The sequence below is a fragment of the Scomber japonicus genome, chromosome 7 (assembly GCF_027409825.1).
Source record: "Scomber japonicus isolate fScoJap1 chromosome 7, fScoJap1.pri, whole genome shotgun sequence".
Taxonomy (NCBI): domain Eukaryota; kingdom Metazoa; phylum Chordata; class Actinopteri; order Scombriformes; family Scombridae; genus Scomber; species Scomber japonicus.
The window spans coordinates 23,206,223-23,308,839 of record NC_070584.1 but is presented as its reverse complement, the minus strand read 5'-3'; the positions used below and the strand labels follow the sequence as shown (position 1 = coordinate 23,308,839).

Genomic DNA, 102,617 nt, shown 5'->3' with positions numbered 1-102,617 from the left:
AAATTAAACAGATAACCAATAAGACTTTTATAGTTCTTAACATCTAAACCTTAATTTATGTGAATTTGTGCTCCATGTTTCAGAGATCTTTGCTGGTGCTGGTCTTGCCTTCTGAAACTGGATTGTTCGAGTTTGACCTTCAAACAAAAAGCCAAAAACACACTTTTAAAGTGAACAAGAAAACCCACATCTTTATCAAAATACATTTAGAGACATTTTACAGCTAATATCACTTTCTAATGTGTGTCTTGGTGCCATTAAAAATATATTATCACTGATTAAATATTAAGAGTTAAAAGAGCTTCCTGTTTCTTTTCTCGTACTAGAAAATGTCAATGAAGAAGACATCCAGCATCCCAGCAGACACCCATGGGTTCTGCCTTTGACCCCAAACATGACAGACAGACTGAACAAGCTTAAATCAGTTTTATTGAGGTTTTTACTTGATTGATTGACATCTCATAGTGCCATGGCTTTGATTCAACTTTTAACTTCACAATCATTCATATAAACATTTCAACACAAACCCATCAACTACCTGATTAATACTTTTATTCATTGAGTTTCCTTTAAGAGTACATTACTTCAATGTGTAAGAAAAAAACAAACATGCAAAATAGTATCAGTATTAAGTATTTTTTCTTCACTGATTTCTGTCGTAAATAGGAAATTTTACTTTTTCCTGAAAAATGTAAAACCGATCCTGAAACATTAAATTCAAACACACTTATGCTGTTCAAAATCATACATCATTTTCATAGTGATTCATAATTTTCATAAAGTCAGAAAAGTCATACATGATTTTCTCAAAAATCCTGAGGTTTTTCTTTTTATGAGACTCTTCCAGTAATTATTCAAAATATTTCCATTATTCTGATGCCAGGCAGTAAATAATTAGCTGCTAAACAAACTGTAATATTAAAGGCAATGTGCGTCACCATAGGCTTGATTGTGCTTTTTAGGAAACTTTTCACACTATCATCACAGAAAAATTAATAAAAATAAAAATCAAGAAAAAATAAGTAAAACTAAAGTTTGGTTTCAAAAATGTATGATTCAGAAATGATTCTGCTGAACTCAGATTCATCCATTAGTCATCCAGTCCTGTTTGGCAATGACGGCGAATTTCCAGGTTTCCACAATCTGTGAGAGCAACAGATTTTCAGGGAACTTGTCTTCCACGTAAGCAGGGACCTCTACTTCTTTACGGTCCATGTAACCACCCACAGTCTCTTTTACACTGAGAAGAAAGAAATAACACATTTACACACATTTCTGGGGAGGTTCAGGTTGCACCCTACATACAGTTAACAGTTCACTTCAAAGATGTGTAATGTGACTGTGACTGTCTGTTCATCTTTTAAGTGGCTGCATCACCGTTCATTAGGCTGCAGTTTCTGACTGTCTTCAGCTCAGTACAACGTTCATTTAGTTGCTGCTTTGAATTATTTTATTCATTACAGACATACACATATAAACACTGTTTGAAAGGTTAATGGCTCAACAATCACCTACAATACCCCAATATATAATTTTCCCCTTTAGCAGCTTCAGTGTTGTTAATATGATCTTATTCTACACTGTCCAACTGTATGACATACTGTATATATATATATATATTATATTCTGTATCAAGTTATAAAATGTTTACGCTGAGTTAAATATTCAAACCCAAAACTTCATGGTTTTTATTGGCTACATCATTGCTGAAGCTGTTATAGAGGGTTACCTCCAGGATGGTTTGAAGATGTCAATGGACCGCGGGCGGCCAAGATTTAACAAGATGAACTCATGCATCTCTAGCAGCCATTGGTCCACGTTTCCTCTGGACACAAAGCCTTTCAGCTGATTCTTCTCCTCCTCTGTCAGCGGCACCTGGTACTCCGCTGGATACCCAGAAAATGGCTCCTTTTTTGAAGAAACATGGAGTGAGGTATTTAATGTGTATGTTGAATTACAATGTATATATTAAGCTCTTATATGACATTTAACCAGCCCACAATCATCACAAATAGCAATGCTTACCCTCTTGAGACGCAACAGGTTTTCAGACTTGAGGGAGGAGAGGAGTTGCCACAGAGAAATACAGTGTCTGAGAGTGCATCTACCCAGAGCCTGAAGAAACACAGTAGTGTGGATTAGTGTAAATTCTCACACCTAAAAAAGTTGCACTGCACTTGTTGGAGGACTGAGAGTTACATTTACATACGTATTACTGTCGGTTTACACTGACAGAAAATATCTGTCCTTCAGCTTCATCTCTTAACTATCCAGCAGAGTTTCACAAACATGAACAATCACACCAGACAAAAAGAGCCTTCATATTCAGTCACCTGCAAGATGTGCTGATCGATGTGGTCGGTCATCTTCAGCATGTCCCGGAGGTATGCGACCAGAGGATTTCTGGGATCACCACCGGTCATGGTGAGAAATCCCAGGAGCAGCTCCACGATCTTGAGTGCCTCACACACCTCACTGTAGGAGTCCAGCTCTCTGGACAGTCCAGTTCGGATCAGAGAGGACAGAGCCTCCTGAAGGAGAAACAAAGTGTCAGTGAAGCCTGAAGCCATAATCTACTGATAGTCAGCACAAGATGTGTCTACTGTACGTACATCACTTCACTAAATCACTTCTCAAAACTTTTAACTGTTTTTTATAATAATCATATCTTATTTTAAGTGTTGTATAAATATAATATTATCAAAGTACATGTTACTACACATGTAACTATCATTTTATTTTATACAGTTGTTAAAATCCCCTGGATGAGTAAGATATATTACCTTCAAACTGACAAACCTGCCACATAACAACATTCTGACATTAACTGTCAGGTTTAATAATATAAGTAGTCTAGTCTAGGATCTTCATTTTGTTGTTTATTATGAAAAAATAAAGAAAATATTTCAAAGATCTGGGAAGGATTCAGGGTTTAATAATTTACCTGAGGCACTTTTCCTTTAACAGCTTCGAACATGGTTTCATAGTCTCTCTCTTGTATGTTGACCAGAGTTGGAATTCCCTTGAATAAAGCAGCAAAATTAAGAATGACAGAAACAAAACTACCAGATAATAAAGGCAACAGTGAGTAGATGGAAAATTGGCAAAATAGTATATTAAGATGTAACAAATTGCTTTGTAAAAGTTTATTACTTTGATGTTAACCAACACAATAAATACCAACTTGACTTTGCTTTGCACTATGTTTAAAAAAAAACAAAATCAATATAACAACCCAGTTTATTCAAACCATGCTGGAGGACTCACTGTGCGGTTGATGAGGGGTTTTCCCTGCAGGAAGCGGGTGAGGATCTGCTGCTGGATCCTGGGCAGGTCGTACTGTGATATCGTCTCATGGCCACGCTCTAAGCTGTACTGGCAGTTTGATAAAACCAGAGGAAGCAAGTCCTTCTCCACCTCGTAGCTGATCACATGCTGCTCAGTTAGCTCCGCCAAACTCACCTTGTAGCTACAGCAGTAGTGGAGGTTGGAGACATCACAATGAAAACATCAATATTTTTTGTGAGAATAAATTTTACTATCACTTCAAAAAGCTGTTCCAATGTTCAAGTATGTGTATGTATACATTTTTTAGTGTATGAGTGCATCTTTATGTTTGTGAGTGTGCATGTATATATAGATATATACATTATTTTATTTCCTTTTTTTTTCTCTTTCGGCCGTGTGAGTGCCGGGTGGGCGGAGTTGTATTGTTGTTAATTGTTGTGTAACCTGAAAAAAGACTATAAATACTGTGCTGAATATTAACTGTAAAATACAATTTACTGATCTAATAACTTTAGATTATTTTTAAATTTGTGCCTGGTTTACAGTACGTGACTTTGTGTATACTTGCTCAGTAAGTTCTATTAGATCCTCCAGAATATCCTCTTTAAGAGATTGTACTGTTTCATCACACCACATTTGGGCAGTCAATACTCTGTGAAAGCTACAACTCAGTGGAAAGTACTACCTGATGGCATGATGAGCTACAGCTTCATCAGCACATTTAAAACCAAATTAAAAAGTCTGTTAAAAGCTTCTCAGCTCTGTAACCACTGACTATACTGTATGTGATGTGTTATTTTTTGTAGCTTTGTATTTTGTATGTGTCCTGTGAGTTTTTTGTTATTTTGCTCTTATATGTTTTAATACTGACCTCTGTTACAGTACATCAAATGGTAACATTTTTGTTTAACACTGTACATGGTCCCAATAAACAAATGACTACTATTACATCATGATGCTGCTACTCACACATGCATATTTCACTCAACATGTTTAACATGTTCACTACATTTGTTTGAATCTTTGCGTGTGCATTTTGGTATCTTTTAAGATTTTGTGTTTGTTGTTGTTTGTTTATTGAACACATATTTCTCAGTGAAATAACCCTGAATGAGTAAAGCTTAAAAACATGCACTCCTCCCCTGATCACAAGATCAGTGCTGTGTTACAAGAATGTGACCATCACATTTCAGGTTCAATGACAAAGCGACATTCATAATGTGTGTCATTAAACTGAAGAACTCTCTTCTAGTCCCTTGTTTATGTAGGTTCATATATGTATGTTTTGTACCTGATGTCTTCTCCAGTGTGGCTGTCCACAGCGTTGACCAGCTCATTGTGGAGCGCCACCAGGTAGCTGACCAACCCTGTGGCACACAGGCCTGGACCCTGCCGCCGGGGCAAGAGGTACTGCAGGTCGCTGTTCAGGTCCAAATCCTCACTGCAAAACTCATCTGGGATCTTCATCTCATCTGCAGAACATTAATGTCCATGTGAATACACTCACTGGGAATCTCTCCATTGATAAACTTCTAACAAATAAGAGTTTAAGTGCTTCACTCACGGCTGGTTACAGAGACTCTGAGCAGATTCCATGTTTTCAGGAAGATGTCGATGTGTTTCTCAAACCATGACCTCATTTCTGAAACAAAATAAGTTGAAAAACTGTACCGTCAGATTTGTTCAGTTGTGTGTACATTTATTTTTCTAATATGTATGACAAGAACTGAACTAGAAAGAGTGACAACCCAGTGTGCTGAAAGGTGCATTGCAATGCATTTGAAAGAACCACAAAGAGAACATTTTAAAATTTTAAATTCATATGAACTGACACACAACTCATTCATTGGTCATTAGAGCCACATGATCCCACATATGACATATGAAATTCCAGTTATTGACACCAAGGCTCTGATTCTCAGTTTGAGAAACAGGAGGCTTGTGGGAACATTGTGGTGTATAAAATGTGTGTGATGAGTGAGAAACAATTTTCTTCTTGCCCTAAAAACCACAGCTTCTCACCCTGAACATGACATCTCAGTAACCAAAAGAAATATCAGACCTTCAAACAGAGGGTGAGGACAGCACATTAAGGGACAAATTTGACATTTGGACATGCCCACCAAAGTGTATATTCATATAGTTGGGTTTCATTGATCATGGATGTCACAGTTGTACCTGTTTGCTTCTCAATGAATTCTCTGATGGAGCCCACAATCTGGTCAGATGCATTTTGGAACTTTCTCACCAAACGTTTCTGCAGGATTAGGATATCTGGAAGCAACTTGATCTGGCGAAATTCTCTTTCCTGAAAAATAGATGAAACGGTTGTTAGCCATGCTTCATAACCAGAGGATGTATATATATAAAGTCATTAAGATAAATGACCATAAGACATCTCTGACCATTTGTAATTCTGCTGTTCAAAATGGATGACCAGCCATTGAGGCTGGCAATGTCATTTTTAGATTAAAAGATACCTTTTATAAGACATCCAAAAAGCAATGAGTTCATCCTCTAAATGTGCAGTTACTTAAATCAATCTACCCCTCAGTTTCTGATGTGTATAAGTGGAAACTTTGAACTGATGGTGGCCCGAGCTAAAAGGTCAGGATGAAATAGAGACAGTAGTTTTAAAAATCTTATTCTTGACCAAAGTATTGCACAGAGGGGTAAACTCAGAGACATTCTGTCACATAATCTCACAAATATTTACCTTCTGCAGGAACTTCCAGAGCAAAGGCAGCTCCTCGTTTTGTTCACTATGCTCCACAATGTGTGTGAGGCTGAGCAATGAGAGCCTCTCTCTGCTGCTCCACACCGCTGAGCTGTGGACCTGAGAGCCCTGCGGCAGCGACGTCAGGAAGGTACAATCATCACCGAAAGTCGTCCTCATGATGAAGTTGGAAGAAACACGGGAGTCAGTCCTGATGCTGCCCTGTGCTTCTTGCAGGAACTGATCAAGATCCTGGACACAAAATATTGATAGCAGTGGAGTTTACAGTAGAAATCAGATATTTATATTTCTATATTTTTAGATATATATTGTTAAAAAAACATACAAATATCTGCATATGATACATATGCAATACAAATGATAATATTAACAGAATATACCTAGAAGCAATTATAACAATTAAACATCATTAATGGATAATAATATGATTACACTTTATGAGTACGAGTCATAACGTATGCAATGTCTATACATGAAGGTTTCATACATATAAAAGGGATAAATCATATTATGTAAATAGGTAATAAAAAGTTTTTACCTTCACCTGGGGCGTCATAACTTCTGCAGCCACAGTCGTCTCCCAGGTGTTTCTGGATGCTTTTGTTGTCAGGTGAGGATCAGCTGTAAAAAGTCAAACAGAAAGTATTTTGTAAAATACACAACATACGTAGTTATATTCTATAGCCTTTAAAATGTGTAAAAACAACAACAACAACAAAATATGGTAAACAATATCCATATTTCTCAATCCGTTTTTGTCTCTCAATGACCCACTTGAGAAAAGATATATGTATTGACAGCACAGGTTGGTTAAAGGAGATAGAAAAACTAAAAGCTGCTTAAGCGATGACAAAACATCAAGCGCACTGTTTATTTTAAACTGTGGGGGAGATCATCTGTTCTTGCTTTTCTTTTTGAAGTAGGTTTCCACTCATTTTTCCCACTCTAATTTAATTTGGACAAATATTGTCACTCTTCTGTATGTAAACAAATTAGATGAGGTAATTTGCAACTTTAATGGGCTTACAGTGATTGGCCTGTACTGGCTTCAGCAGTGATCTGAGCACCAAGTGGACAGTTGTAACAGTGTTGTCGGCTCCTCTTCCCAGTGCCTGGGACAGCTGATCCAGATCCTTTAGTATGTGTAGGGTGAGAAAAGAACAAACGTCCTCTACAGGTGGCTGGATGATCTGCTGCACAACCTAAAAAGACAGAGAAAGCCAGGGAAATGTCACAGTCACATCCAAGACATTGTCTTTATATGTATTTTTACAGACAATTATGTGAATAGAATAATTTGACTTAAGCCTTGAAAAAACTTTATCACTTCAGTTAAAATCCAACAAAGTTACCTATGTGACCAAACATTGACTGAATGGCGCTTTTTGTCTGGAGTACTCAGAGGACTTTGTCAGGGCTGGAGGTATCATTGTTGCACTTCATTTTAGTGTGAGTTCATATATATATATAATATGATCCAGGACTGTAGGTAATATTGTTGCACTTCTCGTTGCTCAAAACTAAAATCTTGCCTATAGGATCAACATAGTCATGGCTAGCCCTGACCCCTCCCCTAATAATGCTAATTCAAGTAAGTGTTGATTGGATACTTCATTTTCACGAGGTGGATGTCTCATCTTGGAGGCAACTCTTCATCTTCTCACCTGTGATTTCTCTGAGGCCCCCAGCAGCATGGCCAAATGTGTAACCAGCCTGACCAGAGTGAAGGGAGTCAAAGACATGTTTTTGGTGTCCAGGGTGTCTGGGTTGTCTCTTCGTTCAGCGTCTCCCAGGATGTGTCCAGGCCTTGTGCGATCACTAAAACAAATTATTTTATAGTTTTTTGGAGTTCTTATCTACATGTAATTGTACATGATGTACAACTGCATTCAACATTGATTGATAAAAGAAAGTCACAAATTATTATCCTAATGTTTGCTGATAGAAACTCAAATGATTCAAAATAATTTAATTATGTTCTAACATGACAGTGAAAATGTTTCAGTAGTTCCCATAAACTAGATATTTATGTACTTAAACATCATAAATATACAAACTGAAACAATTTTGCACTTTGCTATTGGGTGGACATTAATCTCCCCTTAAACACCTCATCAAGACAGAATTTTAAAAAATCTAAAATAAATGTAAAGATTTTGCCAATATGTTAACAAATATACAACAAATGTAAAACTGTTATTTTTTCCCATCGATAAAATAATTATAATTAACTTTTTTTTTTAACAATCCAGTGTCATATCCCAGCTAAAATCTAATTTTAACATTATGTACATTATGGACAATTATAATAACTTACTTTAAAAATATTTTGCTGTCAATATAATGTCACTGCATGACTATAGTTTGACCATTAATAATACTCACTGGTGCAGCTGAATTGGTCTGAAGTTAGGCACGGGTGCATGATGCTCCCCTCCGACCTCATGGCCACACTCCAGACATCTGCCTTTCTGCATGGGCAGGCCACACTGCAGTGGGACATGGCAGATCACATCAGTTAACACAGAAACACAAATTATCTACTGTAGGTTTTTGCAGCACCACTGAATTTCTGTAATCACTGTGCAAATAAATGAACTGGACATGCACAATATAACTTACCTCATCAACAAAGCATGGGTGATTATTTGGACACACTGTGAAAAACAATCAGCTAATTAAAATAGGCTTAAATAAACCAAATGACTATGAACACAAAGTAAACAAGTAAATAAAATATTTTGTATTGAGTAGATTTATGTGAGCATGTTATATGAAAATACAGACCAAAAGCAATACAAATTATCCAAAGACTTTCACAAATCTGACATTTCAAATAAAATCCACAGAAGAGATAGAATGGAACAACAACACTTACTGCCACACTGCAAATAAGTAAAGCTTGAAGCTGTGGTTTCTACATGAATGAGAGTAATACTTACCATACCAAGTGAGCTGCCCATAGTCTTGTTGTATGACTGCTTGAGCAACAGCTAACATGTCATCAGGCATTGTGGGTATAAAAGCCCCCTGTTGGGTTAAATAAAATGAGAATGAAAATTATTGAAACTATGAGTAATTTGATAAGCTTTTTTTCAAACTTTTGAACTCTTTACGAGTATGCAGTAATTGATATAAAGCAATGGATGAATAGACTTTTCAAGATGTTTCTGCCTTATAGCAAAAAGGATCTACAATGTGTATGTGAGCGATTACTGTTAAATATGAACAAAGTTACATTCTGGTACTGAGGTCTGTTTTGGAGTAATAAATACCCAATCTCTGACGTTTGAAAAGACTTTTAACATTAGATTATGTGATTCAACCTAAAACTGTTGTAAAGACACAGAGATCACTAGAAAAGTTTAAATAGCCATGAGAGGCAGATGTGAGACTTTTTTACCTGCATATTTTCAGGTGACAGACCAAGTTGCTGGAGTGGCGTCAACAAAGGGTAAGTCTCAGTGAGCAGCACAGCTGCCAGGTGGACAGTCAGCTCTATGACAGCATTTTGTACAATAGTACAATCAGGGTGGATGGCCAGGCCTCCCAACTTGTTGTGAACCAAGGCTGAGGCAAAGTCTCTAACTTTTCTGTGATGCAGATACGTTGAGCCCTGGATGAGGTCTCTAAATGATTGGCATCGCTATATGAAAGATATAAAATGATATACGGACACAATAAGCAAGATTTTTATAGCATCGTCATTGTATCATATGAAACAATATATCAGCTTTAGACTACTATTCAACAGCACTACTCAGTCTACTTAGCTTTACATTTCCCACGAAGAAAAATCTAAATAATGTATAATAATAATCACATTTTTTAACTCTGAATGAAGTCCAAAATGTATGCCCTGCGTTCCTTAATGAGATCAGCGTCTGTTCAACTCATGGCTGTGATCTATATTCTCCTGAAGAGACATGATGTACAGTATAATATATCATTCAGTTTCCACAGAGCTGTATTTAATCACTGTGCATACCTCAGGGGTGGGATGAAGACCTGTATTTTCGGATCTGTACAGAGTTGTAACCTCGCGGAAAAGTGCCAGGAGGATGAACATTGTCCGATTCCTTGGTGGTGCAGTGCATGTCTAAATCAATCAAAAGCGGACAAACATTAAGAGGTGAGGAGCTACTCCCTCATTTCTCTCCGTCACTTCTGCTTTTCCACATTGTCAAAATCCCTTTTTTCTCAATTCTGACATCACCATAACTAACCAATAACCTTTCTGTCCGTGTTCCTCAAATGTATCAGTCTGCAGATGATGATGATGTTTAAATATCACTACAATTCACATCATTCAAGTCATTTTGTCTTTTAGACCCACTATTGCACAACCCACTACCTCTTATTTTCATATGGACTTATACACTTATGAAGATTCTAAACAAAGTGTTCTCTCTTTATTGATATAAGGTAATGAAAGGGATTCCAGATATTTAAAAGACCATAATATATTTGCAAGTCCATATAAATTATAAATTATATTATAAGTATATTATATTATATCCCTTCTGTCAAAACCCTGTAAGATTTACAATAATTGGTCAAAGATATATTAGTGCATCAAACATTACTTGTAACAGTAAAGATTGGGGTAAATCAACTTTAAATACCTCACAGACTTCTTCTATTTGTTCAACATTTCCATCCACTACTGCTTTGGCAACAGCATCCCTCACCGCCTTGTATTCATCTCCATACACAAGATACTGGTCCATCTGGCCTCCATCTTCATTCTGTCAACACAATTCAAACATACAGTATCTTGGATATATATATATATATGTATACACACACACACACACACACACACACATCAATGTGTATGTATATTTTGTTTATGAAATGTCCTGGTGGCTCCTTTGGCCAGAATAGGGATACCTGTTGATGGACCTCTGCAGGGAAAAGCCAGCCAAACTTTTCCTGTTTCACCAGAGTCTGGACGAGCTCGACACCCTGCCATTCACTTAGCTTGCGGATCAGGTAAACGCGGTACCAGTCATTCCCACTCTCTTCACAGAGCTTCATCACCATGTTCATGAAATCTTCTGCTGCGTCTGGGATGTCGTTTTCTGCAACAGTAGCAACATGTAATACGACTGACATTAGAGTCTGATGGACAGACTTTTGTTTTCATTGTTAGAAGTGAAGTTATTTCTCACCATCAGACTGACGGATGAGCTGGGCAGCCATGGTGAGGGAAAGACGCAAACGTGCAATGTGCTGCAGATGTTCAATCGACACTGTTGCTGGAACAGAAGCGACTTCAGCCAAAAAGAAGTCCAGGAACTGTGTTTCATCATTGTAAAGTGGCCTCAATGCTTCAGCCTTGTTGTCTTCCTGGGGCATTTTCTCCCACATGGAGTCCTGCAAGATCAATAAAGTATTTATCTTATCTCATCTTAAAGTGGGAATCAGTCAACTGTCACTTAAGCATGTATGGTCTCTTAACTTTAAATAACACAATTAAAACAAACCCTGTAGACTGACACTACCCTGACATCACATATAAACCTGCACGTACAGTAATACAAAATCCCCTTGCACCCACTGCATTTGGTTGAAAGTGAGTCCCAGAGAGGTTCAACTATATATGAGAGAATACACATTAGGCCCACAACATCTGGCCTAATTATTAAATTTATTACCAGACCCAGACCCATCTGGCCCTAAAACATACTGTACAAGTTTTGAATACTGAAGTTATAAATTGGATGTTTATTAACATGGTAGGGAAATTTGTGTTTCTAGAGCTTAGTTTTGGTTTTATGATCCTCATTGGCTGCAGCTATTTGTCCTGGGGTCTGACCATATGTATAAAATTGCACAATAGCTACATCACTTAGGATAACGTAGGACTTGGTATAAAGTCTCAAAGTATGATGTTTTGAAATCTACAGTGAAATGTTCTTCCCATCTTTATTGGTCCATTTCTACACTATTAAAAATATGATTGAACAGTACAAGTTCAGGTTACGTTATTTAAACCTGTAGGTAGATCTGATTTGACCAAGCATCCTTCTTGACAGCCATTTGAAAAACAACATAGACAACGGACAGACATGATAAAAGTGCTCAAGGCTCCAATAATCAGGACTTAAAAAATAGAAAAATAAAAATCACGACAATTAATAACAAGCGCAATTACAATAAATAAAGTTAAATGCAGGTAAAAAATAACTAAATAAATAAATAAATGTTGCCTTTATGGCATCTCTGCAATGTTGCTACGTCTTGTTAATCTGAGTGAGGGCTGCTGGAACATGTTTGTTCTACACCGTTGGCCTAAACCTTCAGTAAACCAGTAATGTTATATATTTGATAACAGGAAAATTTACCTCTAAGCAGTTGATGTACAAGGCATAAAGCTCTGCTTTATCCTCCTCATCCACGAATCTGCTGTCTTCAACAGATGACAAATGCTGCTGCAAATATTCCTTGACTTCATCAAAGCTGAAAAAGAGTTAAAGTCCATATGAAGGAACATCTGAGATTTCTTTTAAAACATACTATACATGTTAGAAAATAATTGCTAAAAACAATGTGAAAAGTCTGTGAACTATGTAGTGCTGAATTGTGGAGTTAGAGCGTTAAACCGGATTTTTTGAACAGGTCTGACATGGTGGCAACAATGATGTAAAGGGGTTATTAGCATGATCTCTCCCCTAATATAGAAACACTAGAGTGAACATACTCAGTTTTTACAGGTTTTGTGTACTTTCTGTTACTGGTGAATGGGGCCATTTTTTGTTAATGTTAGTACTCAATGAGTTGTTTTAATATCAGCTGAGGTGTCTGGTGACTAGTGGAGCCATCAGCGGCTTGTTTTCAGCACCAGTTGTGTGGTTGGGAGGTCCTGGGCCAGTAGGAGAGCAGGAGAGAAGTGAGTAAAGTTAAGTTCACTAAACTAAAAAAAAAAAAAACCCAAATAATTTAACACAAATATGATTGGTGATGGATTTGTTATTAACTAGTCATTTATGTAAAACTTTTACACAAAGGAGTCCACATTTACCTACATAATATGTGCTGAATTAAACGGTGGCTCCTAACGTTACTTATTTTTTAAAATATCATCCATGTTGCTTGCCTTACACCTATACACAGGCCCTATTCTAAATTTTGTATTTTATAGGGGAGTTTGGTATGAGCATTGTCAAGTCAGAGGCTGTTCAGGTGGGGCATGCTTTTGGCACCTTCAGTGGTGTTTCAGAGCAGAGAATACTACTTTTTTAATTTAAAACCTAAGTTTATGCACTTGGTGACTTTTAAAATTATGGCTGGGTTGTTAACTATACATTTTTTGTAATGTTACAAACTCAGAACATATATTTATTATTGCTTTAAATGCATGATATATAATTCTATTTATTTATTTTCTATTACTTACATGGATTGTATTCATCTATGAACATTCAAATGTTTAACTTTATCATGACAGTGATACATTTAGTTTGCCAACCTGAACTTCAGCAGCAGCTTGAGGATCACAGATCGCACGACTGGGTTTTTATCTGGAGACTCGTCAAAACGTGACAGATCTTTGGTGTGAATCTGTTCATTCTCTGATGTAAAACATTATTCAGGGAAAGCATTAGTAACAACAAAATACAAACTAATGATACTTTTAACTTCTCAAAGTTTTTCAACAAGCAAGATTGTTAAAGAGCATTTTCCATAATGTAAACAAAAAGAGTATAAAAGTAATTATTATTATCTAAAAAGCAACTTACATGTGTATGAAAATTTTTATTAAAAGCCAAATTATAAGCAAAATATTCAAAGCTGTCATGTAGTGTCAAATGTGATAAATCCAGGTTAATTATAAAAGGAAGTTAAAGAAAAGGCAGAGGAAGTAATGAAATGTGATGTCTGTCTCACTGACAAGTGTTACCTGTCTCAATCATCAGGTAGGACAACAAGTTGGTGATGACACCTCTGGTTGGTGGACTGTTGTCTTTGAAGCACACAGCAGAGAGAAGATCAATGAAGAAACCATCGCAATGCTGCCTGAATTCTGCATTTTTCTTGATGGAGACCCTGCAGAGTCACAAAAAACAAATGCAGCACAATAAATTAATTGGATTTCAGTGTTTCAACTGTACTACCTACAGTGCATGTCCTTAAACATGAACAATTGAACCCTACCAGCTCTGCAGCAGCAACTGTGCAACTGGTCCAGAAAGGAGTGAGTCCCACTATTGAATTTTTACTGGTTTTAATTGTAAAATGGGATTAAATATAAAAACTCGCCTGATATCTTCAGACACATGTGGCTGAAAGTCGTTTGGTAATTCTTGCCTGCAAAAGGGACAGGAGTTTTGTCCTGCATCAAGGCTTTCCCTGATGCATGTTAAGCAGTAGATGTGATGGCATGGCAGCTCCACAGGGTCCTGAGGCTCTCTCAAGCACACCCCACACTGAAGTCCAAACCTTAATAAAAATGTGACCATTGATAGTCAAATTTAGTTAAGTACAACATAAGAACATTGAACTGTCAAATTAATTATTCATTAAAAGGCCTTACCTGAATATCTGATCACTTGCCCCCTGCTTACAGGACTTCAATACATCAATCACAGCTTTAAAAACTGTATTTGATTTTACATCTGAATTTCCCACCAGAACCTTAAAAATAGGTCAAAAACACAAGACATACATATAACAATACCATTGTGGTCACTTTTCACTTTTTGTAGTTGGTTGACCTTCGTGTAAAGTATATCACATGCTATGGTAAAATGTGCCAATAGCTAATAGATGTTTTTACATGACAATGTAGGGATAAAAGGTATCTGGAACAGTAAATAGACCATCAAGAGACACCAAAAGTTTCACATTGCTTATGTTAGTTTTTTGAAGAACATATATGGTCATTAAAATCTGCTCACCTTGCTTAAAGTTTTGAAGTGATTCAGGACCATTGCTCTGAGTTGCCTCTCTTCATTATGGAAACCCAGCAGCATGTGTTCCACAAACAATGAGAGGATGTAAATCCGCCTCCAGCCATTACTACAAAATATTACAGAATATCATTACAGTTATTTTGTTTGTTTTTCCTATCTGTGCAGGTTTTCCCTAAAAAATATATTTGCAGAGGTGGGTAAACACTACATCAAATAATATAAACAATAACCTCACTCATTAAATACTTGGCAATGTGAAATACCACCACTGCTCTCTTTCCGTGAAGTGTCAGTTTCTTTTGACTGAAGCAGAAATCTTTTTATTTCAGGTCTGATGGGCTGCTTACACCACAACATTCTGCTGGAAAAACTTCCCACATAGCATAAATCAACAAGCATACAAAAGATTGATAAGATAGTACACAGTAACTACCTTACCATCCAGTAACTAATATACTGTCCTTTGACTTATGAGTAAAGTTCTTGTGAATCAGCATCTTACCGGACATCATCAACTCTGTCTTTGCATTGTAATTGTTGGGAACAAATCAACTCCAAAGAGGCCTGCAGTCTCTTCACCTTCTTCAGCCACTGCTGGCAGAGAGCATCACCATCTAAACCAGCACAGTCTAGGCTTTCAATGCATGCCATTGCTGCATGCAAAACCTGCAGGGCAGTAGAACAGTTTGGGGAAGATTCAGCATTTATGCAAACTGTGTAAAAGTCTTTAAAATGAGATTCAATAACGTGGGATTTATCAAATCCAAAGCTATCAAAATATGACAGAATTGCTGAGTATTGGTTTCCTCTACAAAAAGCATTTACATAAGTTTCTGAAATTCAGAAATATGTTTACCATCTCTGGACAGTGTTTAATGTTTCTTCGCAAAGGAGAAACTATTTCAGGCTGAAGAGAAATCATCCGCGAGAGGTTCTGGAGACGACTTTGGTAGAATTGGTAGGCGATGTGGATGTGAGGAAGAGAGAGTTCATCTCCATCTCTTTTTCGTCTCCGTACCTCATCAACACAGCTGGCCAGGGCCTGTCTCAAAAGCTGAGGAGTAAATGCACAAATTGATTATTGATGCAATATTTGCTTTAAACTAAAGAAACATTTTAAGCAACCATTCTAAGGTAATCGTTTCACTGAAGCATTTAAAACATTTGTGGTAAACCACAGCAGCCAAAGTGTTAGCAGTTCATTTTAAAATTGGGGTTTGATGCTACACATGGCGAGCAATGGGAGAAAATGAATTACTAGAATAATGCCTTAATCTGTTTGAAACTGAGTTATAACTGTACTCACTGAGCGAGCAGTGTATAAAACAAGATGCTCCCATTCCAGTTTATTCCTGTTAAATATTATGTGAACTATAATAGTTTGCACACTGGTTACTGTAGTTACTATATAGGTACAAAGAATCAGGAAAAACATAAATCACTGCACAAAACTGCAAAAAAAGAAAAGAAAAAAGAATCCATCATGTTAGAGCTACATTTTTGTCAACACTTACATTGACATGACATGACATTTATATAAATTTGCTAAATTCTGAGGTAGTGGGATGTTGAATTAGATTGTTGTGTTTGACTGTACTGAACTAGGCTAAAGGATGAAGTACTTAATTTATCCTTACCTTTAATTCTTCATCAGACGCCATTTTCATTTTCATGCAGACAAAATCTTGCAGGTACCTTTCGAACAATTCTTTGTTCATTCTTTCATTCACATTTTTCATCATGTAGCTACCAAGTTGAGTGTTAAAGAACAGTTCATGGAAGTGACCTGCAGGGAAAAGTTGAGAATACTGAAAATGGTTTGAAGTGTAGATCACTCTGTTACAATGTTAATACTTAATATATACACCACGAGTCCAGGCCAGAAGGTATTCATATAAGTTATACAGTATGATAGTTACTATTATGTATGGCTGTTTGCATGAGCTGATCCAAGAAATCTTTGATCCACCAGCTGAATGGCATGACGCAGCGCATGGTGCTGCCACCTGTGATATGGCTTTGTACCATCAAGACTGTGGAGCTGTAAGAGAGGCAGGATGCAAATATTAGGAATTTGATTTAGCAAGAAAGAGGGATTATATTTATCTTTATCCCAGGCTGCTCTTAGCTGGTGCTGTAATTCACTTGAATTTATTTGCATTTTTTATTTGTTACAATGCTTCAGTTTTAAAAATATGCTATATTTAAGACAACAACAACATCAGAGGTATGTTCTCATGGCTGTCTGGAATTTTCAGACCAAAGATATACATGAATTAACCAGAAATCATTTGAGCTGAATAGATAATGTACAACCAAGAGATAATACTCACTTTTCCATTCTCACATAAGGTACATTGAGCATATCTTTTCTGGCAAATATCTCAAGCCATAGGTTTCTGAGGTCTTCCCCACTATCCAGCAGGAGCTCCAAATTGCAATCTCGGTCAATAACTGAGACCAAGTTGGCTAGAAGTGGAGTGACAACTGCTTGGATTTTCCTCCACAGCGTGTGCCTGTGAGAAATATTCATATGAACTCACTAAAAGCAATTTAATGTTGGTATTTTCACCAAAGCTGACATTTGGCATGAATTTCTTGCAATAAACAATGAAAATAAAGCAAAAAAAAAAAAAAAAAATTACACTTAATTGTATAACATGTCAGCTGAAACCAAATCTGTCAGTAATACACAGTGAAAATGTGTGCAATAGTATATTTACACCACAGAAAAACTGATTTTGACTAATAAATAACAGACAAAATTATGTGCATATGGCAAAATAAAGGGTCATACAGACTGGTAAGATCATAGATAAGTAAGATAAGTAAAGAAGAGACCTACATGAATGTTCCCCCTTCTTGAAGAGCATTGACATTAGATGCCTCCCTTAAAACCCAGCTCTTTGGATTGGGCATTTTGGCCTCATACTCCTCAAGCAGTGAGAGGAGACGCTTCCTCACACTGTTTACAAACACACCTTAAAAAGAAAATTCATTTATAATATGTTATGGTCAGTAAGATGCATTTTCACTGCGCTCAGAGTAGATGTATATAACAATGGCCTGATATCAAAAGATGACCTTGAATGATTTTCTAACCTTGTGTCTGACTTTCATCCAGAAGTGTGAGTAGGTTTTTAACTCTCTTAGTATTGAGTTCTCCACTGTCTGCTACATCTCTGAGCATGCTCACTGCACTCTGAACACAACTCCTAACCAGATTTGCAGTCTTAAAATCTCCCAAAACCTGAAAAAAAAAATCATAGTTATGGTAAAATGTCCTATACGTTAATCCCCTATGTGGTCTGGACCATGTGGCCTCAAGCATAAAAAAGATCCTGCTGTTCTTCCAGGTTTATGAATATAGGTCACAAATTATTCTTACAGTGGACTGATCCCTTTGTGTCACACTATGTTGGTCTTCTGTCTCCATGGCTTGAAAAAACGAACAGAATTAGAGATTAAATTTACATGATTAACTTGAAATATATACTATTCTTTTAAAAAAGGAAGATTTTGAAGAATTACCCTCAGGTGGATTTTTAAAAAGATCACTTATGCGTAGATTTTTCAAGTAATGAACATCGGACACAAACTCTTTTGATCTTCTGAGATCATCAATGTGAACAGAACTCCAAGGACCTAAAAAAAACAGTTAATTAATTAAGTTAATTTTGAAGTTTTAACTATTTTTGCAATTATGTGCTCTTTCTTTTCTTTTCTTTTTTGTTGTTATTCTTAATGTGTAAAATGTTGAACTGCATTTCATGTATGAAAGATCAACTAAACTTATTATTATTGGTGTGCTAATTAAGGACATTCTGACCTGAAATGAACTGTTTTGTTACACCAAGTGTAATAGCAAGACTAACCTCCTTGAAAGCCAACGTAGGAGGTCCCCCCCTCAATTCGAGGAAGTTTGGTGACAAAGTACACAAATGTCTTTGTGTTATCAGTAGTGTCCCACTTGTTTATTTCGTTGATGCATGAATACCTGAGAAATTCAAACATTAAGCATAAGTAAATGAAAAAAGAACATATGTGTGCATTTGCAACTACCTGTGATAGAGATATAAAATAATTGTCAGACTCACTTGGCTGAGGAAAGAAGATTCCTCCTGTGGGAGTCTTCATCATAGTCTGTTTGGATAATGAGCACTTTGTCTGCAGTTGCTGAGCTAAGGAATTCCCTGATACCAGGATATACAAAAGGCATGATTTAGATTTGGATAGAGAGAGTCATCACATGGCAGTCATGTACAGGTCCATATATCTAATTAGTATAATATTGCATAATATTATCAGTTTTGTAAATGGTCTAAGAAACGCAAGCACAGGGTTGTGCCATCATTTACTACAATTTTAAATGTTACTATATTAACACACCTGATTTTCTTGAGGAAAGAGTACTCTGTGTCAAATTGGTCCAGTGATAGTAGCTGGATATCATCAAGCTTTATCATCCTCTGCAGTTGCTGAGTGTCTGCTGCAGTCAGTAGCCTGGAAAACGTTGTGACCTTCAAAAAATCACCAAGAATTATAAAATAAGTTGTTAACTTCTCATTCGCTATTAATAATCCTAAAATACATAATGTTAGATTATGTGTCATCAGTTTGTAATTTTCAGTGCATGTCAGTAGTTAGGGATCATCTGAGATTTTCCTTTGGGTAATTACTTTTATAACCACTTTATTTATTTTTCTCATGTACTAATACACTTTCAAATTCCAATAGCCTTTTATTTTCTAATAGGAAATAGGAATTATTTAGAAAATGTTTTCACAGTACATTTTTAATAGTAATATTTGATAGAAAAAGTAGAATAAATTACCTCTGTGAATAAGTGGGACTGTTCTGCCTGCTGTGTGTGATGGGCTATGTAGTCTCCCAGTGAACTGTGCATCTCCTCTCTAACATATTCTTTCATTAACTGTTCTTGTTCTTCATCTGGCAGTCTGGATTTGTCCAGACGAACGACAGAGTCTGGAGTGGCACAGTTGAGCAGAATGCATTTGGCTTTGTTCAGAATGGTTTGAGCTTCAGTTTCAACACTTTGATTGTCTGTTGCTTGCAGGACCACAGAGGAGCATGTGTCTGAGTGGTAGCCGATGAAGACATCATTTGGAGAATAACGCTTTTTTGTGAGGTCTTGACTGCTTGTGGTGACAAAATCATCAACCCATTTCTCTAGCTGTCTGGCAATTCCCTTCTGCTCATCTCTGAGAACAGTGTTGATGTCAAGGTAGTGTTTCTCCAACCTGTTAATCAGTGGGATTGGAAACTGCTCATAGACCACCTCTTTCTCCTCAATGACAATGAGCCTGAAGTTTTTGTGAACTCTACATTTCACACGATGTGTTCCTAATCCAAGGTCAACATACTTTTGATCTCCCAGGGTCACGTAGTATTGGTTGAGAGCATCATACAGACTTTCATACAGATTCTGAAGGTTCAGAAGCAGAACTGTCTGTCCCGTCTCCATGCAAACTTTGACACGATTGATGTTCCTACAAATCTGCGTGTACTCCTGATCATTTGGAAAACTGGACCCAAAGATAATCTCTGGATGGATTTGTTGAGAGAAGAAGATGTGTTGGAGAATCTGAAGAGCAGCAAAGTTTTTTGTGAGAATTAATAGGTAGCGACTTTCTTGCGCTTGGCAAAATTGAGCGATGCTTTGCTTTGCTAAATCAGTGGCCTTTTGCGCCTTTTGGCAAGGTGGAGAAATGCTTTGCTCAACCAACTCAATGGTGGAAATGCTAGCATGTGCAAACTCATCTTTGAGTTCTCTGTGGAATATGGTCATCACATCAACATCATCCTTTCCGCTAAAGTTTCTCAGGACTGCTCCAGTGATTTGATCTGCAGTGGGAACCTCATTACACATTTTGGTAACTGAGAATACCATCTTTATCAGACTGTAAAAATCCCGCAGACCAAAAAACGCTTTGCCTTCTTTGCACACTGTCATATATGCGTTTGCGAAGGGCTCAAAGAGGTGTGTGATCTTTTCAAGAACTTTTTCTTCAGATGAACATATCCCCTTGGCACTTTTGATGAGCTCTTTCTGGTTTGGATCTCCGCGGGCCACAAATATTCCACGATTCATCTTGGCAGGGTCCAGTGCCCAGTTGGAAATTCCAATGAACCCAACCCTTTTATGAGGTTGCGGCTCATCATCGACACAGCCCTCCTCCAGTAACGGGTGCAGTGTTTTCAGGGGCATTTTAGGGGAATCTTCAGCCAATCCAATCTCATCAAGAACAACTACAGAAATGTATTCATCCAAGTTTTTACTTTCCTGAAAGCGGGAACACTGTTTGAATGTGTTGATGATTCCTTCAGGTGTTGAATGAGGGCTGCACTGAAAAGACACCAGATGTATCTGCTTCAGCCTCTTGTAGAGTTCAGAATGTGATGCAGGGCCCTGCATTGCATCTGCAACTAGGGTTTTGGAGAGTGATTTGGAGCTCCCTGGTTTCCCAACAATAAACAGGGGAATTCTTAGTTCAACACAGATCACCATCATGAAGAAATTTTCTTTCAAAGCATCATTTCTGGCTATTGTTTTACCCATGGGCACACCTTTGAGTAGGAGGTCCTGCATGAGTTGGATTTCCTTTTGTACTCTCTGTGTATCGTATCCACGAGGAAGCAATGGGCTGATAGTTTTCTGATATGGCCTTTTGTCCTCCAAGCAGGACTGGTAGCACACTCCAATGGCCATCAAGAGAGACCATATTACTCTGTCACTAGCAGGTGAAAATGGTGGCTTGTTTTTTTTCCTCTGAAGGAATGTTGTCAGTTCCTCAGCAAACATGGAGTGATTTTTGTGGAACCACACAAAGACGTGCATACAGCGTTCAACATCCCTCAGACTGACAAAGCTGCATTCATCTTTCCTTTTCCTCATGAACTTTTGTGATGATGATAACACCTTAGTTATAGTTGGAATATAACTATTCTCAATCATGTTCATCTTGGCCTGTCTTTGCATTATTTGTTCAATGTACATTTGCTCTGTTGAATCATTGAGCTGTCCAAAGTCCCAAACAAGAGGAATCATGCTAGGAGGTAATACATGAACACGATAGACAAGCTGTCTGAGAGGGATGGATCCAAGTCTGTCTTCAGTTTCTTCAGCTCTGACCCGGTAGCCCAATCCAGATGCCTCTAGCCTCTCAATCATCTTGTCTATATGCTTCCTGTAGGGGTTGCATGCAGCAATAATCTGCAGTCCTGTTTGACAGCCAAGTTGATGTCCTTGCACAGAGTTATCACAAAGGATCTCCTTGATGCTGCTTATTGCTTCAGTGGTGTTTGCTTCATCAAAGAAAAGAACCGAGTCAAACTCATGATTCTCTTTATTGGCCCTTGCGAGAATTTCTGCTTCCATCACTTTCTCATATATTATTTCTGAGGTAGTTCCTCCATGAACCTTGACGAGTTTCATGTTTTCTGCTGGTGCTCCACATCTTCTCAACTCACACATAAACTTGATGAGCCGTGTCTTACCACATCCTGTTTCACCCATTATAATGACTGGGATGCCACACCTAAATCTCATATGGATTGCCATCATTTTGAGGATATTATCAGTTGTCAGTTCATATGTTTCATCAGGATCTGTTGGCCATTTGATGCCAAGCACACTGCATAGATGCTCAATCTTATCAGCTCGAGGAAGCTGATCAAAGTCCCTATTAAAAGGGACTCTCTGAAGTTTTAAGCCATTGTACAGCTCTTGAGTCATGATGTTTCTCTTTATCACTTTTCCTGTCGAGGGATTTATGGCATCAACCCCATTCTGGTCATTGGGCTGAAGGTGAAACCCAATGAAAGTCATGGACATGTGGTCATCATTGAAAAAGATGTATGGATGTGGCTCAGACTCCCACCTTTTTCTGATGAGGAAAGGAGCTAAATCTCTTTCATTAGGCCTACTAATGTCTATTTGTTGCCTCCCTGGGCTCTGGTCAGTGATGCACAGTGATGGGGTTGCAAAGTCTTTGGACATCAAAATCATGAACTCAACCACAAAGTTTTTGAACCCACGAAGTGTATCTCCAACCAACTCAAATTTGCAGAAGTCTGAATTTTCACAGTCTTGTAACTGAAGATTAAGGAACCAGACAAAGTTACGTAGCTCTGCCCATGAAGGATCTGGTATGCCACAGTAGAACAGCAGTATCTGGATACACTCTGCATGAGACCCTTCAATGCCTTGGTAAGTGAATTTGTCAAGATTTTCATTGTTGTGAAAATGTGTGAGGTATTGATATGGTCTTTGATAAGCTTGACTCCGGAAACATTCATCATCCATGAGGGGGTCGTCATTATCCATTTCAATGATTTCTTCTCTCCCTTTTTCAAAAGCCATAACCTCCTTTGGTGGACGGCAAATCACCTTAGGAAAAATATCCAAGAATGCAAAGTTTTCCCTTCGTCCCTAAACATATACAAATGTGTATATTAAAGTTTAGAATCAATTAATAAAGCCTATTCTCTTGTTCAAAGATCTGAGAAAATTAATTTCATTAAAAAGTTATATCTTCTTCTACCAACTACTAAATTCAGCTACTGCAATTACTGATATACCATATTTAGTGAATCATCCTTGTCTTTCTTGTAATTGAAGCATAATCTTAACTCATTCTGACAGAATGTGGCTGTGTGTTGTGCTTTTTACATTGCATGGCTCACAGATCAACTTTAGCTATTCAAGAAGACCAAAATAATTCAGAACACAAGGATGTAAGAATTATAGCAATAATAAAAGGAAAACAATAGAACTGTAAGATAAATAAGGTCTAACAGTGAATCTCAACTTACAGATATGGGGGTACATCTTGGATGATCATTTGTGGATTTCAGTAATTCGATGATATACAAGTGTTTGTGGCTGCAGCGCCACATCCATCCATCAGAATCCATCAGGTAACGCAAAAACAAAAGCTTGAATAGGAATTCATTCAAGCCCTTTTGCACCTAGGTATTATAATTTGCATCATTAGAAAGAAATCTTAATGTTAAGAGATAAAGTATATTTTGACAAATTTTCACCATCTTAAGGATCTTGAGCAAACCACATTGTCAAAAAAATTAAGAACACTAATTGTCCCAGTTGCATAAACATTGCTTACCGAGGATGTGACATCAAAGTGAAACATCTTGAAATCTTTCTGTTTTGGTGAGTCATACAAAGACTGTAGAACCTTGTGGTCATTGATCTCATGTTCAGGTAGGCGGATGCACTTCTTGAAAGCAGTTCCTTGTTCAACATTTTCCTCCAGCTTTTCATACAATCTTTGGACAAACAGTGACTTGCCTGTAATGGTAACCACATACCATTTGGCTAACTGCAATCATGGCATCATGAATAACTGAGTGAACTACACAGTACATTTCATAAGTAGGAATTGTGTTACTGGAAGACACAAAACAAGTTGTGGTCTATTAACTACTGAATCACTGATTTCAGCTGATGCAGTCTCACAATTGTGCTGCACATCTAAAAAATAAAGAAAAATAAAGGCATAAACCAAAACTGAGAATGACCCAATGGGTCATGTAACCTGCCATGTGACATTCAACAAAAGGAAATCATCTGTGTCTCAAGGCAGTCAAGTAACTAAATATGAATGCCAAGATTTGTTATTTTAAGTTAAATAAACTCTCTGTTCTCTGTTGCCAATATTCACTTCATAGTGCAAACCACAGAAATTATTTGTTGTTTTGTTGATAATCTATTTATCTACATAATTTCCTAATTAACACATATACTCAGACATATACCTATGTGTATATATATATAAATAAAGCTACTGACTCACCAACTCCTGCACGTCCAGAAGAAACAATGCCAACAGTATGGCCACCTTTGAACACAGCATTCTTGTGATCTGAGGGGACAGTGTAATGTTGGGACAAGTACCTCTGGATCCTTTCCAGTGGCTCGTTTGGCACAAAGTCTCTCTTGAACTGACTGAATGCAGTAGGAATGTAAGTGTGCTCCCTCTCAGAGCTGCAGTAGATCACTAGTTTGTATTCATGTTTAAACAGAGACTGCAGTTTCTGAAAACATTTCTCCATTGCACAGCTGACATCATAGCTCAGTTGGTCTGCTCGGAGCATTGTGTAAATCTTCTGGCCAAAGTCACCTGGTGTGAGACATCTCCTTAGGAAAAGCTCTACTTGCTCATATGATGTTGAGGGAGTACACAAGAGAACCTCATCATAACTCGGCAGTGGCTCATAATCATTGGTCATGTATAGGCAGATACTTGAAGTCAGAATCTCATCATGTGGGCAGATTATTAGATTAGGTTGGTTTGAGACAAGGCCTTTTGGGAATGTTCTGAGCGAAATGTATTTTGTGTCTGAGAGCACTGGTTCCTCCCATTCATTTTCTGTGTCAGTCATCACTTTTAACAGACCCCCTAAACTCCTAATGTCCAAAAGATCATGGAAAAGTATGTCTTCATTCTTCACGTAGGCATTCCACAACTCTTCCAGTTCTTTCAAACCAACAGCATGGTCTGCCTTTTCTGCTGGATCTTCAGCTGTAACATGACTCACATCGGCTGGAGATGTATCCATATCATCCTGGTGGAAAAAGCGACTGTGAAACAGACTATCTTCATTGCTCCTTTTACCAGGCTCAAATCGGTTCTGAAATCTTCTCCATGCACTCCAGACATCTAACGATGTGCAGTTCGGTTTGATGAAAGACAGCATCATCAAAGCTTTGTCCTCTATCACTGCATTCACATTTGTTGGAGTCACAATACTGCACAGGTAGAATATTTGTTCTGCTGTGAAGTGGTTTAAGTAGTAGTGATCACATCTCTGTTGGTTCACAAAGTTCTGCCAGTCATCAAGAAACAACTCCATCTTCTTGGACAGAGCTGCAAGTTGTTCAACCAGACTTCCACATACTTCGATGTGATGAAGTGTCTTGCAAAAGTTGATTTCCATAATGATACATGGGCCGGTCTGAGTTTTGCAAAAAATCTTGGCTTCCCAAAATCTGAAGAGTGGGTTTCCTGCAGCATAAAGGTCTACAAAGGCTTTTGCAAGCCTCTGGACATTGTCGAACACCTGAATAAAAAGAAGAAAAACTGATTACTGATAAAATATATATTTTTTTATAAATATCTCATGCATTTCCTAGAAAGCAGACATAAATCTCGTATCCCAAATTCATTATGCAATACCTCAGCAAAGCAATCCACCTCACTTGGATTATGTTCCCCTCTTCCAGACATTAGCATGAGCTTGTTCTGCAATTCTTTCAGGTCATCGTAGGTGCATGTCCTGTTTTTTTCATGTTCGTCCTGAATTTGCAGCATCAGTGAAGTCTCTAAAGTTAGCTATAGAGGGAAGTACCCATATATATACCACATTAATGTGTTTATTTCCTCAGACCTGAAAACTACCATTACATGCATTAGACAACAAAATACACATCATTTATATATACTGTACATTCAATAACAATAAACTGACAAGAAATATACTAAAAGATTTTTAAAACTGTATACAATAAGTATTTTCTGCTCACAAAGCAACACTATGAAGAGTAACTTGGTCAGGTTGTCGTCTACTACTAGCAATGTAAAGGTTTCCAAAATGAAAAGTACTGCCATTTGTATTTTAAATGCTCAGTTAATTTAAATAAGTAGAAGGAGGGAATAGAACCAAGTTTAGCGTTTTCATAATTTTTCATAATATGCAGATGATTTACAGTACATAAAGGTTGCTTTTTCTTAGAGTACTATGTTGCCTGTTGTATTTATGCCCTATCCAGTTTTAAACATGTTTATGCACTAGTTTCATTGTTACCTTTTGCTTGTTCTGGGCCTTGATTATGTATATTCCTCTCTCATTGATGGATGTAGCCAGAGACAGGGATGAAAATTCAACAGATCCATGGCTTTCCTTAACAGTTTTTAACCAGGCCAGATGCCGTGCTGTATCCCACTATAATCAGAGACCATATATATATATATATATATATATATATATATATATATATATATATATATATATATATATATATACACACACACACACACACATATATATTAGCATGCCGGAATCAACGAGAACCAAATAATAAGTAGTTGTGCATGTACATGGTATGGCTGTGACTGTAGTCACAATGTGTAGAACAGTGTAGAAGTAACATTAAGGATGGAATCTCACCAGCTTCTTTGGTATTCCTGGGTCATTTTCAAGTGCTTTCCACAATTTTGACAAGGATCCCTTGAAGGCCTCAAAATCAGAGTCCTCCTTCAGTCCATACAACATGGATGAGTAACCAAGGACAGCGTCATGAAAACAGGCCACTCGATCCACATCCAGGTCATTTTCTCCAGCAGAGATGGATGCCAGGTCAACAAAAACTTTCAGCTCACTGATATCTATAATTATGAATCTCCTTTAGTAAAGCAAATAATTGTGTTTAACAATTTTATGTAAATATACTTTACCTGTAAGTACTTTTTTAACCCACTGGACCAACTCTGATGTCAGACTAAGTGCCTGAAGACATTCCTTGTGATTATCTGTAATGTCCTTCAGAATCTGTTTGGTGTTTATGAAGTTATCATCTATGGAATTCAGGCTGTTTTTCTTGAAGTCAGCTTGATTCTGTGAGTATAAATTACAGTGAGAAATTGTTTAGCACATGATTCATGATGCCAGATTAGATTTGAAAACCTATTTGAATTAACAGGTAATGTGTACAGGAAGTTAATTTTCCTTAAAACTTAATTATCTAAGACTGGGTGTGATTTTTATTTTATTTTATCATACTTAATTAGTTCAATTCCCATTACCCATTTTAAGATAAAATCGATTCTTAGATGCATCACAATGTGGAGGTGGACAACTCTGCATCATTTTGCAAAAGTCAAAAACCTTCTAAAATTAACTACCCATATGGCCAGTTTGATATGCTCTGTTTTGAACTGGTCATTGTGTCCTTAAAAAGAAAGTTGCAAAATTCCTCAATTAAAACTGCAATGCAGCAAATCAGCAGACTTTTACCAAAGTCTCCATCATCACGCTGGACATAAACCATAGCACATGATGTGTTTTATAGTTAGGGTTACAGTCACACACACTCCTATTTGGCTCTTGGAGGCAGTCAAACATTTTTCCCAACTAGATCAAACAAACAAACACAATCACATTTTTCTGTAAGCAGACACACCATGAGAGTCAGTTGGCTGTTCCATGACTCATAGCTATCATCCTAGTCTATCCTTGAGAAGTTTCTTGCCAGGTCACAAGTGTGTTTGGGACCTGTGACCTTCATATACAAATATACATTCTTCTCACTGCTTTAATCTATGAGTGTGTGTCTTTTGGCAAGTATACATGCTGCAGCGCCCAACGGGCGCATTGTTCTAGTAAATCTAGTATTTATAAAATAATATATTTGGGGGAAAGCAGGAGTCCCTTTGATAATGGTGGCACAGCATTGCTGTGGCACCCAAGGTCAGAGAATATGACTGTTTGACTCCCTAACCCCACAAATGGGTAACTGTGCTTCCTTGTTTGTAGAATGATGAACCAATAGGTTAATTAATTAAGCCCTAAACCCCCTCCTCATCTGTGAAGGCTTAATAACAACACAGCAGAGCGCTGTGCCTCAACCCCATTTTGTTATTCTCATACAGACAGGAGACTGTAAGATGCTTTCAAATTAATTAATAACTTAATCAATAAATTAATGCAGTGCAGTTATTAAAATAAAAAAGCTACGGACTATTTTATCTCTCTTATGTGTCATATTGAATTAAGAACTGAGAAAAATAAATCATGCATAGGAATCAGAAATTTTGATGTATCAATAATTGTTTAATCAAATTGGAATTTAATTAAAATTGAATAGTATCCCACCCGTAGTACAAGACAAAACTAATCTTCAACAATAAGTTTATACAGAGAAATTCCTAGTTACTTTACACAACTAACTATATCCACTAAAGGTATCACTCAGAGTCTCTCTTATGCATAGAGCCATGTCAAAACATTGTTAATGTCTGTTAATGTCTTACGGGTAGAATACTTAAAATAGTTAAGGAACATACCACTTGCAGCAATTTCTCTAGTACTTTGAAGTCTCCTTTTGGACATATCGTAGTCCTGATATCCATGATGATTTTGGCAGAATCCATTGCAAGATGAAGATCCCGGTACTGTTGAATGTGTTCAATTCTTTCACTGATCCATCTTCTGTCATCAGATGAATTTATTCTGCACATGATGTCTAAATCTTTTCGCAAGTCTTCATAACTTCCTTCATGGTACTCCAAGATTTTGTCTATATGCTCCAGTAACAATTCCCCACTCATCAGACCTTCATAGAGCTCTTTGTACCTGCTGTAGCAACCCTGAAATATTTTGCTGTACACCAGGTTGAGAGTGTAGATTTCTTCATCAATATCATCTGTATCAGGTTGGTCTCTTGACAGCTCTTCCACTTGATTCATCCAGCACATTTTGAAGATTGAACTGTCTTTAATGGCCTGTAGTTCTGAAGCCATTTGTCGGCTGACATCACAAAGGTTGAAATAAGTAACCTGCCCGATTGTACTAGGGGTCTGTCCATCAAGAGTGAAAACCTTCATAAATTCATTCAGATTCATCGTCTCAATGTTCTGGCGAAGTTTTGTGTCCAACCCCTTGAAGTCAACTGTGGATTAAAATATATTATCAAGAATGTATGTAGATATACAGACTGTCTTCTCAGTCCAAAAAACGCTACAGTATATCAAGATACAAGAGCTGCAAAGGATCACTCAGTGTAATAGCAAATTAATACTGAGGCCTCGTCAGATTAACTTAATTACTCGCCTGGTTGCACAAAGTTAAGGCAAACAGCCCCTCACAGGAACTGTTGCAGGACTTGGAAATGTAAAAGTTTCCATGAATCTGTTTTTAATGCCACACTGTGAAGTTCAGCTCCTCCCCTGCCCAATGGGAATTGTGGAGGATGATACCCATTATCAAGTCAAGTCAAATCAAGTCAGGCTTTATTAAAGCACATTTAAAAATAACCTCAGTTAAACCAAAGTGCTGCACAGTTATTAAAATACAATATAATCACACACAAATATAATAATAAATAAAAACAATAAAGGAATAGTAAGAGCTCAATTTAAAAACTAAAATTAGAATAAAAAAAAATAAAAAGAGTAAAGAGTAAAAAAGCCAAGGATTCTCGCATAGCTGGGACTGAACACCAAGAGGAAATAAAGGGTTTTCAGCAGTGTTTTGAAGTACCCAACAGACTGTGCAGCTCTAACCTGGAAAGGTAGGCTGTTCCACAGCTTTGGGGCCGCCGGTTTGTTGACCTAAGTGCTCTGGAAGTACTGTGAGGCTGTACGAGCTCTGATAAATAAGATGGTGCCAGACCATTTAAACACTTAAAAAAAATTAATAAAACCTTGAACTGGATCCTAAAATGAACAGGCAACCAGTGCAAAGATGTAAGGACAGGACTGATGTGATCACGCCGTTTCTTTCCAGTCAGCATGCGGGCGGCTGCATTTTGAACCACCTGTAAACGGCGCAGTGCTGACTGGTCGAGACCAACAAACAAAGAGTTACAGTAGTCTAAGCGTGAAGTAACAAAGGTGTGAATAACTCTTGCGAAACCATTCCTGGGGTGATATGCCTTTACTTTTGTCTTAGCTGGAAGAAGCTTGTTTTTACAATAGAGCTTATCTGCTTATCAAACCTAAAGTCACTGTCCAAAATAACACCAAAGTTCCTTGCAAATGGGTGACAGTGAGACTTCAGGGTGCCAATGGCGCTGTCATAGCCATCTAAGAGATTTTGTTGTCCGAATAAAATAATCTCAGTTTTATTTTTGTTCATGGAGAGAAAGTTCATTTTCATCCAAGATTGAATATCATTGAGGCAGTCTAATAAGACCTGGACAGAGACTTGCTCATTTGTTTTTAAGGGCAGATAGATTTCTTTCTAAATATGGATCATAAAGGCAACATTATATCATGCAGATGATAAGTCCCTGGGCTGCTTGAACTGATTTTTCTGGCTTTGTCTGGTTAAATTAAGTGTTCTTGAATTCTACAATTATTCAATTCCTGGTACACCAATGACAGATATCTCAAAAATGAACAAAAAAATATAAGCAAAATACAAACACCTCCCAACATGCTGTAGTTAAAATTAGCACAACATAGGTGTATTATTAGTGTATGTAGTATCACTGGTGTTGATCTTAAGCCCCTTCCCTAATTAACTGTTTACATGTTTTATGTCAGGTCAGATTCTCTCATTTGAATTATTGCCTTTTGAGGCCTAAATATTTTTAATATCTGAATCAGGGACTAATGCATACAACCATATATTATACTGTATGTCTTCAAGAAATAATGCTGATGCTTGTTATTAAACTACACCATGTCATTGTATCTTTAATTTTGAAAGGGGGTTTCTAGATAACTTAATTCTTAAATATAATTTCCATCTCAGTGTGTCACAGCTGCCTACCTTTGACATGTTGTGGAAGCTCCTTGCAGATTTGTAGAAGACTTTTGACCAGCTTCTTCTCATTGTGGACAGCTTCGGCTTCCTCTTTTCTTTGTTTCAGTAATCGTCTCATGCTTCTGTCATCTTTACAACGACCATCATCACAAAGGCCATCTAGAGGAACATAAACAATTAGATAAACACATACACAGAAGTCGAATTACAACTTCAACACCCACTAGGATTTTCAAGTATAGATACATACAAAATAAAGGTGCATATACATACACACATGCACTACACATAGTGAATATATCTGCTCATACAACAGACATGCTTCAAAGCAGTGGCTCCCACCTGGGAGTCAGGCCCCCTTGAAAGGGTCATACAAATGTGAGATTCTTTTTATGTACTTTTATGTTAATAGTTATCTCATTTGCACCAAAAATATTTTGTAAATTTTGGATTTTATGAGTTGTACCTCCACCAGGAAACACCCCTATTAAGGTATAGAAAAACTAATAAAAATACTGTATATATGTATGTAACTCCTGGTGCACATTGCCTGTTTAAGGGTTAAGGGAATAGTTCACTTCAAAACACGTAAATTAATTGGTATCCAGATATGCAGACAAATTGAGCTTTGTTTACCCAGACTTGAATATATCCACCACTGAGATTTCTGCTTTCATTTTGGCATCTGAGGCTAAAATTACAGCAGCAATGTTATTGTTGATAGTTTTCACTATCTTTTTACTTTTGTTAGAAAACAAGTAGTTTGAAGATTGCTGATAGCCAGATCTGGGTAATATCCAGAATTACTAGTGTCTGCACTTTACAGTTGTGATGTTGGGGTTTTGTTTTGTTTTTCATGCTTTGAGGGCTACAAGTTAAATATTTCCATTGTATTAGGGAAATGCATAACATAAGAGATGAAAGAGAAGAAGGAAGTAGGGAAGAAGAAGTAAAAATTATACACATATTCTGACTCACCTATCTTCAGCAAATCAACAAATTCTTGTTCTTTCTGAAATATTTGTTTTAACGTCTTCATTTGGATTTCTCCACTGAGGAATTTCTTTGACACAGATCTGAATGCTGAACTCGCCAAAGATATCCTGTGTTCAGCTTCATCTGACAATTTGTCAATCAGTCCATGTCTTGCACCTAGAAAACAAGCAAAGTGCAAATATAAACTACAAAACATTTTACTATTATGTATGTGTACATACATGTGTGACCATAGCCTTGACATTAGTAAAAAGATCATTCTCAGTCAAACTCGTAACATTATATTTTAAATTTACACATCTACCTGCTCTTCGCAAGACAGTTTTGGTAATGGGACACTTTAACAAGTTCTCAAATATCAACTCCTCTCCTTCAATGTACTCTCCATTGGCATCTGTGGGCCATGACTTCAGCAAAACAACAGACATCAGCTTCCCAAACTTTGTGATATCATGTTTCTCCAGTAGAGTTGAAAATGCATTGCCAGATTTATCCTAAACAGAGAGAAATCACAGGAAAAAATAATGCACACAAATGGAAAATTATTATTATTTTTTTAAGAATACTGAGGAAAAGGTCATGCAGATGCAACAAGGCTGACCAAGCTATGTCAAGCAAAATGTCTCTGGGAGTCCTTATTAGAAGTATCCATAAATAAAGCACTTCAACGTGAATGATAATTATAGAATGGATATACAACCTTAAATGATTCACACCATTCTTCATATGAATAAACACAACAACTCAAGGTTCAAGGTTCATTTGAATTGTCATTATAAAATGCAGGATTGCACAAACAATGAAATTCAGATGTCGCCCCCTCCATGTTACACATATAGATAGTGTTTATAAATATAAATATATTTTAAAGTAGAATAGAATAAAAAAACAATCAATGTGACAATAATATACAAAAATGTATATAAAATGTAATAAATATAAAATAGAACCTGTCAAGAAAAACTGAAAATGTATAAGCTTCATAAAAGTAGAATTAATGGCAAAGCTGTTGTATTTGATTGCATGTGTTCCTAATTAAGTACTTGGTGAGTGTACCCCCAAATTTGTACAATATGTGTAAAATACAGGTAATTTACAAATTATAGTTATATATGTTACATCATAATGTAATGGCTGCTTATTATCAAAATCATACCTGACAAATAGTCTCAATCGCCTCCAAAGCACATTTCTCCATTGAGTTGCATAGCAGTGGACTTGTCTTCCTCAGTTTTTCCATCTCGTTAGAGTAGATTCCAACTTGATTCATTGTTTTTTCCTACCACATGAGCACATATTCTAAGTTGCATTTCTCAAGTTTACATTCAAAGCAATTAAACGCAAACAAATCCAGTCTTACCCATTTTAATTTTCTTTCAAAATCCTCTGTGAAGCTGGTTCTCCAGAATGAAGTATGTTGCTCATGACTGAAGGATAGTGAGAGTAACTTGTTCCATACCTAGAAAGAGAGACATCCTATTGATTTAATACCTCTGCTACTTCACAATATATGTACTGCATACCACATTAAATGGCAGTCACATTAAAATAACAACAATTTGAATTCAAAACCATGGCAGAGAGAACATCACATACAGAATATTACAGCAATTCATTTCTGCTTACCTCAACTTCACATGGTACAGAAAATTCTATACGAATCCAATCATTCAGCAGTTTGTTTTTGAAGGTAGCTCTTCGCCATTCCTTGATTGTTTCTAATGTCTCCCCAATCGACTCTTCATGAATTCTCACTCTTGACTGAAATAGCAATTATAATGTGGATAACTTTACATTTATTATGGATATCTATTCACTGCTTGCATTTTAGTAGTGAGACTTTTATTTACACACATGAAACAAGTGTTAAGCCTTTTGACAAAAGAAATAAAATGTTCAATCGAAGCTTGTGAAACGCAGTTTCAGGAGCGGGAACACACCCCAATTACACCCCTTGCTGCTCCTATATAAACAAACCTAACCATCTTCCCCCTCTTTCACTCTCGTATTCGACCTTCTTCTTCAATAGATAGATAGATAGATAGATAGATAGATAGATAGATAGATAGATAGATAGATAGATAGATAGTGCGGCCTGTCTAATAAAAAGACTCTCACCTTGGAATCAGTGCAGTCGTATGCCTTTGCAATCATAGAGACAAGATCAAGGAAGTTAAGAGGGACATCACAGTGGTGTGGATCTGTTGTGTGACGGCAGATTGAACCAAGAACCCTTACTGCAGTTTTGAGGCAACACTCTCCGTATTTGTCATCAAAACTATTAGGAACAAAATATTTGAATTATGGTTGTGTATGAATTAAATTGATCAATATACAGTAGATACTGAAATTCATAGACATTACTGAACAGATATTGTATTAGAGCAACAGATGTCTTTTTTTTAACCTTTTCTTGTGATGGCTTTCTCTGTTGATGAGATAAGATGCCAATTTTTTCAAAGCCTGTAATCCAAATAAAATAAGACTTGAAATTTGCAGACATAGTTCAACATGGTGAGGTAAAATTCAAACAAGTGGTAGCTTCGACTTAGGAATAGGCCTACATACGCTGTTGTTTGAGGAATTTATGCCAGATCTGACATTGAATTGCGTGTAATGAAGAATGTCGAGGAGCTCCACTGGCACACAGGATATGAAGCTCATTATATCCTCCAAACTCAGCAGGGACATCCAAGAGTGCACAAGAAGACGATCAATGTCCACCAGGTATGCATGGTCTTTCATGATTCTGATCAGACTCCTGAAATAAAGTCAGAGAGGATAATAGTGACCAGAGGGCTGTTGCACAAAACCTTGATAATGGATTAAGCTGGTATTTTCCAGTTATCCTGGCTGAATTTAGCTGGGACTCGGTTGCATGAAAGCAGAGGCACATAATTTACCATAGAGATTTATTCTGTGCTGTTAGCCTGCTTCCGACCAGGCTAACAGCCAGGCTTTGTTAATCCTGGTGTCTTATTTATTCAGTCAGCTGTGACTCCGGTTGGAAATAAATGTGGTTATTTCATGGTCTTCTGTTTGTATCCTTTGCTTTCTCACTGTCATTACTTAAGGTACACTGAATTTCTTTTAATTAATCTTTTTATTTAAGTTATTATTTTATTTTATTATTAAATAGTGATGTATTAGTTATACCAGAGATTTCTGATCCTCTTCTGTGCACTTGAACGACCTCTGAGGGGATGCCTGTGTGTCGCTATAGTCTCTGAACTCATGGTAAGTAGATCTGAGCCAAGCTCTGCTAAAATACTTTCCCTTTTAATGTAAAACATGTTTTATTTGCCATATATGTGGAAATAAACTCCTTACAACACTAACTAATGCTCTGCGATTATGTTGAGTTGTTGAAATGTTTGTGGAGCAGGTTGCCATACAGGTTATGGCGTAGCTTTGTTAGCTAGTTTGCTACTGGTGTTGTGGCTGTTTGACTGGCGGCAAGCCTGCAACAACTGTGTCAAGATAGTGGTTTGACTTACTGAAAAATATGCATTATTATTTCTTAAGAGACAGAGAGGCAGTAGACACCTACTAGGGAAAGAACAATATTAATGTTAAGGTTTTAAACTATTGAGAATTTCTTCATTTTGAAGAAACAAAAAAAGTAGCCACAGGAGGACTGCTACAGTATATTAGTAAAAATATTAATTAAAAGTTAACAGCATAAACTGTACTGTTAATATGTGTTAGCAGCTACTTTTCTTTAATATCCAAGGATACAGAACACACTCACTCACTCACAAACAAACAAACTCACTCACTCACACACAAACACACTCACTCACTTACATATACACACACAAACTCACTCACTCACTCTATCACACACAAAAACACACATACAACTCAGTATATTTTGCACACAGTCCCCAGCTGTGCATGCTGATTAGACTCCAATTTGCTACTTTTTATTTTCCTATGCCAGTTTTTCTGTGTATAGTGAACTTTAATCATCATCCACCTGTAAACATTTTTCAAGAATTGTAATTTTGTATTAAGAGTATTCGCTAATATATTTAATCCAGTTGCTACATTTTATGTTCCTATGACACAGTTTTTCTTTGTATAGTTATTTTTAATCATCCATGAACATTTCTCAAGAATTGTAATTTTGTATTAAAAATATTCACTAATTTACGTCTCATATTATTGTCATTATCTGTCAAACTGTTGATTTCTAAAGGGCAATTACATATTTATTGTGTATCCCTAACACAATGGCATCTTTTGGTTTGGGTTTCTTTATTGGGATAGCTACGGAAAGCGAATGGCACATACAGTACAGCCCCACCTAGAATATTTTTCACCAGCCGCTACTGTTAACTTGGAAATCCTCAGCAAAAATTGATGATAATCTAGATGTATTACTAAAATAGGAGACATTCTAGGCACTGATGTAAGACAAGAGTGATCTTTTTTTGTACAATGTCTGACAACTGTTTCATCTGTGTAATTTAAATATGTATGATTTACACCACCCATTCAGGACTTAAGATATACTGTAAGCACTAATATCAGGCAGGATTGAAGATTGTTACTATATTTTTTTCCCACAACTTTCGAACACTGTATGCTATACTGTGAAATTACTGTGACATGGAAATAAACGGTTTTGCCATCAATGCTGTATAATTTATTATTATTTAGAGATGATGAGAAATGGCTGGTGACGCAAAGGTGGATTCAGTGAAGTCAGTGAGCGTTACCTAGAAATCCCATTCACGTGTTTCTTTCTTCACAATGGCGTGCCCTCCACAAGAGGTATGTTCTCATATTCAGTTAGAATAACCCGCCCTCTAAGTAATTCATTCATTCACAGAGAGAGAGAAAGAGATTTGTACATATGCTCATGTTTCCAAGGCAACCCTCTGTCGGGCTGTCACAACTGCAACATTTGAAGGTGATTGATAGCCAAGTGGTTACTGCTTATGCTTCATAGTGACAGTGTTGCTGGTTTGATACCACTGAGGAACATTTTCTCTCTCTATACCAGCTACTGTTAAATTAAGGTGAAAGTGCCCAAACATAAAACTAAACTTGACTATTGCACTTAAACGTTTACACTTTTGTAGTGTTGTATGTATAAAGGCATAGGTGTTGCTTTCAAATAGACAATATTAAATACTAGCAGTGTTGGAATGGCTGAAAAATTGACTTTCTTTTTTGCTTAGAAGATTTCATCAACTACTGAAATACATATAACATGTTGAATGTAGCATTTAAATGCTGTTTAATGAGGTAGGGCAGGCTAAACACCACAATTGCTTGTAATCAATACCTTACTTGTTTGAGCTATATTTTTATATTTCATATTCAGTTGCTGCCAAGTAGGCCTACGTTTTGTACCTGTTGGGGTCTGCATGAATGTTAAATGTGCCACGCACACACACATACACAGAATATAAATGTTGAATAAGTCGACCACTCGAGACAAAATGTTTCTCTTTTTTTCATTAATACTCACTGTTGACTGTCTTTTCTTAAATATACTCATCATCTGCATGTATTCATTAATATTTCTAACTCCTTTGGGGAGAAGTACAGTAGGAGGACTGAGCCCTTTGTTTCTCCTGTTGTCATGGTGAATCATGTTATCTGTGCTCCATTGATGAGGGCTTGGTATGTCCTCATGCACGAGCTTCACTCAGAGTTACTTTGACTCAGCTATGTGTTTGTACATTTATATGAGAACACATGGTCTATCTCATTAATGCAAAACCAGTCCAAAATGCATCTAAAAAGAAAAGCCAGTGCAACTTGTTGATAGGAGCTGCCTCTGTAAGTGGATCTTCAACATAACGTTGAAAGCAACCATTTGTTCATCTAACAACCCATAACTATTTTTAAATTAGTCCTCTGCTCCACTCTGCCAGTCAGCCACACCCATCTCATCAGCCAACTCTGTTCACCTGGGGCCTGTTTCAGGAAGCAGGTTTAACTAACTCAGAGTTTTCACTAAACCTGCTTTCTGAAACAGGCCCCTGTTCACCACAACTGCCATTGATCGACATTTCAAAATATTAATTATACATTGATCTCAGAAAAAATGTGAAAACTATTTAATGAACTGTAGAATCATACTGCTTCACTCAAAGCAAAAATAAAACCATTTCTCATGTTAAAGACTGTCCTCTGAAGAAAAACAGCATCAGACATTTGTATGTCCTACACGCAATCCTTTGTTTGTTTACTTTTATCGTTATTTTAAAACATGAGTGGAAAAGTTGCTGTTAAAAGAAATCGAGCAGGATTCGACCAGGAATCAACATTTCTCAACCAAGTTAAGGTTCCTCAATAATGCATGTTGTTCCAGTTTGGTTGGTCTCAGACCAAGTATGCCTTATTATGGTTGGTTTGTGGAAAAACATACATCACACATGAATAACTCATGATAAATAATTTGTCTGGGATTTCTGGATACTAGTCAAATATTGTAACAGCTACCGTATATTACTATTTGGGGCTACCTTTTCAAAAGGTTCTGTACATGTTTTGCAGACGGGAAAAACAAAACATACCTTTCATCTCTGTGGATATCCATTCCCTTGCTCCTCCACAAGCCAGTCCAGGAGTCAATTTCTGGATTCAAGACAGGTGGAACTGGCTCAAATGGCTTGCTTTCTCCTCTCAGTAGGTGAATCAGAGGGATGAGCAAGACCCACTTCTCAATGTGGAATTGACGAGCATTGTTGCAAAGCATCTCAATGGCATCTGCAACACTATACCAATGGAGAAATCTGTGTCAAAGCTTTCAATCATGTACAGTAAGGGATAAACAGGCAGGCTTCTGACTGATACTACTTGTTGGGCAAATATTAAAGGTGACTTAACACTTAAATCTAAGGGACTTGTGGTGACCTTTTACTTATTTCTATCTTCAATCATTTTCATGTACTGTTACTTTAAGCTTTAAACTAAAACATTAGTTACCTTTTCTTATGTATTAAAGGGCTTGCAAAACCTTTCCAGAATGGATCCAAAAAGTGGTGTTTCACACAGTTAGGCAGGCAGAGATGATCACAAAGACTAGATATTTCTTGATCTCTCATGTGGTCTTTCAGGTACTTGTGGTAAACAAGCAAACCAATAATTCCTGAATTGAGAGGTGGTAAAAGGAATTCTGTTTTTTTCTTTCTAGATTTGGGAATGATGTTTTCCTCCAGAAAACCTTTAAGCAGGCTTTTCACCTGGAAAAAGGAAAGCAACAATTTAAAAACGGATGTCCATCTTCACATTCTGATCAGCGTGTGGTGAGAAGAATAGTAAATATTAATTACATTTGTCTTACATATTTGACATTTACCTGATCTGGACCATACGGTATTCCCCATGGTCTTTCCCTGCCATCATGAAGAATAGGATGGCTGTATGCATAGAAGAACTGGTCTAGCAGGACAAAGAAGTTGTCCACATTTTGCTCATTCCAAGTTTTAAGAAGGTCAAAGATTAGCCTTAGCATTTCCAGGCCAGCTTGGTCTCTGCCTTTCTTTACAGCAGATTTATTCGGATCAACATGGATGACATCATCATACTGGTGCCACTCTCCTTTAAAAGTTAAACAGAAAAACAATTACAGGGGTCAGAAAATGCAACATTTATTATGGCCCATTCGTACTGTATGTTGATAGGTGCTAGACTGATACAAGTAGTTAAAAAATTAATCTGCTTTATTACTATGTTTGACTGTGTATTTGTCTGCTACAGCTTGGCCATGTCTCTCTATAAGAGTTCTCATAGCTCAGTGGGACCTGTCTGGTTAAATAATTACTAAAAATGTTATATTTACGTTGAATTATTAATGGTTTGTATGGAGAAGACAGATAGAGCAATATTTCATTGTGGTTTGTACTAAAAAAAATTCTAATTGTACATTAAAAAAATTAACGTACAATAAATTTGTAAAAATTAGCATGAGTGAGTCTACAATACCTTCATGTGTTAATATGTCCTGTTTGATTTTCAGGCACCTGTTGATAGATGGATTTTCATCTTTCTGATAGATGGTCTCATACATAACCTTGTATTCATTTCCACACAACTTGTAAACAGCATATTTGTAGGGTATGCTCTCACGAATTTTGCTTTTGTGAATCATAAATCGATATTCAACAAGATGGCTCCTGTCCCCTACAGGCCTGTGAAACACAAGCAGATATTAGAGATGGATCATGCAGTGAAGGAACAGACTTAATTCCAGTAAACTATTCACTCAATGATGGTCACTATGTTGCTCGTACTAATAGTAACAGAAGGATGACATGATCACTATCTGGTTTCATTCTTTCCTTAGTTTCCAGTGGGAAATTTACAAAACATGTCATGATTGTGGGAAAAATTAATTTGGTGAAGTAAATCATACTTAGTGAAGGTCATTTTCTCGCCAGCATCCCAGTTTCCAAACAATTCTCCAGACTTTAGAAACACTAAGTCTTTCTTTGGATCCAAATGTAACTCTTTCGAAGTGACAGCATGGAAGTACACAGGTATATATTCACTGATTGAACTGAAGAAAAGGAGGAGAAAAAAAGTAACCAACCTCATATTTTCTATGTAGTTTAAGTCTAGTTTGTAATAGATCAAACACTTTGTATCATACATCTACATACTCTAGATTAGGAAACATTTTTGATTCTAGATAACATTTCCTGTAGCCTGGTGTAATTTACGTTTGTGGTATCTGAGGTTCAATGGCTTTTTTCAGGGTATCTGCTGCCACCACCAGTTCACCTCCAGCATTACTCTGGCTGGTAGGATCTGAAGGTGTCTGTGACCTGGAGACATCTACATTGCTGTTGCCTGATTGCTGCTCCTGTCTCTTTGCCAAGTGTGTGTTTGTTTTCTGGTCTGATTGCCCGCCAGCAGCCTGTCGGGAGAAAAAATAAATGTTTGAAGAGTAAACAAAGCCCTGATCAGATCATCAGGATATTAATTTATCTATCATAGAATATGTATATATATGTATATATATGTATATATATATATATATATATATATATATATATATATATATATATATATATACAATGAACTATCAGAATCTGATATCCAGCCTCATGGCTTCAATTGTGTAATTTAGCACAACTGAATTTGCAAACACTGGTTTGCTAATGACATACATTTTAGATTGTTTATTTCAAAATTGAGATAATTGACATGAATATAATAACTCTAAAGCCAAAAGATGTGTGTTAAAATTAAGTAATATTGCACAATTAGCCTGTATCCATGATCATGGTTTTAATATTGCTCTGATGAAAATGGTTTCTGTAGCCATTATGACAACAATTATTTGCAATTTTATTTGATTCTTCCTTTATACAAATTCAGAAAGGGAGTTATGCATCTTGTTATAATTTAATACGTTTGACCATTAAAACTCTTAATATTGAGATTTTCTGAAATTAATAATGGCAAATAAAGTGAATTCTTATTCAGGAAAAAAAGCTAGACCAATACCTCCATGTTTTTGGCAGTCTCCTGTGTAACTGGACATGGGTCAGCTGAAGACTCCACTTGTTTGGTATTTTGCTCATCTTCATCATGTTTATGAGCTTTCCACTGAGTTTGTTTAGTAAATGTATGCTTTTCAGAGTTGATGTGATTTTTATCATCTTCTTGACCCTCTGAGATATTCTGTGGCTCATGAGAGATTGTCTTTTCTTTATCCTGTTCTGAGGCAAACTGCTTTGCTACTGGATCACATTCTTGTATTGATGCGATGGAACCGGTTTGTGATGGTGCAGACATGGGCTCAGGATGATTGTCACTTGGCTCATTGTCAGGAATTCGAACTGCATCAGTTTGTTGTTCTGTGACTTTATCAGTGGCATGTGTAGGAGAGGGTGGTGCCATGGGAACAGACAGGTTTGATCCAGAGGCTGTCTCTCTGCATGGTTGAGCATTATTGTCAGGAGCACATGCTGTACCTGATAGTCTATTTTCTTCTTTGCAACTCTCTGTGCGTTTTAGCTCCCTGGCAGTGACGGATGAAGGTGTGGTTTTGATGTCTCCTGTGGCTAGGTTGTCAATGTTATCTGATGAATCCAGTTTTGTTCTATCTCCGACAGGTCCTGAGTCCTCACTGGCCAGCTGCCCCTGAAAACAAGTCTAAATAGTTAGATTAGAACCACTATTTTCAAGTTAATAAAATGGAGATATCTCCACTTTATTAACTTACCGCTACTCTCCTATATTATGTCTGTAAATTACAGGAAGAAAACTTGTTTCAGTTTCAGCAAGATAAAACTAATTGTTGATTGTGAAACAATGCCAAAACAGAATGGGTTCCCTTTCGGTTTCAATACTTTAACAATTACTGCTCACCTTGAAACTTTATTCAAAATATGTAATGTAAATAATGAAACATTTTAGTCATTTCACCTTAACCTGGGCAGTGTTTTCTTGTTCTTCTTTAACATCTCTAGAAACCTGGTCTTGACTGTCCTTTTGGTTCCTCTCCTGAGCAGTGACTGATTTTTGCGCTGGTGTGGCAACATCTGGGTGACAATTGTTATATGACATAGTAGTTAGACATAATTAACCACAGTACATGTTTAAGTCTTTAATCATACTCCAGACTGCAGATGTGATAACAGAATAATACATTACAAACTTTTAAGAAAAACTTACCAACAACTAGAAACCAAACTCAACTTTAAGCTAGCACATATATGATACAAACATTTGGGCAAACATTTTGGTGTACCTGTTGAGAATTTCATGTAGAAAGTCTGAAGACTAATCTAACAGGCTGCTGATTTCAATAGTAATTTGGCATGTTATAAAGCTACAAAAGGTTTTGGGTCTTTCTGTTCTGTTTCTCACTTCCTTCTCTCTTTCATTCTCTCTTTCCGTGTATAATTCTTTAACTTCAACACAGTGCAGGACAATATCAGCAAATCTCTTAAGAATCAGTAGGAAGCACACAGACATATTATAGGACATTCTTTAATTCCTCTTTGAGATGGATAAATATATAGAGTACTTTATTTATCTATGTGGAATATTGTAGCCAGCATAAATTAATGCATTATTCTCATATCAGCTGAGTAGTAACAGTAATTGACTTGTTCAAATCCCTTAATTTACTTGTTTGCTCTGCTTCCTTACATGGTTGAAACTAACATTCTGAGCTAATAATTCACGTTAAATAGCTGACTAAGAGGTCATACATTTTCTTTTGGTTCAATTTACAATAAAAAGTGCAGCTGTGTTAAAGTTTTACTTTTTAGAAGAACACATTTTGATAGCATTTTATAAGATGTTTTATGAGAAACTACAAACTATATTTGTGTTGTAACAGTGTATTATGTGTAGAATCTTGTGATTTCTCATTCTGGTTATACATTAAAGAAAGCTTTTATTGAGTTAGTCAAGATTTTAAAAAGGAAGATACAAATGAAAAACTTGCAGTGAAACTTACCTTGGGTGCTATTTTGATTTAAGTTGAATCCACATTGAGGACAGAATCTATATGATGTTTCCACTTGAATCCCACAATCAGGGCATAACATGATGTCACTGGTTTAAAAAAAAATAAATAAATTAAAAAAAAGATGAATGCAGTACTTTTGGTGTACTTGTTGCTTATAATATATATATATATATATATATATATATATATATATATATATATATATATATATATATATATATCTTAAGTAGAGATCATGCTACTTGCAGAACATTCCTTTACTCATTTTATTTAGTTGTATACTAAAATGAAATAATTTACCTTTCTAGGAACTTATCTGTAGATGAATTTAACAGGTCGAATTTAACAGGCTTCTGAACTTAGGGATGTTATAAAACTATTCATTCTGTGTCATGTTCATAACAAACTTGTTATACTAATATATAGACAGACATAGGCTAATTTGTCTCACCTCCTTCTTGCTCTCTCATTTCCTCCTCCTTTGTATAATTATTTCACTTAAACACAGTGCAGGACAATCTTAGCAAATCTCTTAAGAATCAGTAGGAAGAACACAGACATATAAAAAGCCATTCTTTAATTCCCCTTTGAGATTAATAAAGTACTCTGTCCATCTATCTGGAATATTGTAGCCAGCATAACTTAATGCATTACTTTTGAGCAGAAACACTGACTGACTTATTCAAATCACTTACCTTGTTGCTCTGCTTCCTTACATGGTTGATACTAAAATTCTGAGCTGATAGCTGACATTAAATAGCTTACTGAGGGTCATGCATTTACTTTTAGTTTCATTTACAGTAATAAAAGTGCAGCTGTGAGTTTGTTACATTTTCCCTTTAGAACAAATTTTGGCAGCATTTTATAAGACATTTTATGAGAAATTACAAAAAAAACCAACAAAAAAAGTTTTCAGTATGAAGACTAACCAATTTTTTTTTTCAGTTTCCCTTTGAAATTAATAAAGCACTCCGTCTATATATATATATATATATATATGTATATATATATATACATATATATATATATATATATATATATATATATATATATATATATATATATGTATATATTATATTTCCTTTAACAGCATATAAATATATATATATATATATATATATATATATATACATATATGGAATATTGTAGCTAGCATAACTTGATGTATTATTCTCAAGATCAGTTTATCAGCTGACCAGTAACATTGACACGTACCTTGTTTGCTCTGCTTCCATGCATGGTTAACAATGAAACTGTGAACAGACGATTGTCATTATATAAGTCATGCATTTACTTTCGTTTTCATTCACAGTGAAGGGTGTGGCTGTTGTTTTGTGTTAACTCTTCTTTAAAGAGAACACACCCCCGCAACTATCCTTTGTTCTTGTCATCTTTTTTCATGATCCACTTTCTGTTGAGCTTCATGTCATGGGTGGATACCTTGACATTTTGTAGAATTTGTTGATACAACGCAGAACTCAGAGCTCTATCAATGAATGCAGGCAGACCTGAACCATGATACTACCACCACCATGTTACAAGGGGTTGACTGCAGCATCTGTTCATTGCCAAACAAAGTGCTTCTCATTCATGTTGAAAAGTTGATTTTGTCCACAGAATATTTTCCCAGTCACTTGTTGGCTTATCCACTTGGTCTTCAGCAAATTGTAGACAGCAGCAGTGGTATTTTTACATAGTGGCTTTCTTTTTACCACTCTGCACACCATTGATGTTCAATGTTCTGCTGATGGTGGACTCATGAACATTAATTGTAGCTACAGCAAGAAAGGCCTTTGAAATCTCCTTTGTTCGAGTCATGACACACTTCCACAAACCTGTGTTGTTCAGACTTTGACAGTGAAGACCCAGATTTCTTTTCTTTAAATAAAACAAGGCCTCCCAGACCTGAATTTCATCCCATTGATTGGAACACATGACTCTAATTTCTCCTTCAAATTAAGTGATAATCCTTGAGGTTCACATAATTTTGGCTCACATAAATATGTATCATTCGATCATTGTCCTCAATAAATAAACAAACAAATGTCACAAATTTTCAAGCAGCACTGTATGTTATTGTGTGATGGTTGATGCTTATCTACCCTTTTCCCCTTCATCCTTAGTTAAAAGTTTGTTGGAGCAGGAAAGTCTTTTCAGATCCTGTCATTCTCCACTTGTCTAGCAACCATCACTAGAGACCTGCCTCAGCTGTCACCTAAACTGTAGAGCTTTTCCATTGGCTTAGCCTAAGCCCTCTATCAATACTTTCCCTTGCCATTTTGTGTACTATGTGCTACTTATCGGCCTTGGTGTGCTAAACATTACTCCGTCTTGCCTTATCTATTTTTCCTGACCTAGTTGCCAATTGACCGAGTCAGGTGCTTATGTGGTCAAAGTTAACAGATACGTTTACCAGAGGACAATAACATGAAGCCTCTGCGAACTGTTTAAGCTGAAATCCATGACATTGTAACATGTACAATGGAGTTTTATGAAATAAAGCAGCAACTTGATCATGGCTGAAGGAACTTTCTATGGAGTATGATCTATCAACACCAGACTCCTGTATTATTTGTGATCTGCGTGAGACAACAGTTTCAAGGACACCATAAAATGACCTGTATACCTAAAGTTATACTACAGAGTTTTTGACCATTATTACCTCTATGGCAACATGTTTTGATGAGCAGACCCCTGTTTTGTTTATATCTCATCAAGCTCTACTATCAGAGCAGACAGGCCCACACACAGGTGTTGTGATACACTTCGTGTAAACTTGCTTTTTGACAACTTTATTTTTATTCCCAACAATATGCCTAAAACATGGTCTCTTCTGTTATTTGTGCATTGGACAATAAATCCAGCATGAATGTTAATGGAGGACTACAGCTCCAGCTGTGGATGCTGCTCTCATACATGGTTGACAATGAAACTGAACACATGATTGACGTTGCATTTACTTTGGTTTTCATTTACAGTAAAAGGTGAGGGTGTGGTTTTGTGTTACAGTAAGTCTTCCTTGAAGATGTAATGGAAAATTACCATGCTTTAAGACATTGTTGATCTGACATTGTAGTGAATGTCTGCTGACATAGTTGCTTGGATACATAAATGATTGTGTAAACCTAACAAGGTCATGACGTCTGAAAGTGTTTTTGTTTCCATGTGTGGCACAAGTTGTGCTCGCTCTGTGTGGGACCTTGTTTGCCTCAAGGACAGATACATATTTCTCAGGTCAGGCAGGCTATCTATAATAACATCACTCTAAGATGACTTTTCAGTCAGCCTCAAATTTCAACCAAACATATTTTGAAGGGATTTTATAAAGTAGAATGTCATTATCACTCACAAAATATATAACATGAAAATACTAATATAGACTGCCTTTCCAAAAAGGAGAAAGAATGAAGTGCAGTTCAGAAGAGAATAAAGAAAATTCAGTCAGTAGCCTAACACCTGCATAATCTGTATATCAAAAAAATATTAGCATTATTTTATAGAATACTTTCTCTGCTTTGTCAGTGCCCTGATCCTGATGACATGTTCTATATAGCACAGGAGAATTATGTTGCAGTGGAAATCATCCTTACCACCATCTTTTAAATCCTGGATAGGTGATGTTATATCCTTCCTAAAATTTTGAAAAATTTAATTCTCTTTGAGGGAGTCATCAGATAAATGTTACTCTAATTGGCAACCATTAATTAGTTATTTAGATCAGCTTCCTGCAGGCAAACTTTTTCAGTAGTGTTATGTTCTGATCTTGTCTGCTGCCTTGCCGACTATTTGATGTATTGGTGCCTGTCTGTCGCTCGTCCTGTCTCTCACTTTCGCCTCAGGTGGGTGCCATAAAGGTGGTGTACCAGTAGTCCTGGCCTTTACAGTATTATATATTTGCTTTATTTATTTATTAAGACTACTCTACTTTTTTATGCTGTACACTTATTTTATTTATTTATTTTTGAGCTGGGATAGAATAATGGGAAAAAACTGAAAATGATTTGTATCTCTTGCCCTTGTGTTGTAAACTGTTCGACTGCATTTTCTTGAATAAAATATGGCAAAAAAAAAAAAAAAAAAAAAACACACACACACACACACAAACTGACAGGTGTAGCCCCATGTGTACTGACTCACACAAGGGTTGGGCAAGTAAAGTGCTGTTATGTTTACTAGCATATTCGAACAATTTCCAGCTCAGACATCCTTTTATCTTACAAACCACACTAAACTTTAAATGTAAACTTTGAATTTCAAAGTTGTCCTCCGGGTCGTGACATCTTTGGTACATTTGAGGCAATTTAAGTTCTGAGTGAGGTTTAGTTTTTGCTTAATTTCATGTCATGTACTGTAATCAGGCAGAGTGGAAAGTAGAGACATCTTTCCTTTCATAACTAATAATGTTGCTATAAGCCTCTCTCAAAAGGGAATCAGATAACTAATAAGACTTAGTTTTTCCGATCTAAATCTTAATTAATATTGAGAGCACTGTCACATATATACAATATATACATACTGTACATTATACATCCTCGCTGGTCAACCCTTCTGAAACTGTATTTTTCTAGTTTGACCTGGGAAAAAAAACAAACAGCTAAAAACACTGACTGTATTGACGTGCACAGGAAAACACACATATTCATTAAAATACAAATTCAAGACATTTTACAGCTAATATCACTTTCTAATGGTGCAATTTAAAAAAAGATGATCACTGATTAAATATTAAGAGTTAAAAGAGCTTCCTGTTTCTTTTCTCGTACTAGAAAATGTCAATGAAGAAGACATCCAGCATCCCTGCACACACCCATGGGTTCTGCCTTTGACCCCAAACATGACCGACAGACTGAACAAGCTTAAATCAGTTTTATTGAGGTTTTTACTTGATTGATTGACATCTCATAGTGCCATGGCTTTGATTCAACTTTTAACTTCACAATCATTCATATAAACATTTCAACACAAACCCATCAACTACCTGATTAATACTTTTATTCATTGAGTTTCCTTTAAGAGTACATTACTTCAATGTGTAAGAAAAAACAAACATGCAAAATAGTATCAGTATCATATTTTTTCTTCACTGATTTCTGTGTAAATAGGAAAATTAACTTTATCCTGAAAAATGTAAAACCGATCCTGAAACATTAAAATCAAACACACTTATGCTGTTCAAAATCATACATCATTTTCAGAGTCATTCATAATTTTCATAAAGTCAGAAAAGTCATACATGATTTTCTCAAAAATCCTGAAGTTTTTCTTTTTACGAGACTCTTCCAGTAATTATTCAAAATATTTCCATTATTCTGATGCCAGGCAGTAAATAATTAGCTGCTAAACAAACTGTAATATTAAAGGCAATGTGCGTCACCATAGGCTTGATTGTGCTTTTTAGGAAACTTTTCACACTATCATCACAGAAAAATTAATAAAAATAAAAATCAAGAAAAAATAGGTAAAACTAAAGTTTGGTTTCAAAAATGTATGATTCAGAAATGATTCTGCTGAACTCAGATTCATCCATTAGTCATCCAGTCCTGTTTGGCAATGACGGCGAATTTCCAGGTTTCCACAATCTGTGAGAGCAACAGATTTTCAGGGAACTTGTCTTCCACGTAAGCAGGGACCTCTACTTCTTTACGGTCCATGTAACCACCCACAGTCTCTTTTACACTGAGAAGAAAGAAATAACACATTTACACACATTTCTGGGGAGGTTCAGGTTGCACCCTACATACAGTTAACAGTTCACTTCAAAGATGTGTAATGTGACTGTGACTGTCTGTTCATCTTTTAAGTGGCTGCATCACCGTTCATTAGGCTGCAGTTTCTGACTGTCTTCAGCTCAGTACAACGTTCATTTTGTTGCTGCTTTGAATTATTTTATTCATTACAGACATACACATATAAACACTGTTTAAAAGGTTAATGGCTCAACAATCACCTACAATACCCCAATATATAATTTTCCCCTTTAGCAGCTTCAGTCTTGTTAATATGATCTTATTCTACACTGTCCAACTGTATGACATGATGTATTTTATATTCTGTATCAAGTTATAAAATGTTTACGCTGAGTTAAATATTCAAACCCAAAACTTCATGGTTTTTATTGGCTACATCATTGCTGAAGTTGTTAAAGAGGGTTACCTCCAGGTTGGTTTGTAGGTGTCAATGGACCGCGGGCGGCCAAGATTTAACAAGATGAACTCATGCATCTCTAGCAGCCATTGGTCCACGTTTCCTCTGGACACAAAGCCTTTCAGCTGATTCTTCTCCTCCTCTATCAGCGGCACCTGGTACTCCGCTGGATACCCAGAAAATGGCTCCTTTGTTGAAGAAACATGGAGTGAGGTATTTAATGTGTATGTTGAATTACAATGTATATATTAAGCTCTTATATGACATTTAACCAGCCCACAATCATCACAAATAGCAATGCTTACCCTCTTGAGACGCAACAGGTTTTCAGACTTGAGGGAGGAGAGGAGTTGCCACAGAGAAATACAGTGTCTGAGAGTGCATCTGCCCAGAGCCTGAAGAAACACAGTAGTGTGGATTAGTGTAAATTCTCACACCTAAAAAAGTTGCACTGCACTTGTTGGAGGACTGAGAGTTACATTTACATACGTATTACTGTCGGTTTACACTGACAGAAAATATCTGTCCTTCAGCTTCATCTCTTAACTATCCAGCAGAGTTTCACAAACATGAACATTCACACCAGACAAAAAGAGCCTTCATATTCAGTCACCTGCAAGATGTGCTGATCGATGTGGTCGGTCATCTTCAGCATGTCCCGGAGGTATGCGACCAGAGGATTTCTGGGTTCACCACCGGTCATGGTGAGAAATCCCAGGAGCAGCTCCACGATCTTGAGTGCCTCACACACCTCACTGTAGGAGTCCAGCTCTCTGGACAGTCCAGTTCGGATCAGAGAGGACAGAGCCTCCTGAAGGAGAAACAAAGTGTTAGTGAAGCCTGAAGCCATAATCTACTGATGTCAGGTTTAATAATATAAGTAGTCTAGTCTAGGATCTTCATTTTGTTGTTTATTATGAAAAAATAAAGAAAACATTTCAAAGATCTGGGAAGGATTCAGGGTTTAATAATTTACCTGAGGCACTTTTCCTTTAACAGCTTCGAACATGGTTTCATAGTCTCTCTCTTGTATGTTGACCAGAGTTGGAATTCCCTTGAATAAAGCAGCAAAATTAAGAATGACAGAAACAAAACTACCAGATAATAAAGGCAACAGTGAGTAGATGGAAAACTTGGAAAATAGTATATTAAGATGTAACAAATTGCTTTGTGAAAGTTTATTACTTTGATGTTAACCAACACAATAAATACCAACTTGACTTTGCTTTGCACTATGTTTTAAAAAAAAAATTCAATATAACAGCCCAGTTTATTCAAACCATGCTGGAGGACTCACTGTGCGGTTGATGAGGGGTTTTCCCTGCAGGAAGCGGGTGAGGATCTGCTGCTGGATCCTGGGCAGGTCGTACTGTGATATCGTCTCATGGCCACGCTCTAAGCTGTACTGGCAGTTTGATAAAACCAGAGGAAGCAAGTCCTTCTCCACCTCATAGCTGATCACATGCTGCTCAGTTAGCTCCGCCAAACTCACCTTGTAGCTACAGCAGTAGTGGAGGTTGGAGACATCAAAATGAAAACATCAATATTTTTTGTGAGAATAAATTGTACTTCACTTTTTTGTCAAAAGTTGTTCCAATGTTCAAGTATGTGTATGTATACATTTTTTAGTGTATGAATGCATCTATATGTTTGTGAGTGTGTGTGTACATATAGATATGTACATTATTTTATTTCCTTTTTTTTCTCTTTCGGCCTGTGAGGCTGAATATTAACTGTAAAATACTATTTACTGATAATTTAATAACTTTAGATTATTTTTAAATTTGTGCCTGGTTTACAGTACGTGACTTTGTGTATACTTGCTCAGTAAGTTCTATTAGATCCTCCAGAATATCCTCTTTAAGAGATTGTACTGTTTCATCACACCACGTTTGGGCAGTCAATACTCTGTGAAAGCTACAACTCAGTGGAAAGTACTACCTGATGGCATGATGAGCTACAGCTTCATCAGCACATTTAAAACCAAATTAAAAAGTCTGTTAAAAGCTTCTCAGCTCTGTAACCACCGACTCTATACTGTATGTGATGTGTTATTGTTTGTAGCTTTGTATTTTGTATGTGTCCTGTGTGTTTTTTGTTATTGTGCTCTCATATGTTTAATACTGACCTCTGTTACAGTACATCAAATGGTAACATTTTTGTTTAACACTGTACATGGTCCCAATAAACAAACTACTATTACATCATGATGCTGCTACTCACACATGTATATTTCACTCAACATGTTTAACATGTTCACTACATTTGTTTGAATCTTTGCATGTGCATTTTGGTATCTTTTAAGGCTTCTGTGTTTGTAGTTGTTTGTTTATTGAACACATATTTCAGTCAAGTATGAATGTGTAACAGTGTGAATGTGATCAGGGCTTACCTGAAATAGAGAGCATTGCTCTCAGTGAAATAACCCTGAATGAATAAAGCTTAAAAAAATGCACTCCTCCCCTGATCACAAGATCAGTGCTGTGTTACAAGAATGTGACCATCACATTTCAGGTTTAATGACAAAGCAGTGTTTGTAATATGTGTCATTAAACTGAAGAACTCTCTTCTAGTCCCTTATTTATGTAGGTTCATATATGTATGTTTTGTACCTGATGTCTTCTCCAGTGTGGCTGTCCACAGCGTTGACCAGCTCATTGTGGAGCGCCACCAGGTAGCTGACCAACCCTGTGGCACACAGGCCTGGACCCTGCCGCCGGGGCAAGAGGTACTGCAGGTCGCTGTTCAGGTCCAAATCCTCACTGCAAAACTCATCTGGGATCTTTATCTCATCTGCAGAACATTAATGTCCATGTGAATATACTCACTGGGAATGTCTCCATTGATAAACTTGTAACAAATAAGAGTTTAAGTGCTTCACTCACGGCTGGTTACAGAGACTCTGAGCAGATTCCATGTTTTCAGGAAGATGTCGATGCGTTTCTCAAACCATGACCTCATTTCTGAAACAAAATAAGTTAAAAAACTGTACCGTCAGATTTGTTCAGTTGTGTATACATTTATTTTTCTAATATGCATGACAAGAACTGAACTAGAAAGAGTGACAATCGGTGTGCTGAAAGGTGCATTGCAATGCATTTGAAAGAACAACAAAGAGACGTTTCCAGTTATTGACACCAAGGCCCTGATTCTCAGTTTGAGAAACAGGAGGCTTGTGGGAACATTGTGGTGTATAAAATGTGTGTGATGAGTGAGAAACAATTTTCTTCTTGCCCTAAAAACCACAGCTTCTCACCCTGAACATGACATCTCAGTAACCAAAAGAAATATCAGACCTTCAAACAGAGGGTGAGGACAGCACATTAAGGGACAAATTTGACATTTGGACATGCCCACCAAAGTGTATATTCATATAGTTGGGTTTCATTGATCATGGATGTCACAGTTGTACCTGTTTGCTTCTCAATGAATTCTCTGATGGAGCCCACAATCTGGTGAGATGCATTTTGGAACTTTCTCACTAAACGTTTCTGCAGGATTAGGATATCTGGAAGCAACTTGATCTGGCGAAATTCTCTTTCCTGAAAAATAGATGAAACGGTTGTTAGCCATGCTTCATAACCAGATGATGTATATATATATAAAGTCATTAAGATAAATGACCATAAGACATCTCTGACCATTTGTAATTCTGCTGTTCAAAATGGATGACCAGCCATTGAGGCTGGCAATGTCATTTTTAGATTAAAAGATACCTTTTATAAGACATCCAAAAAGCAATGAGTTCATCCTCTAAATGTGCAGTTACTTAAATCAATCTACCCCTCAGTTTCTGATGTGTATAAGTGGAAACTTTGAACTGATGGTGGCCCGAGCTAAAAGGTCAGGATGAAATAGAGACAGTAGTTTTAAAAATCTTATTCTTGACCAAAGTATTGCACAGAGGGGTAAACTCAGAGACATTCTGTCACATAATCTCACAAATATTTACCTTCTGCAGGAACTTCCAGAGCAAAGGCAGCTCCTCGTTTTGTTCACTATGCTCCACAATGTGTGTGAGGCTGAGCAATGAGAGCCTCTCTCTGCTGCTCCACACCGCTGAGCTGTGGACCTGAGAGCCCTGCGGCAGCGACGTCAGGAAGGTACAATCATCACCGAAAGTCGTCCTCATGATGAAGTTGGAAGAAACACGGGAGTCAGTCCTGATGCTGCCCTGTGCTTCTTGCAGGAACTGATCAAGATCCTGGACACAAAATATTGATAGCAGTGGAGTTTACAGTAGAAATCAGATATTTATATTTCTATATTTTTAGATATATATTGTTAAAAAACATACAAATATCTGCATATAATACATATGCAATACAAATGATAATATTAATAGAATATACCTAGAAGCAATTATAAAAATTAAACATCATAACTGGATAATAATATGATTACACTTTATGAGTACGAGTCATAACGTATGCAATGTCTATACATGAAGGTTTCATACATATAAAAGGGATAAATCATATTATGTAAATAGGTACTAAAAAGGTTTTACCTTCACCTGGGGCGTCATAATTTCTGCAGCCACAGTCGTCTCCCAGGTGTTTCTGGATGCTTTTGTTGTCAGGTGAGGATCAGCTGTAAAAAGTCAAACGGAAAGTATTTTGTAAAATACACAACATAGTTATATTCTATAGCCTTTAAAATGTGTAAAAACAACAACAACAAAATATGGTAAACAATATCCATATTTCTCAATCCGTTTTTGTCTCTCAATGACCCACTTGAGAAAAGATATATGTATTGACAGCACAGGTTGGTTAAAGGAGATAGAAAAACTAAAAGCTGCTTAAGCGATGACAAAACATCAAGCGCACTGTTTATTTTAAACTGTGGGGGAGATCATCTGTTCTTGCTTTTCTTTTTGAAGTAGGTTTCCACTCATTTTTCCCACTCTAATTTAATTTGGACAAATATTGTCACTCTTCTGTATGTAAACAAATTAGATGAGGTAATTTGCAACTTTAATGGGCTTACAGTGATTGGTCTGTACTGGCTTCAGCAGTGATCTGAGCACCAAGTGGACAGTTGTAACAGTGTTGTCGGCTCCTCTTCCCAGTGCCTGGGACAGCTGATCCAGATCCTTTAGTATGTGTAGGGTGAGAAAAGAACAAACGTCCTCTACAGGTGGCTGGATGATCTGCTGCACAACCTAAAAAGACAGAGAAAGCCAAGGAAATGTCACAGTCACATCCAAGACATTGTCTTTATATGTATTTTTACAGACAATTATGTGAATAGAATAACTTGACTTAAGCCTTGAAAAAACTTTATCACTTCAGTTAAAATCCAACAAAGTTACCTATGTGACCAAACATTGACTGAATGGCGCTTTTTGTCTGGAGTACTCAGAGGATTTTGTCAGGCCTGGAGGTATCATTGTTGCACTTCATTTTAGTGTGAGTTCATATATATATATAATATGATCCAGGACTGTAGGTAATATTGTTGCACTTCTCGTTGCTCAAAACTAAAATCTTGCCTATAGGATCAACATAGTCATGGCTAGCCCTGACCCCTCCCCTAATAATGCTAATTCAAGTAAGTGTTGATTGGATACTTCATTTTCACGAGGTGGATGTCTCATCTTGGAGGCAACTCTTCATCTTCTCACCTGTGATTTCTCTGAGGCCCCCAGCAGCATGGCCAAATGTGTAACCAGCCTGACCAGAGTGAAGGGAGTCAAAGACATGTTTTTGGTGTCCAGGGTGTCTGGGTTGTCTCTTCGTTCAGGGTCTCCCAGGATGTGTCCAGGCCTTGTGCGATCACTAAAACAAATTATTTGATAGTTTTTTGGAGTTCTTATCTACATGTAATTGTACATGATGTACAACTGCATTCAACATTGATTGATAAAAGAAAGTCACAAATTATTATCCTAATGTTTGCTGATAGAAACTCAAAATAATTTAATTATGTTCTAACATGACAGTGAAAATGTTTCAGTAGTTCCCATAAACTAGATATTTATGTACTTAAACATCATAAATATACAAATACTGAAATAATTTTGCACTTTGCTATTGGGTGGACATTAATCTCCCCTTAAACACATCACCAAGACAGAATTTAAAAAAATCTAAAATAAATGTAAAAATTTTGCCAATATGTTAACAAATATACAACAAATGTAAAACTGTTATTTTTTCCCATCGATAAAATAATTATAATTAACTTTTTTTTTTAACAATCCAGCGTCATATCCCAGCTAAAATCTAATTTTAACATTATGTACATTATGGACAATTATACAAAACTTACTTTAAAAATGTTTTGCTGTCACAATAATGCCACTGCATGACTATAGTTTGACCATTAATAATACTCACTGGTGCAGCTGAATTGGTCTGAAGTTAGGCACTGGTGCATGATGCTCCCCTCCGACCTCATGGCCACACTCCAGACATCTGCCTTTCTGCATGGGCAGGCCACACTGCAGTGGGACATGGCAGATCACATCAGTTAACACAGAAACACAAATTATCTACTGTAGGTTTTTGCAGCACCACTGAATTTCTGTAATCACTGTGCAAATAAATGAACTGGACATGCACAATATAACTTACCGCATCAACAAAGCATGGGTGATTATTTGGACACACTGTGAAAAACAATCAGCTAATTAAAATAGGCTTAAATAAACCAAATTACTATGAACACAAAGTAAACAAGTAAATAAAATATTTTGTATTGAGTAGATTTATGTGAGCATTTTATATGAAAATACAGACCAAAAGCAACACAAATTATCCAAAGACTTTCATAAATCTAACATTTCAAATAAAATCCACAGAAGAGATAGAATGGAACAACAACACTTACTGCCACACTGCAAATAAGTAAAGCTTGAAGCTGTGGTTTCTACATGAATGAGTAATACTTACCATACCAAGTGAGCTGCCCATAGTCTTGTTGTATGACTGCTTGAGCAACAGCTAACATGTCATCAGGCATTGTGGGTATAAAAGCCCCCTGTTGGGTTAAATAAAATGAGAGTGAAAATAATTGAAACTATGAGTAATTTGATAAGCTTTTTTTCAAACTTTTGAACTCTTTACGAGTATGCAGTAATTGATATAAAGCAATGGATGAATAGACTTTTCAAGATGTTTCTGCCTTATAGCAAAAAGGATCTACAATGTGTATGTGAGCAATTACTGTTAAATATGAACAAAGTTACATTCTGGTACTGAGGTCTGTTTTGGAGTAATAAATACCCAATCTCTGAAGTTTGAAAAGACTTTTAACATTAGATTATGTGATTCAACCTAAAACTGTTGTAAAGACACAGAGATCACTAGAAAAGTTTAAATAGCCATGAGAGGCAGAGGTGAGACTTTTTTACCTGCATATTTTCAGGTGACAGACCAAGTTGCTGGAGTGGCGTCAACAAAGGGTAAGTCTCAGTGAGCAGCACAGCTGCCAGGTGGACAGTCAGCTCTATGACAGCATTTTGTACAATAGTACAATCAGGGTGGATGGCCAGGCCTCCCAACTTGTTGTGAACCAAGGCTGAGGCAAAGTCTCTCACTTTTCTGTGATGCAGATACGTTGAGCCCTGGATGAGGTCTCTAAATGACTGGCATCGCTATGTGAAAGATATGAGATGAGACAGATACAGAGACAATAAGCAAGACCTTTTTGCACCATTGTCATAGCATATGACAACAATATATCAGCTTTGGACTGCTATTTAACAGCACTACCCAGGAAGAAAAATCCAAATAATATATAATAATAATCGCATTTTTAAATTCTGAATTAAGTCCAAAATGTATGCTCTGTTTTCCTTAATGAGATCAGCGTCTGTTCAACTCATGGCTGTGATCTATATTCTCCTGAAGAGACATGATGTACAGTATAATATATCATTCAGTTTCCACAGAGCTGTATTTAATCACTGTGCATACCTCAGGGGTGGGATGAAGACCTGTATTTTCGGATCTGTACAGAGTTGTAACCTCGCGGAAAAGTGCCAGGAGGATGAACATTGTCCGATTCCTTGGTGGTGCAGTGCATGTCTAAATCAATCAAAAGCGGACAAACATTAAGAGGTGAGGAGCTACTCCCTCATTTCTCTCCGTCACTTCTGCTTTTCCACATTGTCAAAATCCCTTCATTCTCAATTCTGACGTCACCATATCTAACCAATAGCCTTTCTGCCCGTGTTCCTCAAACGTATCAGTCCCCAGATGATGATGATGTTTAAATATCACTACAATTCACGTCATTAAAGACATTTTGTCTTTTAGACCCACTATTGCACAACCCACTACCTCTTATTTTCATATGGACTTATACACTTATGAAGATTCTAAACAAAGTGATCTCTCTTTATTGATATAAGGTAATGAAAGGGATTCCAGGTATTTAAAAGACCATAATATATTTGCAAGTCCATATAAATTATAGATTATATTATATGTATATAATATTATTTCCCTTCTGTCAAAACCCTGTAAGATTTACAAGAATTGGTCAAAGATATATTAGTGCATCAAACATTACTTGTAACAGTAAAGATTGGGGTAAATCAACTTTAAATACCTCACAGACTTCTTCTATTTGTTCAACATTTCCATCCACTACTGCTTTGGCAACAGCATCCCTCACTGCCTTGTATTCATCTCCATACACAAGATACTGGTCCATCTGGCCTCCATCTTCATTCTGTGAACACAATTTTCCCACCATGAAAGGAGCAAGAACGCTTTGTAATGTATTCAAACATACAGTTTGTTGGACATATTTATATGGACACCAAATATGCATCAAATATATTTTCAAACTAAATATTCTGGTGGCTCCTTGGTCCCAGAATAGTGTAATAACCGGGGCTCAATTTCCTGCCAAGTTTGTTTCCATGTTTTAGTAAATGAGGATCTGCAAACTATCAAGTGATAGTGTGTTGCTGGTGGTTGGCACCACTGATTGCATCTTGTAATAATGGTGACATGTTAATTTTTTATTTATTTATATATTTTTGGTAGCAGATATGTCAATGAAAGGTGGGATACCTGTTGATGGACCTCTGCAGGGAAAAGCCAGCCGAACTTTTCCTGTTTCACCAGAGTCTGGACGAGCTCGACACCCTGCCATTCACTTAGCTTGCGGATCAGGTAAACACGGTACCAGTCATTCCCACTCTCTTCACAGAGCTTCATCACCATGTTCATGAATTCTTCTGCTACGTCTGGGGTGTCGTTTTCTGCAACAGTAGCAACATGTAATACAACTGACATTAGAGTCTGATGGACAGACTTTTGTTTTCATTGTTAGAAGTGAAGTTATTTCTCACCAGGCAGACTGTCACTGATGAGCTGGGCAGCCATGGTGAGGGAAAGACGTAGTCGTGCAATGTGCTGCAGATGTTCAATCGACACAGTTGCTGGAACAGAAGCAACTTCAGCCAAAAAGAAGCGCAGGAACTGTGTTTCATCATTGTAAAGTGGCCTCAACACTTTAGCCTTGTCGTCTTCCTGGGGCATTTTCTCCCACATGGAGTCCTACAAGAAAAGGGGTGAAGGGGGATCAGTCAACTGTCACTTCAGCTGTATCTATCCATCTATCTATAGATATATAGATATACATATATATAAACTGCACTCGCAGGACTTTTGTCTCCCTTTTCTGGCAATGAGAGTAATTACAATTATTGAATGCACCATACTCCATCATGACTGTTGAAGCTGAGAAAAGGTGAATGAATTGTTTGAACAAAATGACCTGTCATGTTTCACAGAATCTGGTCCATTTGGTCCAATAACAATTGGAAAATTTAGAGAAGCAGCACAATCATTCATCTTGCCAGTGTCAATGTCAAACCCGACACCAGATTAAAATCTCCATTATACTGTGAAATACAGAGAGATTTGTCTAGTGGTTATAGGCTTAGCATTGTGTGAACTAATTTGGCAAGGGCTCTAATTTAACGGATATTCATTTGTATACAAAAGTTCTGCATTGCAGGTTTAAGCAATACAGGTTCAGGCTACTTTTTTTGTAACCGTTGGCATCCATCTTGACACACATTTCACCAACAACAGACATGATAAGAGTGTTCAAGACTCCAAAAAAATAGAAAACAAAGTAAAATGCAGTTAAAAATAAGTAAATGAAAAAATAAGCTTGAATAGCATCTGTGCAATGTTGCTACATCTTGTTCATCTGGGTGATGGTTGCTGGGACAAAGCTATTTTTATACCACTTTGTTCTACACCTTGGGCCTATAAACCTCCAGAAACACAGTACTGTCATATGCTTGTTTACCTCTAAGCAGTTGATGTACAAGGCGTAAAGCTCTGCTTTGTCCTCCTCATCCACGAATTTGCTGTCTTCAACAGATGACAAATGCTGCTGCAAATATTCCTTAACTTCATAAAAGCTGAAAAACAGTTAAATGTATCATATGTTTAGTACAACACAGATGAGCTTGCAAGTCGTTCTGTTCGGTTTACAAGTAAAGATCAACTCAGAACAGACACGGATTATATTAATCTGGAAACATTCAAATACTGAATTTTAACATGCCAGTGACACATTTAGTTAACCAACCTGAACTTCAGCAAGAGCTTGAGAATCACAGATCGCACAACTGGGTTTTTATCTGGAGACTCGTCAAAAGGTGACAGATCTTTGGTGTGAATCTGTTCATGTTCTGGTATAAAAGATTCAGATCAAATATTAGTAACAACAAAAATAAAGACTAATAATAATTTAAACTCATTCAAATTTTCTTAGCAAGCAGATTATTAAAGAGTATTTTGCATAATATCAACAGAAGGATAACAAAATTAAAATTGTATAAAAAGCAACTTATATGAATTTAAATAATGAATAAAAAGCCAAATTATCAAATCTGTCATGCAGTTTCAGACAAATCAAGGTTCATTATAAAGGAAGCAAAAGAAAAGGAAGAAGAGGAAGTAATGAAATTTGAACTGATGTCTCCCTGATAAAGGTTACCTGTCTCAACCATCAGGTAGGACAACAGGTTGGTGATGACACCGCTAGTTGGTGGACTGTTGTCTTTGAAGCACACACTGGAGAGAAGATCAATGAAGAAACCATTGCAATGTTGCCTGAATTTTGCGTTTCTCTTGATAGAGGCCCTGTAGAGTCGCAAAAAACCAATGCAGCATAATGAATTAATAAGCAGTGTTTCAGTGTTTCCTTAGTTTTTCAGGTTTTTTTAGATGTTTTATTATCAGTGTCCCTTTTTCTTTTCTTATCTGCACAGTGATAACATATTAAAACATTTCCACAAAATTGTGAGTCTTTTTAATCCATTGGACAAACACAATAACCGTAACACCTTCATGCATAGATATGTGTTTTTTTGCTCCGTCAAATTTCCTTTGATAGTGCAATTTGATACAATAAACATACAGAATGGTACAATAAACATAAACAACTCACCTGATATCTTCAGACACGTGTGGCTGAAAGTCGTTTGGTAATTCTTGCCTGCAAAAGGGACAAGAGGTTTGTCCTGCATCAAGGCTTTCCCTAATGCATGTTAAGCAGTAGATGTGATGGCATGGCAGCTCCACAGGGTCCTGGGGCTCTCTCAAGCACACCCCACACTGAAGTCCAAACCTTAATAAAAATGTGACCATTGATAGTCAAATTTACTTAAGTACAGCTGAGGAACATTCATCTCTAAAGAACAAGAATTTGAACTGTCATATTATTTATTAAAAGGCCTTACCTGAAAATCTGATCACTTGCCTCCTGCTTGCTTGACTTCAATACATCAATCACAGCTTTAAAAGCCTTAAATGATTTTACATCTGAATTTCCCATCAGAACCTTAAAAATAGGTGAAAAACATAAGATATAAACATAACAATAACCATAATGGACACTTTTTTTTTTAGCTGGCTGACCTTCATGTAAAATATATAGAATAGAATAGAATAGAAAAGATCCTTTATTGTCATTGTCACCATATCATGTTATGGCGGAAAAATGTGACAAGCAAATTACACAACACACAGTGTTTCCCAACATTTGTATTTTTCTTGGGAATAAAAGGTATATAGAACAGCAAATAGACTTCCATCAAGAGACACCAAAAGTTTCACATTGCTTATGTTAGTTTTTTGAAGAACATATATGGTCATTAAAATCTGCTCACCTTGCTTAAAGTTTTGAAGTGATTCAGGACCAGTGCTCTGAGTTGCCTCTCTTCATTATGGAAACCCAACAGCATGTGTTCCACAAACAATGAGAGGATGTAAATTCGCCTCCAGCCATTACTACAAAATATTACAGAATATCATTACAGTTAGTTTGCCATGGAAAAGAACATATTCACTCCAAAACAGTCATTTATCTGTGCAGGGTTTTCCCCAGAAAATTGACTTGCAGAGGTGGTAAACACTAGATGACAGTTAAAACAATTATTTCGCTCATTAAATACTGCGCCTTGGCAGTGTGAAAAAGGACCACTGCTCATTTTCCCTGAAGCTTAATAAGCATAACATTATGTTTTATAAAAATGTAATAGTTTCGTTTGACCTAAGCAGAAGCTCAATATATTTTAGGTGTGATGGGCTGCCTACACCATAAAATGCTGCTTGAAAAAGTTCCTTTATAGCTTAAGTCAACAAGCATACAAAACAGTAGCTACCTTACCATCCAGTAACTAATATACTGTGTCTTTTGACTAGGAGTTAGGGATGGAGTATTTCACTGTCATTCCTGTTCATCAGCATCTTACCGAACATTTTGGAGTTCTTTGTATCGTAACTGCAATTGTTGGGCGCAAATCCACTCCAAAGAGGCTTGCAGTCTCTTCACCTTCTTCAGCCACTGCTGGCAGAGAGCATCCGTATCTAAAGCAGGACAGTCTAGGCTTTCAACACATGCCATTGCTGCATAGACATCCAAAACCTGCAGGACAGTAGAACAGTTTGGGGCAGATTCAGCATTTTGCAGAATTTGAAAATGGGAATTATCCAATCCAAAGCTATTAAAAGATGACAGAATTGCTGGGTATTGGTTTCCTGTACAAAAAGCATTTACATAAGTTCCTCTCTGCTCTGGTCTGTGATGATTGCTGAAATATGTGTTTACCATCTCTGGACAGTGTTTAATGTTTCTTCGCAAAGGAGAAACTATTTCAGGCTGAAGAGAAATCATCCGCGAGAGGTTCTGGAGACGACTTTGGTAGAATTGGTAGGCGATGTGGATGTGAGGAAGAGAGAGCTCATCTCCATCTCTTTGTCGTCTCCGTACCTCATCAACACAGCTGGCCAGGGCCTGTCTCAAAAGCTGAGGAGTAAATGCACAAATTGATTATGCAGTATTTGCTTCATGCTAGAGCAACATCACCAAGTATCAAATTTTAAAAAATAGTTTTACTGAAGTTCTTGTTGTGATGACCATAGTAATGCCTTAAGCTGTTTGGAACTGAACTATAAGTGTACTCACTGAGTGAGCAGTGTATAATACAAGATCCTTCTGTTTCTGATTACATATTTCTGTTAAATATTATGTGGACTATAATACTTGGCACAATGGTCATTATATCTACTGTACATGTACAACAATTTGGAAAATGATCACTGCACAAAACTGCAAGAAAAAAAATCAGCTTTTGCTGACACTGTCAGTGTCAAAAGTATTGAGTCAAATCTGCTAAATTTTGCAGCAGTGGGATGTTGATTGCTGTATTTGAGTGTACTGGAGTAGGCTAAAGTATGAAGCATTTTATTTATCCTCACCTGTAATTCTTCATCAGATGCCACTTTCATTGTCATGCAGACAAAATCCTGCAGGTACCTTTCGAAAAATTCTTTCTTCATTTTTTTATTCACTTTTTCCGCCATGTAACTGCCAAGTGGAGTGTTCAAGAACAGCTCATGGAAGTGACCATGCAAATGACCTGCAAGGAAGAGTTGAAATGCCACTATTGTATTGAAGTGTAGATCGCTCAGTTACAATGCTAATACTTAAAATATAATTCCAGGCCAGAAGGCATTCATATATGTTATGTGGTATGATAGTTACTTTCATGTCTGGATGTTTGCACCATGAGTCCATCCAAGAAGTCTTTGATCCACCAGCTGAATGGCATGACGCAGCGCATCGTGCTGCCACCTGTGATATGGCTTTCCATCAAGACTGTGGAGCTGTAAGAAAGGCAGGATGCAAATATTATTAATATTATGAATTTGATTTTGCAAGAAAGTAGAATCACAAAAACATTTTTTTTTAGCCCAGACTTCTCTGCGCTGGTGCTCTAATTCAATTGCATATTTTGAGTCAAAAAACAAAACATTCTGAACCAGTGGCTGAAAATACAAGTTTGTTACAATGCTTCATTTATAGAGTAGGGTATACACAGAGTAAAATAATAACATCCGAGGTATGTTGTCAAGGCCGTCTGGAATTTTCAGACAAAAGACTCAAATTAATTGTAAATTAAACCATTTGAGGTGACTCGATAACATGATCATAAAACCAAGAGATAATACTCACTTTTCCATTCTCACATAAGGTATATCAAGCATCTCTTTGCTTTCAAATATCTCAAGCCATAGGTTTCTGATGTCTTCTCCACTACCCAGCAAGAGGTCCAAATTGCAGTCTCGGTCAATAACTGAGACCAAGTTGGCTAGAAGTGGAGTGACAACTGCTTGGACTTTCCTCCACAGTGTGTGCCTGTAATAATATTCATATGAACTCATTAAAAGTAAAAAATCAAATAGAAAATTATATTTGAGATATCAGTTGAAAGCAAATCTGTGGACTCTCGTAATATGCAGTGAAAAATGTGCAGGAGAACATTTTTACACCACAGAAAAATAGATCTGAATAACTCATACACACCAGACAAAATGATATCATGCATATATGGCAAGATAAAGGGTCCTATACACTGGTAAGACCATGGATAAACAAGATAAATAAAGAAGAGACCTACAGAAATGTTCCCCCTTCTTGAAGAGCGTTGACATTAGATGCCTCCCTGAGAACCCAATTTTTTGGATTGGGGATTTTGGCTTCATACTCTTCTAATATCGAGTGGAGACGGTTCCTCACAATTTTCAGAAACACATCTTGAAATCAAAATAACAATTATTACAATAACATTGTGTTCATTAAGTTGCATTTTAACAGCATGCAATGTAGATGTTCTTAACAATGGCCTGATATCAAAAGATGACCTTGAATGATTTTCTAACCTTGTGTCTCACTTTCATCCAGAAGTGTGAGTAGGTTTTCAACTCTCTTAGTACTGAGTTCTCCACTGTCCGCTGCATCTCTGAGCATGCTCACTGCACTCTGAACACAACTCCTGAGCAGGCCCAAAACCTGAAAAGAATCATTATTCAATTAAGGAATGTTGTCCCACAAGTGAATCCCCTAAAACTATGTGTTCTGAACCATGTGGCCTCAAGCTAAAAAAAATCCTGGTGTTCTTCCAGGTTTATGAATATGGGTTGTAAATTACACTTACAGTGGAGTGGTCATTTTGCATCACACCGTAGTGGTCTTCTGTCTCCATGGCTTGAAAAACGATAGAGATTATGTGTGAAATGTACTTATTAAGTTGAAATATAAATATAATAATCTGAGATTAATCTGATAAGATGTTGAAGAATTACCCTCAGGTGGATCTTCAAAAAGATCACTTATGCGTAGATTTTTCAAGTAATGAACATCAGACACAAACTCTTTTGATCTTCTGAGATCATCAATGTGAACAGAACTCCAAGGACCTAAAAAAAAAGTCAGATAAATTTGGAAGTTTTAACAATTTTTTTTCAATTGCCTGCTCCTTTTGTTTTTTGTCTAAACTTGTTGTTACTCTTAATGTGCAAATGCACTGCCTTTAATGCAAATACATTGGATTTTGTAAACAAAAGATCCTCAAGCTTGTTATTGTCAGTGCCCTAATTAAATTCATTGTGACAGAATCACTGACATAAAATTGACTATTTTGTTACACCAAGTGTAATAGCAAAACTAACCGCCTTGAAAGCCAACGTAGGAGGTCCCCCCCTCAATGCGAGGAAGTTTGGTGACAAAGTACACAAATGTCTTTGTGTTGTCAGTAGTGTCCCACTTGTTTATTTCATTGATGCACGAGTACCTGAAAAATTCAAACATTAGGCATAAGTAAATGAAAAAAGTAAACAATTGTGTGTATTTGCAATTATTTGTGAGAAAGATATAAAACAAAGTATTTAAGTAATAATTGTCAGACTTACTTGGCTGAGGAAAGAAGATTCCTTGTGTGGGAGTCTTCATCATAGTCTGTTTGGATAATGAGCACTTTGTCTGCAGTTGCTGAGCCAAGAAATTCCCTGATGAAATACAAATGGTGTGATTTAGAATTGAATAGACAGTGATAACATGACAGTTGTGTGCAGGGCCATATAAGGCATAATATTATCATTTTTGTAATTGTTTTAAGTAACAAAAGCAGGGGTGTGGGGAAGGCCATCATTAATTTAGATTTAAATGAGTACTTCAGCAGCAGCCACTCACTCGTTATACTGTATTTACACACCTGATTTTCTTGAGGAAAGAGTACTCTGTGTCAAACTGGTGCAGTGACAGCAGCTTGACATCATTAAGCTTTATCATCCTCTGCAGTTGCTCAGTGTCTGTTGCAGTCAGTAGCCTGGAAAATGTTGTGACCTTCAAAAAATCACCAAACATTACAAATAAGTTAACTTCTTACTTGCTATTAATAACAGAAAAATCATCTCATACATAATGTGTCATCAGTCTGATTTTCCATGCATATCAGTAGTTATGAGTCATATGAGATTTGCATTTATAATTTCTTGTCTTTTTTTCTAATGTCTTTTTTGTATTATTTTTCTGATATAGTAATACACATTCAAATTCCAACAGCCTTTTATTTTCTAATAGGAAATAGGAGTAATGTAGAAAATATTTCCATGGTGCATTCTCCATAGTAATATTTGATAGAAAAAGTTGAATAAATTACCTCTGTGAATAAGTGGGACTGTTCTGCCTTCTGTGTGTGATGGGCTATGTAGTCTCCCAGTGAACTGTGCATCTCCTCTCTAACATATTCTTTCATTAACTGTTCTCGTTCTTCATCTGGCAGTCTGGATTTGTCCAGGCGAACGACAGAGTCTGGAGTGGCACAGTTGAGCAGAATGCCTTTGGCTTTGTCCAGAATGGTCTGAGCTTCAGTTTCAACACTTTGATTGTCTGTTGCTTGCAGGACCACAGAGGAGCATGTGTCTGAGTGGTAGCCGATGAAGACATCACTTGGAGCATATCGTTTTTTTGTGGAGTCTTGACTGCTTGAGGAGACAAAGTCATCAACCCATTTCTGTAGCTGTCTGGCAATTCCCTTCTGCTCATCTCTGAGAACAGTGTTGATGTCAAGGTAGTGTTTCTCCAACCTGTTAATCAGTGGGATTGGAAACTGTTCATAGACCACCTCTTTCTCCTCAATGACAATGAGCCTGAAGTTTTTGTGAACTCTGCATTTCACACGATGTGTTCCTAATCCGAGGTCAACATACTTTTGATCCCCAAGGGTCACATAGTATTGATTGAGAGCATCATACAGACTTTCATACAGATTCTGAAGGTTCAGAAGTACAACTGTTTGTCCAGTCTCCATGCAAACTTTGACACGATTGATGTTCCGACAAATCTGTGTGTACTCCTGATCCTTTGGAAAACTGGACCCAAAGATAATCTCTGGATGGATTTGTTGAGAGAAGAAGATCTGTTGGAGAATCTGAAGAGCGGCATAGTTTTTTGTGAGAAATAGTAAGTAACGACTTTCTTGTGCTTGGCAAAATGGGGAGATGCTTTGTTTTGCTACATCAATGGCACCTTCCTGAACCTGGACAGGAGAGATGCTTTGCTCAACCAAATCAATAGTGGAAATGGTAGCACATGCAAAGTCATCTCTGAGTTCTCTGTGGAATATGGTCATCACATCAACATCATCCTTTCCGCTAAAGTTTCTCAGGACTGCAGCAGTGATTTGATCTGCAGTGGGACTATTGTTACAGATTTTGGTAATTGAGAATACCATCTTTATCAGACTGTAGAAATCCCGCAGACCAAAAAAACCTTTGCCTTCTTTGCATACTGTCATATATGCTTTGGCAAAGGGCTCAACAAGGTGTGTGATCTTTTCAAGAACCTTTTCTTCAGATGAACATATCCCCTTGGCACTTTTGATGAGCTCTTTTTGGTTTGGGTCTCCACGGGACACAAATATTCCACGATTCATCTTGGCAGGGTCCAGTGCCCAATTGGAAATTCCAATGAACCCAACCCTTTTATGAGGTTGCGGCTCATCATCGACACAGCCCTCCTCCAGTAATGGGTGCAGTGTTTTCAGTGGCATTTTAGGGGAATCTTCAGCTAATCCAATCTCATCAAGAACAACTACAGAAATGTATTCATCCAAGTTTTTACTTTCCTGAAAGCGGGAACACTGTTTGAATGTGTTGATGATTCCTTCAGGAGTTGAATGAGGGCTGCACTGAAAAGACACCAGATGTATCTGCTTCAGCCTCTTGTAGAGTTCAGAATGTGATGCAGGGCCCTGCATTGCATCTGCAACTAGGGTTTTGGAGAGTGATTTGGAGCTCCCTGGTTTCCCAACGATAAACAGGGGAATTCTTAGTTCAACACAGATCACCATCATGAAGAAATTTTCTTTCAAAGCATCATTTCTGGCTATTGTTTTACCCATGGGCACACCTTTGAGTAGGAGGTCCTGCATGAGTTGGATTTCCTTTTGTACTCTCTGTGTATTGTATCCAGGAGGAAGCAATGGGCTGATAGTTTTCTGATATGGCCTTTTGTCCTCCAAGCAGGACTGGTAGCACACTCCAATGGCCATCAAGAGAGACCATATTACTCTGTCCCTAGCAGGTAAAAATGGTGGCTTGTTTTTTTTCCTCTGAAGGAATGTTGTCAGTTCCTCAGCAAACATGGAGTGATTTTTGTGGAACCACACAAAGACATGCATACAGCGTTCAACATCCCTCAGACTGACAAAGCTGCATTCATCTTTCCTTTCCCTCATGAACTTTTGTGACGATGATAACACCTTAGTTATAGTTGGAATATAACTATTCTCAATCATGTTCATCTTGGCCTGTCTTTGCACTATTTGTTCAATGTACATTTGCTCTGTTGAGTCATTGAGCTGTCCAAAGTCCCAAACAAGAGGAATCATGCTAGGAGGTAATACATGAACACGATAGACAAGCTGTCTGAGAGGGATGGATCCAAGTCTGTCTTCAGTTTCTTCAGCCCTGACCCGGTAGCCCAATCCAGATGCCTCTAGCCTCTCAATCATCTTGTCTTTATGCTTCCTGTAGGGGTTGCATGCAGCAATAATCTGCAGTCCTGTTTGACAGCCAAGTTGATGTCCTTGCACAGAGTTATCACAAAGGATCTCCTTGATGCTGCTTATTGCTTCAGTGGTGTTTGCTTCATCAAAGAAAAGAACCGAGTCAAACTCATGATTCTCTTTATTGGCCCTTGCGAGAATTTCTGCTTCCATCACTTTCTCATATATCATTTCTGATGTAGTTCCTCCATGAACCTTGACCAGTTTCATGTTTTCTGTTGGTGCTCCACATCTTCTCAACTCACACATAAACTTGATGAGCCGTGTCTTACCACATCCTGTTTCACCCATTATAATGACTGGGATGCCACACCTAAATCTCATATGGATTGCCATCATTTTGAGGATATTATCAGTTGTCAGTTCATATGTTTCATCGGGATCTGTATGCCATTTGATGCCAAGCACACTGCATAGATGCTCAATCTTATCAGCTCGAGGAAGCTGATCAAAGTCCCTATTAAAAGGGACTCTCTGAAGTTTTAAGCCATTGTACAGCTCTTGAGTCATGATGTTTCTCTTTATCACTTTTCCTGTCGAGGGATTTATGGCATCAACCCCATTCTGGTCATTGGGCTGAAGGTGAAACCCAATGAAAGTCATGGACATGTGGTCATCATTGAAAAAGAGGTATGGATGTGGCTCGGATTCCCACCTTTTTCTGATGAGGAAAGGAGCTAAATCTCTTTCATTAAGCCCACTGATGTCTATTTGTTGCCTCCCTGGGCTCTGGTCAGTGATGCACAGTGATGGGGTTGCAAAGTCTTTGGACATCAAGATCATGAACTCAACCACAAAGTTTTTGAACCCACGTAGTGTGTCTCCCACCAATTCAAATTTGCAGAAGTCTGAAGTTTCACAGTCTTGCAACTGAAGATTAAGGAACCAGGCAAAGTTACGTAGCTCCGCCCATGAAGGATCTGGTATGCCACAGTAGAACAGCAGTATCTGGATACACTCTGCATGAGACCCTTCAATGCCTTGGTAAATGAATTTGTCAAGATTTTCATTGTTTCGAAAACGCGTGAGGTACTGATATGGTCTTTGATAGGCTTCACTCTGGAAACATTTATCATCCATGAGGGGGTCATCACTCTCCATTTCAGTGATTTCTTCTCTCCTCTTTTCCAAAGCCATAACCTCCTTTGGTGGACGGCAAGTCACCTTAGGGAAAACATCCAAGAATGGAAAGTTTTCCTTTCGCCCCTAAAAACATGCAGATATGTGTACATATATTAAAGTTCATTACAAGTTAAAATTCATTACACTAAAAATCTGCACCTTCTCCTACCAGCTACTAATTGCAGCTACTGCAATTACTGGTGTACCATATTTAGCCAACCCAGGTTCTTCTTGCAACTGAAACATAATCCTAACCCCTTCTGGCAGTATGTGGTAGTATGTTGTGCTTTCTACATTTCATAGCACACAGATCAACTTAACTTAATTTATCAGATCAATTAAAAGGAAAAGGATGTAACAATTAAAGCAATAATAAAAAGGAAACCAATAGAACTGTATGGTATAATTTGAATAATGAAAAGAATGAATAAGGTTCAAACAGTGAATCTCAACTTACAGATATGGGGGTACATCTGGGCTGATCACTTGTGGATTCCAGTAATTCAATGATATACAAGTGTTTGTGGCTACAGCGCCACATCCATCCATCTGAATCCATCAGGTAACGCAAAAACAAAAGCTTGAATAGGAATTCATTCAAGCCCTTTCGCACCTAGGTATAATAATTTGCATCATTAGAAAGAAATCTTGATGTAACTGGATAAAGCATATTTTGGCCAATTTGACCATTTTAATGAATAAAAAAAAAAGAAGAACTTCCATTATAAAAGGTTGCATAAACATTGCTTACCGAGGATGTGACATCAAAGTGAAACATAATGAGATCTCTCTGTTTCGGTGAGTCATACAAAGACTGGAGAACCTTGTGGTCATTGATTTCATGTTCAGCTAGGCGGATACACTTCTTGAAAGCAGTTCCTTGTTCAACATTTTCCTCCAGTTTTTCATACAATCTTTGGACAAACAGTGACTTGCCTGTAATGTTAGAATAATCAGATATCATTTGGCTAACCAACATCACAGCATTAAGAATAACTGAGTGGAATACGTAGCATGTATTTCTAGGAATCAGAAATTCTGCTACTAGAAGACAAAAAACAAGATCAGCTTTAATTTTGTACATTATCTACTGAATCACTGATTTCAGCTAACACAGTTTCATACATTTTGTTGCACATCTCAATAATGCTGAAGCCAAAACTGGAAATTATAGTATGTATTTAAAGGGTAACCATCATCCAGTACAAGAATAGCTTGAAGGTATACTCCCATATGACTTTTAAATGATTATACCAGTGTTTTAGGGAGATAGCTCCAAGGGCCATTTAACCATTTGTGACATGACTATTGCAAATCATCCAGGAACTGTATATGTAAAGATTTGTTATTTAAAGTTAAGTCTTTCTTCAGTTCAGATTCCTATGTACTGTAAAATGCATAACAATAGAAATTTTATGTACATAATTTCCTTAAATAACACTGTGGTATACTTCTTAAATATGAAAAAGTTACTGTACATATAGGACTCACCAACTCCTGCACGTCTAGAAGCAACAATGCCAACAGTATGACCACCTTTGAACACAGCGTTCTTGTGATCTGAGGGGACAGTGTAATGTTGGGACAAGTACCTCTGGATCCTTTCCAATGGTTCGTTTGGCACAAAGTCTCTCTTGAACTGACTGAATGCAGTAGGAATGTAAGTGTGTTCCCTGTCAGAGCTGCAGTAGATCACTAACTGGTACTCATGGATAAACTGAGACCGCAGTTTCTGAAAACACTTCTCCATTGTACAGCTAACATCATAGCTTAGTTGGTCTGCTCGGAGCATTGTGTAAATCTTCTGGCCAAAGTCACCTGGTGTGAGACATCTCCTTAGGAAAAGCTCTACCTGCTCATATGATGTTGCAGGAGTACACAAGAGAACCTCATCATAACTCGGCAGTGCCTCATAATCATTGGTCATGTATAAGCAGATACTTGAAGTCAGAATCTCATCGTGTGGGCAGATTATTAGATTAGGTTGGTTTGAGACAAGGCCTTTTGGGAGCGTTCTTCTGAGTGAAATGTCTTTTGTGTCTGAGAGCACTGGTTCCTGCCATTCATCTTCATTTTGGTTTTCTGTATCAGTCATCAGTTTTAACAGACCCCCTAAACTTCTTAAGTCCAAAAGATCATGGAAAAACATTCCCTCATTCATCATGTAGGCATTCCACAACTCTTCCAGTTCTTTCAAACCAACAGCATGGTCTGCATTTTCTGCTGCATCTTCAGCTGTAACATGACTCACATCGGCTGAAGATGTATCCATATCATCCTGGTGGAAAAAGTGACTTTGAAAGAGAATAGCTTCATTGGTCCTTTTACCAGGTTCAAAGTGGTTCTGAAACCTTTCCCATGCACTCCAGACATCTAACGATGTGCAGTTCGGTTTGATGAAAGACAGCATCATCAAAGCTTTGTCCTCTATCACTGCATTCACATTTGTTGGAGTCACAATACTGCACAGATAGAATATTTGTTCTGCTGTGAAGTAGTTTAAGTAGTAGTGATCACATCTCTGTTGGTTCACAAAGTTCTGCCAGTCATCAAGAAACAACTCCATCTTCTTGGACAGAGCTGCAAGTTGTTCAACCAGACTTCCACATACTTCGATGTGGTGAAGTGTCTGACAAAAGTTGATTTCCATAATGATACATGGGCCGGTCTGAGTTTTGCAATAAATCTTAGCTTCCCAGAATCTGAAGAGTGGGTTTCCTGCAGCATAAAGGTCTACAAATACTTTTGCAAGCCTTTGGACATTGTCAAACACCTGAATATAAAGAAGAAAAACTGAGATTACAGGTAAAACATACAAATTCTATAAATATCTCATCAATTTCCTAGTAAGACATGAATCTCTGTTAAAAAATCCCAAATATATAAAGATTATGCAATACCTCAGTAAAGCATTCCACCTCACTCTCATTATGTTCTCCTCTTCCAGACATTAGCATGAGCTTGTTCTGCAATTCTTTCAGGTCATCGTAGGTGCATGTCCTGTTTTTTTCATGTCCGTTCTGAATTTGCAGCATCAGTGAAGTCTCTAAAGTTAGCTATAGAGGGAAGTATCAACATGATACATGCTTAGGTCATGAAAAGATCATTTGTATATACTGTACATTGCAATAAAAATGCATAGACAATACAAGTTCAGAAATATTATAGATTGTTAAAACTGTTACAAATATGCCATATTTTGTGACAATGCAACACTATGGTCAGGTTCTGGTCCACTACTAGCAATGTGAATGTTTCCAAAAGGAAAAAAAAGGTTGTTGGCCTTGCTCAGGTAATTTTACTAAGTGGGAACAGAACCAAGTTTTCATCATTATACTTTCATGCAGCATAATTATTTCTAATCGTATTATACAGATGATTCACAACATATGACTAAGTTTGCTTGTTCATTGGATAATACTCTTAACTGTTGTGTTTTTCCCTATCCAGGTTGAGACATGTTTATGCACTAGTTTCATGCTTACCCTTTTCTGGTCCTGGGCCTTGATGGTGTATATCCCTCTCTCATTGATGGATTTAGCCAGGGACAGGGATGAAAATTCAACAGATCCATGGCTTTCCTTAACAGTTTTTAACCAATCCAGATGCCGTGCTGTATCTCGCTATAATCAGACACCAAACACAAATTCTAACTGTATTTTTTAGTTTAAAAGTTTCTGTTGAGTTTTTGCTGTTTATTACAAATGGCTGATGAAATAAATGAATAGGATTTGCCATGCATGCTAAATTAGGTAGATCTTCACAGCTTATTTTGGACAGTGAATGAGCAATTAATTAATTAAGTAAAAAAAAAAAAAAATTCAAAACAAGAATCTTGAATCTGGCAGAATTTTTCATGTTTGACCATGGTTAAGATATTTTTTTTACCTCTAACTTTTCTGCCTGTTTCAACTTAAACTACCCAATTATAAGTAGTTGTATATGGTATAGCTGTGATTGTAGTCGCAACATTAGTTACAGTGTGGTGGTGACATAAAGAGTGGAATCTCACCAACTTCTTTGGCATTTTTCTGTCATTTTCGAGTGCTTTCCACAATTTGGACAATGACTTCTTGAAGGCCTCAAAATCAGAGTCCTCCTTCAGTCCATACAACATAGATGAGTAACCAAGGACAGCGTCATGAAAACAGGCCACTCGATCCACATCCAGGTCATTTTCTCCAGCAGAGATGGATGCCAGGTCAACAAAAACTTTCAGCTCATTGATATCTACAATTCAAAATTTCCTTTAGATTAAGAAAAGAACTGTGTTCAACCCTTGGTAACAAAAATGAAATATACTTTACCTGTAAGTGCTTTTTTAACCCACTGGACAAACTCTGATGTCTGACTGAGTGCCTGAAGACATTCCCTGTGATTATCTGTAATGTCTTTCAGAATCTCTTTGGCCTTTATGAAGTTATCATCAATGCAATTAAGGCTGTTTTTCTTGAAGTCAGCTTGATTCTGAAAAGTATGCATTACAGTAAGAAATTGTTTAGTACATGATTCATGATGCCAGTTTAGATCTGCATAAAAACCTATTTGAATTAACAGTTAACATGCTCATTTTCCTCAAAACTCCCAACTTAATTGTCTGTGACTGAATGTTTTATTATACTTGTTTATTTCAATTTCCATTTTCCATTTCAATCTATACATTACAACAAATTATTGTATGTCAGTAATTAATGAGAGTACGAGTCAAACTAGTCTTCAACAATAAACACACACAACAAACCATTTCACCAAATGTGTCACTCAGAGTCTCTGAATGAAGCCATGTCAAAACATGTGCTGTTAATAATGTTACGGTAACAACTGGTGACCTATTATAAAGTCAGCTCTTTTTAAGTTACAATTGTTGGAAAACATACCACATGCAGCAAATTCTCCAGCACTTTGAAGTCTCCTTCTGGACATATTGCGTTCCTGATATCCATGATGATTTTGGCAGAGTCCATTGCAAGATGAAGATCCTGGTACTGTTGAATCTGTTTTATTCTTTTATTGATCCATTTTTTCTTATCAGATGGATTTATTCTGCACATGATGTCTAAATCTTTTCGCAGGTCTTCATACTTTCCTTTATAGTCCTCAAAGATGCTGTCTATTTCCTCCAGTAACAATTCCCCACTCGCCAGACCTTCATAGAGCCCTTTGTACCTGCTGTAGCAGCTCTGAAATATTTTGCTGTACACCAGGTCGAGAGTGTAGATTTCTTCATCAATATCATCTGTATCAGGTTGGTCTCTTGACAGCTCTTCCACTTGGTTCATCCAGCACATTTTGAAGATTGAACTATCTTTAATGGCCTGTAGTTCTGAAGCCATTTGTCGGCTGATATCACAAAGGTTGAAATAAGTAACCTGCCCAATTGTACTAGGGGTCTGTCCATCAAGAGTGAAAACCTTCATGAATTCATTCAGATTCATTGTCTCAATGTTCTGGCGAAGTTTTGTGTCCAACCCCTTGAAGTCAACTGTGGATTAAAATATATTATTAAGGTATACAGATTGTCTTCTCAATTCAAAAACCACTACAGTATATCAAGATACAAGAATTGCAAATAATCACTCTCAATGTAAGGGGACAGCAACTGAATACTGAGGACTTGTCAGATCAACTTAATGCCTCTTGTGGTTGCATGATGTTAAGGCAAGCAGCTCCACAGAGGAACCACAGACTTGGAACTGTACATATCTCTTTTGCACAGATCAAAAGTACCATTTTATCAATGTTTCCACAACCCTACTGAGAAGCATCTCAGCAATTTTCTGCTAAGCTCAAACACCTAGCACTGACAGAAAATCCCTGATGCAACACTTCACATTGCCTCAAACTGTCATAGATGTTTACATCACAACGACTACATATGAGAACAGTATTCCTAATTGAACAAACAGAAAGACAGACAAAACAAACTAGCTAATGATTTTCACCTCCAATATTGCTAACATTAATCGATAGAAAACACCTTGTATTTCAACATTCACACAGGTTCACAGACAACTTTTCACATGGAGAAAAAAACACTCCAATCGAGATCTGGTTCCAATACCATGTTTTAAGGTGACCACAGCTATAAATTGTGCTTGTGTCTTTTGACTTCACACTGTAGATCAGACTACTTTCTTCGCAGATGATGTTCTTCTTTGAGTTCATTTTCATTCCCACACTGCAAGGTTCAGCTCCTCCCCTGCCCACTTACTTTCTTTTGAGGCCTTTACACGTGCCAATGTATGCAAAACATATACTGTATGTCTCCAAAAAATTAAAAAAATGTTAGAGATGTTTTTAAACTATGCCATGGCATAGCATCTTTATCCTGAGATGAAGTTTCTAACAAACCCAAATCTTAAATACAATTTTCCTTAGTGTGTCAGTGCTGCCTACCTTTGACATGTTGCGGAAGCTCCTGGCAGATTTGTAGAAGACTTTTGACCAGCTCCTTCTCATTGTGGACAGCTTCAGCTTCGTCTTTTCTTTGTCTGAGTAATCGTCTCATGCTTCTGTCATCTTTACAACGACCATCATCACAGAGGCCATCTAGAGGAACATAAACACTTAGATGAACACATATATTGAAGTAGAATTACAGAATTATGGAGAATGAACAGACCTCCCGAGAGACCATTTCTGAACAATAACTAAATCATTGCCTGAACTAAAAGCATAAATGTTCTTTAGGGGCATTTGAACAAGATAAAGTATAAATATGATAACAACATGGACAGACAACCTCTTTGCTTACTTAAACAGACCAAGAGTCATAAACTCTACTATATTGCTGGAGGACATTCATCTGATTCTGATTTTTTTGTCCAATCATGATAATGTTGTCTTATAAATACACAACAAACTGTATAACTTTAATAACTATGTGATAATCCATTGAGGAGAAATTAGTAATAAAGTAATTAGTAATAAAAGTGTTCCCCTGAAACAAAAAAGCTGAATATTCATCAACAATTAATCAATTAATTAATTAAAAAGCAGCTCAAACCCTGCCCATTTTGACAAGAATTATAAAGATGAAAGCTTGACCTAGCTCACTGAGCTGGTCTCAAACTCATGAGCCAAGACAATTCCTATTAAGATTTTTTTGGTTTTTCGGCTTCTATGAGTATGTTTACGCTGCTAAAGATTTTAAGTGTAGTCAGATTAAACTTTATTCAACAAAATGACAAGAAACCAGCCAAGGCCTGAGTCCTCAATTTAGTCTGAAACAGCGCTCTGAATAAGAAAGTGTTGCTTGAAACTCATTTAGAAAGACCTGCCAAGACAATACCTCTGCCTCTACCTTGTCAACAGTAACACATAACATGGCTCTGTGTTAAAAATAAATGTAATAGTATAAGAGAGCAAAGAGAGAAAAAGCAGGTCGAGGAGATATAAATATAACGATATTCTGATTCACCTATCTTCAGCAAGTCAACAAATTCTTGTTCTCTCTGCAAGATTTGGTTTAACGTCTTCATTTGGATTTCTCCACTGAAGAATTTCTCTGACACAGATTTGAATGCTGAATTTGCCAAAGACATCCTGATTTGAGCTTCATCTGACAATTTGTCAATCAGACTTCCTCGTGCACCTGGAAAACAAGCAAAGTGCTAACATTAACTAGAAAACATTTTACTATTATCTATGTGTGCAGGCAATCACAATAAATGTACTGCCTGCCCACCTTCACTTTGTTTCATTTAATCATTACAAATTTCTTTCACAGTTTACTATCAAGAGTGACAAAAACCTAGACATTATTAAAGAGTTCATTTCCAGTCAATGTTGTATCATTATATTTTATATTTTAGTATTTACCTGTCATTTGGAAGACACTTTTGGCCATGGGCCAATTTAAGAGGTGCTCAAATATCAAGTCCTCTCCTTCAATGCAACCTCCTGTGGCATCCGTGGGCCATGACTTCACCAAAACAACAGACATCAGCTTCCCAAACCTTGTGATATCATGTGTCTGCAATAGAGCTGAAACTGCTCTGCCAGATTTATCCTGAAATCACAGGAAAAAAAGAATGCACAAAAATTTAAATGTTTCATGTTATGTTTTAAGATATGGACATGCAATATTTGTCATGCACAGTGGTGGATTTAGATATGGGCGGTACGGGCAGCATCTTGCTGGGGGCAACATGGGGCACACTGCACACATACCAAAAAAATAAATAAACCCTGAATGCTTCTCTGTTGCTTTTACATGTCAATGTCAATTATATAATGTCACTACCAAATAAACCACAATTCATACTGTGAATACGTAATTTCACAGACACATTGTTGCATTTTTTTCTGGGTTGTGTGTTACATCGTTAATAATATAAAATCAGTCGGCACACCATCAAGGTGAACTGGTTTAATCTTGACTCTTGGTTGACACTGCTGAGGGATGGGTAATATTGATATATAAGTGTGTTGTTCTATTTGTGATATTGATTTTTTATTACCAATATGTTCTAATTTGTGATAAATAAAAACTAATTTATTTGTATTTATATACTAGAATTCCATTCTTTGCACTTCATTTTTAGTATTTGTGATTGTTATGATTGTATATAATTTTGGTATTTATAGTTGTTAATTATATCTATCTCTATTGATCGATTGATCAATATAGACATACATATATATATATAGATAGATATATTCATACAAACTACAACTGCCACTGGTCATTGTGCTACAAGGTTGAGCCGATCTATGTCAAACAAATGTCTTTGGGAGTCCTTTCTTAGAAGTATCCATAATTAAAGCACTGTAACATGAATGATAATTTATTATACAATGGATATAAAACCTTCACCATTCTTTATTAGAATGCAAAAAGATATCCTTGGGCACCTACAACTCAAGGTTTAGGGTTAATTTTAATTGTCATTAGGATTGCACAATTTTATTTATTTATTTATATTTATTTATTTTGTACTTACACATGTACTTTTTTAGGAACACCTTTGCAATCTCATACATATGAAAAAGTACAATGTATATTGAAAACTGTTCCTAATATTTCACCACCCTTATGTTTGTTAATAGGGTGGACAAAGTATTAGGAACACATTTCAATGTAATACACTCCAGTACAACACCACTACCCACTACAACCTCACTAATAAACATAAAGTAGAATGGGTCAAGAAAAACTGAAAATGTACAAGCTTCATAAAGTAGAATTAAGGGCAGAGCTGTTGTGCTGAATTGCATTAGATTTCACATGTTCCTAATAAAGTACTTGGTGAGTGTACACACAAGCAAAATATGTGCAAAACAGATATACTGTAAAAAACGGTGTGTAAGACACATCTTTGACATGATTTTCTTTCATTGAAAAGTGGGATGCGTCTTATACTCCGGTGTGTCCTATACACCAGTAAAATGCAGAGACAGGTTGGATATGATTATAGGTATGTAAAAAGGAGGTCCACACTAAGCATGATAACTATTATAATAACTATAAAAATAATGATGTGAGCATCCACATTTATGAACTATAACGTCAGTGGTGTCATAAACAGTGGTGTCAAGCATGCACTGCACGCTCCAGCTGTGTCAGCAGCAAATGAAAATAGATTGGCTATTGATGACCCGTTACTGCTGTATGTTGTACAGAAAAATAAAAAAAAATAAAAACAGGTGGGTTCACTTCGCTTTTATTGAGCTGTGGCAGCACAGATCTGAAGCCTAAAAGAGGCAGCTCTGATGAAGTCTTTGGGACTCAGTGAGCATACATATACACAGTGTAACAAATATGTAAAGTTACTGTGTTCTTTTAAAAGGTTCAATTGAAAGTCATAGCCTAACCTGAACCCAGTCAGAGTTAATATACAGGGCCAATTCAGTTAAGCAAATCATTACTGGACCATTAACCATTAACCCAACACACTGTTTCAGGTGTAATATGTGTGTTTTGTTGCGGAAATTGAAAAGTTTTGGAGTATAAACGTATGTTTATAAATGAATAATTATTTAAATAAATCAGTCTTTAATAGAAAAGTGACTTTCCCAGCATGACACCCCCCCCAAAATAGGCTCTGTCTCATACACCAGTGGGACTTATACAGTGGTTTTTACATCATAATGTATTCACTGCTTATTATCAAAATCATACCTGACAAACAGCTTCAATCGCTTCCAAAGCACATTTCTCCATTGAGCTGCATAACAGCGGACATGCCTGGCTCAGTTCTTCCATCTTCTTGGAGTAGATTCCAACTTGATTCGCTAGTTTTTCCTACCACATAAGCACATACTCTTAGTTTTATTTATCAAGTTTACATTCAAAACATGTAAACACAAACAAATCCAGTCTTACCTTTTTTAACTTTCCTTCAAAATCATTCATGAAGGTGGTTCTCCAGAATGAAGTATGTTGCTCATGACTGAAGGATAGTGAGAGTAACTTGTTCCATACCTAGAAAGAGAGACATCCTATTGATTTAATACCTCTGCTACATCATATGTCATATGTATTGCAGACCACATCAAATGGCTGCCACACTATAACTATTTTAATTCAAAACCATGGCAGAGAGAACATCACATACAGAATATTACAGCAATTCATTTCTGCTTACCTCAACTTCACGTGGTACAGAAAAGTCTGTATGTATGTATTCATTCAGCAGATTGTTTTGGAAGGTAGTTCTTCGCCATTGCGTCATTGTTTCTATTGTCTCCCCAATTGACTCTTCATGAATTCTCTCTCTTGACTGTAATAGCAATTATAATACATTAATCATGTATATCTATTTACTGCTTACATTTTAGCATTAAGAGTTTTAATGATTAATTGAAAATATATACTTTATTTATATTTTTTGTGTGTAAACTTTTCACAAAATTAGTCAAATGTTTCAAAGACAATCAAATAATTGATAATATCATGTAATCCATGTTAGTTCAATTATTTATTTTCCTCAATAGAAGATAGATACAATAGATATTTCAAGCCTCAGTAAAAGTGTGGCTTGTCCAACAGACTGTCAGGTGATGCTCACCTTGGAATCAGTGCAGTCGTATGCCTTTGCAATCAGACAGACAAGATCAAGGAAGATAAGAGGGACATCACAGCGGTGTGGATCTGTTGTGTGACGGCAGATAGAACCAAGAAGCCATACTGCAGTTTTCAGGCAACACTCTCCGTATTTGTCATCAAAACTATGAGAAGAAATTATATGAATAATTGTTGTTTATGAATTAAATGTGTTATATGTATGTGTATATTGTAGATACTAAAATTCATAACGATATTTTATAACAGTGACAGATTTTTTTACCTTTTATTGCGATGGTTTTCTCTTTCTATGAGATGACCTGCCAGTTCTTTCAAAGCCTGTAATCCAAATAACATAAGACTTGAAATTTGTAGACATGATTGAACATGGTGAGGTAAAATTCAAACAAGTGGTAGCTTCAACTTAATGCATACCCTGTAGTCGGAGTGATTTATGCCAGATCTGACTCTGAATTGAATGTAATGAAGAATGTCGAGGAGCTCCACTGGCACAGAGCATATGAAGCTCATTAGATCATCCACACTCAGCAGGGACATCCAAGAGTGCACAAGAAAACGGTCAATGTCCACCAGGTATGCATGGTCTTTCATGATTCTGATCAGACTCCTGAAATAAAGTCAGACTAGATTATGGTAACCAGGCATTGAGGAAATAAAAATCAAGATGTCCCCAGGAAGCGTAAGTCTCTCATTAGTTCTACAGGCTAATGAAAGACCTAATTGTTTTTTTCAGATTTTTTCATATTCAAAATATTCCACCATCAATTTTATAGAGATACGATCATTTCTGCAATCTAAATTTTGGATTTTTAAAATTTTATTTTTCTCTGGTACCAGCAACTGAAGGTGCTATGAGTCAGTGGCATGCATTGATAATGCATGTTGTTGTTCCAGTTTGGTTCTGAGACCAACTGCTCCTGATTATCGTTTGTTGTGAGAAACATACATTACATATGAACAACTGGTTTGTCTGGGATCTCAGCTACTATATATTGCTATTGAGGGCTATTTATATTTTCTCCAGATATTTTGAAAAGTCCTGTACATGTGCTTTGCAGAGGAAAAAAAAGAAGCAAAAACATACTTTACATACTTTGCATCTCTGTAGATATTAATTCCCTTGCTCCTCCACAAGCCAGTCCAGGAGTCCCAATCAGGATTCAAAACAGGTGGAACTGGCTCAAATGGCTTGCTTTCTCCTCTCAGTAGGTGAATCAGAGGAATGAGCAAGACCCACTTCTCAATGTGGCATTTACGAGCATTGTTGCAAAGCATCTCAATGGCATCTGGAACACTATACCAGTGGAGAAATAAATAGTGTTTAGTTTCATTATGCTTATAGTAGAAGAGCTTTTTGTTGGAAAAAAAAACAAAAACTATTTCCAAAGTTGACTATGTTGTTGTTGTTTTTTTAAGTCATATTATAACACTTCTGTTTTACTTTATGCTGTTGAGAGGTCAAAAGTATTTAGAACTGCACTGTCATGTCCTGATGAATGCAACACAAAAATCAAGGTCTCTGCATAATCGAAAACTGTATTTTATTCAAGTTTATCTAAGTCAAATCATGTTTATGTTATACTAAGTTCTCTGAAAATACAGCATCTACACTGACATACTTTAACAATAGAAAACAGCTCCTCTTCTTCCTTTTCTTTTTCTTTTGTTGTCTTAAATTACCTCCACTGGCTTCAATTTTAAGTTGACCCATGTCTACCTAATTTGACAAGCAAAACTTTCAATCATGTAAGAACATTTAACTTACAAAGAGCTCAGGCTGATAGTCACCATTGTCTTCAATTAAAACTTAAATCTTAGGGTCTTGTAGTAAGCTTTAGCTCTGTTGTAATCTTCAATCATTTTCATAGTGTAGCGTTGTTTTTTCATGCTTTAACTTAAAGTAAACATTAGTTACATTTTATTATCTGCAAAAGGGCTTGCAAAATCTTTCCAGAAAGGGAGAAAATGGTGTTGTGGCTTCTGAGGCAAGCAGAGAAGATCACATAGATTAGATATTCCTTGATCTGTCATGTGGTCTTTCAGATGCTTGTTGTAAACAAGCAAACCAATCAATCCCGCACTGAGAGGTGATATCCCATTCCTGGATTTGGAAATTACGTTTTTCTCCAGAAAACCTTTAAGCAGGATTTTCACCTGAAAAAAAAGAAAGAGGAAAACCGATTTATGTCAAAAATCGTATATTCTGATCAGCGTTTGGTGAGAAGAATAGTACATATTAATTAAATTTGTCTTAGATTTTAGGGGATCATTCTGGATGTGGATGTGTACTGTTGTTGAATAAAACCTTTGACATTTACCTGTTCTGGACCATACAGTAATCCCCATGATCTTTCTATGCCATCATGAAGAATAGGATTGCTGTATGCATGAATGAACTGTCTTAGCAGGAAAAAGAAGTCGCCCACATTTTGCTCATTCCAGATTGTTAGCAGATCAAAGATTATTTTTAGCATTTGCCAGCCAGCGTGGTCTCTCCCTTTTATTACAGCTTCTTTGGCAGATTGCCAAGGCCACAAAGTGCTCTTTAGATCAGGATGGATGACATCATCATACTGGTGCCACTCTCCTTAAAAGTTTAGCAGAAAAATAATGACAGGGGTCAGTAATTGCTACATTCATTTCTTCTGGTCCATTCATACTGTTTATGTTTTAGGTGTTTCAACAGCATGACTAGAATGATACAAGTAGTTAAAAAATTAATCTGCTTTAGTACTATGTTGTTTGATTGACTGTGTATTATTTTGTCTGCTGCAGCTTCTCCTTGGCCATGTCTCTCTTGTAAGAGTTATCAAAGCTCAATGGGACCTATCTGGTTGAATAACTAATACAATTTAAATATTTTTGTTGCACAATTAATGATTTGTACATAGTAATGTGTATATATACACATACTTTGGTCAATATGTCTAGACACAAAATTCACAAAACACCATTTTATTGTGGTTTGTGCTAAAAGACAGTAATAAACAGTATGAAATAAATACAGTAAGTCATTTGTAAAATTAGGAAAATGTGTGTCTGAGCATGAGTGAGTCTACTATACCTTCATGTGTTAATATGTCCTGTTTGATTTTCAGGCACCTGTTGATGTATTGACTTCCTTCTTTCTGATAGATGGTCTCATACATAACCTTGTATTCATTTCCACAGGACTTGTAAACAGTATATTTGTAGGGTATGCTCTTAAGAATTTTGCTTTTGTCAATCTTAAGTCGATGCTCCACAAGATAGCTCTTGTCCCCTACAGGCCTGTGAAACATAATCAGTTATTATTAGAGATGGAGCATGCAGCGAAGGAACAAATATTATATATTCCAGTGAACTATTGAATCAATGATAGTCATTAAGTCGCTCCTACTAATAGAAACATCAGGATAATGTGATAAACTGGTTTCATTGTTTTCTTGGTTTTCAGTGGGAAATTTACAAAACATGTTATGATTGTGGAAAAACTAATTTGCTGAAATAAATCATACTTAGTGAAGGTCATTACTGCGCCAGCCTCCCATGTTCCAAACAATTCTTCAGATTTTAGAATAATCAAGTCCTTCTCTGGATCCAAATCTAAGTCTTTGGAGGTGATAACATGGAAGTACACATGTATATATTCACTGACTGATGAACTGAAGAAAAAAGAAAAAAGTCAAAAAGTTACTAGTAGTAGTAGTTAGTAGTAGTAGTAGTAGTTAGTTAATTAATAATTTCAATCTAAAATAGTTTGGAATGTATAAAACACTTTGTATTATACACATATGCATACATTAGCTTAAGAAAACATTTCTTGATCAAATTTCCTATAGCCTATGGTGTAACTCACGTTTGTGGTGTCTGAGGTTCAAGGGCTTTTTTCAAGGTATCTGCTGGCACTAGCAGATCATCTTCAGCATTACTCTGGCTGGTAGGATCTGAATGCGTCTGTGACCTGGAGACATCTTTGTTGTTGTTACCTGATTGCTGTTTCCGTCTCTTTGACAAATGTGTATTTTCTTTTACATCTGATTTGCTGTCAGCAGCCTGTGAGAAAAGGAAATGGTTGAAGAGTAAACAAAGCCCTGATCAGATGATCAGGATATTAACATATCTACTGTAGAATATATACAATAAAACTTCAGATTGCAGAAATTGTTTCCTAAAAGAATCTGATATGGAATCAGTGGTGTAATTTAGAATAACTGTATTTACTAAGTCTCATGCTTTGGTGATAATATACATTGTAGTTTTTTACTTCTAAATTGAGACATTGGACATGAAAATACTCAATTGTTAAAATGTTTGTTAAAATGAATAAATTAATATTACAGAGGTAATAGCATGTCCATGACTATGATGTCAATACCACACTGATGAAAATGGTTACCGTGGCTATAATGATGACAATAATTATCATGTTATTTGGTTATTAATTTATAAAATCAGAAATGGAGTAATACATATTTTATTATAAGTTAATGATTCAAGGGTTTTTGTCAGTTTGAGTATTAAACTCGAGTTAACTTAAATAGTTTGAGTGAGTTTTGATTATAGATAGATAGATAGATAGATTGATTCAGAAAAAAAGCTAGTCCAATACTCGTACCTCCACGTTTTTCACAGTTTCCTGTGTAACTGGACATGGATCAACTGAAGACTCCATTTGTTTGGTTTTTGGCTCATCTATATGATGTTTCTGAGCTTCTTTCCTCTGGGTTTGTTTAGGGAATGTATGCTGTTGAGGGTTGATGTGATTTGTATCATCTTCTTGACTCTCTGAGAGATTCTGTGTCTCATTAGAGATTGTCTTTTCTTTAGCCTGTTCAGAAACAGATAGCTTTGCCACTGGATCACATTCTTGAGGTGTTTGCTTTGATGATGCAGTAGAGGTTTTGATTTCTGGTATGGTTGGGTTGTCAGTGTCCAGACCGCACTCGTCAGTGTTATCTAACAAGTCCGGTCTTGTTCGACCATCTCTGGTAGGCCTTGAGTCATCACTGGCCAGCTGCCCCTGAAAAGAGTTTAATAGTTATCTCAGCAGATAGTTTGGCAGAAGTTTCACTTTTTCAAACTTTCTCCAAAGGATTAGTGACTCTGTAGGCAGAAATTATCTCAGTAGTTGAGTGGTTAATGCATTTAAAGCCAAAAAAATCACCATTTGTTTCAGTTCATAAAATATAAAATGTCTATTGTGAGGAAAAAACGCCATATGTTGGGATAATAAAATAGACTTTATACTGTGCCTTTTTTGTACCTCATTGTTTTACTACAGTAGGTGTCTACCTTATAGTACAAGTGTCTGTAAAACCCATAGAGGCTCTCAAATGTTTAGAATATTGACACTCAATTATAACCACATTCCTGCCGTTGCAGAAAACCGTTGTACTGCCCTCGGATTTAGTTCTTAATTCCTCTACTGATTTATATGATATCTGTGTACACTAGAGGGAGTACACGTTTCAGTTTCAACAAGATGGAACAAAGATTGCTTCTGATTGTAAAGAATGCTGAAACAAAATGGGCTCTCTTTCTTTTTTAGTTTTACTTAAATAATTGCTCAATTTCAAACGTTGCTTTAAAAATGTAATTAGCATAAAAATTGTGCAAAAATAATGAAACATTTCAGCCATTTCACCTTAATCTGGGCACTTTTCTCTTGTTCTTCTTTAACGTCTTTAGGAACCTGGTCTTGATTTTCCTTTTGGATTTTCCTTCTTTTAGCAGGTACTGAATGTTGTTGTGCTGGTGCAGCAACATCTGAGTAACAATTGTTATTTGGCAGATTAGTTAGACATATCTAACCACAGTACGTTTCAGTTTTATTTATTTATTTTTATCATACTCCCACTTTCAAATGGGATAGCAGAAGAATAAATTACAATTTAAAAAAAACCTACCAACAACTAGAAACCAACTGTAGCACATGATAATGATAATACAGCATTTATATCAATATACAGTACAGAGTCTAGTCTGGTCAAAAGTACACCTGTTTTATGGTTACACATAAAAAAGCTTTTATTGGCCTGGTTAAAAAGGAAGAAAAAATGATAATAACTTGCAGGAAAGCTTACCTTGGGTCCTATTTTGAGTCAAGGCAGATAACTTGAAACCACATTCAGGACAGAATTTATATGAACTTTCCACTCGAACCCCACAATCAGGGCAGAACATGATGTACCTGTTAAAAAAAAAATGAATGGAGGCAAACATTTTGGTGTACTCATTGACTAGTTTAAGTAGAATTTATGAAACTTTCAGAAAGTTATTTTAAGTAGATAAGAATTTTACTTCAGGAACTTATCTTTGTGAAGACTAGTTGAACAAGTTGCTGTACTTAATAGTAATTTGGCGTGTTATGAAACTACAAAAAGTTTGGACTGGTACACTAGAGGGAGGACACATTTCAGGTTTCCTCTTTCCGTGTATATAATTCTTGAACTTACATACAGTGCAGGACAATCTTTGAAAGTCTCTTAAGAATCAGTAGGAAACACAAAGTCAAGACAAATAAGTTAAGGTCTTTCTTCAATTAGTCAAGATTAATAAAGTACTCTATGTATTCATCTATCAATCTGTAATATTGTAGTCAGCGTAACTTAATGAATTATTCTCAAATTCAGTTTATCAGTTGAGCAGAAACATTGATTGACTTGTTCAAATCACTTACCTTGTTTGCGCTGCTTCCTTACATGGTTGATACTAAAATTCTGAGCTGATAGCTGACATTGAATAGCTTACTGAAGGTCATGCATTTACTTTTAGTTTCATTTACATTAAAAAGTGCAGCTGTGGGTTTGTATTACATTTTCCCTTAGAACTAATTTTGAGAGCCTTTTAATAAAGTACTCTATCTGGAATATTGTAGCCAACATAATTTATTGCATTATTCTCAAGATCAGTTTATCAGCTGACCAGTAACATTGACACGTACCTTGTGTGCTCTGCTTCCATGCATGGTTAACAATGAAACTGTGAACAGACGATTGTCATTATATAAGTCATGCATTTACTTTCGTTTTCATTTACAGTGAAGGACGTGGCTGTTGTTTTGTGTTAACTCTTTGAAGGCGGAATGTCATTATCACTTAAATATAAAACATGAAAATACTTATAGACTGCTTTTACAAAAAGGAGAAAGCATAAAGTGCATTTCAGATGAGAATAAAGAAAATATGTCTTTAGCCTAATATCTGAAACATTTGTGGATTTAAAACTATATAATACATAACATACACTATATCATCATTTTATAGAGGACAGTGCCCCAATCCTGATGTTTTGGATCTGGACAGTATTACCATGCCCACAATGTTCAGTGACATGTTCTACACTGCACTACACAGACATGCTCATTAGCAGCCATTAGGTGGCAATATTGATTTATCCAAAACAATTTCTCTCAAAACCTAATTCCCTATCAAGACACTACAGTCATGACTTTATGATCAGACCATGAATTGGACATAAATCTAACTAAAACAACACAGTGGAATTCCTGGTAGGAGGTTCAACAAACTCTGAGTCTAACCCTGAACTCTGAGTTGACTTACTCTGAGATGGGAAACTCTGAGTATCTGGTTCCAGAACAGCTGATCTGAATTAGTTCAATCAATGTTCACCTTGAGTTTAGCACGTAATAAAAAGCCATCATCAATGGAGCCCCGATACCTTGATTCACCATGGCAACTACTGAGAAAAAAAGCTCAAGTTACGTCACCTCATTGTAACTGGAGCATCCCCTCCAGGGCTGTGGTGAATATGATCATATATTTCATAAAAAGTAACACCGCTGCAGACGCTGAGGAGAGACAAGCAGCATGGGAGCAAGTTGCTGCCTGAGTCAATGCTTAAGTTTTAATACACTTCTCCATTGACAAACTTACCTCACTTAAAATTGTAGCATACAGGTGAAAAAGTGGTGTGATGTAATTGGAAGCAGCTAAAAATGAAATAAAAAAGCATAATTCAGAAAAGTAAGGCACATTTTGCTGGGCCATGATTGTACCTCACTTTTATTTTATTCATAGTTGATGTAGGCTATTAAACAAAGTAAATGTTAATTCAGTGGCTATTTCAACATGTAGTAATTTAAGCCCCCAACTGAAATCTGTTTAACACATATGTCCTCTCAGGGTTCTTAAAGAAAACCTGCCAGCGAGCAGGTTATGTTCACAGAGTCAGTTACCATGGTGACTGAGTCAAGTTTCAGTTACCTCTCTATCTGGAATGGATAACACAGAGTTTCCCTCATCTCAGAGTTTTCCACATAAACCCCTTTCTGGAATACCCCCCAGGTGCAAGGAAAAGATATGCCCAAGAGATACCAAGCCTGCTGATAAAACAGGAATGAATTTCCAGAGCCAAAGTCCAACACGCTAACCTTTAAACTGTTCCTCACCTCATAATCTGTGTTACAAAGTGATAAACTTTTAGAAAACAAACACCATGGAGTACTTTGCAGTGGATGGTTGTTACTTAAAGTATATCATATGCAATCCCCAGTACATGGTATTGTAGCACCGTCCAAATGAGCACAGACTATCCTTAGCGGAGAAAAGGTGTGAGAGTGTGATTAGACACTTGTATGATAAGTGATGGTATGTGCATGTTTCAGATGGGCAAATAGGTCTTTTCTAGAGTAAAATACCTAGACAACTGTTAGATGGACTGAATGGAAAACTGCCAGATGTGGATTCACATTTGGCTTTAAACCCCTCTGAAGTTCACAATTTCTCAGTTGTGACATTATGCTGCTGACCCACTAATGTGTGCCAAAGAATCTGAAGTGAAATTAAACCCAAAATCCTCCTGGGACACACATATGATATTATGTGATGATTGGTGCCAATCTACCCTCTTCCCCTTCGTCCTTTGTTTTTCAGCTCCAACAATCAATGTCATTTCCAGCCCTTTTCTTGCTCTTTTCAGACCCTGCCATTCCCCATCTGTCCAGCAGCTGTCACTGGAGAGCTTTCCTGCCTCAGCCGTCACCTAAACCGTACAGCTTTTCCCTTGGCTTAGCTTTATATAAGCCCTCTGTCAATACTTTTCCCTTGACAGTTTGTGTACTATATGCTACTTATCTGCCTTAGTGTGCCACACTGTCTCTTACATTCCAATCTGCCTGCCTTAGTCATCATCATAATGTTGCTAGTTTGAACTGATTTGTGGTTTCTGACCTTCTGGTTGCCTCTTGACCAAGTCAGAATGTTTTGGTGCTTATGTGAAAGTTAACAGATAAGTTTACTGGAGGACAATAACATGATGTGATACACAATCCTACAGACTTTTTGAAGGCACACAGTTTTTTGAAGTGCAGTTCCTTGTAAGCTTTTTGACAACTTGTTTTTTCTCTGAATATTAATACTTTATTCTTATTCCCAACAATACACCCAATACATGGTCTTTTCTCTGATATATACATGTAACTACATCAATTATGCATTGGACAATGAACCTAGTGTGGATATTAATGGAGTACTACAGCCCCAGCGGTGGATGCTCATGCCATCTAACTTATTACTCAGTAAATACTTGACTCATATTCATAATTATACATTTACTAGATTGCAGGTTGACATACCCGTTGTATATCATCAACGACATGATGAAAAATCACTTTATCTGTAGTTGTCACAAAAAAAAAAGACTAAATAAAATAAAATTAAATGGAAGAGTTGTAAAAGAGGACCTGGAGACACTAGTGGAAGAAAGATAGCAGCAAAGAAAAAGACTAGAGGGCAGAATAACCTTTGAAATGTAATTATATTCAGCATCAAGGCTTTGCCAAAGCAGCTGAGTTGCCAAAAGGTCTTTTTTAATGGCACTTAAATGAAACAGCACGATAGGTTGAGTTCATGTGGGGGAAATGTGCTGTGAATATTTTCCTCCCAAAATGCATGCATGCATAATATCCAAGATGGCATTTGCGAGAGAGGAAAATAATTTATTTTCCGCAGCCTCTGAAGTCAGTGCTCAAGGAGCATGCTAAATCACATCATCTCATTGCTAGGCTGAATTGTTGACCGTGCTAACAGGCTTGGACTGTGTGCGTGTGTTTGTGTGTGTGTGTGTGTGTATGTGTGAGTTTGTGTGTGTGTGTTGAGGATGTGGGGGCTAATCTCAGTGCTGGGCTTCTGAGTCCCTCCTCCTCTTCTTTACCACCCACACATCTCTGCCACACACACACACACACAACTGCATTCGCCAGCCAATCCCTACCTCTCTTTCTGCCTATTGCTTTTACCTGCGTCACTCTGCATGTGTTGCCATGGTGATCATTGATGCTTCCCCCACACTTTGTCTCTCTGCCTCTTCCAGCATGAGGATGAAAGCGACTTGTGGCCGCTGATGCAGGCAGGCTGCAGACGTCATCACTTCCTTCGGGAAGAAGGCCTATTTTTACCACTGGGCACAAAGTATACCAAGCTGCCCAACATATTTATGGAACTGCATCTAATCCCACCCTGCCAGGAAAACATTTCTACCCACGCTCTGCATCTCTCTCTCTCTCCCTCTCTCTCTCTCTCTATCTCTCTCATTCAGTTCACAGAAATGCTACTCTTTCCCAGGCATATTTTTATCCCTTGAATTGAGATGATAGAAGTTGTGAAGGTTTTGAATAATCTTGTTTTAGTATCTTTGATGTTTTATCTGTAATACTGTATCCCCAAAGGCACCACACACTCACCAGTCCATGCGGAGGTCAAAGGCCCTGGAGGTGGTTGAGATTCAGTTTTGTTTTTATGCTTGAGGGTTCCTCAGCTTCATAGATGCCTGCTGTGCAAGGGACAGAAAGAAGGAAGTCAGTCAAACAGTGGTTTCCCACTGGACATTTTGAAACCAGGAGAAAGTGTTAACTGCTAAAGCTACCGGTATATGGTCATTTTAGGAAGGCGGGAAGTGGGAAAAAAAGAGCAGTGCCAACATAAGTTTTATCAGCTACCACAGGCTACTACAAATACACAAGTTATTAATTAATTTCAGAGTAGTGTTTAAAGGCTTTCTCACAAACTTATGTGGGGTGGTGGGGAGTGGTGACTATTGCTGAAGGTGCTTTCAATGTCAGTGTAAATCAAGCATAGGCTACACTCATTTTAGGCTCTAGCTAATAACTGTAATATGACCCACTCAGCTTTTAGCATGTGAAACCTACATTAAGAAGTGCTGAGTAAAATGAGATACCTGGAAGGGAGCGTATTGGTTCTAGTTTAAAGCAGTGCACCACCTCTCTGACACACCTGGTAAATTAATATCTGAGGCTGATATAATCTGCGCACTGTTAAGATACAGCATGTTATGAATTTATCATTATCAAGCTAAAATAAATGTAGGTAATTGCATAGAAATAAAATGGAGCTGGTGCTGGTGCTGGTTCAGAGCCAGAGCCTGACTAAGCACCGGTTCTTTGCTTTTCCACCGCCAAAGCTCCAGCCCGGAGCCAGAGCAAGCACCAACTCTTTGCTGGTCTAAGCAAAGCAAGAACCGATTACGTCAGCGGACTGGGGGCGGGGCTAACGTTTATTAGCCGGCTAGCGGGGCTAAAGTTTATTAGCCGGCTAGCGGGGCTAACGTTTATTAGCAGACTAGCGGGGTTAACGTTCATTAGCTGACTAGCGTGGCATTTACAGAGAGTTAAAGATTTGTTGATTAAAAGTACTATTTTTATCTTTTTTTTTGCCAGAGCTGTCGTCTTCTTCTTCTTCTTCTTCTTCTTCTTCTTCTTCTTCATTTCCGGCAGGCTAGAATGCCTTGAGCCATGTTGCTGCCTCTCACCGTTGAATCTTGGAAGTGCTTCAAAGGCGCGTGCCGGCTACGTTATACAGTGACGTAATCACGTGGCTCAATGCCAAGGTTTTTTGATTAGCACAAATGAACACTGGCTGTAGCACTGTCTCCAGCTTGGTGGAAAAAGGGGTACTTGACACCCGTGGACCTCCGTCAACTTGGCATTTTGGGAGCCAGAAGTGATGAGAAGTGATCGGTGGAGCTGATGGTGACACCAGCTACTATCGCGGTGAGCATGGTTCATTTACAGCCTATAGTTAATTGTGATAATACTAATGCTAATTTATGCTAGCGTAAAACGGGTTTAACCACTTAACGCACGCTGTTCCGTCTACGGAACGGGACGGATGTTAGGAGGTAGCCACAAGTTCTTCTGAATGTTTTAAACACCAACCCTTAAACATATATATTCATGCCGTACATCGTTGGAAATCTTAGATTGTCCTGATTCATTCAAGACCACTCACGATTTATATGGTTGCTCACAGCCGTAATAGTATTAGCGATTAGCTCGGCTAGCCCCTGAGCTAAGTAAGAAAAGCTATAATGCCTACATACCTTCAAAGTCTTCCCTTTATCCACAACGATCATCTTATGACTCAGGACTTTCTGTACAGCTCGCCAAGTATCCATTCTTGTGAAATATGAAATCCGTTTCCATAAAACCGGAATACTTTCCTCAATATGCCCATGTATTTAGTCCAACACGTAACGTAATAACACAAATAACAAACCATATACGGTCCGTTTACGTCATTTCCTGACCTGCACGTCCATCTCAGAGTACACGTGACTAGATGTTTACGACCGCGAGCCTCTCCTGCTTCTGACGACACCACACACAAGCCAATCGGTGTTTAGGATTAGGCAGTACATGTCTCCAAAGCCAATGAGGACGTGTGACCGACAACAATGACGACATGGCTTTGATTGACTGCTGTTCCAGCCTATGGAAATATTCGGTGAAATGAAGTTGATAACCTTTTAGCCAATAGTCAGAGGTTTCCAACGGTGTATGACACTAAGCTATTAGTTTGGCTGTCCATAAACAAACTCCAAGCGTAACCGGGTTGAACCATATATCATTACGCACTCGGCATTTTGGTACATGGTTGGTTCTTCTTCGACTTGACATATGACTTATACCAAAATAAACAGATAGATAGATAGATAGATAGATAGATAGATAGATAGATAGATATGGCCAAACAAAAAAATATGGTTATGTGTAGTAATAATAATAATAATAATAATAATAATAATAATAATGATAATATGGCGTCAGCTTTCATTAGAGACCAAGATTTTGATTGTAGGCAAAGGGGATGTGAAGTTATAGGTGTTTGATTGTGGTTATACAGCTTTGGTAACCAAGTGTCCATTTGGAGTCTCCAAAAAGGACCTGAGGAAAACGCATGGACATACCTGTTGAAAAATAATTCAGAAAAATTCATCTTTTGGTCTTTTGACTCCAAATTTGGACTGCATGAAGCCAAGACCTGTGGCTGTAGCCTCATTGTGTCTATATCCTGCTGAGAGGTCCCTGAATGTCTGTACACATGTCATTGTAAAGGCAAACCTATGGGCGAGTAAACAACCCCATCATTGTAACCTCTGCCACTCTTTGTCAGTAAGTCACAGAATCACACAGACACGTTTACAAGAATCCTGAGAGTGTTTCCTTTCCAATGATACCAGACACATCTCTGAGTCTCAAACTATGTGGGATCTGTGCTGCTCACAACTTGGGCATGTCGTTTAGGCTAACAGCATCAAAAACAGGGGCGTGTATTAAGTGGTTAAAACCATCAAAAACAAAACGATTGCTTCCCTTCACTTTATAGGCCACCAAGATATTACCATTAACTTTTATTAACTGGAAACACAGAATTAGTGAGGCTAAGGTTAGCTAAACAAGGTAATGCAATGAATTAAATTAGACCATAATTTTAAAAAATGGTCTACATCTTGCTGTATTGAAGAAGACTTTGAAGTAGCTATTTAGACAAAACCCATTATGAATGTGTTTACTGAGGTAATACTTTACCAAGGAAAGTATATAAAAGTTGTATAGTTTACTTGTTTCAGACCTGCCATTACTCGCTTGGTAAATTCTTTATGTATCAGTCATGGTTTAGAGTTTTTATACATCCATGGTATCAATGCATTGCTGAAATCACTGTAGACCTTTATTTATTGTAGTTAAATTATATTTAAAAATATAAAACATGTCAAGCTTATAGTAAAGTCAGTAAACACTAGGCCTATCAGTTGCCTGTAAGTCCCTTTTTTATAGGAATATATACGGGGCTTGAAATGATCAATTTGGCAAACTAGTGCTTTTTTGAAATTATTTTTAATATGTTTCATTACTTGTTGATAATGTTTCCCATTGTAGCCTACACTTTGAATGCAGTCGTGTTCAATAATGTAAACTATCTAGAACTGGGAGGATTTGCTGCTTTTCTCTGTTATATAATTATGGGGTTTTGTACTGTTGTTTGGAAAAAAACAAGCAGTTCAAAAACGTCACCTTGGACCTGTTTGTGACAAACTTTAGTTTAGTGTTTCATGATATAGACTGCAATATCCAAATGAAATGGACAGAGGTCTAGGCAATCAAATATCCACAAGTTCAATAAAATGACTATACAATTAGATCAAATCAATATCAGTCCCTCACATTGTCACAAGGTGCCAGGTATATAGGAGAAGAGCATGAAGATACATGCCTGTGGTACATCAGTGTAGTCAGGGTCAAAAGCATAGACAAGCCTCTTTTAGGAAATATTTCAGCTTCATTTTGCATGTTTCTTTCCACAAAATTAGGTTTAGGTGAGAATTATCATTAATAATTGCAAGGCATTTTATAGATAAATACATATAATAACATAAGCGTACCATAAACCACAATATCTTTGCCCATTGCTTGAGGGTTTAGTAGCTTCTTTAAGAGTTTGTAATTTTTCAAGTTTAGTTGTAGACAGCATTCAGACCAAGCTACTTGACAATGGCATGTTTAAGCCACGAGACTACCTGAATATGGATTACATGACACTGTCTAAGGAACATTTGTAACAGGTACATGGGTAATTTTAAATATCTGACTTGCATGTCTTTGAACTGTGGGAGGACATCTCGGCGCTTAGAGAACACCCACACAGATATGGGAAGAACAGAAAAAGTCCTATATAGAAAGGATCAGAACCCAGAACCTGCTTGCTGTAAGGAGGCAGTATCAACCACTGAGAGCCACTGTGCCACCAAGCAGCTGCAGAGTTTCTGTACGGATGTGGCAGATCAAGCTGTTGCCCTCCCACATTCAAATGCAGAGGTTTCAATAATCTTTTAACACATTCAAGATATAAATGGCTGAACCTGTGGCAATCAAATCATATCCTTCCCTAAAATTAAGTTTGTCTTTGTGATGATAACATTAAACAGAAAACACTCAGCCTCAAGGGTGAACATAATATTGCATTTAAAGAGTAAGAATACATTTCCACAAAACATAATTTACATTTTTCTGTTTCTTATCTGAGCTGGAAAATGGAGAGTTTTGCTTTTTAATGTGACATGTTTGTTAACATTTCATACTTACTTTCCATATATATTACAGCGTCACAGAACCAAAGTGTGATGCTGCTACAGGATGTGCTATTTGGGTATATATTAATATATTTGGGTGTGTTTCCCCACAACAGAAATATATGCACAAATGTATCAAACCTAACCTGCTCCGGAAAACAGTATTACTTGAATATTAAATACTAATACTTTTCATTCGGCAGCTAATGTATAACTATAGAATAGGTGTAGGCCCGGTGAGGTTTTGTGGTTGCGTGTGTGAAATTGTCAGTGTGTGTTTTGCGTGGGCACATGAGCAAATTTTTTTTCTTTTTCTTTTTTTTTTAACAAACCAAAAGTAGATTCACACTGTCTCTCACTTTTTGTGCTCTCATGAGTACTGTATGGAACCTCACCTACACTTTGAAACTACGTCACCAGAACCAATGGACTCATGCAAACCTACCAACATTTTTTCCAGATTTCTATTCTCTTCATTTACATCTGAGTAATACTACTCCCAAAACCCCAATCTTAAACTCAAACTAAGCCTTTCATTTACATTCTAGAAAATGATATGAACCCAATAACTAATGGAATGAAGAGTGGCATAAATGTTCTCACTTTGGAGATGTTGCTTCGGAGATCCTTTTATTTTACATATTTATGGTGACTGCCAGTTTCCGAAGGTAACAACCATCCTGTGAGGACATTTGAAAAAATGCACACTAATATATCTCTCCCTCCATTGTACCCAATGGACCACTCAATTGCTTCACCTTTAATAATAGGGGTGATTTATTTTCTTATATTGGTTTTAATAAAAACCTCACATATTTATGTTGAATTAAAGTCTGTAAAAGTAACAAAATCCATTTAGCAACATCTCTAAATCTCACTAATTGACACGTTATATCGCACAAACCGAGGTGTTAAACAGGCTGTGGTTTTATGGGGTTTATGTACTGAACTTTTTCAGAGAATTGACTTCCTGGTTTTCATCACAATGATGTTACCAGGTAACCAGCAGAGACTCCAGGAAGTCACTGCTTCTCTTAAAGAAATACACTGTTCTCAAATGACATACTTCCCTTTGTACCCTTCTGTGTAGTACACATATTTCGACAGGGTAGTGTTGTCTCAAATTAGACACAGCGGTTGCACACTTACTGGAAATGACGATTAGCTAGTTAGCAACCTAGCATTCGCGTTTGCAGAACCAAATCACCACAGACTGCTTAATTGACAGAATAAACCTACTAATGGCTTATATCTTAGTTTAGTTTATTTATTTATTCAAACATGGTAAACTAACAAAACAAAATAAACAGGCGGTGAATTATAACAAAATAGAAATGACAGCAACATTTTTAGACAGACAACAAAACAATAACCATTCAATGTTCGAAAGGGTGTAGGATGAAGTAAAGAACTTTTCTAGTCCTACCCCTTTTTTCCTTTTTTCCCCTTTTTTCACATCCAGGCAAAAAAAAAAGATAAGGAAAAAAGCAAAAAACAAAACAAACACAAGTGAATAATCTGAAAACAGTATACTGGTGCTTACTGCAATTTGGCGATGTTTACTGTAGTTACAACGTCCTCAGCCACGGTTTCCTGTTTGAAAAGTGATACTACACCTTCCGCTATGTAGCCAAGACGGCGACCATTGAGGGCGAGAAGTGTTCACAGTTCCACACTCAACTTTTTGACTGTTTGGGTACTCATAGTACACTGCATTTCTCTGTGTGAACGCACTTATCCACAAAAAATATTACGTGTAGGTACAGAAGTACAACATTTGAGACACAGCAATAGGCTCATGTTTAACCCCCTGTACCTTTGGACAGTGCCAGGCTAGCTGATTCCCCGTTTCCAGTCTTTATGCTAAACAAGGCTAATTGGTTAGCCATAAGATTTGTATTTATTATAGATCCATTCATCCATCTTTCCATTCCCAAAATGTCAAACTATTCCTTTAGGTCTTGATGTTCTAAAATATACAGTGATATATAAGGACTATAATAGTAGCACAATCCTCAACAATATTACAGTGTCCTAGCTACAGATGGAAGATATTTCTGTGAACCCAGAGTGAGAATAGATGACTTCTGCATAATGGAATAACAGCTACGATAAGGTTTTCTTTGACATCTGTTCTATTTTTAAGCTTACATGCCCACACATAGTCACATACCTAGCATTCAGGCACTCTGTCAATGTTGGCCAGGATCAGACCTGATATTCAACCCGCATATATAAACTGAGCTTGTGTGTTGGGCTTCATTAGCTCTCGAGGCTCAAATAGAAGAGAATGCGAAAGTAAGTTGGCTTTAAAAGTTATTGTCTGATGCTTATTTCTAAGAATTCATGTAAAGGACCATTACAGGCATGAGTCATCTCCATGAATCATGAAGAAAGCTTCAAGTACAAACCACACACCAATCACATGTTGCTCAATACAAACACATTGAGGACTGGCACAGAGGAAGTTGAAGCGTTCCAGTAACACTAAACATTCCTGACAGCTCATCACTCTTTGCCGTGACTTGTAGAATTAACCACAGTCACAGATGAAAATAATTGCTATTGAAATATTATGTTGTTGACCCATGTTTAAAGAGTTTAAAACATTTAGCTGTCACATGCCTCTCTGCTGAAATACTTTACAAAGTGATACAGAAGTGTTGACTTGACTTGACTAGACTAGTCTTCAGTAATCCATCATCTTCAGCTTTTTGCCACATTGTTTTAGCTTTGCTCAAGGCGTGGCTTCAGGTTTGCCAATGTCAGACGGTCCAACACTGTGGTTACCAACAGTGAAATATTTCAACAACTGTATTTTCCATGAAATTTTACAGAGATATTCAAGATCCTCAGCCTAATTACATTGTTGATCTCTGACTTTTTATCCAGTGCCTTTTTTTACTTGGGCTTTGTTTAACTTGTGGGTTACTTCATCCTTCTCAATTTAAAAGTTTGCAGTTGTATTTCCACATTTAGGTTACATGTTGTCTACCAATTTAAAACCTACAGTATCAGTCACAAGTTTGGACACTTATTGAAATGAAAGTGAAGGTTTGTCTAAACCTATGACAATTCTACATTCAGTTTCATTTTTATTTTGGCAAATTAGAGTTTTCTCAGACATAATAAATACAAAGATTATTTAAGAATATTTAATTTTCCAATTTGATTAAATTCTAAACTCATTGTAATATTGTCAGTCATGGACTTCCACATTTGAGCAGAGAAAGGTGAAGGTTTCAAACCATCTTGCCAATGGACTGCAGTTAAATATTAGCCAGCTAGCAAGCACTGGCACATTTACAGAAATGTTGATTAATGTGTGTTATCTTTATAAATAAAATAAATGTAAATGGGAAAAAAAATAAAGTTTTCCCTTAATGCACCCAAAGTGTTGTCTAATATACACCTAGGCCCCATTCTTCATACCTGTATAATTGAGTTACCCGGATTACATCGCTGACTATTTAACATGAGTCTGGATTCCTTGGATATTAAATCTTTGAGCCCAAATCTGCTATAGTGCACTTGACAATTAGCTGGATCATGACCAAGACATTTTAGGATGAACCCCCAGACAAGAGCTAATTTATTTTTATTTTTAAACTAAACATGTTGATATAGTTGTGATATTATATATAATATTGAAAAATTGTGTAATTATCACGATTTTATTTCATAATGAACCGTCACCTATCAAAATAAAATAAAACATACAACTAAATAGAAGTTTGTGCACTTAAAAGGAATTGAAATTTAATTTGAAATGCTCAAAAAAGACAAACTCACCTGAAGGATGCTGACTATTTAAGGACTGGTGGAGCCTGAACTTATTTGACATTTTAACTATAAAACTTATTAAATAATTATTAGCAGAACTCACTTTGCTGAAAGTTGTTTCTACAGTTAAACATATTATACATTTTTAAAAGATCTAATTGTGTGTGAGGATAGTGTGGAGAGAGTAGAAATATTGCGCAGCAATCATATGACCAACACACAGCCAATCATATACATGCTGATCATGGTTTTACCCTCTACTCTTTGGTTATTCAAGAACATTTCACCCAAGTTTAATAAATCATTTCTAAAACTACCTTCAAAAGAGTCAAAATTAGCTGGATGAGAATTGACATGAGTATTTTAGCCTGACAACAACATGTTAGCCTGAATTAGTCAAGCCACAAGAACATGGCCCAGGTTTACAGGTGCATGGGAAAATCAAAATCAAATAATGCAGAAGAAAAAGCAGTTTGGTCTAAATTGGATTGAAATTAATTGAAATTGTCACCAAAATGTTGTTAAAGTTAGAAATGACAGTATTCACGAATCTTCTCTTGGTGCACTCACATTACCAACAATTGTGTAACTATGAATATAAACCAATAAAATGATACTCCAACCCAAATGATAATAATAAAAAAAATGTATGTAGTTGTATACTTCATGAATAAGAACAGCTGGTAAATAAATAAATAAAATAAAATTCAATATAGATGCACAAACTATGATTTGAAAAAAAAAAAAAAATCAATATAAAAATGATGCTGATCCTTACCAAACCAATCCAGCGGTGTGTTTCAACAGTGATCGTTTGACCATATTATATCTAAATACTCTGCTTCTGTCTTGACTTTGAACATTAATTACAAGACAGTGAGTAACATTTCATTATTATTTCCACGACTGTGACGATTACAGCATTTAAAGAGTAAATACAGCTGAAATTCATCAATATGTATTGACAAATATTATAAGAGTAAGCCACACTTCAGTGTCCAAAAACTAAGAATTTCACATCTTTTAACTCTTTATAGATGTATTTTGCTCAGATTTTAGTAGGTTTGTTAGAAATTCAAGGGGAAAAGGAAATGAAAGAGTGTGTGTGCACGTGTTACTGCACATCCTTTGCCCGTTACTGCCTTTTTTTTCTTCACTGCATTCTCAGCACCCCCACTCTCTCTCTCTCTACACTGAGCTTTTAGACAAAAATATCTTTCCTCTGTTGGTTTACCCCCCTCTAACTCCCTCACCCCCCGCCCAACCCACCTCAATTTCCGCCACAGCTATAAGAGATCTGACATCACAAAGTCCATCATGTGATCCACCCGCACAATGCTCTGATAGATGAGGCCTACCTGTGACGCATTTGTCTCCTCTCTGTAACCCTTTACAAGCCAGATGACTCTCAATTAAGGAAAGAAGAGCCACGTTCTCAGTCACTTTTGCCTGTTGACTGATTATTAATAATTTGGTTGTTAAATTGAATTAAAAGAAAGAACAAATCGTCCTCTATTTGGTGCATCTAAATAAGCTTAAAACAAATAATTGCGTGGGGAAAGTAGAAAAAATGTGAATATGGCTGGAGGCATTGTCTGGAAAATCCTGACAAGATTTGCCAACCATAACCCAGAAGTTATTTCCAAACGTGCACAGTGAATTTCCATCTCCCTTGACAATCCCACAAAACAATCCCTAATAGAAACATAGATGAGAAAATGGTAATCAGTATCAGATGAAACAATGGTGAGAATTTAATTTACTCTTATACAAGCCAATCAATGTTGAAAAAAAGGGAAAATATGATTTTAAAAGTTTAATATTGATGCCAGTTTGACTGCAGTTTGACAATG

The 102,617-nt window shown here is 36.9% G+C and overlaps 2 protein-coding genes across 2 annotated transcripts; both read right to left on the bottom strand.

Annotated features, from left to right (window-relative positions):
* Positions 1–821: 821 nt before the first annotated feature.
* Positions 822–40,222, bottom strand: LOC128362257 (E3 ubiquitin-protein ligase rnf213-alpha-like). Its single transcript, XM_053322997.1, is given in 59 exon segments — positions 822–1,240; positions 1,730–1,908; positions 2,026–2,115; positions 2,334–2,531; positions 2,945–3,022; positions 3,268–3,469; positions 4,580–4,760; positions 4,853–4,930; positions 5,467–5,596; positions 6,005–6,256; positions 6,564–6,646; positions 7,053–7,227; positions 7,690–7,843; positions 8,411–8,514; positions 8,648–8,682; positions 8,968–9,055; positions 9,429–9,671; positions 10,014–10,124; positions 10,651–10,773; positions 10,919–11,109; positions 11,200–11,404; positions 12,376–12,490; positions 13,500–13,602; positions 13,932–14,077; positions 14,291–14,470; positions 14,565–14,665; positions 14,929–15,049; positions 15,446–15,609; positions 15,800–15,997; positions 16,581–16,729; positions 16,863–16,976; positions 17,260–17,459; positions 17,789–17,924; positions 18,058–18,193; positions 18,332–18,381; positions 18,475–18,588; positions 18,819–18,940; positions 19,041–19,136; positions 19,333–19,463; positions 19,778–23,395; positions 23,779–23,934; positions 24,090–24,274; positions 24,780–26,046; positions 26,163–26,318; positions 26,791–26,928; positions 27,154–27,371; positions 27,441–27,600; positions 29,049–29,653; positions 31,480–31,632; positions 32,452–32,625; positions 32,774–32,963; positions 33,626–33,748; positions 33,830–33,928; positions 34,588–34,611; positions 35,071–35,230; positions 39,006–39,206; positions 39,553–39,674; positions 39,791–40,032; positions 40,162–40,222. Coding segments are annotated over 59 exon segments (13,485 nt in total). The 3' UTR covers positions 822–1,083.
* Positions 40,223–49,397: 9,175 nt separating this feature from the next.
* Positions 49,398–81,751, bottom strand: LOC128361488 (E3 ubiquitin-protein ligase rnf213-alpha-like). Its single transcript, XM_053321973.1, is given in 54 exon segments — positions 49,398–49,597; positions 50,075–50,253; positions 50,371–50,460; positions 50,679–50,876; positions 51,042–51,119; positions 51,363–51,564; positions 52,678–52,858; positions 52,951–53,028; positions 53,478–53,607; positions 54,018–54,269; positions 54,576–54,658; positions 55,058–55,232; positions 55,695–55,848; positions 56,410–56,513; positions 56,647–56,681; positions 56,965–57,052; positions 57,426–57,668; positions 57,991–58,101; positions 58,628–58,750; positions 59,098–59,288; positions 59,379–59,586; positions 60,350–60,464; positions 60,635–60,737; positions 61,046–61,191; positions 61,499–61,678; positions 61,791–61,891; positions 62,220–62,340; positions 62,805–62,977; positions 63,161–63,358; positions 63,811–63,971; positions 64,097–64,218; positions 64,568–64,750; positions 65,013–65,148; positions 65,287–65,490; positions 65,698–65,811; positions 66,064–66,185; positions 66,304–66,399; positions 66,606–66,736; positions 67,053–70,667; positions 71,041–71,196; positions 71,335–71,519; positions 72,075–73,356; positions 73,484–73,639; positions 74,069–74,206; positions 74,596–74,813; positions 74,891–75,050; positions 75,461–76,065; positions 76,980–77,132; positions 78,004–78,177; positions 78,405–78,594; positions 80,707–80,829; positions 80,911–81,009; positions 81,173–81,307; positions 81,596–81,751. Coding segments are annotated over 53 exon segments (12,807 nt in total). The 5' UTR covers positions 81,260–81,307; positions 81,596–81,751; the 3' UTR covers positions 49,398–49,440.
* Between the last annotated feature and the right edge of the window lie 20,866 nt (positions 81,752–102,617).